Source organism: Lissotriton vulgaris, chromosome 1_1 (assembly GCF_964263255.1).
Source record: "Lissotriton vulgaris chromosome 1_1, aLisVul1.2, whole genome shotgun sequence".
Taxonomy (NCBI): Eukaryota; Metazoa; Chordata; class Amphibia; order Caudata; family Salamandridae; genus Lissotriton; species Lissotriton vulgaris.
In genome coordinates, this window is record NC_141685.1 from 1010292793 (window position 1) to 1010432583 (window position 139791).

Here is a 139791-nt window from a genome sequence, read left to right on the forward strand (position 1 = left end):
AGTTTGTTCTTGTAACATCATTTGCTCTTCTTTCTTTCTTTCACGTCTTGAAAGAAAACTGGAATGTTCAATGCATGATGTGGCACACAGTCCACAAATCGCTGGCCCACACTGTAAGCACAGGCAGCAACTGAATACTAGGACTAGGCCAATGCCTAGGAAGGATAGGATCTTCCATCCCCAAGCGGTTAACGTTGTCCAGAACCAACCGGACCAAGTCCAGGTGCCTGGATTCTGATGTATCAGGTTGGCAATTTTATGAAGACGTGTAATAGCTTTATATACAGATGGCGCGTTTTCTGGAATGAAAACACAGCAACTTGACCCGATGACCTTACAGGCTCCACCTCTATCTGCCAAGATGACGTCAATAACAAGACGATTCTGAAGGACAACAACCCGCATGGCGGACTGCTCTTCGGTTAAGTTACCTAGGGCGGAGGCAGTTTCATTCACTACTGCTTCAAGTGTTCTAGTTAATCTGCGTATTAGTTTACTATTTTGGACGGGGCCTAAAAAGAAAAAGAATCCTTTAATTGAAATCGGTGTATTGTTCCCATGCCGTTTCTGTGTAGTCGACAAGCGGGAGATCTCTTCTGAGTCTACTCTTTACTAGATTTGTATTTCTGTGATAATCAGGAGGAGCTAGAAAAACAGGTGGCAGAAGGAATGCAATATAACAGGTACCATCCCAATCTGGAGGTAAGCGTGTGTATGCGGTATGACCGCAAACAAAATAAGAATGACGGATAGCTTTAAAGGACGATTTACCATGATCACTGAATTCAATCACAGTAGTACATTTACTATGACCTAAGTGTACTGAACCTTTCTTTCTGACACATAATTCACCAGTGACTGGTAATACTGACATAGCAGGCAGAACTGGTGCAACTTCGGATTCAACAGTAAGAATCATAAGGTTAATTGTGTAATTACCTAATCCATACACTTCGTTTTCTAGATCAGTTCCTATTCTAGTGGGGAGTCCCTCCTTATCAGGGTAACAGACATCGAGCAGAACTAAGTTCAAGTTTCCCCAAACCCAGCTCCCTTCGAAAACAGCAATATCAGGATCTAAAGAATTAATTATTTTAAACCATGCACCACAGGAGCCATTGTGAGTGAACGGGTACGGAAAGAGGGGCAGAGCTCCCTTGTAATTCTGGTAGGGAGGGAGTCGGCCACATATCCAGCAGTTTGTAGCATTATTAGTCTGATGGGAATGGTGTAGCATACTAATGAATGTGTTGTTGCGCAGCGCGAGTCTGTAAGAGAGTTCATGTGGAGGTAACTCACTAAAAGAATGTTCAGCAGAAACATTGTAAGCAGATTGTTCACGCTTGAAAATAGGGCAATAGATAGGAAGTAGTACACTTGCAACAATAATCAGAAGACTTAGAAAAAACATGATTAACAATGTCACTATACAGTGACTACGCAGTGATTTGCAATATGTACGTTTCTTGAATTGTCTCTCTCTCTCTCTATCTCGATCTAGGGGATACATGTCAGAAACTATTTAACCGATTCACCTAGGGGAGGACTTAAACAATTAAACTGTCTGACTTGCTAGATCGGAGCTTTAACTTATACTCTTCTTGGGGAGTTTTCTCTCGTTCTGAAACTTTAAAGTCACTAGGCTTGATACAGTCTTTGGAAGGGGTGGACGAGCCTGGGTCTGGTTTCAGTTCATTGCATAGTTTGATATGGCTCGTGTGGATCCACCCCTTTCTCCCCTCCACCTTCACTGCTGTCCTCGTGGTAAGAAGGACGGTCTTCGGCGCTTTCCAGCGGGGCTCCAGCGGACTTTTCCTGTCGAAATTGCTTTTTAAAACCAGATCGCCAGGACGGACATCATGCGGCTTTACATCAGTGTTGTCAGGGAAGGCTGCGGCAACCTGTGAACGACATGATTGGAGTGCAGACATCAAGGAGGCAAGGTAATCTGTCAACATATTGCAATCAACATCAGTAATTTTCTTAGGAATGGGCGTCCCCCACATATTCGGTGGTCTACCAAAGACCACCTCGTACGGGGATAGTCCTGATCTCGAGTGGGCAACCATTCTCATGTAGAACAGTGCAACTGGCAGGGCGACTATCCAGTCGACCCCTTTCTCTTGACATATTTTACCAAGGCGGGTCTTTAATGTCTGATTATGCCTCTCTACAAGGCCTGCGGCTTCGGGATGTCGGACACAATGGAATTTCCACTGATATCCTAGCAGCAAGGAAACTTGCTTCATTAATTCGGATGAGAATGGCTGTCCGTTATCTGAGTACACGACACGAGGCATGCCGTACCGTGGGAAGAATTCACGAACCAGCTGCTTGGCAGTGGTCGGAGCAGTATAATCTGGGACTGGATATGCTTCGGTCCAACGGGAAAGTGCACACACAATTACGAGGACATATTTGAATCCTCGACAACGGTCCATCTGGATATAATCCATCTGGAGGACTTCAAAAGGGTGATCAGGAGGATGAAATCCGCCTTGCTCTACAGGGACGCTTTTACCTGGATTGAACTGACAGCAGATCATGCAAGTACGCACTTTCTGTTTTGCTGCTGCTCGTAAGTGTTTATTGCTCCAGAGATTTTGCAAACTGTCTAACATCGCTTTTTCTCCTAGATGTGCTGGACTATGTGCTGTATTGATTATGACTTGAACCATAGAGTCAGGGAGAAACCATGTAGATTTTCCTTTCGTCATCCAACCTTGATCTGTCTGGATCCCTCCTAGCTCAGTCCATTTCTTTATTTCATCAGGGGTAGCATGTGTCTGAATATCGATTACATCTAGTGTGGGATCCCTGACTGTCATACAATTTGTCGATCCTATTGTCTTTGTCATGTCAGTTGTCTGAGTGTGAGTCAATGCTGTATGTTTTGCTGTCTGGTCTGCCAGGTCGTTACCCTGGGAAACCAAATCTGTAACTTTAGTATGTGCTTTACACTTCATGACGGATATGCCTGAAGGCAGATGTATTGCTTCTAACAGTGCTTGAATGAGGGGACCGTGTTGGATCTTGGCACCATGAGAGGTCAAAAAACCTCGTTCTTGCCATAACATTCCGAAGTCGTGTACAACTCCGAACGCATAACGGGAATCAGTGTATATGTTGACATTTCTGTTCTTGGCTAGTATACAGGCTCGGGTCAGAGCGATGAGCTCTGCTGCTTGAGCAGACAGTGTGTCAATACGATGTGTTTCTCTAACTTCGGTTTCAGTGGTCACTGCATACGCGGCCACTAATTCTCCTGTACTTGTTCTCATACATGAACCATCCACATAAAGTGTCAGGTCTGGATTTGTCAATGGAACATCTGTTAAGTCTCGTCGAGGCTTTGTTACTGCATTAATGATCTCTATACAATCATGCGGGGCTGGATCTGTCATACTTGTAGGTAACAGTGTTGCGGGGTTCAGAATGCTGCAGCGTCTGATTTCTATGTGTGGCTGGAATAGCGTTAATTCGTAACCTGTCAGTCGTGCTATAGTTAAGTGCTGAGTCTGGGTTCTGTTTAAAAGAACCTCTACAGAATGTGGAACTTGTACTGTTAACTGATGGCCTAAAACAATTGAATCACTCTGTCTGATTGCTAATGCTGTTGCTGCTACGGACTTTAAGCACGCAGGGAGTGCCTGGGCTACTGAATCCAATGTGCTTGAAAAATAAGCGCAAGGCTTATGTGAACCTGCTTGATCTTGGGTGAGGACAGACAACGCTGTACCATCACGTTCTGTAACAAAAAGTGTAAACGGTTTACTGTAACATGGTGTCGCTAAAACTGGTGCTCAACATAATGCTTTCTTTAATTCCTCAAAGGCTTGTGTGTGTTCCTGAGTCCAAGGAAGGACAGTCGAAGTCGCTGCCTCCTGTGTCGTTAACTGGATTAGTGGTTTAGCTAGAAATGCATATTGAGGAATCCATTGTCTACAGTACGAGGTGAGGCCTATGAAGGCCCGCACTTCCTTTTGTGTCTGGGGTTGTAGCATATTTACAATTAACTGAATGCGATCGGGAGTGAGCTGTCTCCCCACTTTGGACAGCAAGTGACCCAAGTACACAACTTGCTGAACACAGAATTGTAGCTTCGAAGGAGACACCTTGTGTCCCTTGTCGGCCAAAAAATGTAAAACTGTCAGTGATGCTTGTTCACATTCGGGCTCACTTCGTGCGGTGATCAGCAGATCATCGACGTATTGCAGTAAAGCGGTATTAACTGGCATTTGAATACAATCTAGTTGTCTTTTCAGTGCTTGACTATAGATGCTGGGGCTTTCTGTGAATCCTTGAGGTGCGCGGGAAAATTTGAAACTTCGTCCATTTAAACTGAATCCGGAGAGGTATTGGCTCTCCGGGTCAATGGGTACACTAAAGAAAGCGTTCTTGAGGTCAATTACAGTGAAGAACGTTGCTTCAGAATCAATAGCAGTCAATAGGGAAGAGATATCAGGGACCACAGGGTACTGTGGTACAATGCATTTATTCAGCTCTCGCAGATCAATCACCAGCCGATATACTGGCGGTGCGTTGGGATCGGTACGTTTAAGAATCGGAATGATAGGTGAATTACAGATATTGGAGTCGGTCTCTACGACCACTCCTTGGGCAATGAGCTCTTCAATGATTTCCAGTAAAGCCACTACAGCATCAGGTGGTAACTTGTATTGTCTGATTCGGGGTAAAACAACCCCTGTCTTGAGTGTAACACGGTATGGTGTGATATGCATACAACCTACATCAGTTGGGCCTTTTGCCCACAAGTGATCTGGTACATTTCTCAATCTGACATCAAACTCTCGTAATACATAATGACCCTTGAAATCCCGCAGAAAGAGTCTAACTCCCTCCGGGGAACAGCATATTATGGCTCCTAGAGCCTTCAATGTTTTTATTCCTAACAGATTTTCTGGACATGATTTCGTGAGTAACAAGTCTGTAACACGTGATAATGGACCCACAGCCAGGGGGACGGGTTCTGATACCTCATTTACAATGGGCTGTCCTGAAAAACCAAGGGAAACATTCTGTGAGCCTGAGAGGGGTGCCCCTGGGACTTCGTCATGGCTTATTGTGGTGCGGCTTGCCCCTGTGTCAATTAAAAACTTTCTGTCTTTTCCCAATACTTGACTGTGTACATAAGGACCTTCTTGATCTATGGGAATTTCAATAAGAGGCAAACCCAACTCCCTCTCCAGGCTGTTTCATGCGTATCGTTGGTAATCGGGGTAAGCAGCTTGGGCATACTGGTACATTTGCTGGGAAACTTGTTGGGTCGCGGCAATGGGCTGTGGCTGTGATACCGCTACTGTCTGTGCTGTATGAGATGAAGCATGCATAGGCTGCGTGTTCTGCATGGGCTGTACGTTCTGTGAGGTCTGTTGCTGGGCCTGATCTTGTCTTGGTGGATGTGGTCTCTCTTTAGTTTTACCTGTTGATATGTTATGTTTCAGAACTGGACATTCATGTACGTAGTGACCTGGCTGCTTGCAATAGTTGCATGTCCCTTTAACGGGAGCTGCGGTGTGACCTGTCTGGGTCGTACCTTTTCTGTGGCCGTCGGTAGGAACCGACTGGGCTACTAACATTTTCATTTTCGTGTCTTTCATACGTTTCTGTTCCTGATCCTGTTCTTCTCTAATTCTGTTCTGATGGTATTGTAACATTTGTAACATCTGTGATGGCGTATTTGCTTGCCATGTACTCTCAACCTTGTATACACGGTTTTTGACTGCTAACAGGGAATTCTCGACTAACTTTGATACAAAAAGATGCGGGTATGACTCGCTACTTGGTTTAAGACCGCTGTTAATAATAAAACATTTCTCGAATCTTGAATAGAAGTCACTAGTATCTTCGTCTGGTTTCTGTTTACATGCTGAGATGGCATCCCAGTCTTCCTTTCTTGTTGTCAATAATCTTGGCAGAACCTGTACTATCAAACCTGGTAATGCTTTAGTTTTCTCCCCAAGGCCTACCCCTGGGACACGTTTGTTCTCTTCATCTTCTATTTCTGCCCATACAATCTTTTTCTCTCCCACCTCCCATTCCTTTTCCTTGAGTTTCTCGTAGATGCCCGTGGGCAGCAGTACTTTTAACATTTTCATGATATCTTCATATGTGTAATCCCCCATCAGTAACATGTCTTTAAGTTCTCTGTGAAAACCTGCAGGGTCTTTATCTTGGCAGGGTACTAGTTTCTTCATTTCTAACAATTCTAACTTGGTCAGAGGCGTGTGTACATACACACGTTTCAAGGTATGATCCTCACCCATAACTGGATGTACTTCTCGTAAGGGGTTCTGACTTTCAATGTCATGCAGACGTTCCATATGATAAATTTTTCTTTCTGGAGGCGGAGCGGGAACATATTCGGAGCTTACGAAAGTGTTATATCTATGTCGTTGTTCTAGAATTATTTGTATTAACTTGGTACTTAGACCTCTCCATCTATCCATTAGTAGTTCTTCTAATGTTTCGTGTAAGGGACCTGGATCAGAATGTTTATTTCTGTATTTCGTGAGCAGGTGCTGAATCATGTATACACCTGCTAATTTCTGTTCGTCTGGGGAAAGGTTCAGGAATGTCTGCGCTACGGTGTCATCATTGTATATATCCGGATTGTCAGTCCATAATATGGCTGACCGGGCTAGTTCTTGTTCATCCATAGAATTGAGTACATGGTACCCTATTCGGTCTCGAAGTCTTTTATCAGTTTCCTGGAACTGATGTTCAGGAGAATTCGGGTTTGTTAAGGCAGAGAGAAAAACTCTCTTGCTTTCTGGACGAATACCTTTCCTAAGGTAAGTTCCCTTACCTACATACGCTATAGTATCTGTAGTCTTTTCTGGTTCTTCAAGTTCTTCTTCCCCCCCGGAGGAAGCCTTTTCTTTCTCTTTTTCGTGTATTTCTATCACTGCTTTTCTTATTTTCTTGTACATACTGGCTATGCAAGTCCCCTTGTCGTGTTTTCCTTCAGATATATTTTGGCCCCACCTGTTGAGTGCATCTATTTCATCCTGATCTGTCTCAGGCCTGTCTCGTTCTCTTATTAGGCAATTTATGAAAAAACGTAGTATCTGTGCTTGAATGTCAACTTTCTGATGCTCCATGGCATCCTTAATACTGTCAGGGTCTTTACCAGTCTGAACAAACTGATATATTCTATCTAGGCGCTCCTTCATTCCTGCAAATGACAGCAGGAAATCAGTAGCAGATCGTAACCGTAGTGATGCCATCATCATTCTATCGTCTTTGCCGGGTACTGGATCATATCTGCAAACTGAAAGGTTTTCTTTGAGTATGTCGAGACGGGGTGATTTGAACGTGAAAGGACTCTGCATATCCTTAAGGTTTAATCTGTGCGTTAATGGCGGGGTCCGAAGACCCCCCATCGCACCTCCTGAGGCGGAAGCTTGGACACTATCTCTCCGTGGAGTCTGTATCTGTACCTGAATTTGTCTTTTAGTAGGGTCAGGTAGACGTGGTTTCGGTAGATCAACTTTAGGTGCGGGAAGTGGTGGAGGTGGAGGAATGGCCGATCGAACGGGGAAACCTGGTTGCAGTTGTGGCAGAATTTGGTCTGGAGGCGGGTTGACACCCCCGTCCCCGTCAGTAGGCGGGGCGCGAACAGGCAGATTGGTGTAAGCGGGTGCTACATCCTCTAGATATGAATTCAGGAATATGTCTTTAGTGGTCCTGTGGGTTACTTTAGTTGGAACCAATGGTGGCGGCAGATTTTTCGGTATTTCTGAAATGGCCTCAGGCGAACCCTCGGCCGCGAGATACATACCGTTTACGAGATTATTTCGTGCACGGTCTACTTGCTCTGATTTTACTCGGATCCCTTCAGTAACTAATTCGTTTTCTTGGGCTTTATCTGATTCTTTAAGTCTGTCTTCTCTACATAGTGCTTTTTCAGCACGCTTATGCGATTCCTTACGCCAAAACTCTATGGCGTCTTTCTGAGATTGTCTGGCTTTCTTTTTCCATAATGCTTCCTCTACCTTCATGATGCACTCGGCCTCCCATGTTCCGGTAACAGGCCATCTGTGTCTCTCGTCTAGATGCTTAGTATAGTCGGCCCATAAATCTAGATACAATATGGCATCTAAGCCATGCTTATGGTACATAAAATTTCCAGGAGTGTCCCTAGGGGGGATAGGAATTTCTTCCTCTAGTATCCCTTTCCTAGTTCCTATCTGCTTTAACTTGCTGAAAAACGGCATCTTGTTTACTTAGTACTGAATGCTCAATCCTTGCTACTTAATACTGAATACAGCTAGTTATACAAGAACACAATAATGCACATTAAAAACAGTCACACTCATACCACGACATTAATCACATGAAAAGACATTTGAGACATATATGACTACCCCCTATACCGGATGTACTGCTAAACAGCACAGATGCACTGTCGGAGACAATGCAAAAACTTTAATAACTGATGTACTGCTAAACAGTACAGATACACTGTCTAAAAACAGTGCAGACCGGACTTGTGTACCCAAACCCGTCTAGATACGTCCCAGCAATGGTACTCACCGGGAAGCACGGAAAACAGAAGGCCTCGGAAAACTCGACTGGACTGGACCGGACTCGACTCGACTCGACACGTGGATACTTCGGAAAACTTCGGAAAACTGGTGGGCCTCTTGACACCTCGGACCTTGCTTCTTTCGGCTAGGCTCTGGTCGGGATCCTCCGCACTCCTCACCGCCTCGTCTGGGTGCTGATCGCAGTCTTCGTCACCTCCGTGGGCCAGAGGGAGATACAGGAAATCCTGCCGGTACGCGTAGTTTCCTTCTAACTGATGGCAGGGGACAGAGCTTGCAACGCACCAACCGGCGCGTGGGGTGGGGGAGGGGTCCCTGTTCGGGCGCCAAAATGTCGTAAATATTTAATTTACCATCGTAATTTCTATGCAGGTAAGTACTTAATCAATAATAACTCAATCGGAAAGAAAGAAACAGAGTCCGTGGTGTTAGAGTTCTTAGGGGTTTTATTCCTTAAAAAAGGAATCGTTCCGAAACGGGATATCATGTTCCTGCAACCACAAGGGGTTCAGGAAGGGATAGAGCAATATTTTATTGACAATACATAGCTTATATACTTAATTTACACCATAGAAAGCAATATAGTAGACGTAACAGCTGAGAGAAGACAAGATAACAGCATCCACGTGTTACTAGTACGTAATCAGAAGGCGTGGACTAGGCGTGAACTAGAGGTGTGCGCTAGAAACGTCACAGGTAGGTGTCACATGGGGGTGGCACTAAACAGAAATGTTGCAATGTCAGCGGAAATCAGAGGCTTAGATGCGCGCGCAGCTGCATGACGTGTGGTTGACATGAGACTGGAGGGTGCAGGGGACTTGACATTTACACTAGCGGAAAGAGACAGAAGTCTGGCATGTCAGATCAACTTGTACTTCTATCATATCTGATATCTGATGTTTGGGAACCATATTATCTGAACGGAAAAGGTCTCTGGGGCAGAAGCTATTCTATACTGACTGTGAGTGTGTGTATAAGCGCCTAAGTGTCTGCATGAGAAGCGTGGGGGGGCTTGGGCCTTCCACGGGAGCATGGTAACATAGGCTATGAATTACTTGCACGGAGACAGGCCGGCCCTTCGGCTCTGCAGCTGGGGAATGTTTACTGAAACTAGTAGGCAGGAATGTATTTTCGAGGAGCGGAACAGATAATTCGAAGGTTGTAGTCAGTCTTGGCAGGCAGCAGGCTGAGCTAAGCGCAGTGGGCCGCGCTGGAAGTAAGTCAGAGTTCACGGGTACAGAGACAACCTGGGCTGAGGCTTTCAGAGTCAGAAGCCAGGAAAAGGCTCGATGGCAGAAATTCGGGGCCTACTTTGCCAGAGCTGAAAAACGTGTAAAGTACACTACAAAAAGACGTTGGCATAGCATACTTAGGAACGGACTATTCAACCCATTCAGGGTGGGTTTGAAAGAGGACATGTTAACGTTGGACGCAAATGTATTTGCGTCTTCATAGCTGGCACAGGAGGGAAGTTACATGCACTTTAAGCTGGTACATGGAGACGGTGGGGTACACGCTAGGGAACACAAATTGACCATAAAATTTATATTTCCTCAATATGAATATATCACCTTCATAGAAAAGGGGGCACAGGTTAACTCAACTATTGGAAAGGTTTTCCAAAGATATAGGCTCTTTTGCGTTCCTCACACCCTGTGTACCCTAAAAAAACAGTGTTAGATCAAATTACCTAATTGATAAAACATTAAAAAATGAATTAACTTCTTTTTCTTTTCAACTTACATCAGACAACTTTCTCCATACTTAAAATTTTAACAGAATCCTCACTTCTTTTATACCAAATGTACGGCTAGTTCTTCATCCCTATTCAGTCCTTTGTGAAACTCTGTTTCATATCTAACAATCAACTTGGACTCTAGTCTACGTAACATTTGTGTTCTATTGCCACCTGTGTCAAGAATCGAAATTCTCTCCAGTATGCAGAATTTTAACAGGCTTGTATCTTTGTTGTGTCTTTCTTTGAAATGTTGCTACTGGATATTGCTTATCTTTAATCACAATTGCTCTTAAATGTTCAAGAACTCTCTTTTTGGCTTTATGGATAGTACTGTCAATGTAATAGAGTAACCACAGACATTTCAAACAGTACACACAAAAATCAGAGTTACAGGTTAGATGTTTATTAATAACGAAGGCAGCTTTTCTTAAAGAAAATTTTACCTCCTTACAGTTATCACTGTTCCTGCAGGCTATGAAGGTGATTTATTTATTTGATGGTTGAATTGTTATATTGCCCACTGGGGCATAACTGGATGTCCAGCTAATAATGACCCCCCCTCTCAACATGGCATCCCTTATAACATCACCCCGCTCCCTGACCTTCCAACGCAACCCACCGCTACCTGTAAACCTGATTACTGGGTAATGCGATTCAATGAGATTGATCGTTGCCTCAACATCTTAAGGAGGATCTTTAGAGACTTACGACCATCACATCTGATCTGCAGTTCTCTCAGAGTTCAAATACCAACATGATAAATACAACTGAATCCCTCACAGAAATCCCCACACTCCATGTCCCACACACAGCTAATCTGGGATCAGAAACTACACCTTACCCTAATGATGCTTCTCGCCCAAAGAGAGCAAATCAAGATTTATCGAGCAAGAAGATCCATGAACTACTCCTCTCTTATCAGTCCGAAAAGAATACTAACAATTTCGATCAAAATCAAATACAAACCATCCAAGCGAATCCTTACAGAGAACCGAGCCTCAACCACAAAGAAATAAAACAAGAATAACATCAAGCACATCTTTTTGTCACAGATGGCCTCTCTTCATAATAATAAGCAGCTGAAGTGCATGCTCCTCAATTGCAGATCAGCAAATAAACACATGCAGATATCTAAGATATCATTCTATCACACAAGTTCAACATAGTTATCCTCACGGAAACATGTTTAAACAACTCATCTAAACCCATCATAGATCTACTAGTCTCACCTAGTCACAAAATCATTCAAATAGATAGACCCAAGACAATGGGAGGTGGAATAGCATGCATCTACCACAGTACTTTTTCACTACGCCAATTGGAAACAATAGTTGTAACGAAATGCGAATATCTTAGCATTAACATTTCATGCAACAACAAATCCATTTGTAATATACATGCCTTCTATCACCCTCTGGGTGATAACTCTTTGTTCATTGAACAAGTCCTGGAAATCATCACAATAAATGACAATCTTCAAGGACCCAGTTCTTCCTGGGCGACTTTAATCTACACTGGAATGACCTCAACGACCACTCAGTGAATAACCTAAAATCTTTTCTATGATACCATGAGCCATACCAAATTTGCGACAGGCCAACACACAACAAGGGGGACACCCTGGACCTTATTATCTCAAAAACGGACACTATTTCCCTAAAATCTATTAGCCCCTGTGACTGGACAGACCATTATCGCATCACCTTCCTCATCAATTTAAAGGCGATCCCTAAGCATGAACAACCAAAGAAAATAAAACATTGCAAAAGGAATCTTCATAAAATAAACCACAATGACCTAACTACCCTATGCAATAATACCTTGATCCCACAGAGCAAAATGGAGGATGTCAATAAGCTCACAGACCACTACAACACTTCCATATTGGAAGTCATAGACTCAATCACGCCCCTTAAACAGAAAAATATATCCAATAAAAAATCAAAGCCATGGTTCAACGACAACCTGAACACAGAAAGACGCAATCTTATAACAGCAGAAAGAGCTTGGAGATCTTCCCCATACCTGGAATTGCTAAAATGCCTATGAACAACAAGGAATACATACAATAAAAGAATGAGACATGAGAAAGCTCATTTTTTTAGAATACAGGTTGACCAAGCCAGAAATCGGCCTAAAAAACTATCGGAAATAGTCAAGCAGTAATCACGTAACACATCCAACTCGTCAGTCTGCGGATCCAGCACCCATCCAAATTGCAAAGAAATGGCCACCTTCTTCAAGGAAAAAACCTCAAAGATAGAGAACAAACTTCAACTAGAAAAGGAACTACTACCAGCTACCCCATTCAATTTCTTGCACACCTCCCAGCTCATGGAAGGGGACGAAACATCTAGGCCCCATCCAAAAACAATACCTCTTGGAACACCTTCTCCCCAATCAGCAAATATGACGTACAATATTCTTTCTTCCTTAAACACATCTAACCACTTCACGGACTCTCTACCTCCTCGTATACTCAAGGTGATCAAATCCTGTGTTCTATCTATATGGACCAAGATTATAAAGGTCTCACTACATCAAGGCACTATCCCTGACTGCCTAAAAGTAGGATAAATAACTCCCATGTAAAAATAACTGTGGCAGACAGCTCTGATCCTAACTACCGACCCATCTCCAACATCTCCACTCAGGCAAAGCTCTTAGAAAAATGTGTCCAGAGTCAACTCTGCAATCACATAGACAAATATCAACTACTCGACCAACACCAATTAGGCTTCTGTCAAGATCACAGTACTCAATCTGCACTTACTCATATAGTGGATGACATACTAAAAATGCTGGATCAAAATGAATCATGCCTTCTGATACTGCTTGATTTATCAGCTGCCTTTGACAGCGTCAAATATGAGAATCTATTGAACTTACTGGAACAAAGGATGGGCTTTTCAGGTGTCGTATTACAATGGTTCTCTTCATTCCTCCAAAACAGATCACTAATAGTCAAAATGAATCAATCTCTGTCTAAGTCCTATGCAATCACGCTTGGCGTTACTCAAGGATCTGCTTTTTCACCCATTCTATTTAACCTATTCCTGGAACCACTGGCTTACCTTCAAAAATTGTCTAATATCCAATACCATATGTAGGCTGATGACATTCAGCTGTATCTCAAAATCGCCTCTCCAGAGGACATTATATCCCTCAATTCCATCTTACGAAACACACACCTCTGGCTTACGGTCAAACATCTCAAACTCAACGCTGCCAAAACCGGATTTCTTCTCATCTCTCCACCGAACTACACCCAAGATTGATCTTTGGTTGCAACCTCTTACAGCTCTCAAATGCTCTCCCCACATCATAGACTCAGCTAGCTCCTTAGGTATTACATTAGACAAACACCTAAATAGATCACAGGATCACATCAGCGCAGCCACCAAAGGAGCGAACTATCAACTGAGCATTCTGTGGAAACTTAAACCCTATCTACCACATGAAGACCTAAAACAAGCGGTCCAAACCCTAGTACTACCCAGAATGGATTATGGTAGTGCCACACTATGTGGCTTACCTCATTACAAATTGACCCCTCAAAGAGCCTCCCTCAACGCGGCAGCCAGACTGGTCCTTGGAACAATAAGAAACACACACATCTCACCAGATTAAAAATCATTAAACTGACTACCGTACGAGGCAAGAATCCAGCTAAAAATTGCCTGCATTAGGCGATACATCTCAAAAAGCCCAGTTACTTGGCTCAGAAGCTAGAAAAATCAACTTGCTTCTGAAACCCCAACAAACTCACAAAAATAATACGGGTGCCAGAGCATTTCGGTCATTGCACCCAAGATATGGAACTCTCTACCACCGGATGTTCGCCTAATCTCCTCTGCCTCCTACTTCAAAAAAGAAGCCAAATCTTTTCTACTGACAAAGTTTTTACCTTAAGACAATATATCGGCCACATTGAAAATGTATAACCAGCAAACTCTTCTGGGGATTGACCCTCCTATTACTGTCTTTTTTCAAGACCAGTCCGTGTTATCCTATTTTACTTTAGGATTTGTTTGGTTTCTCACATCATGTTTTCCTGTTTTCCAGGCCAAAGGTTACACTACTTCCCGGCATGTAAAGCGCTCTGATACCCATTAGGGTCACGTTTGCGCTATACAAAACTTTATAAATAAATGGGAGGGCGTTGTCGTACCAGTGGCTGAGCATATGTGGTGCATGACTTACCCAAGCTCTAAGCTTGAGTACATTTACTACTGTTTAGGTCCTTATTGAATGAATTAATTATAGTATAGCAATTTGTGAGTAGGAACTGGCTTACTGTTTTGTGGATGGCTGCATGTTCCGCCATAAACCCCTCTTTACTTCTTCCTTAGCCACACCAATTTTGTAGTAAGTATTCCCCATTTTATAGGCACTGTTCCCTGTCCATCCTACATGTACTACTAAAATATGTGTACAGAGATCTTCACAGTAGGGTAGCAGTTTTCTGCACATAAAAATAGGAGAGACGGAGGCACAGACCTGCTCATGTCGATCTGTGAATAGCATTTGTAATATGTTAGTAGTACTATTGTAGAACTACTAAATGTACTACAAAATGCAGTTTGTGAATAGGCCTCAGTGTCACTCCCACACTCAGACCTGTTGTAAGTCCCCCTGAAAGATAAAGAATTACTACTAACACTTCTGCAAATCACAAGCATTTGCACAAATTGGAATTTGTGCCAGGTTTAGATCATAGGAGAGGATGAGAAGCTACTCAAATGTTAGTCGCAGCAGTAAAGGCTCCACAATACTGGGAGCTGCCAGCATGTTTGTTGTCCTATGCTTACCCTAATAAAAGACCACCTTAATGGTTCAGAATGTAAAAATAAATCTTTGAGCGCACATTTTTGTCAGCTTGCAGAAAGCTACCTCTGACCTGCACAGAGTGCCTCAGATCACCAATACTGCACTAATGGTAGAATATGACAGGCCGTGAAACTCACATCACGCTGCACACCAATGTTCCGTACTATGATGTGAAGCGTTGTACTCTGTGTCCCAGAAATATAGCAGCCAGGATCAGCATTTAGTTCTCAGCAGTCGTGGTCCGTGCAGGTACCAGCGGTGGGGCCGTGTAAGCAGCCACGGCCCGTGTAGGGAGTTGCAGTGGGGTGGAAAGGCGGAGCGGGGGAGGGGCCGGGTGGGGGGTGCTAAAAACCGGAATATGGATAATTGGAGGTAAGTAAACAATTTAATAAATAAAACGAATTTCGTAGCGCGCCCTGCATCGCAAAATGCGATGCAGCCCGCGCTACGAAATTCGTTTTAATAATTAAATTGTTTACTTACCTCCAATTATCCATATTCCGGTTTTTAGCACCCCCCACCCGGCCCCTCCCCCGCCCGCCTTTCCGCCTCACCGCAACTCCCTACACTGGCCGCTGCTTAGTGTAAGGGGAGATTTTGATGGACGATGCAGAGGGAAAATTAATTATCTATTCAAGGTTTCCTCGGCATAGTCCCGCAAAATCCCCCTTACATGGCCCCACCGCTGTTACCTGCACGGACCGCGGCTGGTTCTCAGACATGATCATGGTCTCAAGGTACATTTTACACGCTTGGAGAAGAAAGACCAAGATTTACTAATGATTTGTGCTGGGTTTGCGTTACGTTTGTAACCCATGGGTTTTGACACATATCCATATTTACTAACATTCGCAGTCAGGGATTTTCACCAGAATCTTACGTCTCCTCAAGGCAGGCATAACCATTAGAAATGTTTTCATTTCTCCTTGTTTTTCCAACATTGCATGCATGCTGCATTGTACAGCACACGTTACAAACCAGGCAATGGCGCAAGGGTGTGTGCATTAAAAGCGTGTGTGTTGGTGCATGGCAGCCTAAAGTGCACCAGCACAGGGAGATTTGTTCGTAAATCCGGTCCGAAGCGTGCTCTTGAGCAGACATTATCTAGCAAGATTGTATCATTTTGGCCCCAATGTTTGTGTTTTTTACCTCTCTGCCCACATGCCATTTTAAATAAGCTTGCTTCATGGTTTGACTTGACTGTAGTCTGGATAATGGAAGTCCTTACATTGATGGTTTTATTTGTTTTTCAGGCTGTGGTTTCTGACAATTTCATTGTCTTTAGTTTGAACCCCTATTTCTGGAAACCTATGAGATTCGGGGAGGCTGCCATGCTGGCTTGTTGTCTCTCACTTGCAGAGGTCTAGAGATTCACTTCAAGAAGGCTAGACTGGAAACAGCCTACTCTCGCGCCATGTTTCGTCCGGACTGGCCTAACGCAATGTTGGTCGTCGCCTGTCTGATCCCGCCCCTCCTGTCTCTGGTGCAAGTGGATGCCAGAACAGTAGGTAATTGTTTTTTTTCTGTTTTGTTTTTAAATCAAGATTGTGTGTTCATGTTATTGTGCTCTATACTTAAGATCTCAGCAGAGTTAAGGAAAACAAAATTAAGAGTTGATGCAGTATTAAGAGTAGATGTGTCATAAAATCGATGTAATTCATTTTAGCAGGGCCAAAGCATGCTACATGACACAAAACAGTGCAAACGGCAGCATTGATCCACTTTTGCTGGCAAAATGATTTTTGCACCAAAAGTTGCAAAGTTGAGCTCAGTGCTGAAACAGAATTGCATTGCATAGGGAAAAAAACTAGATAATCTACGCAACGTGTACAGGAACCGCACAGACAGCAATTGACCTACGTACAAAGCCAGATCAACTTAAGTAGTGTAACTTGGGCAAAATAAAACACAACACGTCTGGAGACCAAAGTCTAACATGCACATAATGCAAAAAGAGAAAGCAGCCAAGCAAAATAATGTGACAATTGTCAATCCAAGGGACCAGAGCATCCACTCAAAATCCAGTTGGAGCATTTAATGCTAAAATTGATTCAAATTACACAGGTTTATATTCACTTTATTCCCAACACACGTCAACTAGAACTTGAAGACGTGATCAAAACTGTTACTTCAACTAAACTAAGTAATGAGCAGGAGGCCTGGTCTTCACACAAGAAGAATGAGATGCAGAGTGACATACATAACAAATGACTGAACATACTACCTTCTGAAAATCACACTTCTGATTACCAATATTGAAGCGAGCCCCAGCCTTACTACAAGATGCTGAAAATTTGCAAATGAACAACACTAAATAAAAAGGCTAATGAACACCCCGGACCAATACAACAACATTAAAACTTGGTTGAGTAATATATCAGTGCTTCGGTAAGGCCACATGTGTAACATACTGCTATTAAGTCAACAAATAGGAGATTGTGCTTTCTCGCTTGGTTTCTGTTGAATGCTACCACCAACTATCACTTGGCATTTCCAGATATAATATGTAATTTATATGAAATGTGCACTTTTTACACTGCCTGCTCTTTAGTGGTAGTCTTCTTGTAAAAATCTGAGGTGAAAGCCGACGTGCCTCGAGTACAAACTCAAACAGGACACAACTCGCTCCTTTTTGCACTGTGGTTTGCTTTAACCTTGTGCTAATATGACATTTTCAGAGTGACTGATGACATGATCAGTGCACGACTCTTAGTAAATATTGTGCTTCACAATTTTTTCACATTCGAACAATGCAGCACTTTGTATTTTCATGCAGCACTGCACTTCTTCATTAAAAAAAACATTGTGGGAGTAAATCTGGTTGAAGGTGAGGAATAGATATAGAAAACAATGGAGGTCAGAAACTATAGTGGCCATCACCTATGAAAACATGCATGGATATTAGTGATTTATGATGGGTGTGAGTGAGCTATATTTGTGGTGGCTGTGTGTATTTGCTGGGGCGAATGTACATGGCTTGCAGTTTCCAACATGGCTTCTGGCACCTGCTCCTTCCAACTTGGCTTCAGCAGCCATTACCCACAAGCACTGAGTTGTAGGCCTGCTTCTGCTTGCACAACTTCTTAATCTGTCAGCACAGCTTCCAAGATCCACTTGGTGTGGCACTTGGAATCTGCTCCTGCCTGCACTACTTTCCTAACGGACTGTTTTCCTGCGAGCAAAGGGGCATATTAGCAAGGTCCATATCGCCGCTTTAGCGGCACTTTTTGCCGCTAAAGCTGCAATATTTTTATCGCCCTATCAGCAAGCTGTCGCTAACAGCAGTTAGCGACAGCTTTCAGGCGATAGCGACCGGTTTGGGGCCCGCTTTGCATGTCAGCGATATTTATTACTAATGACATGCAAAGTGGGCGTACCCAACCAGTTAGTGACTGAAAGCAGTCGCTATCATAGCTATCGCCTATTAGCAAGGCAGGCAAAGCGATAAAAAAAATTGCACTAAGCGTGATTATCGCTATAATCCAACGCCTGCTAAAAACAGGACTTACCTGTTTATCCAATGGGAGGTGGATTGTCAGGTTAAGTCCCCATTGGCGTTAATGTGTAAATATTGCTGGATTTCCAGCGATATTCACTCATTTCGCCGTTATCGCTGGATATTTTAGCACAATGGAGAAAAACGTTGCTAATAGCATGTTTTCTCCGCTAACATATCCAGCGATAGGCAGCGATTAAAATAAATTCGCTAAATATCGCAATTCCTTGATAATATGCCCCATAGTTATTAGTACTGCCTCCGCCTCCATGGCTTCCTTGATCTGCGCTTGCCATGATAGCTTCATGGGCAATTGCACACAAGCATAGTTCCCTTGGCCAGCTCCATCACAACACTGTGAACTATGAACTTGATGGACTGTTGTGTCTTCTCTTTGATTGTACCCAGGGCCAGACTGACCGTAGCAGGCACCAGACGTCTCCCCAGGAGGTTAGAAAGGGTGGGGGCTGGTTTTGTTACTGGGGGCAGGTGTTGCAGTTGTGCTGCGATATCAGACATCGGACCCAGTAACAAAAGCAGCAGTGCTACACACTTGCCCCCCCCACCCCACACCCCCCTGGGAGGGGGGTGGCGGGTATCTTGTCCCTCAAAATTGCCAGGGCTGCTTTGAGTTCCCAGTCTGACCCTGACTGCACCTTGCTGCCGTCAGTGCGAGAAAAAAACGGGTCAGGGGCAGGGCAGCCGCCAAGTCAGAGCCACTTGGAGCTGTGGCGGACAAAACACGTCTCCGGTTACCCACGGTGACTAATCCTGCTGCCCTTGCAGCAGCCGCTGCCAGTGTAAATCTATCTGCTACCACAGCAGGGTGAAATCTCAGAAACAACAAGGAAGAGGAGACCGCGGGGTGGGCAGGACATCAAATTAGCATAATGCAGAGTTGTCCAACATAGGTGCAGAAATGTCTCATCCAATATCAGTTTTTTCAGAATAACTACATCTAAATTTATTTTGTCTGCCTCCCCTCTGCTGGACCAGTGTTGGATGACAATGGGCTTCAGCGTTTACCCCACCTTTTACCGCTCAACAGAAAAACAACACAGCATTGCTGTATTGAAATTTAAAGCCTTCTGACAACTGATGGACTGACGATTCTTTTACAGATAAAACTACACCTACAATAAGGTACCAATAATTAGTGTTTTTTATGAATATTAGCTTCTGTAGTTACTTTAACCACTAGCCTCCTTCACATGGGCCAGACGGTAGAAATGTTTCTTTACCTATTTCTATTTATTTGCGTCAGATGGTGCTGTTCGGAGTGTACAACATCATCTTGTAGTTCGACCAGAAGTTTTGTATCAAACAATGTGTGTTGGTGATGTCACTTCCTTCGTTGGCTGCCCCGACGGGCCTGTGATCCAGGGCTGTTAGGAATCCTCTCAACTGTTTTCCGACATTGCCAGAACCCCCAAAAGGACTTGTTCATCTATACTGATGAAGGAATGAATCCAGAAACTCATGTCTAGAGTTTTGCACCAGCAAAGGTGCAAAATTAAAGACCACTAATGAAGTAAGTGTTATCATGCACTGCATTTACCATGATGCATTGGAGCAAACTGGGTGCTGGGATGTTCTCCTGTTTGAAAAGGCTGACTTGAGCTACTGAGCTGATGAGCAGCTTGTGTTGATGTACTTGCGCCCAATGAATGCTATAGAGATCTGAGAAGACTTTGGGAAGCATTTGCAGCACCCCAAAATGACTTGTTGCTCTCTGCTGATGAAGGAATGAATCCAGAAACACGTGTCTAGAGTTAAACAGCACAGACTGCACCAACAAGGGTGAACAATTAAAGACTACTACCGAAGTAAGTGTTATCATGCACTGTGATTACCATGATGCATTGGGGAAAATTGAGTGCTGGGATGTGAGGCACCTCACTCCAAGTTATCACCGGCACATATCACTCACAGGCACTCATGTATCCTGCATTTGGTGTATGAGGAATTATTATGATCCTGGTTTATGTGGTCTCCGCCTGCTGGTGCATCTGAAGGCCCTTCGGGAAAGATATGCCAGAGTTTTAATGAAAAGTCCTAGACTTCTTTCTGGTCTAGGTGAAGATCCAGTGCTAGATCGAATTACATGACTTTTGCCTCGGAAAGAAGGCCCAAGAAGAATAGCACTTTTGCTCTAACTACGACGAGCAGCAAAAAAGGAAAAACGATCGCTCCACCTTCTCTTCAGCGTGTACCTGTGTGCCAACCTATCCTCCTTAAGTTATTCCCTCTGTCAGTGGCTTTAGATGAAGAAACGTCAGCATTAAATCAAGCAATAATGAATATCTTTGGCTTTCTCCCCAATATGAGCACTCTTCCTGCGCACCCAAGAAGGGTTGACCTCAGCAGGCACCAGTGGCATTATGCAGTATAGGTCTGACAATGGTGATTCTCCTTTGACTTTGTGTGTTAAGGCTTCCATGCCCGCCCCTCATCTTTGCTGGTGCTGAAACCTTCTGTGAATCAAGTACTGTCAACCACTGTGGACATGATGCTGATGTCTGCACCATTAACATCATTGCTAATGTCATTGGGCTCTTCTTCACAAACTGATCAGAATTAGCAGACTATAAAAAGAAAAGTGAAACCCACATGCAGAAGGAGTTTCTTCAAATGCCCGAGTTTTCTGGAGACGAGTGTAAATGGAGAGGGTTGGTGATCTATTCAGTTCAGTTTTAGATCATTATATTTCCAGAACGTGGTGGAAAAGGGCATGGACAATAACACTGAATGTATTGTATTGTAATTGTATTTGTATAGCGCTTACTACCCCTGATGAGGCTTTGAAGCGCTTTTTTTGGCAAGTAGCTCGCTACTCCGGGACCAATAGAGGATTAGTGTTGAATTAGTATAGTGAAACATGCAAGTAAATTTTAAGTGGTGGATAGGTTAGTTAGTTATTTGGATTCTGAAGGATGGCAGAAGGATAGAAGAGGAAAAACGGTTTGTATTTATATAGCGCTTGTTACCCCTGACAGGGTGTTGAAGCACCCAACTCAGGAAACTCATAAAAGATTAGTAGTGAATTAGTATGGTGAAATATGAAAGTAATTTGAGTGGTGGATATTAGTCAGTTATTTGGAGTGAGAAGGATAGCGGAGGGATAGAAGGGGAAGAAAGGTTTGTATTCATATAGCACCTGTTACCCCTGATGGGTGTTGAAGTGCTTTTCAGGTGTGTTCCTGGTTTTCTTCATTATAGGTTTGTTTTCACACGGAGTGGTACACATGGGGCTGGTCCCCATGAGGTCCTAAAGAAGAAGTTTAGGGTACACCTCAAAGCATATCAACTGAATACTAGGGATTGTATACACAGAACAGTTACATTTTCCCTACTATTAACCCCTTTTTATCCATACCAACTAGGAGCAAGAATGAAATATTAGCCCACTGGCTAGATATTTTGAGCATCACTTTCACCACTCCCCCAACACTGCACTACACATTTTTTCACAAAAAAAGTGCTCCTACGCAGTTTCGCAAGTTGCAGCACACCCCAAACAGAAGCTGTTTGGGATTGCCCCAATGATGGAGCATATCGCCTAGGGGCAACCCTTGGTGAGTGAGGGGACACAAGAAAATAATTTTCTTTTCTCAGATTCGGGGTTGTTTTTAGCACATCTGGCGGAACCCCCCCCCACCTTTTTCCCTTTGGTTGGTTTCTTGGATCTGTCATCTACAGATTCTTTGTTAACTACAAAAAAACGAAGTGCACAGTCCCTATTAAACACAGTTTAAACAGTCTCATCTGCAGAGATCAGGGGTGCCAGTTTTCCCCTATAGTGACGACTGACTGTTGAAGGCAGGCTTGCCCGAGGCAGTCGTTTCCCACCTCCAGATTACTGCAGACCTTCTGCACTCGCTGGAGTCACTATCAACGTGCCGAAGTCACACCTGGATTCCTGTCAGATACTTCCTTTTATCAGAGTAGTTCTAGACGCAGTGCAGTTTAGTCTTATCCTCCAGAATGGAATGGCCAGGATATTCAGGCTATGATAATTGCATTTAAGCCTATATCTTGGGTTTCGGTAAGACTGACTGAGGCTGCCGGGACTCATGGCCTCCTGCATCTTGCTTGTGACACATATCCGCTGACATATGTGAACTCTGCAGTGGGACCTGTGGTCCAGTGGGTGCAGCTTCAGAGAAATCTCTCGAAACATGGTCCAAATCTCCGAGGGTACTGCAAAAGATCTGTGTGATGGTTAATGCAGTGAAGTAGTGTGGCTCACTGGTTAGAGGTGGCAGACCCGAGAGCAGAGGACGGCCCGGGACCAGGGTTCGATTCCCGGCGCGGCAGGTTTCTGGACCAGGGTCAGCGGACTCGATAATTCTCTCGCCTCGGTGCCCACTCCGATCAGCGATCACACTCGGCAACTCTGGGCATTAGCTTGCCTCATCTTCACTAACGGCCCCACCAGACCGCCGGGGATGCCTGGTCTCACCCTGGAGATACCCATTAAGGGACCATCTCTCAGGGAAGCCAGGAAGGGTTTCGCAGCGGTCGAAGCGCCTTGGGACCCTACGGGTAAGTAGTGCGCTATATAAATGCCTATACATTTACATTTACAATGCACTGCAATTGGGTCAGCTGCACACCCCTCTCCCCTCCTGAACCATATCTGACAGTGTTGACAGATGAGTCACTCCTGGGATGGGGTGGCCATCTGGGAGAGGTGGAGATCAGAGGCATCTGGTCTCCGGCATAATCTGGACTCCTCAGCAACCTGTTGGAGCTCAGCGCGATCCGGCTGGCACTAAAAGGCTTTCAACCCTTCATCAAAAGCAGGCTAAGCAGGTGGTCATGGACAACACAACAGTTGTGTGGTACTGCTTCAAGCAGGGTGGGGTGGAGTCGTGGACCCTTTGTCAAGAGGCCCCGTGCCTCTGGATCTGGCTGGAACAGCAGGGCATATCCCTGGTGGTTCAACACCTGGCAGGCTCTCTGAATGCCAGGGTGGACAAACACAGCGGAAGGTGCCTAGCAGATCACGAGTGACTTCTCTATCCAGAGGTGGTGCAACGTCTCTTTCAGCAGTGGGGAGAACCTTGGTTAGAACTGTTCGCCAACATTGAGAACGCACAATGTCAGCAGTTTTGCACACTGGAGTCTCCAAAGAGGCTCTCGCTCGAAGACTTTTTTCATCTCTAGGGAAGCTCAGAACTCCTGTACGCCTTTTCACCCATACCACTCTGCCCTGAGTTCTCAAGAAGATCAGGAACGACCAAGCCCAAGTCATCCTTGTGGCTTTGGACTGGGCTTGGAGAGTTTGGTATCCCGAGCTGCTGAACACGGCCATCGGTCCTCCGATCAGAATGCCCCTTCCGGAGGATCTTCTGTTGCAACACAGGAGGGTCCTCCACTCAAACTGGTCAACGCTCCGCCTTCATGCATGGAGATTGAGCAGCGACAGTTGACAGCTTTTGACCTTCTGCCTGAAGTCTGCAATGCTATCTTGGCAGCCAGACGTCCTTACAGCAAGACTGTATATGCCTGCCGTTGGAGCAATTTGTGGAATGTTGTGTGCACAGAGACAGGCTTATCATCCTTTCTCCTCCCCTCTTTCAGTTATTTGTTAATTTTTTCTCTTACCCAGAAGGGCTCTGCTTTGAGCACATTGAAAAGCTATCTTCATGCCATCTCTGTGGTTGCCAAATCAGCTATTTTTGTTCAAACCCCCTATTGTACATAGGTTTTTGAAAGGTCTCCATCCCATGTTCTCGCCTTCATCCTTTATCATACCTCAGCGGGACTTAAATTTAGTAATTATGATTCTGATGTGAGATCCCTTTGAGCCACTACACAATTGTTCTATGAGGTTTCTTACCACCAAAAATTATGTTAGCTAGGGCCAAATCATTGACCGCTCCAACCAAGTATTGTGGTCAGCCTCACTAAAATATTAAGCAGCTTCATTGAGCCCACTTTATTTACAAGGTCATGCTTTGGTGTAGAGTTTGAGAGTTGATGCTTTTTCCACTAAATTGAAGTAGAATATCATTTCTATGAATAGGAAAACCATGAAACTAGATGTTCTTAGTAAAAAGAGATTTGCATCAGAGATTTTGGCCACAGATATTTGCTAACCAGGTGCTCTTACACCTCCCTTCACTACTATTAGGTAGCACTTCAGGTGGAATCATCTTTTCTGATTAAGGTGGTAGAAACCCTTCTCTAAGCTCCCAATCTATTACACTGTCAGCTTTCTTCCCTCCGCTTCCATCAAAGAAGGAGGTGAGGGATCACAAACTTCACTTTAAATTACTACATTCACAGGTCTAAGGAACTCAGAAATTATGACAATCCTTTGGTGTCCTTTGAAAAACCTGTAATTGGCATTTCTGGTACAAAACAGGCCATTTTCCAGGGGATCTCAGGTACAGTTATACATTTTGAGTTGGCAGGGAACCTTCGGGGAAATGTCAATTTGGACGAAGCCGGAATTGTGCTGTGCCAACACAGCACCAGCAATAGAACGAAAGCGGCATTAGCACGCATTCGTTCAGCACGCATGTTGTTTTAACGACTTGCATTTAACGGGAAGCAATAGTGAAATGGTGTTCAATGTAAAGTCCAACACCTTCCCCACAGTTGCGCAGACTGGAGTTGGAATAGTAAATGAAGCTCTTTTGATGGGGGAACCTCTGCATCTAATGTGATTTAGGGTGTGCCCGAATGGCTACATTTTTTATTAACGGCCTAGCAAAGATTGCACTCTTCACCCGTAAAACAGATGGTTGTCTTTTGAGTCTTTCTTCTTTCTCTTTGCAGAGAAGCCGCTGCTGCAAAACCTTGCCCCACAATTCTGGCAAAGGCTCTCAACCTCATTCGCCAGGTCTGGACACCAGGAAAACATTACTGAGAAATTGATAGATGACTGGAGTAAGGCCAACCTCTTCATGGCAGGCATGAAAAGCTGGGGAATGAAGGCAGCGAGCAGCGGGATTGAGGCCGCACTCACGGTCACCTGTCGCAGGAAGAAGATGGTGGCCCAAGTGAGGAAGGACATCCTGGTGGTCAGTGCTGCTTCCCTCTGCATAAGTTGGTTCTTGTATGACACTTTCACATCTGTGAGGCATTTCTGTTGTAATTCACATGTGGCTTTAGCTGTTCTATATGGGAAAAAGAAAGGGAAGGAATATTGCACATTTCTCCTGGAAACGGGTGTGCCATCATCTTTCATTCCACAGAGGTACTGTGGCTGCACAATAACCCTTACAAAGAGAACAAGTACAGGACATGACTTTAGTGCAAGGTTATCTTACCTGCAGGACAAGTACAGGAGTATCCAAGCAGGGAGAGCATGTGCAGCACAGGCAGCAGAAGTGCATACCTCACCAGCAACCAGAAGAGGTACAGCCCAGGCATGCGCAATGCAAGCTTCCCTCACATGCTTAACAAGTGCAGCTCAGATTGACAACTTCAGCAACATTCACATGGACAGCAGCAGTGTAAGCTTTACTTATTCAGAGCAGGTGCAGCTCAGACAATAGAAGTGCAAGCTTCACTCACACACTTAATGTATATATGAGCAGTAATAAGCCCAGGCTTTGTTCACACTCAGGACAGGCACTTTCGGGACAGTATTAGCATGTGTTCTTTCTCTACCAGATGATGTGTTTCAAATTCACTTTACAGGAGCTTCAAGAGTCCCCCAAACCTGTTCTTTCTAATTTCGTAAATATGTGATTGTTCAGTTTCTTTCCTCCCTTCGTTTATAGTATACACTTTCTCACTTTTGTCTTAGGCCTTAGGCTATTCCAGGGCCAGAATCACTCTTCAGGATCCACAGTGCACAGCGGAGTCGAATTACAGCCACTTCCTGTTGAGCTCCCCTCTTACTTCCTGTGGAACGTTGAGGCTCAGGGACCAGGACGCTGCCCCCCGCGTCGTCTTGTATCAGAATGCAGTAGGTGTACGGCAGGCATCTGCACCCAAGGGAGAAGCATTTTAAAATGGGCGTTGGGTATCTGGTCTCTGGACTCTAAGGGGCAGATTTACAAGCCCCTTGCGCCACTTTTCCCATGTTAAAAGTGACGCAAAAGTGGCGCAAGAGACTTGTAAATCTGCCTCTCAATGCTTTGAATGCATCACTGTGTTTAGCTATTTGACAAATCTGAGATATTGAAAAATAATTCTCAGGAGCTCTCTATATATCCTGGTTACTTCTTAATGCTGCCCAAACAGTAAAATGCACTATGTAAATACTCTTCATTGTTCAAAAGTGGGGTTGTGAGCTCCCATCTCCGAGCTATTACACTCTAGTACTGGGGTGGTACTGGCAGAAGGCACCCTATTGATGCGCTTTCTACTTGGCTTTAACATTAGAGTTGAACACCGGCCGAGATTGCCAATTGGGAGTGTACGAAATCTAACACCGAGATGGACACCGCACGCTTACATTCCATTAATGAGACCCTCAGTATAGGTTTTACGCACAGCGCTCTGCTACTTTTTGGCTAGGTTTGCGCTGAGCAAATACCACATACATACATACATTGAGTTAAACCATTGAAACTGAAACTCACAGTCTAAAAGCCTAGCTCCTGCGTCAGAAGTAACATATATGCCTTCAAATTATTTTAAAGGCAAGCAAGTCCAACTACAAGAGTCTGTTGTACATGACTTGCGTTGGTGCGTAGATACGATCCCACTTTGAAACTATTCTGTTTAAATTGAAATTGCATAAAAGGAACTTTTCATGCCAACATTAAGCTGACCCATTGGGTCGAATTACAAAAACAAATTGGTTAAATCATTGATCGTTTGTGATTTAATTACAATGCGGGTTTAGCTTACCCCTTTGCACCTTTCAGATCTAAATACAATACAAGGTTGTCCGACTCTATCCTACATCTGTAGGTTTTTTGCAGTCTAATTACATGATATTGGCCAGCTCGGTGGATCATTTGTGATCTAATTGCAATACCACATTGGCTAGTCCTGCAGATCCTTTGACTCACTACCTATATATTTACATTACCAGAGTGCTAGCTCTGTTGATATTTTCATGTCTGTTTACTGTTGAAGGCTAACTATCTGAATTGGACTTTTACGTTTGATTTACAACACCACAATCAATGGCTTGCCCCATTAATCCTTTGCAAACAAAAACAATGCAATGGTTGCTAGCTCTGCTTTTTTTCTTTTTATATTTGATTATGATGAAAATTTAGGCAAGCTCCCTACATCCTGTGCAACCTAACAACAATGCCAGAGTAACAAGCCCTGTTTGTCCCCTGTGACTTAATTGCAATGTCTGGTTGGCTAGCTCTGGTGCTTGGGTTAACCCACTTGAGGTAGGCTACACCAGAAAGGATGATATTTACATTGCCGCCATTCCACCACACTTCCAAGGGGTTCTGGGAAATCAGCAGTAGTTCAGCAATGCACAGTGATTAATAGGGAACTGGAGAGGTGCTCACTTTCTAGCCCTTTTTTGGAAAAAAAGAAAATCATCCCATGTGACTATAACATTTATTAAAGTTGTTTGTGATTGCAAAACATTTCCACTCAAAATGAAGACTGTTCAATTGTTTCTTCTGTTAGATTTTGCTTTGGAGGCTTCCAGGAGGACCCAATCACAGAAACGGGTCAGAGGCCACCCCGCGCCCCATGGAGGAGGAGCTCAAAGTCATCAATGTAAGTGCAAGACCCTGATATGATTTTTTGAAGCTTGTCAATGGTGAAGTGACAGAACTGTGATCTAAAACCCACATGTCATAGTTGTAAGCACTTTATGTTGTGAACAAAGTTAGGTGCGTTTTTAGGGCTTTGAGAAGCCGCCGAATGGGATTTAAATTCTTACCGCTGAACAAGATGTCAACGGACCGAATGGGATCTCGGTGCTAGGAAAAAAGCGACTGAAGTCATAGTAGCAGTTGGCTAGCCTGAAAGCCACTTATTTACTACTTTATGAATGGATAACAAGGAGTATTCCACAGCATTGAAGAGGGATTTCTTCTCGAGTGGTGTATCAGCCATGAGGACAGCTCATTCCAGGGCTCAGCCTACCAGCCGAAAAAAGAGCACAAAAACTAACCATATGCACCTGAGGGTGAGTTAAATCTGCCCCAGGGTGAGCTGGACACCAAAATAGTTAAAAAATCTTTCCAGGATGAAGCAAGAACAGAGCACCGAGTCTTCGTTTCCTGTAGATCAGTGTTTCCCAAACTGTGGGTCGCAAGCCGATTTTTGTTCTGCAAAATCCAAGCAAAAAATAAATATGCCTTTAAATTCTGTATTTATCTTGTCTCAGTTGCTTAAAGACAACGGTTATGTATCCGCTATGTTTTTTGACAAATTGCTGCTTATGTTTTTTTAACATGGGTATTGGTGTTTCAAACTCCTCTCACTTTGCAGGCAGAGAAAGAAGAGTAAAGTGAATTAATGTGACAATCTTGCTGGGGTACAGGGAGTATGAAAGGAAAGGTTTTAGGATGTAATTTTTGTAACACGCAACACAATGTAAATACCTGTAAATGACTGTACACATTCAGCAGTGCAGAAGGAAAAAATGAAACACACTTGTTTGTAATTCTGAAGTGTGATGGAAACAAAGATTTTAATGGGCTCAAAACAAACCAAAACACTATTCTCTGTGGTTCACAAATTATAAATATTCACTGAAAACTGATTTCTACACATTAGCATTTGTGAGCAATATAGTTTTATCAATCAATCTGTATGTCTGTGCAAATTTAGTGGCTATTTTAATGGAAAATGTGCTGCCTGTAAATGTCAGTGCGCTAACATGCGATGCTCTACTTACATAAAAAATAGCCTCATGCCGATTAAATCTAGGTGGATTGCGTAAGTTTATTCTAAAAATTGTGCAGTAGTTCTAAAACGTTTGGGAAGCACTGTTCTATTTAGAGGTGCAGAAGAAACTCTGAGAAGTTGAACTTCTGATAGGGGTTGGAGCTTTGTGTCTCTTCACCTCATTGGCCAAAGTTAGGTTCACACGATGAGGTGGGTTGACGGCATGGAGTTTATGGCTGTTGCACTGTAGTTGAGTAACATGTGTACTGCTAAGTGAACATTAGTTACAGATGATATCCAGCCCATCAGCAGGAAATAATTAAAGCATGGGAACCTATGAAAGATAGCAGCACTGAAAAATAGTAGTTACAGTAGTTATCTTGCACCTAAATCCTTGAACAAGTTGCACATCAGAGCCTTCTTGAATTCCGCAAGAAACTGAAGACCTGGCTCTTCACCCAACCCCGAGTGGCTCAAACCATACAGCTCCTGCTTCAGTGCCAGGATACCCTCCCGGGTGAGGTGGGTGTTATACAAATTCACGTAACACAACTTAATAGGTGAGTCACTTTTCTTCATTCAAGTGATGAAGTGATAGATGACGCCAGGGCATGGGTCCCAAAGCTGAGAGCCCCGGGCCTCCATGTGACTGCAGCTAGATTGGGGGACTTCTGCAACAAAGACATGCTAAAGTCATACAATATTCTTTGCTACACTGCATGGTTGGGGCTCTCATATACAAGAGTAGGAATTTCAAAGTGCACTCTGGTACTTACTGGTAACTAGTATATGTTGTTTCTCAAATGAAAGACATGACACTGCACATACAAAAAATTAACTGTATCGCTGCAAGACATCTTGTAGGGCATTCCAGTAATCTACCTTGGATCTGGTCAAGGCAACCACCCTTACTTTGTGAGAGTACACAGGGAGGAAGTAGGGTATTATGACCAGTTCATATACACTGAACTAGCTATGCACAGACACAAAGCTTACCACTGAGGTGTTTATTCCTGGAAGTAGTACTATACCTGATGTATCCTCTGCATGTAGAAGATGTCTGGTGTACCTATTTACTACACTTCCTTCACTTCTGTTTACATTCACTATTGTGTTAAAAAACGTTTGTGTTTAATTAGCTTTTTACTAACTTCTCCTTATTACCCTTTCATTCAGTACTCTCTATCATTGTTGAACCGTCTGTCTGTTTTACTGAAATCCGTTCACGAAGAGTATCCCTCTCTTCCTGGAATCTGAAGCATGGTGGAGTTTAACCCCTTGCGTGCGGGGCGTTTTCCCCGCCTGTGCTGACTCCGCCTTGCGCGGGCGGAGTCATGACGGAACGGTTCCGTCATCAGCACAGCTCAACCGATGCTGATGACGGAACCGTTCCGTCATCAGCATGGAAGGGGTTAAGGGACCTTATCTCCATTCATTTTGAATGAGATAAGGCATCCCCCAAGATTTTCTTCTCATTTTCGACATTTGTCTAGTACTCATGGCGTTCAATCTGTCCTATCCTCCACTCTTTGTTTAGTTATCTCTCGATGTGTAGTTGTGTAGTCTGTTTCCTGGTAACAGTGATCTGTTTTAGAAATACATCGGGGCATATCAACATGGCGGCAATAAAAAATTATCGCCGCTTTTGCGGCCGTTTTCAGCCAAAAAGCGGCGATCATTTTATCGCAATATTAGCAAGGTTACGCTACCGCGTAAATCCTTGCTTTAGCGCCCTTTCCTGTAAAGCCCACCTTTGCACCCCTAATGAGATGCAAAGTGGGCGTTCCAGCTCAAAATAACTAGAAAAATGTCGCTAACCGACATTTCTCCAATTATCAACGGTCACTCTAACAAGCATAGCGATAAGAAAAGTAGCGCTAACCTTGGTTATTTCTACTTTCCTTATGCCTGCTTTTCCTTTGACTAAACAATGTTAGTCAATGGAAAACCAGCGATGTTCCATGGAAAACATCACTATCTCAGGAATAATTATCGCCATTGCACTATGTGTTGGTAATACAGCGCTTGCATGGCGATAATTAGCTAAGGTATCCGGCGATAAAATTCCTCAAGCTAAGGGCGGCCAGCGATAATTATCGCTGCCGCTTGTTGATATGCCCCTTCATTTGTCTGTACATGCATCCTGGGATTGTAGTCATGCTACCTTGTTATACAGAAAACTCAGAAAACTAAAGAGAGTCCCTGGATACTAAATGTAGGGAGAGTAGGGCAGGGAAGAACCAATTAACGAAAACCTCTACCTGACCATTAATTCATACACAGGCAACACATCCTAGATAAGAAACAGCAACATTGTCCCACAAACAAACTATTTAGAAACATTATTTATTGTATCAAAAAGTCTCGTTTTTTAAAATGTATATGTACATTCATTTATATAGATATTTTTGCTGTACAAAATTCAATTGAAAGAAACCCCAAAGCAAAAAACAATACAGATCTTATACAGAAACAATTAAACACCACAAACCACACGAACTTCAATCATACCATAAATAACCCACCTGTACATGACATACATTATACATAACACACTAACTAACAAAAAAACAATTATCATACGTAAAAATCGTTTCAAGACTAAAAACAGCGCTGACGAGCGTTTCGGATGGAACCTTTGCCAACAGTTGCTTCATCAGGGCGCAGCTGAACCAATTCACTTTGTAGTCAAATTTTCATTAGTAGATAATGAGCAATTTATACAGCATAGTGTGAGGGGCTCTGTATCATATAATATTCATGTATAGATACACAATCTGTGGGAAACAATGGGACACAGTAAGGATGATAATATTCAATAAAGCAAATACGCAATTCAGGAAGGGCTGTGGAGGAGAAAGGGCCAAGAGAAGACCGAATACAAGAATGAACATAGAACCAAATAGAGGGTGCACATGAAATAGTTTAAACAATTCAGCCCAGAGATGTGGAGGGAAAATATGCCGGTAGGTGTGAATCACATGCACCAAAAAATAAAGATTAGACTAGATAACCAAGAGGAGAAAAAAGATATGTATGGAAAAAAATAGAAGGAATATACAATCCTAAGAATGGGCCTCCTAAATAGGTGCAACGATAAAGTGCTCAATCGCCAGGATGGTCTAGGTGTCTAGTTAGCATCCGTCGGGGAGAGAGATCTGTCGCTCAGTGGCATCACAGTCTGCAGGGGGAGCAAAAAATATAGCCTCTAGATGCAATGTATAGTGAGATTACAAAGAATGAGATAAGGCATCCCTCAAGATTGTCTTTTCATTTTGTGGATTTGTTTAGTACTTATGGCGTTCAATCCTGTCCTATCCTCCACTCTTTGTTTAGTTATCTCTCAATGTGTAGTTGTGTAGTCTGTTTCTTGGTAACACTGATCTGTTTTAGAAATACTTCATTTGTCTGTACATGCATCCTGGGATTGCAGTCATGCTACCTTGTTATACTGACCAGCTAAAGATGTCTAAATATTTTTTAAGTCTGGACAAATCTAACTAATAAGTTTATGCAGAAATCCTCTTCATTTGATAACATGCAGGAGAAGCCTTTGCTTGCTTGAAAACTTGACAGACTTCCTTCTATAGCATAAATACATTCTGTTACATCTGCAGTCTTACCGGATCATGGGCTGAAGAGTTTATTAATACTTATGTCACAATAATGATTTGACATTTATTTTTGTCTTTCAGTTCACCTGTGTTTACCTGATGCGAGCTTTGCCTCATCCCAATGACCAAGATGGTGCCCCGTACCAGCCGCCTCGTTCAAGCCGTTCTCTATTCAGCCTTGAGGTCTGCAGCTCACGCATTTCTTCCCGGCATCCTGGACCCTGCATGGTGGCATCCAACAGCCGTGTGTTTGTGGAGGTAGGCAAGGGGCCATAAAGAAAAGGACAACTGATGCTTTGTTACAACACTGGTTAAAACCCCTACCATTTTTAAGAGGATCAGCAGCAGTGTTGGAAGTACCTCCATTACTCCCTCTGTCTTCCCTTTGTCTCTTGATTACCTCCTTGGGAGACCTGGTTGCTCCAGGGGAGGATAACGCATATGGGTATATTGTTATAGTGCAAACCTAGCCAAAAGGCAGAAGAGAGCTGTACATGGTCAAACACAAAACAAGTAATTTGAGGACACTGTTTTTTGGGTGATTAATGCATTGTCATGTAGTGTTCCTTCAACTCTTTCTAAATTGGACCAGCATGGAGCTGGTCCAATTGAGATGGATACTGGGATGTTATTCCAGATCCTGCGTGCATAGAAGGAAAAAGCCTGTTTTCTTTTTTACACTTCTTAGTCTGCAGTTTGGTGGTCTACTGGCTGTGTATAGAACCACCAGTGATGGTGGCGGGGCGGGGGTGCTGTGTGTTTTGGCTTTGTAAACGATGCAGCTGGTTTTGAAGTTGCTACGAGGTGGCAATGGAGTTCTATTATGGGATGGGGGTGATGTGGTAATATTTCTTCAGGCTCTGCGAGAGATATACTGTGGTGTGTAGGTTGGGAAACATCCTGAACAACGACTCTGGAACAACGAGTTCCAGAGTCACGAAAGCGGAACAACGACTTGCCCGAACAAGACTCAGCCTTAACCACGCATGTGTGGTTAAGGCTGAGTCGATCTAGTGTTCGGACAGGACGGAGTTAGGAGGAGCGTCGCAGTCGCGGAGAAACAGGTAAGAGGTGTTAATTTTTATGGGGAAGGATTTAGGGGTTAGTTTAAAGGGGTTTGTGATTAGTATTTAATATTTATTTATGGTAGTGGGGTTTTTGTGATTATTTACAGGGAGAGGGGAGTTTGTTTTATGGGGGTTGAGAACGTATTTAGGAGGTGGGGGCGTACATGATTATTTAAAGGGAGAGGGGAATTAGATTAATGGAGGTTGAGTTAGTATTTAGGAGGTGGGGGTTTCGTGAATATTAAAATGGAGAGAGGAATTAGATATATGGCGCTGAGATCGAATTCAGGAGGTGGGGGTTTCTTGATTATTAAAAGGGAGAGGGGAATTAGAATTAAGGGGCTTGAGTAAATAATTAGGAGGTGGGGGTTTCATGATTAATAAAAGGGAAAGGGGAATTAGATTTAAGGGGGTTGAGATCGTATTTTAGGTAGGGGGATTCGTTTTTAAGGGGTGGAGGATCGGGGTACTAGTTGTAAAGTATTGTATTTAACACACATTCCTTTGCCACAAAAAATCGTGGTAAAGGAATGCTTGGTAAAAAAAAATTGTGGTTTAGACGAGGTCGTGGTTGCGACCTCGTTGATAGGGAAGTCGTGGTTGGGGAACTCATTGTTCCAACATACAACTGTGTAGGTTGCCTCTAAGGAGTGACAGTGTGGTATCTGAGTAGGGCATTACCACCATCCAGATGATAGAGTACGAGAGCAGTTCAGTTCTTGCTTTCTGAAAGAAACTTTTTGACTATCTTTAGAGTAGAGTACTGGTATCAAACCATCTTAGTATCATTGGGAATGTATTCCTTGTGAGTAAGGTTGGTGGCCAGGTTGAACCCAAGTGACCGCATTTAGTGAAAGTTGGGATTTGAAGCCTTGAAGGTTCATATGGAACAAAGTGTGTACTGTATCTTGTTTTTGGCAAATAGCAGGACTTCTGTTGGTTGGGTTGAGCTTCAGACAGGTGCTGGACATCTAGATCTGGATGATGTGCAAGCAGTGTTTGAGGCGTTGAATGTCTGAAGCAGAGGAGGGTTTTAAGCAGAGTTGTGTATTATCAGCACATTGGTGAATCTTGAGGCTGTTATGTGTGAGCAGATCAACAAGCAGCTCCATGAAAAGGTTGAAGATGACAGGAGATAGTATGGTACCATGGAAGATTTCACAGCTGATGGGAATCTTTTGTGACCTGGGGGTGTCCATGTGAACAAACTGGTCCCAGTTGGGAAGGTGGGGGGAACTACCAGTAAAGGACATTGTGGTGAATCCCATTCGATATGCCAGGGTGCGTATGAGAGCGAGATGATCGACTGGGTTGAAGGTAGCGGAGAGGTCTAGCTATCTCAGGAGGAAGGGCTCCTCTTTTGTGATCAAGAGGGCATTAATCACAATGTTTAAAGAAGCAGTCTCAATCCAGATTGAGAGCCATGCCTAAGATGGTTGGCATTGATGTGGATTTGGAGTTGAACATTGACCGCTTTTTCAATGCTCTTGCTGATGAATAGTAGGTGAGTGATTGGCCCGCAATTGGCAAGGTCATCAAGGTCTAGTGTAGGTTTCTTTAGGAGTGGGAGGATCTGTCTTGAGAGGTTCTGGGAAGATGCATTGAGTGAGGAAGGCATTGAAAAGGGTAATTTAAGGTAAGGAAGCATCCACAGAGAGAACTTTGTTGAAGGATGATGGTAATAAATCTTCAGATGAAGTGGCTTTGAAGGAGATGAGTGTGGCACCAAGATCTGGGAGAGATAGGGCTATGAAGGGTGACCATTGTGGGATTCTACAGAAAGGGGTGCATGTAAGTGATGAAGCAGGGTTGGTGTCATTGACGTGCTGTCGGACCGCCTGTATTGATGAAGAGGTTGATGGTATCATACTTTTCTGTGGATTGCGGAATAGGGGTGTCTGACAGTATGTTAATGTAGTGCTTTATTGTCTTGAACAACGTTCTACTTCTGTTGGTGGCTTCACAGATGCTGTTGTTTTAGTACTTTGCTTTGGCTGATGTGATGATCTGACTGTGTATTGTACAGAGGGACTTTAGTATCAAGAGTCGTTTTCCTTCCATTTTCTTTACTGTCTGTGGCTGGAGTGTTTATTGTCTGCAAATTCCATAAAGTACCAAGCCACTGAAGGCTTTAGGTTGCACTTACAAGTTGTAATGGGGACATGGATGTTCACATAGCTTTCCACAAAAATGTGAAGTTGTTTATAAGGGTGTTGGCATTGAACATGGAGTTGGTAGGATGAGAGATTAGTTCAAGCATTAGGTTTTCTATGGAGAAGTCTTTGAAGGATCTGAAGATTTCCTCTTCTCTTTTTTGTTAATCTCTGTGTTAGTAGAATAATGAGGAGGTAGATAGGAATGACAAATTGGTCCGCCTAGTACAGGGCTATAGATGGCTTGAATTGGATCATTGGTGATGTTGAGACGACAATTAAAGCTATTCACAAAGGTAACTTACAGTTGTGAATAATTTATAAATGTACTTATTTTTACAATTTTCACTAACTTTACTACTTTTGCCCATTCACAAAATGTGAGTGTACAGTTACTCAAAAGTGCAGACCAGTGATACTCAAAGTACGGCCGGGGCCACTTGAAGCCCTCCTGATCTTTACATGCAACAGACTGCTGTTTACTCGACTCATCAGTAACATTAAAAACAATTTAAATAAACAGCAAGCATTTATTTAAGGGTTAAGTGAAGTAACTGGGGTGCACTGCACCCCTTAAGTTTAGGAACACCTTAATTTTTAAAGGCAGCAAACATGTAAAAAGAAGAAGTCTCTTTAAAATTCAAAACATGTATTTCATTAACCCGTAGAACCGTTTCACTTTAGTAAATCAGATTGTAGCTGTGTATTCAGAAGTATTTTTTTTTAAAGCAATAGTTTTCAAACATGAATTTTGTAATATTCATGCTCCCCCTGACAATAATGCCATTAGTGATTAAATCTAAACACAGGAGAAGGCTTTGTACAGCACAAATCCTGAAGTCATGTATTTTGAGTTCCTCTTATATGTGATAAGGAAGAAAAACGGGGGAATCTGAAATAAAATAATTGCCCATGATCACACAATTTGGTGGAGCCAGGATTCATCCCAGGTTTTCTGGTTCCACATTATGCATTTCAGTTCAGCCACCAGGTGTAAATGATTCGCGTCCCCTACAACCACTTAATGCCCCTCACCACCACTCTGGCATCAGTGCGCCACTCTGTCACACCAAAGACCAAACTTTTTGGCCCTTGGGAAAATGTTTGTGAGTTCCCAATGTGTAGACTTACATGTCTCTGCCCTTTTAAAAAAGGGGTGGGGCAAATTTAGAAGTGTATGTTACTACTGGCAAAAAGAAACAGTAGTACGTCCAGCATCACACATGGTCAACCACTGATACTGCAACACCCTACCATGGAAAATAATGGAGGTAGGGCCTTAAAATTAAACTCCATAAGAAATAATGTTAAAATAAATTTAATTATTAAAAATAGTAAAAACAAAAATACATTTAATGTTTAAAAAATATCTAGAAATAATATTTATTATATAATTCTAAAGTATTTTGACAGCTGTTTTTGAAGCCAAAAAAGAATATAACATTGCATTTTAATAAAGTATAATTACATTAATTGTAATTAATCAGATAATTCACTTTTAATTATCTTTAATTAAATACGTTAAATTAAAATTATTTCACTGAAGTTTCAATTAAAAAATGTATTCCCACTCATTTTTAAAAACATTATTTTATTGTGCATTAATATATTATAAAACTGATGTATAAAATTAATTAAAAGTAATTTAATTATATTATATTAATATTTAATTTTATATGTATCTTTAAAATCTAGGAAACTTGTTAAAATATTTTAAAATGACAACGAATATGCATTATTGCTTATATTTTTCTTTATATTTTAATTATTATGAACAATATAATCAATTGTATTATCATTACCTATGGTGTTTTTTTTAGTCCTTATGTTCATTATTATTTATGGAAGGGTGTTGTATTGCCAGTGGTTGGCCATGGAGTTAGTCCAGCCCAAGCTGGAGTAATTTACTACTGTTTAGGTTCCTTTTTGGCTGAAGCAACTTTAGAAGTGCAGTTTGTGAATAGCAATGAGTTTACTCTTTGTGGGTGGTGTCTGTCCCTCACAGATACTCCTCCCATTCCTCCTATGCCCCTCCTCTCTTATTCCCTCCTGTTTAGTAGTGTGTCCCTTTTTCTAACCACTCCCCTATTTACTACTAAGGGACTGATCACAATCCCGTTCGGAAAGCATTCCAATTGAATCGGTTCCAGAATGATTTCCGGACGACTAAGATCGGTGGAGTCCAACCAAGCGATTTGAATGCATCCTGACGCTACTGGATCCTATTCGGTGGGACTCATACTGACTTCAACGGGAGCCTGTGTTCTGAACGGGAAGACAGGCTCCCATTGAAGAAAGGGTGGCTGAGTAAAATAGTGCACCCTGTGGCGGGCAACCCTTGGTGCCTGCCACATTGTGCATGTTTGGGGAGAGGGTACCAATGAGTACCCCCACAGGCCCAATTCAGAGGGCCCTGACTGAAGGTGGGCCTGCTACGGGCCCCCAAACACCGATTCCAACAGCTGTTTTATCCAGGGAAACCAAATTAGAAAGGCTTTCAGAACTGGTCATCGTTATCGCTCGCTCAGAAACAGAGTCCATGGAGCTGTACGATTCAGCTCCAAAAGGCTCGACCTATCTGAATGCCTTTTGGAAACGATTCGGACAGCCCTGACGGTTTCCGGGCATCGTAATCGGTCGTTTGGAACTGGGTATGATTTGGTCAGAAACAAGGGTTCCGAATCAGATTCGGCAAACCTGAATCTGATTTGGAGTCCTTCCTAACGAGATCATAAGCGATCCCTGAGTAGTAAACTTACATGTGTGAGGATCTACCCATAGAAAAGATAGGAGAGGTGGAGTTGGGATTAACATTCATAGGTTTTTTAACAGAATTTTGTAGCATTTTAGGAGTAATAAAATATACTACAAAACACAGTTTGTGGATAGGGCCCAAAGTAGATCGTCCATTTATAGCTAGTCCAGTCCAACTACTAGTGAGTAATGTAGGGCTACTAGGTTTTGAAATAAACTAATGAGCCCTCTCCAGCCTTTGTTTCTCAGTGAAAACCCGCAATTGATGTTAACACATATTAGCATAAAGATGGAGGCAAAGCATAGAGAGTTTATTGGATAATCTGCAGTTTCCGGCATGCTCTCTGCACTTTACTTTAGCCTTAGACCAGAATGTATTATCTCCAGTAGTGGACAGAGCTTCAGGATTTTTCATCTGTTGTTCTGCTAGTAGCCTCTAGTGGTGAACTGGCTAGTAGGGATATTAGAAGAAACGGTAACAGTCATGAACACCTGAAAGGCCAGTCAGTCAGTAGCAGTATCATTCACTTATTTGTTGTGCCTTTCAGAGGAAATTGGACCAAGTATTTCGATTTCTCTATAATATTCGGATAGAGACATACCAGACTCATCCCTGCTGGAACACCAGGCCATCAGACTTAAACAACTTGCACCAGCACAGATATTGTAAGATTTGTGAATGCATTTTCAAATAAGCCCCCTAGAATATGGGACAAACAACTATCTATTTCTTAGGGTTACAGGAACACATGGCAGATGTGGGTTCTATCACAGACAAGAAATATCTTATGTCTATCTGTTAGCTCTTCTTATTTTTGGTTGTGGCTGCTTTGCAATATTCTCCTCACTAACTTTACTGCCTCCTACTCTCCCATATCCAGTTATGTCTAGGATTCTGGGCCACTGCTCTTTTCTACATATGGGGCCAGATGTATCAAAGGGTTTTGCCTATTCTGTGTCTATGGGGAAATGTGTTGATACATATGGCCCATGGTTACGTAATTATGCCCATATTTCATGCATCCTCTTCTTCCACTGTGTTACTCCAAACCTTATTGACAGACAACTTCTGGCTGTACAGGGCCATTTTACAACCCTGTACTCCCAGGGTTGCTTTATTCAGTACAATATGCCAGAATATCAATTCAAAGGCCAGATAAAGACATGCTACCCATTTTAAACAGGATATTGTTGCACACCTATGCTATATTCAGTCTTTAATATCATAACTATTTATTAAAAATAACCTAAACTGAATATTTCTTATGTATTCTTGAAAAAAGAATTGTGCACACCTGAAAAGAAACACACAGGGAAGGATTGATGCATTGAGAGTGTCACAACTGTTAGTTCTCATAACACAATTAAACAATAATTTAACAATTCACAATTTATGCAACCGATAAAGTACAGAACACAGCCTTGCTATATAATTCAACAAGTGTTGTCAATTAATCCTTTATAAGATCTTCAAAAATCTATTATGTGACAGTTAATGCATTAAAAATGCTGTTTTGAAATGTTTGTGGAAGATTACTTTGTGTCTAGGGCTTATAATACTAAAGCACTAGCTCCATGCTGAATAACTGCTGTGATGATGAGTATTGTTCTGAAGTAATTGTATTTGTTTCCAATTCCTAGGTTTTCCCATCTCCACTGGATCCAGGCATTAATTTCAGCCTGCAGATGTGCTTTGTCTCCCCCTCTTCAGACCCCTGGGTGCCATCAGAATTTCTCCTCATCTGCAGAGGTTGTCCTGCTGACTCCACCGTGACCTTTTCCACCCAACACTTTGCCTTCCGGAAGCGCCGGCACTTCAGCTTCCAGTTGCGGCCCGTCTACAATGAGTCAATTCAGTTCCTGCATTGCCGACTGGTGCTAGACCCAGAGGAGGCTGTGGTGAAGGCCTGTGATAAGGAAGACGTAGATGCTTCTGAAGATGGGAGAGGCAATGCCAGGGTCAGAATTGACTATGTCAGCTTTCTGTGTACCCTTGAGTTGTAGATGCCCTTTGGGTTGCTATATATCTCATTTTGTCAGTGTGTGGTTGACAGGAAAGAAGCTTAGAATACACAAACATTGTGTGTGAATCTGGCCCTAAGCATACAACTACAGCTTTACCAGTGCACGTCTAGCAGAACTGAATCTTCATTTTTTCTCATAATTTTGTAATCATATTTGCTATGTTAGACAATAAATATATGTTGGACCTGGGCCTCTTGGCAGGGTCATCCCTAAACTTTTTGCCTTCCTCCAATACTCTCTCTGACCTATTTCGTTTGGTTTGATGACTCTGGGCACTTTACCACTGCTGACCAGTGCTAAAGTGCATATGCTCTCCCTACTGTAAATTGTACATGTGATTGATGTCCATGATTGGTTCATTGGATTTACTGTTAGTCCCTAGTAAAGTGCACTAGGAGTGCCAGGGCTTGTGAATGCCAATACTGCTAGTGGGCCTGCAGCGCTGGTTGCGCCACCCACAGAAGCAGCCTTAAGATGTGTCTAGGGTCTGCCATTGCAGAACTTGCGTGCAGTCTCGTACTGTCATGCTGGCTGGGCATGTGCACCCACTCGCCAGCCCCTGAACCTTCCCTTGACTGCATATTAGTCACCCCTATGGTAGGCCTGCGGGCAGGGTGCATTGTAGGTGTAAGGTAGGACAAGCCCTGATGTGTGTGGCCTGCCCTAGTAGTGACGTACAACTAAATTCGTATTTCACTATTGAAGGCTACCTGCTCCTTTTAGGCCAGAACGGGCTGCTGGAATTATTACACCCTATAATCCCAGCAGGCTCAGGGAGCATGGTAGAGAGTCGTGTTTAGTATGCCTGAACTCAGGATGATAAAATACTTCTTTTAGTAAAGTTTATTTTAGTATCCTGTGTTTGCAAATGCTACTTTTAGAAAGTTAGCCTTTGCTTGCCTAACCATTTCAGCCCGCCTCTGCTGGTATGTGTATCTGACTGTCTGGGATGTGTGAGTGACAGGGCTGGGGGATGACAGGTGGTGAATGCGCAGATTACACCTTAGTGGGAGGTAGGAGTGGCTCTTGACTCTGAATCTTACTGTGCTCTGCCACCACAATGCTGGCTCCACCCTCCTGGGGAGCGACTGATGACTCAGCCGACACCTGGCCCAGGAAGGGCGAAGCCCCCATCAACAAGGTACTCTGGCTGCCCCTGTCCGCACAATGCTGGCTCCACCTCCTGTGGGGCGTCTGATGCGCCTGCCCCTCACACTGAAAGCAGAAGCCGGAGTGCACCCTCCAGGGTACTCAAGGACTGAAAGTGGCTATGCAAAGGCCCCCCTGGCCTGCGAGAACAAAAGAAATGCAGTATAAAAGAAGGAGCCTTGCTCCTTGTAAATTAGATCCTGTTTGGGCTACAGAAGGAACTCTACCCGACGAGAAGGACCGGGAAGGACAAGGAAGAGTGCTGGCTCTTGCCTGTGTCTGGTGCCTTGCTGCAGAAGGAGAGGAAAAGGAAAGACTACAAGAAGACTTTTGCTTTGAGAAACTTTGTGCCAAACTCTGCTGAGAGATCTCCAAGGGCTTGCTGTTGAACTTGCCCCCTGACCAGCGCCCCAGGACCAGTGGGCGCTACATCCTGAAGAAAGCGACTGTGTGTGCTGCTTATCGCTGCAGTACTGACAGAGGGGTCTGGGAGCGCTGGGCAAGCCTGCCACGCTCCCCGTAACCAAGGCATCGACATCCCCCTGAGCACCGTGACCGGGGCCCAAAGCAACAGCGAGAGCAACGTGAGGTCCAGCCGCCGCTGGCCCGAACACCGTGACCGCAACCGCACCGGGAGCCCGAGAGCAAAGTAAAGGAGGACCCGTCCGGTCCAAGCTCCCGAATTGACTGCGCTTCGAGCCGTCAATCCACCTGCGAAGACGGACAACTGCCCTGTGATAACCCCCTCTGGTCGGTAGCCTGCCCGACAGCTCAGCTGTGAGCGCACAGCTGCAACCGGTACTTTGGCTGGGTACGTCCTGCACTTGGGGACCGTACTGCCACTTGCCGTCACCACACCGCCGCCGCCTTCAGGGTTGGAGAGAACGCCGAAGAAAGGACCCTGCCGCCACTGAACACCGCTGCCCCGGATGACCCGTGAACTGCTCGGCTGAGAGCCGCAACGAACAGCGACCCCGGGAAGGCAACGCGACGTGGGACAGCTCCCCTGGAAGCCGCCTGCTCCACAAGAACTTTGTTGAACTGGGCCGAAGGCCCTAAAGAACGCTTATTGCTAGAGAGAACTGTGGCAATTTGAACTAAGTAACCTGGAACCGCTAATTGAAAGTTTTACAACTGTATTTACAAGCCTGCTTGAGATTTATATAAAGATATATATTTTTACAGAATACAGTTTGGTGTCATTGTGTGGTGGGTTGGTTGTGACGGTGTAATATTGCAAATGTTTAACCCTATGTGCCCCAAAGATTAGCCTAAGACTGCTTAAGCCACACTACCTAGAGGGTAAGCAGAGGTTGTCTGGAAGGTAACCCTCAGCCCTGACGAGGAAGAGAGAGTCCCTGCTTGTCGCTAGTGCTACACTGCGCCAACTAGAGCCTCCCCCTTCCTACAACATAGATGAACAAATTGAAGTTTAAATATTGCATATACAGTCATTATAGCCATCAAACTCAGAATCTACGGAACACATCAAACTATACACATTTATAGTATGAAAGAAGGTTTAAAAAGAGAAAGGCAATGTTAGAGAAAAAACATGTCATTCCCATCTGCAAGGGTTTACAACATATCTAGTAACAATCTCTAGCACTGACCACTTATTTTAATTTATACCGCACATCTATGTGTGATGCAAAAAGCACCAGTCAAGTCACAAACAAGATGGCACCTCGCCAATCATGGAACACATAAACCTCCAACTCCACACCGACCACAAAACGACCATCAAATGCACCCCTGCATGCAGACAGCCAGGACCGCGACCAGGCCTCAACGGCACAATCACAGAATTCCTAACCCTGCTCGCCATCGAACCCCAACACTGCGTCCTCCTGGGAGATCTCAACTTCCACTAAGAGGACCCCACAGACACCAACTCCACCGACCTCCTGGAACAAATCAGCCTCACTCACCTGGTTTCAGACCCCACACACAGAGCAGGACACGTGCTGGACCCTTTCTTCACGTCCAGCAACAGAGTCAGATATGGATACATTACAGAACTCACCTGGTCTGCCCATTTCATTGTGCACTCCATCACTGCTGTCCCACACTTCACTCCCCCCAACCGCCATAGCATCCCCTTCCACAGCTGTACTAAAGTCACGCAGCACCAATGGACCGACGCCCTGGGCATCACCAACCTGGATCAGGCAGTAGAGAACTTCGGCACCTGGATCACCAGCGCTGCTAACCAAGTCACCCCCATCAAACCAGCCCTAATGCACAGATCCACCAAACAAGCCAGCTGGTACACCCGAGAACTCAGCGCAGTGAAAAGCAGTTGCAAACAACTAGAGAGAAAATGGCACGCCAGCAGAAATTACACTGATCAAGCCTACTTCAAGTCTGCCCTCAACAACTACCACCACCAACTCAAAGACATGAAAAAAGAGGTCCTGGCAACCCGCTTCGAGGCCTATGCAACCAGACCAAGGAACTCTTCACCATGGTCAGCAAGGTCACCTGCCCATCAGCCACCGGCAACGCGAAACTCTCCTCTCTGGAGCTCTGCGACGCTCGAGCAGACGACTTTCACAAGAAGACAGCCACCATACACAGAAACTTCGATCCACAACCCACTGACCTCTTGAGCCTCCTCACTCCCACGAAGACCGCCATCAACCACTCACTCACCACATGGGAACAGCTCAGCACACCAAACATTACTGCCTTAATGAACTCAATCCACTCAGGAGCACCCTCCGACTCATGGCCCCATCGATTCTTCAACCTCGGCCGCGATGACATCAGCTCACCACCATCCTCAATGCCTCCATTGCCACAGTTACCTTTCTCAGTGCCTGGAAACACTCAGAGATGAGACCCCCTTCTCAAGAAACCCTCCGCAGACCCCAACGATCTCCAGAACTACTGCCCCATCCCGCTTCTCCTGTTTGCGGCCAAGGTTCTGGAAAAAGCTATCAACTTCCAAATCACCAAACACCTGGAGAGAAACAACATGCCGTGCCTCTCCCAATCAGGATGCAGAGCTAACCACAGCACCAAGACATCCCTGATCAGTGCCACAGATATCCGCATGCTACTTGACAAAGGAGATTTGGCTGCCCTGATCCTTCTTGACTTCTCTGCAGCCTTCAACACCATCTCCCACCACACTCTCATCAAACGTCTACACCAGATTGGAATCAAAGCGGATGCTCTTACATGGATGGCATCATTCCTCACGGGGCGCACCCAGAGAATCCGCCTCCCTCGATTTACCTCACAACCCAAGCACACCATCTGCAGCGTCCCTCAAGGTTTGTCTCTCAGTCCAACCCTCTTCAACATCTACATGACGCCGCTAGCAGACATCGTCAGGACCCACAACATCAACATCATCTTCTATGTCAATGACACCCAGCTCATCCTTTCGCTCTTAGCTGACCCTATCACCACAAAATCCAACTTCCACAACTGCATAAAGAACGTCTCAGCTTGGATGAAGGACAACTGCCTTAAGGTCAATATGGATAAGACCAAAGTGCTGATTTTCGGCAGCCACACCTCCCTCTGGAATGGCTCATGGTGCCCATTGGAACCCAGCCCAAACCCACACGGAAAGACTACGCCCGCAACCTCTGCATCATTCTGGACAGCAAAGTCTCTATGAAATGACAGGTCAATGCCGTCTCCTCACCCTGATTCCACACTCTTTAAATGGCTCACCATCAGCACCAGGAAAACAGTGATGCAGGTCCTCATCACCGTCGCCTAGACTACTGCAATGCACTCTATACAAACACCACCACAAACTCATGAGAAGACTTTAGACGATACAGAACGCAGCAGCCAAACTGATCCTCAACCTAAAAGGACCCACATCACCCAGAACCTGAGAGACCTCCACCGGCTCCCCATCCAGAAAATATGCCTCCAGACCCATGCCTGCAAAGCCCTTCACAACCTAGGACCTGCGTGCATGAACCACCTCCTGAACCTCCACAAACCTTCCAGGAACTTCTGCTGTACCCACCTCGCCCTCAAACAGACACCACCCATCAGCCTTTGCAGCACCAGAGGATGCTCCTTCTCCCACCACATGGCCAAGTCCTGGAACGCCCTCCCCCTACACCTCAGATCATCACCGTTACTGACAGACTTCAGTAAGAACCTCAAGACCTGGCTTTTTGACTGAATACCTCAGCTCATTGCCTGGATACCCTCATGGGTGATAAGTCGTGCTCCACAAATACAGTATGATTGATTGATTGCAAGCTAGAAATGAACATACTTCTCTTCAATAGCCTCTCTATGGTAGGCATACCGAATTTACATAATTCCAGATTTTCAAACCTTAGTAAATCTGGAATTGAGTGAAATCTATGGGTGGATGCAGGGGAATGACAATGCTCCACCCATGAAACGCCTACCACAACCAAATGTAACACAACGCAGGACAAGCTGCTGCATTGCATTACATTTCTTTACAAAGCAAGGCAAGGCCACACAAATCAGGCCATGTGTGGCTTTTTAATTCCCAAATCAGCCTTTGCGTTGCCCTGCGTTACTTTGCATGACGCAAGGGCGAGGAAAAGGCTCAGTAAATCTGGGCCAATATATCTAAAATTTGACATGTTATTTCTGCCTTGTTTCTAAATACCCTGGTGTATATTTATTAAACAGTTCATTACAGTTTCTAATCTTGTAGCTCAAATCTTAGTCCAATTTGTTTAGACCACATGAATTGGTAAAACAGATATATACCTCTTACAGTCCACTGAGACTGTTCAATTCTTAAGCACCACCGCTATTTGACTCTTCAAGTTTTTCAAAAAATGACTCTGTGTTGTGATTATTATGGTACAACTCTTGCACAGTGCTGCACAATTGATTAGCAAATGCTCTGTTGAAAAATTAGCATTTCTTGTTTTAAGATGAAAGCCTCAATAGATTTGTTATCCTATAAATGATAAGGAAACAGGGGGGCATGTAAAAATATTTTTGCTCTGGCAGTATCAATTTGCATTTTCCTAAAACGTTTCCTACAGCTTCATAGCGAAGTTGCAGAGTATTTCATTTATAGAAGTCCTTTTAGTAAAATGTGTCCACTATAGATATCAGTACCCCTAACAAACTGACGTTTTACATTTGGTTCAGTCTATAAGGTAGAAGTTCTTAGGGGCATATGTATCATCCGTTTTTTAGTCACAAACGCTGCGATTCGCAAAAAAGCAACGTTTGCGACAAAAAATTTGGAAAATGCGATGTATGATTGAAATCGCATCGCAAAATTAAGGAATTGAAAAAATTGCGATTTCTTAATTTTGCGTCAGCATTTAAAGAATCGCAAATTGTGATTCCTTAAATGCTATATATGAAGCACCCAAGTTGTGCAATTTCTCTTTAAGAAATCGCAAATTACCACCAACTTGAAGTTGGTGGTAATTTGCGATTTCTTTCACAAATGCACTTTTTGCCATTTGTGAAGGTGCCATTTGGCGAACATACATGCCCTTAGGGCGTGTATGTGCGCCATATGCGCACACATGTAAAGTTCAGGGGTGCATCAGGGTGTCCTTATTACACCCTTGCACCCTTGAAATTATTCTCAATTTGCGATTCTCAAATTGCGAATCGCAAATTGAGAATAACTTCCCATTCATTCCTATGGGTCTCTTGGCCCATAGAAATGAATGGGAAAGTATTCCTTAATTGCGAATTCGCAATCAAGGAATATTAAGAAATCGCTAAATAATTGCGATTTTTTACATCCATCCCTTTGTGCAATTCTCCAATAGCGATTTCTAAAAAATCGCTATTTGAGAATCGCAAATGAGGGTGTTGATACATAAAGCCCTTAATCTTTGTCTCTTTTTTCCAGAAAGATTGTCATAACTAAACCACTTTTCAGAAATGACCAAATACTTGTAAAATATTGCTTTCATCGCCTCCTATACCCTCAACCGTTTAAATTTTTTGCAAACGCAACCTTAACGACATGTATATTGCCTTTGGCTAATCCAGTGCTGCGACCCACACATACAACTCTGTTGCACCTCACACCTTCTTATTAGAGAGGCGGGTAAAGAATCCATGCAGGAAAATGTGCAGGGGGAATTGAAGGAAATGACTTGGTTGTCTACCATGCATTTGATAGGGATGATCTAATTCTGCATAGTCCACAGGGAGACCGCTAGGCGATAGTGATATTCCTTTGCTAGTGTTCTGCTTTTTTGCTTATTAGGATGTTATGTGTCTGTGGTGTCTTTAGATTTTTGATATTCTAGAATTCCACCAGTAATGTTTTGATTTTGTCACACAATAATGTGTAGCTGAATTGTGTAGTACTATAAATGTTTTTACCCTAGAATACCATTCTGATATAAATGAGCTGCAAATGTGTTATGCTGTATATAGGGCAGTTTATGTTGAAACACAATGTCAACACTGCAGCTTCAAATGATGTATTTTATACAATTACTCTGGTGCAAGCATAGTGGTAACTGTATGGTACAATAGTGCATGTGATATGCAGCAGTGTAAAGGTATAATAGCAATTGTTCTTGTTCGTGAACTCTTTTAATTTTGGAGAGTCTTTGTATCCCCTTTTATGTCCTCCAGGTTCAAGCTTGTGCCGACCCGGGTGAGAGCACAAACAGAAGTAATATTCGAATTATCTCTAAACCAATAATTGTTACCGTGGCTGGTGAGGTTGGGGCTACGGGAGGACGAAGTACTGCTACTCTAGAATCAGGTGAGGTGCTTAAAGACACTTGATGTATGACCATGTGTAGATCTCCTAAACTGTAGACTAATCTCCCACAATTTCCCAAACTAAGTTAAATTTAAGCTTCACCTTCTAAGGTTGCATTAGTTTACACACTTGATTTTCGCCAGTAAGAAATTAAACCTTTGATATTATTACATTGTTTATACATTGAGTTACTCTTAATAACTCGTAATTATCCATGTGATCATGTGAAGATCGTTTTATCGGCTATTATGATTGATGATTTATTTATTATAATTGAAATCTGCTGCACCCTTTACTTGCTTTGCTTTAAGCTATCTATCTTGGTACTTTTAGTAGATATGTTTGTAAGAATTTTTAGGTTTGTAATTTTAGTATTTATGATTCCGATTTTCTGGAATTTGGAGTGGTGTTTTTTATGTATGTTTTATATATTCACCATGTTATGGTGACTGTTTTTACGCTGTTGTTGTTCGTGTACTGTAATTCTTTGATTGTTTTTCTTTTTAAAACTGAATAAAGCTGATGATGATAATACTAGTTGATCGTAAAAAATAATGCAAACATTTTGAAAAAAGGATAGAAAGAAAGTGTAAAATATTTTATGAGCTTTTGGCCATTGTATAATACTAACAGAATATTCAGTATTTAATATTGTGAGGCAAAAACACAATTTAGCAAAAGTGTAGACCAAAATATTGACACAGTAAGTATATATATATATTAACAAGGTACGTGTACATAGTTAGGCACAGGATTACAATATTTAAAAATATATATATACACACACGTAATCCAGTGGCAGTCGCCAATGGGTAGTTCTAGTTAGGACCACGTGTCCATGGAATAGCATTTTTTGTTTTCATAATAACTTTGGCGTGGTTTGATGAATCTTCAAGAAACTTTCCCCAATAATGTAATTGCATCTCAGCTCCTTCCTAGAAAGATTCAGCGTGATCCGTCAAATAGAGGCTGGAAAAAAGGGGGTCCCAAAATGCGTTTTCCCTATTCAATTCAGAAATTTAGACACAGGTACAACCCTAACGGCTGATCGGGATTACACAACATTTGGCTGAAAGCTAGAGCTGTCCCAGAAATGTGCTTTTTGAAATTTTGTGTGAATCCGTTCAGAGGTTTTTGAGAATTTAAAACTGTATATTACACGGTTTGGAGGATCTGCAATGGCTCTGCACACTCAACCATTTGTTGTGATTGACTGGCTGCAATCTGATGGGAAAGTTTCAGCTGCCATCTTAGGACTTGAGGATTTGGTCCCAGAGTCCTAAATAAGAAAACAAAATAAGATATAAGAGGCCAAGGTAGAGGCAGCTTGATCCCCAGGGCTTTGTGGGGTTGTTTCAGAGGAACCACCGCTGTGGTCAAAGTAAAAAGAAAAAAAGTTTTCCCGGGGTTTCTATGGATCCACCGCAATGCCCAGCATTACACCCTGGGGATTAGGGGTGGATCCATGGATCCGTAGCAAATCCCTAGGGGTGTTCTCTGGGCATCGCAATGGATCCGCAGACCAAGGAGTGGGTAGTGCACCTGCAGGGTGTGGGTTGAACATCTCACTTTGCTTAAAAAAAAAAACCACAACCTCACTGAAAAAAAAAAATGAAAGGGAAGTAGTTAGGAATTGTAATAGTACTTTCATATTTTATTTAAAAAAAAGAAATTCTTTGAAAAAACAAAGGTTAAAGGGACATTATAGTTAGGTGAAAATGTCAGTTAGAATATATTGTTTTAAATCCACATAAATTCTCCAGATATAGTTATCTCAAGTAACTCAAACTCATGTCCAAAAGTAGCTACACTAGCACCCTCGCCATGCACTGCTTCTATCCTCCCATATAACATCATTCATGACATGTTCAGCGACTGAATTGATAAAATCCCCGATGGCATTGAAAATTACATCATTGATAAGAACACTATGCCAGGCAGGGGCTGCTCATTTATGATTTACTGCTGTTCCAAGGAGTGCCCCATAATGCCATACGAGGGTTTCTTTGTTTGTAATGTGTTGAGTTTAGTGGTGCCCCTAAAATAGGGAGGGGGACCATCAACCCTTTTTTAACTTAGTTTAATGTTGTGGCTGCAAGAAGCGTAGTAGCACCCCAGCCACATAAAAAACCAATACGTCTCCTCATCATATTTTTTAAAGCACTCGTAGCAGGAGTTCTACGCTCTTAAGCTGGAGTGCAAGACACCTAATGGTTGTTTTTATGATTTCATTTTGTGGGCTGAAAATTTTTAAAGAAAGACTCACAGACATGTTAGTTTTATAAAAAGAAAAACATTTTTCAACCCACAAAATGCAATATTAGTACTATGTTAAAAGAAAGACTCACAGAGGCATATTTTTTTATTAAAACTCTATTAAACATTGTTATAAGAATTACTATTAAAGACAGCATTGTGTAAATTATTGAAGTGTACATAAGATTAAAAATATTGGTGATCTTTCGGGAATAATGATAATCTGCATTATTTACATTGATATGCTAACCCCTCGAGAAAACCAGAAGGCTCACTTTTTGTATTTTGTATTTTGGTTTTGTGACTGTCTGACAAGTCAGTAAGTCTGCCTGACTACAGACAAGACCTACGAGACCATCCGCATGCTGTCCATGCAAGATGCCTGTGTGTGTGGTTAGCTGCCTACGGGGCGGGTGGGGGTGTAGAGTTCAGATGCACGACTTGGCCTCAGATCAGGCACTGCAGCCAACCCCGCCACCCAAGGCCATGTTTGACTTGGGGTTGTTTGCCTGCGAGGGGTTGGATGCAAGGCATGGCGTGGCCAAAGGCTGTGCACAGTGGGGGGTGGGCTTTACTTATGGCAATAAATAACACTGACATTCATCAGCTACAGTTATCTATAGTAACTATAACTAATGCCCTAAAATAACTATAACGTATGCCCTCGTCATGCGCTGATAATGACCTCACATATTGCATCACTCATGACATGTTCTATGACACCACTGATGTGACGCCCCCTCACTATTGAAAGCACAGCTGGGAACTGGGGATGGGATCTCCGGGCCTATACTGACCCGGTAGTGGGGGCTGTGTGGCGCCCTCCCTGTTATTAAAAGTGCCGGGGACCAGGGGACAGGGTCTCTGGGCCGAAATCAGCCCCTCCCCATTTTCTAGATCGGCTGGGCCCCAGGGTGACCGCTGCGGGCCCCCAGGGTGAAGGGGGGGTGGGGGTGCACATGGGGGGTACCTATGGTACCCCCCTGCGTTTCAAAATACAACATGGCAGGCACCGCGCGGTGCCTGTCATGTTGTGCTTTGAAACGCGCAACATGCATTTTTAGCATTGCGGCGGGCGGTGCTGCCACAATGTTAAAAATGCGGGATGCACCCGCCACTGTGGCGGGTGCATCTGAATTCGAGGCATGGGAACTCCGCCCCTGTGGCGGACGGTCCCGTCCTCCGACAAGATGGCGGACGGACTTTGTCCGTCCGCTGTCCTAATTGACCCTAAAGTGATTGATGCCAAACTCAAGCGCGTAATGAAATGTTCGCCCACTGGGGCTGTACTGTTAAAGTTTTATTGGCTTTGAAGGAAAAAAGGACAATCCTACTTAAATGTAATTTTGGATTGCCAGTTTAATAAGACAAAATTGCCTATCGTAGCATATTTTTTAAATGCATTGCGAGGGTATTTATTCGCTGTGTAAATAGTTTTATGAAGCATAACCGCTTTGGATTAAATCGCGCATAAACAGTTACAATGTATCATTTTACAAAGAACTACAAGTTTTTCCTTACATGCACTATGTTTGTAGTTTTACTGCATACCACATGTTGAAAGACTTAAAAAATGGACACACGCCACAATGTAATTATCAGTGAACGTGTTTGATGGTGGCTGAATAAAGGAATAAGAAAACCACACAAGGCTTCGTACTTCGTCCAGGATTTTAGGGAGATGTTGTGTGTGTGTAGATATATATATTACTATTTGCCATATTACAAGCTGTGTCTAATTTGGTTTTCAGCGTTGATAATATTGCCCAATGCATTTTCTTCTGTTAGTGGGTGGCATGTAACTCTTCATAAATAGAGAATTAATTAACGTGCCATCACCATTGCACTCCCCATATATATATGAGTCGAATACTTGGTTTTATCAAGCACAATTTTGCACATTAGCACTATTTTGCACCTTTTGAAATAGCATATTTTGCACGTTCCCTGTAAAATGAGACTTTAGTATCAATTTGAGACTGTATATTCAAAATATGGAGTAAGTCAAGGATTTGATTGGCAAATGCACTTTAATCCATGGGTAACAGTATGGAATAATGTGTAAATATATCAATTTGCCTCTTCATGTGTATATATGTATATATTAATATGAATTTACTTTGCCTTTTGTATATGGACCAATGTAAGTTGTTAATTGGGTTTTAGACAATATCTCCGATCATACAGTATTTTTTCTATGTCTATGTTTTGCTTAAGTCTCATTGGGGACACTCACAGTATATAAATTGCACTTATTGGTTCTTTTGGTCATGTGATCAAGGCTGCCGTGTTGCAGCCGAAACGCGTCATGCTGGGGACAGAAGATCAATAAACCACCTTTAATTTGAAAAAAAGCGCAGTTTTTGTGGTCTGTACCTACGTCGTGGAGTCGGTATCTAATGCCGATGAGTAGGAGTTGGAACGGATAACTATTTGGCGGTTAACGGCCGTTGCCGCCTTTACAGACCCTCCTTTCGTTTTCTGGGCTGCTGTGTTATGCGGCCGAACGCGGAAGCGAAGCAACAATTAACCCGGAAGGAGTAGAAGAGCATACAGCCCCCCGCATTGGTGAGATACGGAGCGGAGTGTCGGATAGCCTGGAGGTTTCTACATTGGAGCTTTGGAGGAGTCGGAGGACATCGACGAAGCACCCTGTTGATCCCAGACGGGTAAGCCGACTAGTCCGTGAGTGCCGATTCACAGGCATACCGTTTTGCGGGAGAAAGGAGTTTTGCGCTATCATTGTTGAAAGACTGCTGGGGACCGTATTTCCGTTCCCCGGTAATAAGCATTTGGTTTGTTGTTCTAACATAATGTCCACGCCAGCAGAGGCCTTAAGGAACCGGGAGGCATTGGCAGAGGAAATGTTTGTAAATTTACCGGCGCTGAGAACCAAAAATGACACCACTAAGGCAAATGAAAAAGTAACGGACTTAAAAAGCAAAATGAAACGCTTGGAGAAACTATTACGAACTGAAACCACCAAATGGTGGGAGCACCGATCATTGCAGAAATACAAAGATGTGGGGCGAGTGCCAAGGGGATTGCGGGTACTCATAGCGCCATCTTTTGAAAACCCCAATCCCCTGCTGTTGAAAGAGTGGGCCACCATGAACTTAGACGCCTCAATGAACATGGTTTGTTTGCTTATAAAATATGCTGAAATTGACCGCATAGAGATTCTCAAGGAAATAGAGGAATTAAATAAGGAATTAGAAACAGAAGAAGACAAAGAATTCATCAAAAAGCAAAGAGAGGAGATAGATGCCAGACTGGTAAAACACCAGGAAACAATTAGTTTGCGCAAACAATATAAGTTTGCACGAGATAAAAATGACTACGAAACTGGTAGGATTTTTACGTTTGCGCGCACATTCGACAACGCAAAAAGACAAGCACTGGCAGCTAAAAATGTTGATGTAACAGGTGGTAATGAACAGAGATCGGAAGCATCAGAACCAGAAATGAGCTCAACAACGAGTAGTTATGATTCAGATGAAGGGGCAGCAGGAGGTACCAGTCGAGGAGCAGTACCTACTAAATACACGCCATCTGAAGAATTGGGTTTTCTCGTGGAGGACAGACACAAAACGCTGCGACCGCTAACTCGCCAACAGCGGAAACTAAACGAAGAAAAGCAAATAAAAAGCGCAGCGCAAGAAGAAAACTCAAAAGGCAGAGGCTATGCAAAGAGAGGCAGAGGGAAAGGGAAGAAATGGTAATGGCAGCAGCTAACCTAACCCCAGAAAATTCAGTAGGCGCCCAGAACTTGGGATCAAATGCAACCCCTAACACAACAGAAGCACAAGTTGCAGAGGACAACACTGTCATCAATCTGTCCGATACCACCTTATCCAAAGCGGAAATGCAACTCCTCTCATTAGGGTTGTCTTACTGCCCAAAAAACTCTTTCAATTATGTGCAGACACGCATAGATGTGTTCAAATTCATTCGCAGACTCAAATTAAGGAAACATTTCAAACTGAACAACGCTCAGGTTCGGGCTACGAACATCTCCAATCAGACCCAACCATCGAAAGTGTTTCAGATTTCAGATGTGAATGCTCTGAGAGTGGCGAATGAACTGGCGCAGGATGTAGAATTTGAACCTGGCACTACTCAGGAGAATCTATCCAGGGCAGGGATTCCCATGAATCATCCTTGTGTGACATCCTTCAAGCCTCCTTCCACTTTCTGTCCAATTATGCCAAAAGACAACATCGATGCTTTTTGTGACATAGTTGTGGAAGATTTGAAAGGATTACAAATAAACACGACGCGCAGAAAGAAAAGAGTTAAATATATGGAAAGACAATACCAAAAATTGATGAAAAAATTAAGGAGTGATTCTAACCTTATAATCAACAAGTCCGACAAGGGAGGCAACACAGTCATCTGGCCTAGAGACTTGTACATGGCAGAAGCAGAAAAACATTTAAGCGATACCACCTGCTACAAAAAGGGTAGCTTTAATGATATCAAGAGCCTGAAAGAAAAGACCCACAAGGAATTGAATCAGTGGAGGCATCTTGGATTATTAAGCAAACAGGAACATGCCTTTTTGAAGAATGATTTTCCAATCACACCTTTCTTTTATTTAATTCCAAAAGTCCATAAACAATCATTTCCAGTCCCTGGGCGTCCCACCATCTCCGCCCAAGGAAGTTTACTGGAGTCAATCTCAAGATATGTGGACCAATTCCTGCACGAATTTGTGGAAAATTTACCATCCTTCATTAAAGACACTGGCCATTTTCTATCAAAGATCAACAGTATCAAGTGGGAGAATGACTTTATTCCTATTGCTTTAGACATTAATTCACTTTACACCAGCATCTCACATGAGGATGGGTTGAATGCAGTAAGATATTATTTGAACAAACGCAGTATATCTTACAGTCAACACAGTAATATGTTATTGAGTATGCTTGAATTATGTCTTAACAACAATTACTTCCTTTATAACCGGGAGGTTTACCAGCAGCTCAGAGGAGTGGCTATGGGGGCATGCTTCTCTCCCACCTACGCATGTTTACATGTGGGGTGGTGGGAGGAGCATGTCCTCAAAAGAACACTCGCTGATTGTTTCCCCAATTGCTTGATACATTTTTGGCGATTCATTGACGACATTTGTATGATTTGGAGAGGGTCGTTGGAGTCAGCTAATGAATTCGTCAATAGGATAAATGTCAATGATCTTAATTTACGTTTCACCTCACAGATCAGCACACAACGTATCCAATTTCTTGATGTAGAAATTTACATTGAGGATGGTGGGTTACATACCCGTTTGCACAGGAAAGCCACAGCGGGCAACGCTATATTGCACGCAAGTAGCTCCCATCCTAACCATCTGATTAGAAGCATCCCCTATGGGGAGTTTCTAAGGATGAGGAGGATTTGCAGCACCTCAATAGATCTGGACAAATGTCAGAATGAGGCTCTGGAAAGATTTCGTGCTCGAGGGTATGATGTCGCCCTGTTATTAGAGGCAAAAGACAGGGCTAACCAACTGGACAGGGATAATTATCTGGCCTCTATTAATGTGGATGTTACATCTAGTCCAGTTGAGAGGGAGGTTGAGACAGAGAGCAATAACATCAGTTTAATAACAACATTTAATGAAGAACACAAAAAAGTGAGAGGAATCTTGAAAAAACATTGGCCCCTGTTGAAGACAGACATTAGTTTAGCCCCACTCATACCAGCTGAACCAGGGGTGGTGTTTAGAAGAGCTCCGTCCATGAGGGACATGTTGGTCAAATCTAGTCCAGAGGTAGTAATGAAACCTCATCGGATCTCCAACAAATGCGGCTTTTTTAAATGTATATCTTGCAGAGCATGCAAGTTCGGTGTAAATACCAGCGAGTACTGCTCTGCTTTTGACCCGAACCCCATTAAGATCAGGGATCATTTCACCTGCCGCACGGACTTTGCAGTGTATGTGCTCCAATGTACCTGTGGACTCAGGTACGTTGGTAGTACGAAACTACAGGCTTTTAACCGCATTTTGCAACATCTACGAGCTGTGGTCAATTCGGATGGTAATTACCCGGTAGCCCGGCATTTTGAATTGGTTCACAATAAAAATCTAAACGAACTGAGGTATTTCATCATTGATGCGGTGCCCAAGAACATTAGAGGGGGGAACAGGGAGAAAGCGTTGAGACAGCTTGAAAGTAAATATATCTTGTTGTTAGATACCAGAATCCCGAATGGATTAGACACAGGGGAGGACCTTTATTGCTTCCTATAGTAGGGTGCAGTAATGGGAATACTGAAATCCTACCTGCCATAGCACCAACGTTTATGAATCTGTTTGGGCAGGGGCAGGGGCAGAACGGTGCACAGACAAAATATCGACTCCAAAATATCGACTGGACATAATATCGAGTTTTAAATATAGACTGGACAAAATATCGACTGGACATAATATCGACTACAAAAATATCGTTTTTCAGGTAAGTGAAGTAATATCGACTGTATAAAATATAGATAGCAAAAATATCGAATTTTTAATAATATATAATATTTTATAGTGTATTTTTATGTAATAATATGTGTGAAAAGTGTGTATTAATGTTCTAAAATATTTTATTAAATGAATTTTGTTTTTATAATAATTGCGTAATGTAATTCTGTAGCGGGTTGTGGGTTTATAGGGGAATAGGGTGGGAAGTAATTTAATAATAATTAATTAATTAATATATGTTTGTAAATATTTATAATTAATAATTAATTGATAATTAATTAATAATAATTAGTTAATTAATTAATATAATTTTGTACATATTTTGTATTAGTAATTAATTGGCAATTAATTAATTGTAATTAGTTAATTACATTAATTAGAGTACATTTTAATATATATAAATTTGTGTTATTGTTAAGTAATTAATTGGGAAAAAATAATATTATTTATTAAAATAATTACAGCTAATGTGCTAATATATTTACTTTATTGTTATTGTTAATTAATTATTATTTGGTAATTAAATAATATTGATAACTTTTGGGTAAAGGAGTATTTTTAGGGTTCAGGGTCAGTTTTCAGTTTTTGGGTAAAGGGGCATTTTTAGGGTTTTGGGTCAGTTTTCAGTTTTAGGGTAAAGGGGTATTTTTAGGGTTCAGGGTCAGTTTTTAGTTTTTGGGTAAAGTGGCATTTTTAGGGTTCAGGGTCAGTTTTCAGTTTTTGGGTAAAGGGGTATTTTTAGGGGTATTTTTAGGGTTCAGGGTCAGTTTTCAGTTTTTGGGTAAAGGGGCATTTTTAGGGTTCAGGGTCAGTTTTCAGTTTTTGGGTAAAGGGGCATTTTTAGGGTTCAGGGTCAGTTTTTAGTTTTTGGGTAAAGGGGTATTTTTAGGGTTCAGGGTCAGTTTTGGGTTTTTGGGTAAAGGGGTATATTTTAGGGTTCAGGGTCAACAAATAAGATTGTAAATAATTATTTTTATTATTTTCATTTATTATTTAATTATTTTAATTTAAGTATTTTTAAGTATATTTTAGTAATTAAAATGTAATATTAATTTAATTTAACACTGTTTTTAATAAAGTCGATATTTTTTACATCTATATTATTGTTAACGATATTTTGTACTCGATATTTTTGTACTTACCTGTTTGTAGATACAAACTCGATATTTTGACTGCCGATATTTTGTCCACGATATTTTGGCAAGTCGATATTTTGTCCCTCGATATTATTTCAGTGATCCGGGCAGAACAACTTATAGCATTGGGTACCCCTGTTTGACCCCGTATCCCTTCAAGCTGTCAACAAATCATGTAATGGGCACTATGCCATAATATTTACCAGATGTCATACCCCTGTTTGACCCCGTATCCCTCCTAGCTGTCATTAAATCATGTAATGGGCACTTTGCCATAATGTTTACTATTTGCCATATTACAAGCTGTGTCTAATTTGGTTTTCAGCGTTGATAATATTGCCCAATGCATTTTCTTCTGTTAGTGGGTGGCATGTAACTCTTCATAAATAGAGAATTAATTAACGTGCCATCACCATTGCACTCCCCATATATATATGAGTCGAATACTTGGTTTTATCAAGCACAATTTTGCACATTAGCACTATTTTGCACCTTTTGAAATAGTATATTTTGCACGTTCCCTGTAAAATGAGACTTTAGTATCAATTTGAGACTGTATATTCAAAATATGGAGTAAGTCAAGGATTTGATTGGCAAATGCACTTTAATCCATGGGTAACAGTATGGAATGATATATTTTGTAAATAATGTGTAAATATATCAATTTGCCTCTTCATGTGTATATATGTATATATTAATATGAATTTACTTTGCCTTTTGTATATGGACCAATGTAAGTTGTTAATTGGGTTTTAGACAATATCTCCGATCATACAGTATTTTTTCTATGTCTATGTTTTGCTTAAGTCTCATTGGGGACACTCACAGTATATAAATTGCACTTATTGGTTCTTTTGGTCATGTGATCAAGGCTGCCGTGTTGCAGCCGAAACGCGTCATGCTGGGGACAGAAGATCAATAAACCACCTTTAATTTGAAAAAAAGCGCAGTTTTTGTGGTCTGTACCTACGTCGTGGAGTCGGTATCTAATGCCGATGAGTAGGAGTTAGAACGGATATATATATATATATATAAATATATATATATATATATATATATATATATATAAATATATATATATATATATATATATATATATATATATATATACTAATATAATAAAGAGAGAGCCCAAACCTTTGAGGCGGGTAATCTCAGGAACCACAGCACCAATCACGACACCCAATACAGCGTTGGAAAGGGCAGTCGCAGCAGAAGGACATAAGCTATGCAGACGCCCACCATATACATTTAAAAGGTAAAAGAACCATGCCAAGTAGTCCCTTGTGGGCGTGTCTGTGTTGTGCTGGGGGCGTGTGCTGGGGGCGTGACAAACGCTGGGGGCGTGTGGTACGTTCCGCCCTTCGTGCCATGTCTCATATTGTGTGCTAATCCAACCCTGCTCCCTTTAAATACCCCTGCACCCCATAATCATAACCCACCCTTACTCCTTAAAATACCCCAACACCCTTAAACACTAACCCATCTTAACCCTATAAATATACACTGTACCCCAAAACCCAAACCTATCCCTAAACACTAAAAATACCCCGGTACCCCAAAACCCAAATGTAGCCCTGAACCCTATAAATTCCCCTGTACCTCAAAACCCAAACCGACCCCTGAACCCTAAAAATACCCCTGTACCCCAAAACCCAAACCTAGCCCTGTACCCTAAAAATACCACTGTACCCCAAAACCCAAACCTACCTCTGATTCCTAAAATACCCTTGTACCCAAAAACCCAAACCTACCCCTGAACCCTAAAAATACCCCTGTACCCCAAAACCAAACCTAGCCCTGAACCCTAAAAATAACCCTGTACCCCAAAACCCAAACCTACCCCTGAACACTAAAATACCCCTGTACCCCAAAACCCAAACCTAGCCCTGAACCCTAAAAATACCCCTGTACCCAAAAACCCAAACCTAGCCCTGAACCCTTAAAAATACCCCTGTACCCGAAAACCCAAACCTACCCCTGAACCCTAAAATTACCCCTGTACCCCAAAACCCAAACCTACCCCTGAACCCTAAAAATACCCCTATACCCCAAACCTAGCCCTGATTCCTAAAAATACCCCTGTACCCCAAAACCCATACCTATCCATAAACCCTAAAAATACTTCTGTACCCCATAACCCAAAACTATATCTGAACCCTTAAAATACCAAACACCCGAAAACATATACCTCAGTACCCCAAAACATATACCCCTATACCCATACTTACCCTATCCAAACATAAACATGCTTTTACCATTCATGCATTTACAACGAATTTCGTTGTAAATGTATGTGTGGTAAAAGCATATAAAATGTAAAGCCATGCGTTATAACGGCATTGCGGAGTCATGGTACTTTCGTAATGAAAGTATGCGGAGTGATGGTATGCGGAAAGAAAGTTGCAGAATAATGGGTGTTTACCCTCCCCCGATAAGTACATTGGTGGCACGGCGGCCCACATCTCCAGCAACCTACTCATATTTTTTAACCACCCATTTGAAAAATGCACGGGTCTCTCTCATTGATGGCCAGCACCGACATACACTTTTAGGCACACCGCACGCCACAAGTTCTAGAATTGCGTACTTTAGAGCTGGGGAGATACCTTCGAATCTCGGCATCAGCTCAACATCCTGTGATTCCAGGCAATTCGCTTTGTCTCCCCGTGCCTACCACAAATGAATGTGTTCTTCTGTAATGTAAATTGTGCTCATGCCATGTTGTCGAATTTGCGCTATATAATATTGCAAGGAAAAATAAAGTAGGAAAACTCGAGTTCACACACTACTGAACGCGCACTCTTAAGTGCATCAGCAGTGCACTGTGAATCGGAGCGTTTCAGAGGCCTGTCACAGATAAGAAATGGGATCAAAACGAAATCCTACAAAACAATATACTACTGGCCGGCAGCAATTCATACCCGGACAACGTTGGGACGTGCTGCTAATATATATATATATATCCTACCGGCGGTATATATATATAAAGAATTACAAATTATAAATCAAAGGTTGCCACTTTCCTTCAAAATATAAGATATTTTGGTTGTCAATATTTTTTGTAGCGCAAAATTTTTGGAGTTAAAATTTTGGTAATCAGCCTAAGCCTCATCTTTCACAGTTGAGAATAAATGTGAACTAAACGTGACAAGAACAAGATGGAAATGCTATTTGGGATGATTTGCTTCATGTTTAAAGCCAAAAACATCTAAATTGCTTCATAAATGTCATCAAGGCTGGATCAGGCATTTGACATTTTTCAAACTGGGGACTACCTTTTGCACTTCATTTTGTCAGCAACTCGTTTTCCCCTTTGATAGAGATAGCTACTTTTTATTAAACCCAGGCCATTGGCCATCAAACACCACAAGTATAACCTTAGGTGGCATTTTATATTAATTTGCACAATATTGTGAATCGTTATCAAACATTTCCAAAATGCTTTTTGATGTTCTTTCAGACTATGATGTAACTTTAGCAGAATTGGCTCAAAAACACATATGTATTTATGTAAAATGGTTATGGGTTGATTATTATGATATATTAGTGAAAACCTCAAATACTTGACATTAGATACAATTGCTTGAATCTGCAGTATTACATAGTAGACAATTTTACTTGTTTATGTCCTACCATTTAAGAACTTCTGGTTCAATTATAGTTATGATGTGAGTTTCTGAATAATTATCAGAGAACAAATGTACTTCTGATACAATGATTTGCTTTTATGAAGGCTTTTTTAGAAGAATTGATCTCTCTTATGCTCTGTTGATTGTCATTATATTCTCCTCCTTAGGCTGGAAACCTCGCATTATGAAGAATGACATGCCTTCGGACACGCATGTAGGTCTGCTGCACTCTGGTAAGTGTTTTAGTATCTAGACGAAGGATTTCTACACAATGGCCAAGTATTGCACAACTGTATTCATATACTCTCACCTGCAGTATGGAATTCTGTTTCATTTTTCCTACTTCAATTCTATATTCCAGGATTTTCATAATGTTGTTATACTCTTTAATTTCTAACATCTAAAAGGTTTACTTGGGGCGTGGCCAAGATGGCGGGCTGAGCGGTCGTACTCGCTGTGAGCTCCGCCGGACCCGAGCCCTTAACCTCCTAATTTAGCACCGGTCTCCCCCCGGAACCGTGCATTTGGCAAGATAAAGGCGCTGGATGTCGGTGTGGAGGCTGTGTAGGCGGAAATCACCGGCGTCTGACATAGATCGGTCCCGGATCCATGGCCGGGTGCTGAGAGGGCCTTTGGTTCGGAACGGAGGTGGAGCCGCGGTTTAGCGTGGGAGACCGCCCAACTTGGGGACTGGGGAGGAGCCGCCGCTGCCTCCCGTCGGACCCCGACCTTCACTGCAGCATCCTGCCCTGCGGCGAACCCCGAGGAGCTGAGCAGCCTGGTGCCCGGAGGCGGAGCGTCGGAAGGGGACGCCGTGGGGATGGACATTACGCAAGGCCGTGGCTTTGGCTTAGTCCCCCGGAAGACGGAGGTGCGGGGAATCGGGGGGCGTTACATTCGCCCGGCGACCCAGCGGAGGTGCCCTCTGGAGGTGGATCTGCATTACCAGGCTTGCAAGCACTGAGATAAAGGCCGGAGACTTGGTATTGCGGCCCAGGAGGATCTTGCACGTGGCGCCGAAACTGCGGCCTACCTCTCCGGGAACCCCGGAGGCGCACTGGTGGAGAGATTTGGCGGAGATCGGTTCCCTGTATCCCTCCCCGACTGCCTCCTCGGCTGCCGCCGCTTCATCGCCTTTGAGAGACTGGGGAAGAAGGCGTTGGGGGTGAAATTCCCAGCACAAACTTGGAGGTACAGCAGTGACGCATTTGAAATCCGCCCCACGCTGTAACGTTTGAGAGGACTTTCTCGGACCGATTTGTGGAGGCCATCTGAAGAGGAATCAGTGAGTCCGCCGGTGGTGTAGGCGGCGGTGAGCAGGGGCACAGGCCCGGACGGATCGGGCCGGGAGACCCGGAGGGATCGGGCCGGGAGACCCGGGTGGGACGCCGGTCCCCGGGTTGACCGGATCGTGAGTCGCCCCATTGTTGGATGTGGCCTGCCGGAGGTGCGTTCTGAGGCCCACACAGAGGTTGGCAGTGTGCACGTGGCTGTAGCGGCTTACCGGTGACTCGATTGGCGGCCTTGCACCGAACATTCCAGAAGACACCCCAGTAGCCTCGATGGCGAACAACAAAGGGTCCAAGAAAGGGGACCGCACCCTGCCGGACATGTTGGGCCGGAATGCCGCGAGACAGGACAGGGGGCAACCGTCTCCAAGTCTTCCGGGCGGCTCCCAAGGAGCGTGTGGAGGGGAGCCCCCAGTCACGAGATCTTTCCTTGAGTCCCTTTTTGGCACCCTGCGGGACGATTTCCAGACCCTTAAACAGGAGGTGGCGGGTGAGGTCCGGGAAATTCGACGGGAGGTAGATGGCCTGGGAGAGAGAGTGGCTACGGTGGAAGGCGCTGGCCATGCTAGGGACGAGGAGATCACGCAATTGCAGCAGGAGGTTATACGGCTCCGGGACCAGAATCTTGATCTTCAGTCACATACCGAGGACCTTGAAAACCGCTCCCGGCGGAACAACATCCGAGTCCAGGGTGTTCCATTCCGTGAAGAAGGGGAGGATGTAGCTGCATACCTGCGGGACCTATTTAGAGAGGTGCTGGGGGAATCGGAGGATTTCCCTATCCGTATTGATAGAGCGCATAGAGTCGGCCTACAACGCAGGGCCTCGGCGCCCCCCCGGACATCTTGGCCTTCCTGCCGGACTATCCCTTGAAGGAAAGGATACTTCGTGAAGCATGGAAGCGGTCATCTATGGACTTCAGGGGTCATCGTGTGGCGCTTTACCAGGACCTCGCAGCATCCACCCTGCAAAAACGCAAGGCCTTTAAAATAGCGACGGATTTCCTTAGGGAACATGGCACTCAGTACTCCTGGGGGCACCCTTTCCGTCTCATCTTTTGGTGGAACGGGACCCTGCACCAGCTGCGGTCCCTTCAAGATACATATGGGGTACTGGGTATCACTGCTACGGACGACGGAACATTCACTCCTCGCCAGCGCCGTATCACCAGGGATGGCTGGCAGACTATCCCGGGCCGGCGGTCGCCGGCCTCCTCAACACAGCCGGGCTCGCCTACTGCAGCCGCGGACCTGGAGGACGCACCACGAGCCACAGTTACTGACGCTGCGCCAACTGAAGTTGCGTTGACTGCCTGAATAAACTCCGGGGGGAGATTGACATCGCTGTGTCAGTAATGCAGGTTTGGGGGTGCGGGGGGATAGGGGAGTGCGTAGTGGCTGGACGTCCACTTTTTTGACTTTCCATAGGCCTGTCCGTCATGGACCGGACTTGGACACTGGTTTCTGGTGGGGTGTTGGGGAATTCCGGGAGTGGAGTTGGGGTTGTTGGGACAGTTCCAGTTGCGGGTGGGAACTGGGGTCTGTTTGGGAGAGGGAGGGGGGGAACAGTTCTTGGGGGGATTGGGATGGGGGGGGATGGGCAAGGGGGAGGGATCCGGGTGTTGGCGGGAGTGGGGGGGGTCGTCCAGTGCACAATGGGGTTCCTAGTCATTCCGATAATGTATATGCTTCTTGGTTTGCTCAGATTTGCATGGCTCGCTTACAGTTTTGACTTTCTGATTGCATTGCTGAAGAGAGGGAAGGGGAGGGGTGGGTTATTCAGTGCTTGTTGTTGTCTATGGCTATCCGGACATTGGCTGGGCCTCTGGTTTTGCTCGGTCATTTCTGCACCACACGTGATATTGCTCTGTTCCCTATTATGTCACCCTTTTCACACGAAGGCGCTTGTGCCCCAGCTGTCCTGGTACTGTGGGGCCCCACTGCTCCTTACTATTCCCCTTTACATGCCTCCTGACACGTGCAAAGTAGTGACTCTGAATGAGACGCACCTCCTCTCGCAAGACACGCACAGACACCGTTCTCATAAGTTCCCTTCACAGTTTTTCTCCTCTTGTACCACTAAAACAGCAGGGGTGGCGATACTAGTGGCCAGACACTTTCGGGGAGAGGTCCTCCACAAGTTTACTGAACAAAAAGGCAGGCTCCTTGCATAAGGGTTCAGGATAGGGAGCCTCCTGTTTACGATTGGATCCCTATATAGCCCTAATGAAAGGCAGGACCGCTTTTTGCAGACCGCGATCGAGGACACCACTTCCTCCCAAGACCGCTACATTATACTAGGCGGTGATTTTAACATGGTCTTTAACTCTGCATTAGATAGATCAGCACAACGCTCCCCGCAGGTAGGGGAACTCTCTGCGGACCGTAAGGCCCAGCTGGAGGAGGTCGACCTCCTGGATTTGTGGCGACACATGCACCCTACGAGTAGGGACTACTTATACTATTCCCATGCGCACAAGACGTACGCGAGGCTGGACCATCTTTTGGTCACCTCCCCAGTACAGGCGCTAACGTCGGGGTCAGAGATAGGTGTGATCTCCCTCTCGGACCACGCCCCAGTTGAGGCTACGCTGCGTTTGCCGCCAGCTGCTTCTCGGCCCAGAACGTGGTGTCTACGTGACACGCTGTTACACAGGAAGGAGGTGGTGGCCCGTGTTGAGGAGGCGATCCGAGAATATCAGTCCCATAATGACAACACCGACACTAGCCGGGCCATGCAATGGGCGGCACTGAAGGCGGTGATTCGAGGGGAATTCTTGGCAATCTCCGCGGCTGATAACAAAGAACGGCAGGCCAAGAGGGATGAACTTACAGGTCGGGTTAGAGAATTGGAACAGATACATCCTAGGACTGGGGCTCCCCGGATTTGGAGGCAGCTTAAGGAAGCGAGGAAGCTTTTGGCGGCCTTGGATCTTGATCGGGCGGAGTATGCGGCACTCCGGTTGCGTCACACTTTCTATACTGGAGGGGACCGCTGTTCCAAATTGCTGGCCCACAAGCTTCGGGTGACACGCCAGAATCAACTAGTCAAGGAAATCTCTGATCCAGCAGGGAACGTGGGGACGGAGGACGCTCGGATCGCAGCCGTCTTCCGCGAGTTTTATAGGGATCTTTACACTGGAGACCCCCCGGATGAGGCAGCTACGACTGCTTATCTGGATTCGGTTACGCTGCCATCCCTGGATTCTTCGCAGGTGGGGTATTTGGATAGGGACATCCGGATAGAGGAGGTGATATCTGCTATTGCCAGACTTAAACATGGCAAAGTGCCTGGCCCAGATGGCTTCACGGCCCTTTATTATAAAACCTTCTGCACATCTCTGGCCCCGGTACTCACACATCTCTTCAACTCCTTTGCTGACCCCGGAGCTATTCCACCTGATTTACTCCGGGCCTCAGTCACAGTTATCCCTAAGCCCGGGAAAGATCCGAAATTCTGTGGGTCCTACCGACCGATTTCTCTTTTGAACATCATGTTGAAGCTATACACAGGGATTTTGGCCGCACGCCTTGCTCTTCACTTGCCCGGTCTCATCGACCCCGACCAGGCAGGGTTTGTCCCTGGGAGACAGACAGTGGACAATACGAAACGGATTGTCCACCTTTTAGAGCAAGCTTCCCGGATCCCGGGAGAACGAATGATGCTGGCGGTGGACGCCGAGAAGGCTTTTGATCGAGTCCACTGGCCCTTCCTGGAGCAAGTTTTAATGAAAGCCGGGATAGGGGACAGGTTCAGATCCATGATTCTTAACTGTTACAGGCAACCTTCAGCGGTAGTTTGGGTTAACGGGTTTACGTCTGCGACCTTTGACATCGAACGCGGTACCCGGCAGGGCTGCCCGCTCTCGCCTTTACTCTTTGCTCTGTATATAGAGCCATTCGCTCAACGGTTGCGTGATAATCCTGCGGTGGCCGGTATCCCTACATGGGGGGCTTCACACACGCTATTAGCCTCTACGCGGATGATGTCATCCTGTCCATTGATGAACCCCGGACGGCTCTACCCGCATGTATTGCGGAACTGGACTCCTTCGGCGCGGTAGCAGGGTTCAAAATGAATATGGGCAAGTCGGTGGCCTTAGATGTCTCCCTCAGGCCGGCTACCAGAGCCTACTTACAACATAGGTTTCCTATGCTTTGTTCCTCGGGTGCGGTACCTTATCTGGGGATTCAGATTGCGCCCACTCTGCCGGCCATGGTTTCAGCCAACTACCAAGCACTAGGAACAAAAATTAGGGAAGAATTAGGGCGGTGGAATCGTGGGACGCTCTCCTGGCTTGGCAGGATAGCTGCTGTTAAAATGACGATTCTGCCACAAGTACTTTATCTTTTCAGGGCCCTGCCGCTCCAACCGCCGGTTGGGTGGATACCGCAACTACAGGCGGATGTCTCACGCTTTGTTTGGCAAGGCAAGAAGCCCAGAATGCGCAGAGCCCTCTCGCTGCTGGTTCCTGAGGCAGGCGGTTTGGGGATACCGGATTTCCGCAAATATTTTCAGGCTGCGCAACTCCGTTATCTAGTGGAATGGAGTAGGTGGGAGTCCGATAAACATTGGCTCTTCCAGGACCAGGCGGTGGCGGGGAGACCCCTACAAGAGATTCCTTTCTTGCGCCGTCCCCATAGGCCTAAAAATCTCTACGCTTCTTTTATTACGAGAGTTCCCCTACGGGTATGGGACGCTACTGACCTCCTATACGGTCTCACCACGTTCCCGTCCCAGCTCACGCCGCTAGTAGACAACCCAGATTTCACGCCAGGGCTAGAAAGAGAGGCGTTCACACATTGGAGACAGGTGGGGTGTCGAGCCCTATGTCATTTGTACGGCATGGAGGGGGTGGTCCCCTTCTCCCAATTTCGTCAGGAGTTTTCATTACCGGAAAGCGACAGATACCACTATATGCAGGCCCGCCACTGGGCCCTCCAGCCGCAAGTAAGAGAGTCGGCTGATAGGCTTTTCCTTCCCTACGAAAAATGGCTGTTATCCCGCACATCGGATGCCAAATTGATCACAGATCTCTACAAGCTTCTGCAACCACCTGCAACACACAGTTATCACCCCGGGAGGGAGCGCTGGGAGAGGGAATTGGGGAGGACCCTAAGCCCTAAGGAATGGGAACACATATCTTACAGGGCACGGCACTCGGCATACCACATGGGGCTCACTGATACTCTGACCAAGGTCTCCACCTACTGGTATTACACACCTGAACGAGTCCACGAATTTGATCATAACAAGGAAGACACATGTTGGAGGGGGTGCGGGCACCGGGGGACACTCACGCACATTTTATGGGAATGCCCGCTGCTGGAGCCTTACTGGAAAGAAGTGCTGGATAATATTGACACACACTTCGACATCGAATTACCACGCTTACCTACTTACACCTTGTTGGGGCTTCCGAACGGCTTGATGTACCCCCTCAGATCCAGTAAGGGCAGACAGATTGCGATAGCCCTAGGCTCTGCAGTCCAGAACATTTTAATACACTGGCACACAGCTACAATTCCGTCCACCACAGGTTGGCTCCATAGGCTGTGGCATGTGTTGGGGATGGAGAGGATGTCACTCACGGTAGCGGGGGATGTGAACCAATTCAGAGAGCTTTGGCAGCCATTTCATTCCCTATTGCTCACGGAATTTAGAGAACTCACCTGCCCTAGGTACCTCCGTCTTCTGCGGCTTCCGGGCCCAATGGAGCCTGCCTAATGCTTTGCTATTGATCCTTTTTTCTCCACGTGAGGCATAGCTTGCTGTATCCTCCTTTTGCTTTGGGACAATGCACTGGACGAGGGGTGTGTGGGGAGGGGGGAAGGGAGTTGGGGGAAGGGATTTGGGTAGTTGGGGTTCGGGGTGGGGTTGTGTGGGGAAAGTCATTTCATATTGTGGCGAAACATGATGTATAATTCAATGGGGGCATGACCCGTTAGGTTGATCTTGGCTGAAGATGCATTTGCACTTTGTGGGTTCTTTCCACCCGGTCGTATTGCTCTTTGAGGATTTGTCTTGTCCCAATGTGTTATGTTGAATAAAATACTTTAAACCTAAAAGGTTTACTTCATCAAATGGGCTACTTCATCAAGATGCATCTCAGGACCAAGCACGGCCAAAGGCCGTGTGTGGAGGGTGGTTTAAATTTACCAGTTATAGTTATCTATAGTAACGATAACTCATGTCCTACAATAACTTGTAAAAAAGCCAAGAGACTCCCCCTTGCCATTTGCCTGTGTACTAGCAACAAGCTCAAAGTGCTAAAGAGCAGCAGATATCACTCTGGTTTGATGTTTTTTGGTCACTTGATGTATCAGAATAAACCCATTTTAAATATGGCTATGTTCTGGAATGTCAACCAGAGAATAGCCCAGTGGTCGAGCAGCTCTAAGGCAACCAAAGAATTTGGTAAAAGTGAAGCAAAGTGAAGATTGGCATAGTTGAGATCCATCGCTTGGGAGACATCATAACAATCTTTTGCACCCTACAAGGGACCGGTAGGTGACAGACATGTTGGAATAAGGATTATATATCAGATATATGGAAATTATCAGTAGTAACCCCTGCTGATTTAATAATAATAATGGAAAGGGAGCATCAGGTAACAATGTCATATGTCTCAAAATCTGTATAAAAAGGAAAATTCAAGAACGTGTAGAGTTTTCTACGGTAGTATGATCATCAGTTCTCTATATTGAACGTTTTGTCTTTCTAGAGATTAGTAGGTATTATTGCTGTTTATGCTATTTAAGAGACAATTGTGAAAGTGTGATGTATTGAAAATAAGTATTTTCCTTTAACGAAGTCAGTATTCGAATATAAAATATGTGCAAATGCTGCAGAGTGATAGGCATTTATACTATTTTTCTTCTATTGATGTGCTGCCATTAAACCTTTGTACCATAATTTCTTATAATCATATAAGCTCTATGCCTTTATACTACTGCATTAATATTATTCGATGTCTGATATACATTGAATCGGTAATGTAGTAATACCATTCTATCTCTAATTTAAATCATAATAGACTAATATAATTGGATCGCTAATGCCTTTATGCCATCATTGCTATAATATATCAATACCATCAAACCTCTAATGCTGTTATACCGCTTCATTTCATATCATGTCTGTACATCATTTTACTCCTTAATATCTCTGTCTTTATACCATTTAATCATTAGTATTTTTATACCATTTAATGTATCTGTGTACCACATCATTTTAACATCTTTAAACCATTCAGTCTTGAATACCTTATACAAATTAATCTTCAGTGTATTTGTACCATTTTATCTCTTTCACTATACCACATAATACCTAATACTTTTATACCTTGCAATTGCTAATGTCTTCATGGCATTCAGCAAAAATGTATTCAGTCAAATAAATCCCAAGTGCCTTAAAACTATGCAATCTTTAGTATATACATATCATTCACATAATCTTTTAATATTCTTATACTATTTGGTTTAGAATATCTTTATACCATTACATTTTTATTATATTTGTACCATTTTATCTCAGTTTATTATACCACATAAACTTGAATATCTTTGCACCATTCATTTTGTAATAATATAATCTTTAAAATATATATTTACATTCAATCTCTCATGTCTTTACCTACTGATGCGTTTTACCATTAACCGCTCATTTATTTATTCTATAATTACCTTCTATTTTCCTTGTAGCTAACATGCACCAAGGGCTTGGCTTGGAAGCTATTGTCAGCATTGTCTTTGCAGCCTTTGTGATTGGTGCTCTTCTGATGGCAGGACTCTGGTTTATTTACTCCCAAACAGGTATGCAATGTTGGTAGCAGGTATGCAGCAGTAATGAGAAAGTGTGGCACAGTGATGGTTCTAAAGCACAACATGACTGGGCGTCCATGTTGGGCTGTACCAGGTAGGAGACAGACTGGCTCCTCAATCTTCAATGATGAATGAATGGTCTAATTTCTAAAGCAGGAACATCTGCCCCACTAGCCGTCCCAGTGCTAGACATTTAACCTGAGTATTTGTCCAATGCACAGTAAAGTTACATTGTAGCAAATAACCATGTTTTCAGTAATTTTCGTAAAGGAGACACCGGGTTGGTGGAGAGAATGGCAAAAGGGTGCTTGTTCCAAACGTCTTCTGTTAGGAAGAAGAACAATCTATCACCCTTCTTTTGGAATTTAAAAGTTGGAATTTTAAATAGCAATACTTTGCTAGACCTCAGAAGTCTCCTTGGAAAGTAGGGATGGAACCTATCTCGAAGTTATTTTGGACCAATGCCATAGTAGGCTCTGAGCCAACACTGCCTGTTGTGTTACTTGCAGTCGGCTCAGCAAGACTTTAGGAAGGCCTGAATACAGGCTTTTGTCATAATCAAGTCTGAACATGAATAAAACATGAACCACAGTCTTGTACTAGGAGACGGTCCAAAAATGTTTTCAGTATCTCAAGATAGAAAAACATGTGCTTGTTACCTCAATCACTTGGGGAGAAAAGTAAAGAACATTGTCAGATGTAAATCCAAGGTTTTTGGTTGCAGATTCTGGAGGATGAGTGGATGTCAGATCTTCTAGCTATCAGTCACTGAAGGAGAAACAGGAAAGATGTTTCTCTTTGAGCAAAGAGAAGGATCTGTGTCTTGTCTGAGTTGCATTTAAGTAAGGTAATGTGCATCCACTCAATGACCTAAGTTAAAGAGGTTATAGAGGTTACAGAAGTGTTGGTAGAGCGATTCATCGAGGAAATCCGATGTGCATCATCAGCATATGATACTACTTTAAATCCAAATTATTCAGTTAATGTTGCTAAAGGGGTCATGTATACATTGAATAAGCTAAGGTTCAGTGACGACCCCTGGGGTGAACAGTCAAAATATAGAATTTTTAATATCGACCTACATTAATATTGAGTTTTTTATATCGTAGTGACAGAATATCGAAGTCAAGAATATCGTTGACCAGAATATCGAATACAAGGTAAGTAACATCGATTTTTTTATTATCGAAGTAAGTAATATCGAAATAAATAATATCGTTAGCAAAAATATTGTTGTAAATATTATCAAATTGTTTTTTGTTTTATGTATTTTAGTATGTATTTTATATGTATGTTTAACTTTTTAAATGTTTTTATTATTTTTAATATATGTATTAAATGTTTAGAAAATACAATTTTTTTTAATAAATACATTTTGTGTTTTATTATCAGAGCGGGTTGTGGGTTTTTAGGGGAATAGGGTGGGAAGTAATTTAATTATAATTAATTAATATGTTTTTATTTATGGTTATTGTTAATTTGTTGTTAATTAATTATTAATTGGTAATTAATTTTAATTAATTGGATAATTTATAATTAGATTAATTATAACTAATTTATATTAATTTGTATTTAATGTAAATGAATTTATTGTAAATTAATTATTAATTGGTATTTATTTTTCTATTAATTTATAAATTAATTATGTTATTTTTAATATGCAGTGAGTTGTGGGTTTATAGGGGAATAGGGTGGGAAGTCATTTAAATATAAATAATGAATTCATTTTTCTATTATTATTGATTATTAATTTATTGTCCATTGAATATTATTTGGCAATACATTTTTATTAATTTGTTAATTTAAAATTATATTAATAATTAATGTATTATTATTTTTTAGTTATTAATATTGTTAATTAATTTATTGTTAATTATTACTTGGTAATTAATGTTTATTAATTGATTAATTGATAATTACATTAATTGTGCTATTTATTATGTGCAGTGTGGTGTGTGTTTATAGGGGAATATGTTGGAAAGTAATGTAATGTTATTTAAGTAAATATTAATTTAATTTAATAGGTATTTATTAATAACTTTTGTGTTAAATAATAATTATGTTAGTTATTGTATAAAAAATATTTAATTGATAAGTATGTTTATTTAACCCCTACGCTATCCTACAGTTTCCACACTGTTACACTCACTGTAGTGGGAATAGTAATCTTAACCCCTCCCCTATCCAACACTTTCCCTACTGTTGCACTCACTGGAGTGGGAATAGTAATTTTTACACCTCCGCTATCCAACACTTTCCCTACTGTTGCACTCACTGGAGTGGGATTAGTACTTTTTACCCCTCCGCTATTCAACACTTTCCCTACTATTGCACTCACTGGAGTGGTAATAGTAATTAGAACCCCTACGCTATCCAACACGTTCCCTACTGTTGCACTCATCGGAGTGGGAATAGTAATTTTTACTACTACGCTATCCAGCATTTTCCCTACTGTTGCAGTCACTGGAGTTGGAATAGTAATTTTATTTTCTCCGCTATCTAATATTTTTTGTATTATTTTAGCTAATGTAGTGTATAAATAATTAAAAATATATATATCTTTTTTTATTTGTACTATTGTTTTGTGTGTATAGATGTATTTATAATTTATAAAAAAAATAAGCAATGTATAAGTTCTTAAAATAAATATTAAAACATAATACTAAGGGGGTCATTAGGATGACGGGCGGACTTAGACCGCCCGCCATCCTATCGGATTACAGGACCACCCGCCATAAGGGCGGGGGTCCCGCGGGGGGTATTAGGATGTGCCCGCCACAGTGGCGGGCGCATCCTGCATTTTTAACATTGTGGCTGGCGATGCTCTTAGCACCATCCGCCACAATGCAAAAAATGCATGTAATGCATTTGCATACACAAAGCGGTGCCTGCCGCAATGTGTATGCAAATGCAAGGGGGTACCACAGGTACCCCCCATGTGCACCCTCACCTTGCCTTGACCATGGGGGCCTGCAGGGGGCCCCTAAAGTAAAGACCGCCTGCCTTTCCGTGGCGGCATCTCAGAAAGCCCATACTAATATGGATGGCGGTGTCTGATAGACACCGCCACCATATTAAACCTTTTCCGCCGCGGTCGCAAGGCGACCGGGGCGGAAAAGCGGCGGACGGTGTTTCCGTCTGCCGCAGTCCCCCCGCCATAGTAATATGGCAGGGGGGAAATGGGTGGCGGGTGGGCAAGGATGTCTGGCGGATCGCCACCTCCCGCATGGCGGTGGCGATCCACCAGACATCCTAATGGGCCCCTAAGTATATATTATATATTATATGTATATGTTTAATGTCTTTTTTATTTATATATATTACTTATAATTTTTAAGCATTTAAAAATATTCTTAACTATGTTTTTTTTATTATATGTATTATTTTACATTCTTTTTTTAACTTAAATAAAAAACAATATTTTTAACAACGATATTTTTTACATCGATATTTTTTTCTCTATATTTTTGTACTTACCATAATGTTAATAGGATGTCGATATTCTTGTCTTCGATATTTTTGTTGCCAATATTTTTGTAGGTCGATATTGTGACCTTCGATATTTTGTCAGTGATTCGACCCCTAGGCAATGCCATATTTAAGCATTTTGAGTTTCCCGAAGAAATCCAGAGTGACTGCTTGATGTTGGTCCAAGAAAAAAGACTGCAGCCATCTCAGTACCAGGCTGCAAATGCCCAGCTCTGACAGCCGTTGGAGAAGTAATGAATGGTATCAAAGGCGGCTGACAAATCAAAAAGGCAAATTTGATATGATAATGATGTGCTAGCATTAAGGGGGAATCGCACAAGGCTTCTTCATCAAGGTAACAAAAATCCTTTCACTCACACTAAAGGAGTGTGCCACATTTGGGGCAGAGGACAGTGGGGGGATTGGTAAATATGTGATTGACTACCTTCGTCATTGAGACACCTTAACATACACACATAACTAATTTTAAAGGTCAATTTCATTACAAAACCCTTCCATTGTCATCCAGAATGCAGGCCAAATGTGCAAATCTTCTTGAAATTGTCTAGCTTCAGAGAGATTCGACATGCTAAAATGCTTCAGGCAATATTTGTAATGAAGGGTGCAGCTACAGCTGTAACTATACTCTAACCAGGAAATGCAGTTTACTAAGACTCGTGAAATGCAAGGGTGAAATACAAAGTTTGTTTCCATAGAAAGCATTCAGCAGGTTTTGGTGACAGGTGTATCAATGGTGTGCACCATGAAAAACCTGTAAAATACCTGCAGCAGTCAATGTAGACTCTTTTCCTTTCCTGCACAGTGTGTTGCACCCTTGGAAGTATTTCCCAGTGGTTGATCTTGGAAAATCTGAAATATGGCATTACTTGCTTTGCCTATGCTCGTATGCCTCTGATAGATCTGAGGTTTTTAGTAGCTTAAACAGTGTTCTGTGTTTATTGTGACATTTTCAGCATGTAATCCTTAAAATGACTATATAAAGAAAACATTATTTAAGGTGAATCACTATCAGTGGAATAGGTGTGCTATTAGAATTAATCTGCTTTATTTTTTAACTCAGAGGGTTAGTTACATAGTCAATTTATTATAATAAATCATCTTCAGCAGGTTTTCTCCAACATTAGAAATAGCTTACTTAATATTGTAATTCTGGTACATCTGGGTGACTCAATTTCTTACTGACATAAAAGGAGTGGAAAGTGTATGTAACTAGGGGAAAAGCTTCATAATGATCAGGAAGTGTTTTTGTAGTTAATAAACCTTTTCCGGATGGGATTAGAGTGATTAGGCGGACAATAATGCCACCTAAAAACTTGGGCTGCAGGGAGAAATAGCGGCCTAATGGCGCTTTACTGAAGACCTAGTTGAGCCGATACTGGGAGAAGTGGAACGAAGCCGGATATTAGCAAACATGGTGGCAAAAAAGGGGAATTCACCCCCCATTAACCAAAGAAGATCTACAGAGCTGCCTAAGTGGCGTCTACAATACAAGTTCAAATATGGCCACCATACAAATGCAGTGGCCCTCTCAGATATAACAAAGAATCTTCAAATGTTAGGATAGCGAGTGTCAGCCAATGAGGATGACGTAGTGGGTGTGACCCAGAATCTGCAAAACATCAAGACATACAGGCTAAGATAGAAGACCATATTTGGACAGGCCCTATTGGACAGATCTTGAAGATCGCTCATGATGTGACATTAGGTTTCGGAAAGTGAGGTTGAATGCTATTGCCCACAATTATTTTGCTTCTGCCTAAAAGAAGGCTACTGATAGTCTAATTTTTAGGGCATCGAATAGGAGCTTCAAGACTCTCACCGAGAGTTCATCTCAAAGACATTTTTGCAAATCTGGCATCCTCCTTCATCAAGAGGCAAGAAAGACGAAGACAATTACTTTTTAAAACCAGATTATAGATCTCTATCAGTACATCTGACCAGGATACTTTAAATGCCACCAACTGGCGCTGATAACAGTGGAACTATCAAAAACGCAAATTTGCTACCGATGGACTTTTCCATTACTTTGTGATTTCAGTTTGACTCTAGATTCTATGCAAACCGCACAGTGGAAGAGGCGCAGGAAGTTTTGAGACCGGCGAAAGAGGCCCCATCAACGCAGGCAGAGGAGGAAAATCAACAAGTAAGGTCTAAAGACAAATAGAAAAAATTGACACCCCAAGAAAATCAACACAGAAATTACACTGAAAGAAACATCAAGAGAAGAAGTGTCATCTCGATATACCTGGATTTGGATTGGTTTGTATCTATTACCCATTATAACTTCCCAAAGTTTTTTGTGGAGGATGGTGGGTAGGGGGGCTGGATGGCCGTGTGGAGAGGGAGGTGGGGACAGATCCAAAGTTAGGGAGTTGACTGGAACCAATAAGTGCAAACACAAGTAGATTCAAATTAAGTAAGTAAACTAATTCTTTATTGTTTGATTATTTAAAATCTTACAATATTTCTAATAAAAACATATACTATAATAGATACAACCGTTAAAAAGCAATTGCTCCATAAAAATCATTACAATTCATTATACCTTATTCAGCTTCCTTGAGGGACTCTGGCTACCTAAGTAGAATCCACATACCCCTTATCATGCATAGACAGGACAGTTCCTGCACACACAAATGATGAGACTAGTGTCTTGAAATGTAAAACTTGTCAATTAACCAATACAAAATTTGGAGGCAGGTAAGAGAAACTTTCCCAAATGTTAAATGTTGCAAGAGACATACCTCCGTTCTTCTTATGTAGACCCTATACCATTTTTCATAGCTACTAGAAAGAAAAGAGGTGGTGTCATGTGATTGGTATACATAAGGACTTCCCGCTGGATAAGATCACAGTATTGAAGGACATGAAAGGGGGTGCTTTATATAATAGGCCCAACATCGTTCTGAAGGGAGCTTTAGTATCCCTAATATATGTGCCCCCAAATGCGGCACAAGACACCTTCCTAACTCAAATACTGGTTAAAATTAGAGACTGGAGCCCACACAAATTGCTTTAGGTCAGAGATTTTAAATATATGTGCGCAGATTGACAGATACCATCAGGAACACTACTTCCAAGACGCAATGATACAGCCATTATTAGAGGGATTCAGATAACTTAGGTTAGTAAATATTTGGACAGACAGGAATCCCACAACACAAAAGTATACCTACGATTCTCACATGCACAAATTACTAGTGTAGGGGACACATAAATGGGCGGAAAGGACATGTAGCATTTTGCATGGTTGATGGCAATATCAGATCACTCAGTGTTATTTTAGAAGGGTGATTGTCCTGACGGCAGAAACACAAGGGGGTACTGGAGATTCGACAAATCCCTCCTCTGGGATAGGGTGGCTCTCCAATCTCTCATAGAATCAATTTGAAATTACGTTCAAGAAAATTATATTAGGGGCGTTTCTACAAGTATTCCATGGTATGCCTTTAAAACTTATGTTAGGGGCCAGTGTATTTCTGAAAGAGCTATACAGTGACAGGGGTATAAACTACTCCCTGGCACACTAACAAAGAGCTTAAGGTGGCAAAAAGCGCCTAAAATGACAGGGACAATTACATCCTTGCATACCGTAACTAAAGCAAGAGGGAGCCTGGGCCTGTTGGTCACAGAGAGCGCGGAAATAACTTTACTGTGTCTACCTCAAACATTTGACGTAAAAGCCAACAGGTCAGATTCTCTTCAAGCACAAAGACTTGGCTGTGAAAGAAAATCGGGAGAATTCTCGCTATGAAAAGAAATGGGGGTGAACCTATTACTGGGGAAAGGGAAAACACAGGTCTTCACACAGTACTGCTCAGCATTATACTCGGTACAAAAGGGGGTGGTGATAGATGGAGCATCTGAATCAATCAAACACTCACACCCAGTCAAAAGATCTGGGTTTAATCCATCACTGTTCTTTAGCCCACTCTGCCACCCCAGTTCAGACATGGCTGTATGCAAATCAGTCTGACCCTGGGCCTCATGGAACAGTCCAGCCCGAACTGCCAAGCCATGTCTTCCCTGGACCGGAAACAAGCTTCCGAGGACCGGTTTCTGGCATTCCAGCCGTCTTCAGCCCGGCTTGCTTGAATCCAGTGGCAAAGTGAGCAAGGGACTCACTTCTAAGCATACCTTGCCACACTTATGGCGGCCAAAAGCGGTACAAAAGGGGGTGGTTTTTGTACAGCATTATACTCGGCAGACCCTGTAAGCATAAATAGCATACACAATGTCATCGGCTCAGCAGAGACGCCAAGGCTGGCAAGTACAAATAGACTTGCTGCGGAAGAATTATTAACCTCAGAGAAGATCTTGAAAGACATCAGTGACTTATTTCCCAATAAACCCCTAGGATCTGATGGCCTGATAAACGCGTCCTTTAAGCACTTCTGGTTGGAACTTATACCAAGATTAGTGTCTGAATGTAACTTCTTCCAGTAATAAGGCACCGTTACACCTACTATGATGGAGGCCCATATTATAATTATACATAAGGAGGGCAAATCTCTGGTTCGATACAAAGCGTACTATCCCATAGCTGTTCTCAACTTGGACACCAAAATGTACACAAAGGTATTGGCAAACCGACTGATGCGCCATATGCCACTTTTTAATCCACCCTGAACAATCATGTTTTGTTCCCAACTGACAAGCGATGGAAAACATATAGACTTCATAGAGACGTATAAACACCTCATAGAGATGTTGTCGTATGTGAGGATCCTACTTACAATAGTGCCACTTGATGCTGAGAAAGCATTTGACAGGGTAGGCTGGCTTTTCCTATTTAGGGTACTTAAGAAGACCTTGCTATGGACCAAAAAGGCAGATGTGGAGTGTGCCAATCACTACTACCATATTGGCTAATTTTATTTTTATTTTTTTTAGATTTATAGAGCGCCTTATCACCCAGTCTCTAAGTGCTTGTTAGAGGGCACACACTGGTTCAGTGGAAGATCAGGGAGCTACTAGGACGTACCCCAGGCCTCTCGAAGGAGTCTGGTTTTAAGCTTCTTCCTGAAGGGTAGAAGGTTTGATTCCTTGCGCAAGTTCACTGGCAAATTATTCCAGGCCACAGGAATTGCATTGGAAAAAGCTTGCCCTCCCATGGCAGCTAATTTAAAGCGAGGGCAGACCAAGAGGGTGGCATCTGCTGATCGAAGAGTCCTGCCAGGAACGTATGATCCTAATGGTGAGAGATCCAACTTTAATTATCTTTCAAAATCTGTTCAAGCTCCTCCATCTCTTTTTTCTCTATTAGGTTCACCTCCTGAGTTATTTCAATAATTATTAACATCCAATCTTTACTGAAATAATTGTCAATTAGGGTCCAAGTATGTTTAAATTTCTCATTATCGATAAACAACCCAGGCTCATCCTTATTCTGAAGACCAACTGGAATCTAACCAGTTTTGCAATATTCAATAAAAAACACGGTGTGTAATTTGGGCCCTTTCAATGTCTTCATATGAATTTTTCTTTTATCCCATTTATCGCTTTATTATCTGTTTTCAAATTACTGTTTATAATTTTGTTAAATTGGTCATACCTAAAAGCAAATATTTATAGTATCCATACTGAAAATGCTTTCTGGGTCTGCATGTATTCATTATTGTTTTATTTGAAGACTCTGTATATGTGTCTTAAATTACTTGATGGAAGATTACATATCTTTTATGCCTTGAAGTAAGTGGATATTTTAACATTATTCCACCGAAACACTGATTATGTTTTTTGTCACAATTTACTTACTCTGGGCATTTGTACATGAGCAATGGAATAAATGCACAGTGACAATTTTTCAGAGATGTGGTTAATTCTACAGACATATACAATTGTCTGACTTATTGTTTCTTCTGTGGTTATGTGTAGTAAATGTTTTATGTGTCTTTGAAATAATTTAATTTAAATAAGACGGACTATAACAAATAATAAAAGTGTATATATATATATATATATGTGTGTGTGTATATATATATTTATATATATATATATATATATATATATATATATATATATATATATATATATATATATATATATATATATATATATATTATTATTATTATTAGGGAAATTTGTAGATCGTCTGGTTACGCGCACCGGCGTGTCCCCGCGCTATGGTAAGTAGGGTAAACAGTCCAAGCAGCCATCACAGCCGCCTACCTCCCGTATAGGTGAGTCTTAAGTTTCCTTCTGAAAGTGGGCTCTGAAGGCTCCAAACGTAGCTCTAATGGCAGGGCATTCCACTGCTTAGCAGCCAGATATCTAAAAGACCTGCCCCCCATTCGAGCCTTCTTTATTTTTGGAATTTTCAGTAGCCCTGTACAAGAGGAACGCAGGTCCCATGTAGGCTCATAACGAGTAACCAGACTCTGTAGCGGGACTGGGGCTTTGCCGCTCAGGATGCGGTGACACGTGGAAAGAGCCTTGAACTCCACCCTGCTCCTGACAGGAAGCCAGTGCAGGGCCTGGAGCGCTGCCTTTGAGGGTGCTCTCCTGGGGATCCTCAGAACTAAGCATGCAGCTGCATTTTGCAGCACCTGGAGGCGGTTGATGGCCCCTCCCGTGGCCCCCAGATACAGCAGATTGCCGTAATCTAGGCGCGAGGTGACGAGGGCATGCACCAGCGTCCGACGAGCTGTAATAGGCAGAAGGTCCAAGACCTTCCTCAGAGTTTTTAGAACTCCGAAGCATACCCCCACCACCCGGCCAATCTGAGGGCCAAAGGCAAGGTCGGCATCAAGCCATACCCCAAGATTCCTTGCTTCCTGGCAAGGAACAGGTGTTTCTCCCAGACAGGGTGGCCACCATGCCAACGACCAGACCGATGGCCCTCCCCCCACCACGAGTACCTCGGTCTTGCTACTGTTAAGTTTCAAACAGTTGGCGGACATCCAGGTTGCCAGCTCTTGCATGCATACTCTGAAGCTGTCCGCCGCAAGACTTGGCAAGCGTGAGAGGGAGATGACCAACTGCGTGTCGTCGGCATATGGCACAAGGCGCAGGCCATGACTTTCAACAATCGCCACCAGCGGGGAGACGTATAGATTAAACAGAGTTGGGCTCAGGGATGAGCCCTGCGGCACATATATATATACACAGATCTCTAACTAATACCCCGCAGGCATAGCATGCCGCATAAATTATGTAAAAAAGAAGCAGAGAACTCTGGGCAGTACCCAAGTTTAGGTAGAGAGCAGCTCCTATATAGAGCACCCTGTTGCACCAGCAACACTCTGAGTTTGCTCACCTCAAATGTCTGATTTTCTATTAAAGTCTTTAAGCATAGGATCAGCATAGTGCCATTCATGCCGAGCTGTAAAGTCACAAAACCCATTTCAGGCACAGTATTTCATCTTTGGGTGAGTAAAAAATCATCCAAGCCAACCTGAAATAAATAAAAGCAACCCTTGACTCATGTTTCGCCATCATTATAGCTTTTGAGAGAGGTCCTGTACTAAGCTTATGCTTTAAAAATTTGCTTGGAAAACAGACATTTGAGATCAGCAGATTCAGAGGGATGCTGGTGTTGAAGGGTGCTCTGTACAGGAGTTGCTCCTCACCTGAACTTAGGAATTACCCAGAGTTCTCTGCTACTTTTTTGCACACTTTATGTGGCACTCTACCCCTGAAAGGGTATTGTATTGACTTATACTGGGTACTCCCTTGTGTGTGGACAAAGATAAACCCCTCTGAAGAGCTATATTGATAGTGAAACTAGTATCAGGGGTTGCTTTTATTCATTTCCAGTTGGCTTAGATGGCATTTTACCAATCCAAGCTGTAACACTGCCTTGGAGTGGTAAATGGCTTTTGTCATTGTACAGTGCGGCATGGATGGCATTGTGCTAATCCTATGCTTAAATACTTTGCTGTAGAAATTACAAAAAACTTTGTCCCTTTCTATTCCGGCGTGGATGGTAGTGTGATAATACTATGCTTAAAACTTTGATAGAAAAGCAGATGTTTGAGGTGAGCACATTCAAAGTGTTGCTGGTGTTGTAGGGTGCTCTACACAGGAGCTGCTCTCCTCCTAATCTTAGTAGGTACCCAGAGATCTCTGCTTCTTTTTTGCACACACAAACACACACACACCACACACACACACATATATATATATATATATATATATATATATATATATATATATATATATATATCCAGAGGTTACAGGGACGTTAAAGTTAGGCTCAAGTTTCACTTGTACAAAACCAATGAAATTCAGCAGTTATAGTTAGCTGAACTAACTATAACTCATGCCCCTGCAATGCACTGCTTATGTCCTCTCATATTACATCACTCATGACATGGTCAGTGACATCACTGATGAAATCTCAAATGGCATCACTGATGATATCATCCAGTGACGGTGAATGTTTAAAAAAAGTTTATGAGTGTTAAATATATATACCAATGTGTATTGGTGAATCAGTGGGTGCATGAATGCCTGTATGGATGATTCAGTGGGTGTGTGCCTGACTGTATACGTAAATGATTAGATGTCTCAGTGAATGTACAGGTGAGTGACTGGTTGTGTGATTGTTTGAATCAGTCTGTCAGTTGGTGTCTAAGTAGCTGTATGGGTGTGTGAGTATGTACGTGTGTGGCTGTATGGGTGAAAGATTGGTTGTCTGAGTACCTGTATGGGTGTCTAAGTGTCTGTGTGAGTGGGTGTGGGGGGTGTGACTGCCTGTATGGATGAGTGAGTGGGTGAGCCAGTGGCTGTATGGGTTACTGAGTGTGTATGTGTGTGAGCGGATGTATGGGTGAGTGAGTCTCTGTGTGGGTGAATGGATGTGTCAGTGGTATATGGGTGAGTAACTGGGTATGTGAAAGGTGGTAGAGGTGAGTGATGGGGTATATGAGTGACTGTATGGGTGGGTGAGTGAGTGAATGTGAGAGTGGATGCATGGATGGGTGTGTGCTCGTGCCAGTGACTGTACAGGTGAGTGAGTATGTGTTTGTATCAGTATGAGGAAGTAAGTGGGTGTGTGGGTAACTGTATGGGTGAGTAAGTGGCTCTATGATTGACTGTATTGGTGAGTGAGTAGGTGTATGAGTAATTCTATGGATGACCGACTCAGTGTGTGAGTGGCTGCATGGTGTATGATTGGATATGTCAGTGGCTGTATTAGTGAGTGAGTGGGTGGGTGTATGAGTGGTTGTATGGGTGAGTGAGTGGATGTGTGTGTTGTCCTCTGAATCAGTGAATGGGTGTGTAAGTACTGGTATGGGTCTGTGGATGGGCTTGTGTATGGTTGTGTGGGAGTGGGTGTAGGAAAGGTTCTATGGGTGTGTGAGTGGGTGAGTTAGTGATTTTTGAATTACATTAGTGATGTCATCAGTAATGTCATTTGAGATGTTATCAGTGATGTCACTGACCATGTCATGAGTGATGTAATATGCGAGGAAATAAGCAGTGAATTGTGGGGGCACAAGTTATAGTTAGCTCAGCTAACTGTAACTGCTGAATTTCACTGGTTTTGTACGAGTGTAACCTGAGCCTAACTATAACGTCCCTGTAACCTTTGATTTTTTTCAGTGAATTTCTAAGGTTTAAAAAAAATGCTAATTCCTAACTATAACGTCCCTGTAACCTTTGTTTTTTTCACGAATTTCTATGGTTTTTTAAGTAGTAATGGTGTTGAAGGGGGCTTCAGAGGGTCCTTGGAGGCCCACAAGCCCTCCTGTTACCTCCAGTAAGGCCCACGCAGCGGGATTGCTGAGGTCTTCGAAGGCCACGCTCCCTTTCTTCCCCACTCTGCAAACGTGCCTTCTGGTGCACTGCTGCCTGGGGGAAGAAGTACCCTTGTCTCCAAAGGGACCTCGGGGCCAACTACCCCTCCTGTTACCTCCAGTAATCCCACACAGCAGAATTGCTGAGAGGTCGTAAGAGGCCACGCTCCTTTTTGTACCACTCTGCAAACACGCCTCCTGGTGCACTACTCTTTGGGAGAGGAAGTCCACTTGAGGGAAGATAAGGGCAGATGTGCATTGGGAGCGTGTTGGGTGCTTAGGTTACTTTTTGACGATACAGATATTAAAACATTTGTGCACTGTAAGAAAGAAACCAAATGAAAGAAAACTGACCGCATGAAGTACTGGCAGATGGGGCACTGGGCACTCTACACAGTTAACAGAGTGGAGGCCATTAGACAGCCTACAGACTAGGAAAAGGTTTTTCCTACCTATATCTCTCCAAAATGACTTATCTGTAAAATATATTTGATACTAACGGCTAGAAACTCTGAGGGGCAGTGGTTTTACATAAGGAGGAGGCAAAATATCCTGAAGCACTTGGTCCCAATAAAACAATGGCACAAATTCTGGTCAGACATACCGTCCACGTGTAAAAGGGTCCAAAATAGAGAACCCGTATACAAGTACACAACACTATTGCATTAAACACCTAAACAACTGAAAGGGGTGTACCCATATACATCAGAGTTGTGTTGGATAAGTTGTGGTCAAGAGGAGATAAAAGATAACATATTTGGTGGTCCTGCCCAAGCTTACAAATGTTTTGGAAAGAAATCGTGATCCTTTTAAAAGGGTCATGAGTTACCCTCTGAACTAGAACCTGCCATCATCCTGTTGCAGCTCCAACCCACAGATTATAAGTTACTTACTAACACAGATGCGAGTACAGCAACCAACATGATCTTAGCAACGAAACAATTGACTCAACAAAAGTGGAAGCTAGCCATCATTCCGACATTCCATGAGTGTGTAAGTATGTTTTGGTTGATGGTGGCCAATGAAAAATGTATTTCAGCATTAGACAACATGGGCCATAAATACGAACAGACGTAGAAGCCCTTAGTAAACTATTTGATAACTCAGCTGATAAACATGGGGTGTCTGCAATCCCCAGGCTCTTTGAAACTGGTGGATGTTCAGGACCATGAAGGAAGGATATAAATGTAGACAATAAGCTGGGGGGGTGAGTGGGTTTATTTTGTAGTTTCTTTGTTTTGAACGAAGAGCCATGTGGTGGCTTGATTTAAATTGCAATATCTTTGTAAGAAATAAAACCATATACCATTATGACAACGTTTTCTAATTCTGAAGTAGGGAGAGAATTAGAGCGCTCCCTGTTGTACAGAGTAACTTTTTGGATGCATTCTCTTCTAGACCCAGATACAACTCCTGACCTAGGCCCTCCAACTTCTCAAGCGCGTGATAAAGTTGTGAAAGACGCGGCAGCGTGCACGGCACATGGATGAGGACTCGGGAGAGCATAATCGGAGGTAAGGATCTGACTGCTGGTCTTTCTCTCTACTAATTGTAAACAAATCGCAAGCACTCTTATATGCAGGGTGTCTGTGTCCTGCTAGAGAAGCGCTGGTCTTCCCTTTTATTGCAATGCACCCTAGGTGGAGGCTAGCGCTTTGCTTTTTATCTTTATAGTTTTCTCGCTCCGTCCCACAACAGGATGGTGCTATGTCCATTTTGGTCAACCTCAGCACTCCCACTGAGTCCTAGACAGAGGTTTAGCTGTAGACCTGTCTCTCTCATAGCTCTTACAGTCCCCTCCAAGTGGGCCAGCCTCCATTTCCTTCATACTCACATCTTTCTTTGCCCCACTCTAGGATGTGATTCAATCCTGGTGTCCTTCATAGCTCTTGGACCTCCACCAGGAGGAGCCTGACTCATGTTCGAAGCTCCTAGGCCTGGATTTAGTAAGGGTTGTGTGGGCTCTAGCCTGGTGCAGAATTGCACTCCACCCACAGGCCTTTTTAATGGTAAGTACATTAATGCAATGTTCTGTGGCGCTTTGCACCATGCGAACACTGCAGAGAGCGCCTTTTTCCTTCTACAGGAGGGATCTTTCTATATCCACTCAAGTCTCTCACAGCTCTTTCCCAGACTAGGAGATACTAGTTTTCTTCCTTCCTTCCTAGCAGTAGTCTTCTTTAACATCCCCAGATACCTTGTTCACACATTATAACTATTATAGCTTCGGTTTTTGGCCAAAACATTTACTTTTACTTAAAAGATTTAAGGCACATTCAATAAAAAGGCATCTACAAAGTATGAACCAACGAATACTATGAAGGCACCTTTCATTTTAACAACATCACATGAGACCAGTTTAAAATGTGAGGACTGAAGGAAGCTTAAAGGTAGTGGTAATTTTAGCTAATGTAGGTGCAGGGACAAAGGTAGCAGTTAATAGGTGTTTCGCTCCTGTTGCATTTTTAAATGAGGTGGCAGGTTTGCCTAATGAGGAGAGGAGAGGAGTGTTGGGTTGGGAGCACGGCCTGGAACATGAGCACAGTGCTGAACGTAAAAGATGTATACACCACACACTTTCACTTTTTTGTGACGAGGTACGGGACCCTGGCCTTTTATTTGCTCCCCGAATTACGTCATGGCCATTACCATCGTGACCACACTCAACAGGGTCGTTCACTTGAACCCGCCTCACTTGTTGAGTATATTGGAATGTTCCATCCCCAAACACAACATTCCTCTTCAACCCAAACAAAACAAAACAAAACCTATGAAACAAAATACAAATAACAGGCCAGGACCCCCCTTCTAGTCACAGTTGTAAGAACCACGAGCAGTACATGACTACAACAAACTCAGTCAGCATCACGTGGAGAACTAAAACACACACAAGTGAGCCTTAAAACTGGGCAGAACACTTCATCAAATCAGTACAAAATCCTTCAGTTTTGTGGAGACCACTGGGCGAGGTCTCAGGTGCTTGCCATCCCTTGCTGACGAGGACCAGGATCCACCTCTCCAACTGGTTATAAATGAAATCCCGCAATGGGGCCATCCCCCAAACCAGCTCTTGTGATGGCCTCTAGAGACTCAGATGAATCTGACTGTAGTGGATGACCATCAACCTCCCCAGGTTGAGACGCAGGTGATGCACGATTACCACTTTGTGAACCTCCCATGACATCATCATTGCATCTCAGTTCATCCACCGGAGGTGTACAAAAAGTGTTACCTGACCCAATGCCTGGCTGCTTATAAAGCTTGAAGAATGACACATTCTTCGTGATGGTTTCATCAGTGCGATAGGATGCATTGTAAATAAGGGTGTGCCAGTATCTTGATGTCACTGGTGAGATCGCAAGTTTGAGACACTCGTCTGAACGGGTAGGCGCGATTATCTCCCAAAGCAGATTGACAGTGGCCTTGAACATTTAACCAACAGCCACACATATTCTTCCACTTCATCCACGTCCAATATCTCATCAACCGTGGCTTGTCTTGTGTGTCTGGAGAGAGTCTGCAGGGGTTTGAGATCCCGCTCGGTACACAACAGAGAATCGGTATTCCTGGAACTGGACGATCCACTTCTTGATCCTGGGCGGTGGTTTTGATGAGGAACCAGTGAACATAGGTATCAATGGTTTGTGGTCTGTATGAACTCCAAACGGCTGACCATAAAGATATATGTGAAAGTGGAGACATCCGCAATGAACAGTACTGGCCTCCTTCTCAATAAGAGAATATCGCTGCTCAGTCTCTTTCAGAGCACGACTAGCATATATTACTGGAGCCCACTCACCATCATCTTGTTTTTGGGACATGACAGTTTCCAGGGCAAAGGGGTTGGCATCCAAGGACAATTCTGAATCGTGGCAAGGCTTAATGTAACCCAGGGTGGTGTGGGCAGACAAAGCTTGTTTGGTCACCTGAAATGCTGCTTCTTGGGTAGGCCCCCTACCCCAACCTGGATTGGCTTTAGTTACCACTCAAAGTGGGGTGATGATGGTGGTTAGGTTCTGAATGAAATGGCCACAGTAATTGACCATCTCCAAAAAGCTGCAAACACCTGTGACACTGGTAAGCGCCGGAGCTGACTGAATGTCCAGGACCTTTGCGGGATTAGGCATGCCCGTCTCTGAGAACAGGTACCCAAAAAAGCTACTTCTTTCTGGAGGAATGCACATTTCTCATGATGTAGGGTGAGACCACTGTCCTGAACCCATGGGAAGGTCTGCCTCAGTCTGTCGTGATGCTCTTCAATGGTAGATGCGTGTACCAGAATACCATTGCTGACATTAACAACCCCTTCTAGGCCAGCTAGCGCTCCTCTGATAGTGTCTTGAAATCCTTCTGCAGCACTGGACACACCGTAACTGTGACATTTTTATCTCCTTAAACCTGCATGGGTGGAGAAAGTGGTATTAGCTCATGATTTCGGAGCCAGCAGCAACTGATGCCATCCTGCTCGGAGGTCCATTTTGGAAAACCACCTCAAGCCGCTGACTTCTGCCTTGATGTCATCAACGGTGGGCGTCAGATGATGGTCATGCCGAATGGTCATATTGGGTAAGCGCATATCAATGCAGATCCTCATCTCACATGGTTCTTTTGGGGTTGCAATTGTAGACACCCAGGTGTGGGGCCATCAACTCTTTCAATAACGTCTGCCTGTTCCACCTTTTTAAGTTCATCCTCCACCTTCGGGTGCAGATGGAAAGCTACCCGGCGATGTAAATGTAATGTAATGTAATTTGTACTTGTAAAGAGCACTAATACCCCAACTGGGGTGTCCTGGCACTGTAACGCATACCGCTGTGGAACCCTTCCTGGCTTTTCCCATTGAAATGTCCACTCCTGGGCACCCCCAAGGTGAAGCCAGGCATCCCAGCGTTGTTGGGGCAATTGTGGAGATTAAGCAAGCTATTGCCGAGAGTCACAGAGTGGGGCCCATGATTAGAATAGGCACCGAGGCGAGAATTATCAGGTCCGAGGAAATTGAGCCCAGGATCCGCCGAGGTGGGAATTGAACCCTGGTCCCGGGCCAGACCTCTGCATCAGGGTCTGACGCTCTAACCATTGAGCCACACTTCTCCAGCACAACAGGCTGGATCGATTTGTCTATGTGGAGGTGTATGAGACGGTCCTTGAGCCACTCAATGATAACAAACAGCTGTGAGTATCTACACTCCTGAGGTGCACACTGAAAGTGAAGGAGACTAGATGGAGGCGTTCTGTGGTACAGCAGCTCAGCAACATTCGGTAGCTACTCTTGGTAATATACACCTTGGCATGCATTGAACAGGACTCATGAGAGATATCTGTTGTGAAAACCCCTGCGAATGGGAGTGGCATTGTGGACCTAAAAGTAAATACCACAGTGCCAAAATGTTTATCAAAGCTCTGTGTCAATCAGGGAATTGATGAACCAAAAGGAGTATAGTGCACTTGGGGATGCACCGTTGGGGGTACTCTGCAGGTTTCATTGCATATATGATGTTTACTGCCCCTTCCACATTGTCATCATCTATGTCCTCTTCGTTATCTGGGACCCTTGGTACCTGTATGACATTCACTGACTTGGGTTTTTGTACTATTTGAGATGGGGAGGAGCGGCATACCTTTGCAAAATGGTTTCGTTGGTTGCATGCAAAACATCTCTTTCCTTGGGCAGGGCAGAGACCTTGAGGAGGATAGGGGCCCCTGCACATGTAATACACCTTGGAAGTCACAACAGGCTTGGGACGGACCCTCTACTTTTTTGCGCCCATTGTTGCCAATGTGTTGACAGGCTCCGGCGTTGTAGAGCCGACTCCATGTCTGCAGTGCGCACCTTAGACAGCTCTTTTGTGCGCCCCATTGTGAGCTTGTCAGCCACTGACATCCCTGGGACCTGCAGAATGTTCTCCCTCAGTTTGACAGATGTGCAACCCTGTATGAACTGGGCCTGAATTTCATCATCAGCGCCGGGCAGCGTGCATGTGCTAGCAAATTCTTGTAGTTGAGCAGAACATGTGTGCACTGATTCTTCAGGCAGCTACTTGGCTTGGAGTAGGAGGAACCACTCATAATCAGGATTTGCGAGCAGCTCAAAGTTACCGGGTAAGGGCCTGCTTCAAAGTATTGTACATGAAAGATGGCTCAGCTTCCACTACGGATTTTTCCAGCTTGTGAATGGTGGCACCCACTAAATACAGCAGCATAGGATGTCATCTGTCATTTTCCAAATGCAGCACATCAGCAAAATAATTTTTCAAATGCTCCCCCTAGTCTTTCCAGCTCTCTGCCTGTGCAGATGGAAGGCTATTGATCACAAAAGGCTCAAGGGTGGCCACAGAAGCCCTGACAGGTGTAACGACTGGATTTTCGGACCAGATAGAATCAGCTCACCATGACACCACCAACCCAGCCGAAACGCAAACATCTCCCTCCTCAGGACCCATCCATCCAGGCACCTGGGTACCTACCTGAGGATGGGGAATTAGCAGTATACAAGCTCATATCATCAGAAACACCACTAAATCTATAGGGATTACTAGGAATACTCACTAATTACTAAGAACGTCCATGCCCTACACCACACTCATACCTTATAGTCTCGCGGCAACTCAGACCCAGACTATGCTACCCATCTACTCATAGTGAAGGGGGCAGTTCCAATAACTTACCATTACACACTGACACACTCAGTGCTCACTCAAGCCACAATCCTGTGGGTATACGCACTGTGTCCTCCCAGTGCTCTCACTATTTCATACATACACAAGCCACAATCCTGTGTGTATACACACTGACCGCAGTCAATGCTCTCATTAACGCCGCTTTCCCTAGAGGCGATCTCATTACACACCGGTTTCCCCCCTGGTGCTCTCATTAACGCCACTTTCTCTAGAGGCGATCTCATTACACACCAGTGTCCCCCCTGGTGCTCTCATTAACGCCGCCTTACAACGACGATCACTTTCCTATGAATACCTTCAGCTCTCTCTCTCTCTGTTGGGAAGTTTCTCTCACTATCCACTAAAGGTACAATACTACAATATTATGGATCACACAAGAATGGCCAAATTACACTGTGCACAACTTATTCTCTATTTCAAGAGCTCCTCTCTCCCTCATTATTCAGTTACCATTTACCTGATCAGGGGTAGCATCTGTTCATATAAAAGTACCTGACTAGAAGAAAAGGTTACCTTTACTGTATAAAAATAAGGCATACACTGGTTCACTAAGAACTGGGGTTCCTTTATTAACAATAACAATATAATACAGCACTATAACACATAGCCTGAAAAGTAAAAGGGGAATAGACCCATATACAGATCTGCGGGGTAATGGAAAGCTTTATTACTATAACACATCCACATGTAATTGACAGGGACTGTAAATAGCTAAAGAGGGAATGGATTATACTGCACACCGCTGAAAGAAAAACGATTAGCAATACAGTAGGGGAATTTAGCCTAGGAAATAAAAGACAAGATTAAGGTGTAAGTGTAAAGCAAACTAGTTTAGAATACCTCACCCTATTAGGAGGAATGTTTCTCTCTCTCTCTGTGGAATAAGGTCTCTCTCTCTCCCTCCGTCACCACAGCTTCACTCCTCTGGCTCAACTGCTCCAGCTGGCAGCTTCAGCTCCTCCATCTGACTGGTAACCGCTTTAATGCATCCTGATAAACTGGCAGCTCCAGCTGACAGTTCCAACTTCATTCCAAGATTTATCTGACTGCTTTCTCCGGCTTCAGCAATCATCTGTCTTCTCTCTCCATTCCAGAAAACCAACTGAACTGAACTGTTCTCTTCAGCTCCAAAAACCATCTCACTTCTCTCTCTCCAAGAACCGACTGACACTCCTCCTCTCCTGCACTTCGCTAATATGGAATGCTCTCCTCTAGTGGAAAGTTCCAGCCAGTAGCCTCCTCCCACCAGGTCCATGCACCAGGCTCCCTGCTCCAGACGCCCTCATAGTGATCAGCTGCTTGTTTCGTCTAGAGACTTGAGCCCAGGGACACTTCTTGATTAGATTCAGCTCTGGCCAGTTCTCTCCAGTTTGCAAAGGGCGAACAACACCTCATAACTAAAACATCACCTTTACCCTGCAAGCATCTCAGTCTGCAGGGACAGAAAGCAAAATGGAGTCTCTCTAGTTCTGGGCCTTGTAGGCCCAAAAAGGATGAAATAACACTTAGCTCTATCAGAGTACATACACAAACCATACCAATATGTAATATAAAGTCAGGACTACAGGATCCACCCTCTACTATAGGTAGGATGATGAAAGGACACATAATTATGTCAAAGCCAATAGGCAATAGATGGATTAGAGTCAAGAATAAGGGATCTATCATCATATAAAGCAGCTATCCTCTAGTTTATGCTTCTAGGTCTAGAAAAAGGCCTGAAAAGGACCAACACAAGCCAAGAATAGAGATCCAGGATGGTAGCAAGCTTAAAGTCACCATCACTCAGAAATAGAGCCAAAAATACGGTCACTACAACAGTCTCAACAGGTCAGCCAGTAATGCAAAAGGAAATCACAGTGCAAGACTCACCAGCGGGGCAAAAAGAATGAAGATTGTATAAAGTAGTGCCTAACATGCAGGGCCAGACTGGCCATAGCAGGCACCAGGCGTTTACCTGGAAGGCCACCAGGGTAGGGGCTGGTTTTGGGCCCATGGGGGCCGGCAATATCGGCCTCTTGTAACAAAATCGGCCAAAACTGGCCCTAACCAACAGCTCAGCCAACCCCACCCCCCACCTCCCACCTCCCCAGGGGGGCCGGCATAGCACTTTGCCAGGGCCGGTTTCCGTTTCCAGTTCGGCCCAGCTAACAGGCGGAGAGTACAGGCATTGGGCGTCACCGTATGTTCCAAACGTGACCGCTAGAAAGCCAGAGCCTCCCCGCCAGGCAACGTCACTGAGAGGTTGTTCACCTGTGCTGGTGAGGTAGTTCCCAGTGTGCAATGACATGCACCGCAGAGTCAGGCAGGCGGATGAGCACCTTTGCTCCAGACACTGACGGTAGGTGGGGAAAGGTACAGGTGGAGCCGCCAGGTCCACTCCGACTCACCGTCCGTATCGGCAGCATCAACAGCCGAGCAGCACACCTCAGCAGCACGTCCAGCTGTTCGACCACTGCAGGCGGTGTAGCCGGGAGCAACTGGAACCACTCCCCAGCCAACAAGCACATGGTGGCGACACAGCTGGCACTATAAAGACGCCGCAGGTCAGCAGGCGACCACTGCAACAGGAGAGAGGGCACAGGCGGGAGAGCCGAACTCCCCCGCCTCACCAATTGTTGGGTTGAGAGCGTGGCCTGGTACATAAGCACAGTGCTGAACATAAAAGAAGTATAAACCATGCACTTTCACTTTTCTGTGATAAGGTCTGGGCCTTTTATTTACTCCCCTTGGTACGTCATGGCCATTACCATCTTGACCACTCGTAACAAGATCATTCACTTGAACCCCCCTCACTTGTTAAGTATATTGGGATGTTCCATTTCTTAAACACATTAAGGAGGTGTGTGATAGGGTTTTCCTTCCAGACCAATAATTGGTTTCTGAGGAAAATTTAATGTAATTAAGTTAGGATCAGTGTGCTTGATAAGTGGAAATCTAAGGAATAAAAATCTTCTTTGTTTTCATATATTGGGAGTTGCTAGTCCTGCCTGAATGTTACGGCTCTTCCTAAAGTACTAGAAGAAATTAATACATTAGATATTATTGGATTTGAGGTGATGAACTCAATCAAACTGTTTCTCAGTGTTTCGTATACTGTATAATATCAGAGGTTTCTTTTTTCCAGATATGGTCTGGACTCTGCACAGCATTAAGCATCACAAGGCATGAAGATTTCACCCTCATAATCAGTTCAACACATGAACCCAAAATCCACCGGCTTTGAAGAACGAAGCTGCTGCAGTCCGCCTTAAGCTTCTAACATTCCTGCTGTGCCACCAATAAAACCTGAAATGCAGGGCTTTACGCTGGCTGATGACCTTCATTAAAACAAGCATGTGACTGAAACACTGTAAACTGCACGTCTGCCAGATGGCCACCAGCTAGCAGAACAACAGCATGCATGCATGCACCATGCTTCTCTAATTAACTACAGCTCAGAGTTGCTTCATAAATGTGGGAGGAGCACCCGGCCAATGCTCTAAGAGAAGAATCTAAGGGCTCAATTCACAAGGAGCCTCCACACCCGTGGCAAAGTTTTGCAGTCGTGACGAGATCTCTGCACTCATGGTGGGATCTCCGAAATGAAAAAAACTGCAGTGCGGAGATCCCACCCTGACTGCGAAGTCCCCACCACAAGTGCGTAGATCGCACCACGACAGCGGAGCCCCCGCCACAAGTGCGAAGATCCACCCACGAGGGCGGAGCCCCCGTCACGAGTGCGAGATCCCACCACGAGTGCGGAGCCCCAGCCACAAGTGCGGAGATCCCACCACGAGTGCGGAGATCCCACCACGAGTGCGGAGCCCCCACCACGAGTGCGAAGATCCCACCACGAGTGCGGAGATCCCACCACGAGTGCGGAGATCCCACCATGAGTGCGGAGCCTCGGCCACAAGTGCGGAGATCCCACCACGAGTGCCTAGATCGCACCACGACTGCAGAGCCCCCGCCACGAGTGCGGAGCTCTTTGTGAATCGGGCCCTAACTGTTCTCCTCAATCCCTTTTATAGAAACTCTGGAAAATAACCTTTAAATCACCTGTGCAACCTTTCACCCAGGCAAATGTGAGTCACCTGTATCTTTGTCCAACCTTTCTACATCTACGTTGCTTCTCAAGGCTATGAATGCAGTTCACAGCCAACAATTTAATTTTAAAACTCTTGTCATGATATTTGGGATCTTCGGTGCAAATTTGCTGAAATAACCAGATGCCATCATTCAGCCCTGGGGTCCCAGGGAGGTATAAATTGTTTATTTTCAGATAAGAACAGTGTTTCTCTTGGTACAGTGTTCATCTGTATCTTCCTCCGTGATAAAAGGGCTGTCATATTTTACCAAGAAAACCTTCTCTTTACCCACTCATTTTTGGGGCACAAAGGTAAAGCATTTAGTAATTCATACTAAGAAAACATAGGCATTTATACCATGCTAGCAATATGGAGATTTATTATATTTGTGCTGGATTTTATACTATGCCTACAAAGGCATTCATGCCAGAAAAACACAGTAATTCTCCAGATGCATCACAACGCACTATACTAGGAGAAAAGACTAAGCCGTGTATAAATATGAGGTTAAAGAAGAAGCGAACTGGTATTATACCGGGATTGCAATACAATACACCATACAACTCAGACATAATGTAAGGATTTACATGAAATAACACAAGAATATTTACAAGGACAAGAAAGGCATTTGAACAATGGTTAAAATACCTGTTTGCAAGGATTAGTAAATGAATTTATGCCATAATCACAAGATTTTATATGATACCACAAGCCATTTCAAACTGGCAAATAAAGGAACTTACACCATTTACATGACTATTCCACAGACATTAGAAGTAGGATATTAGTCATTATATCAGCAATTTACGCAAAGATATTCAAACAGTTTTAAAAGGATCACCTTAAAAATTAGAACAAAAAAAATACGCAATCATTTATGACATGCTATCAAACATTCCTAGACGGATAATTCACGTATTTTACCACAATAAAGACAGAGTCATACCAGAGTAAAAAATGATTTATACCAAGAAACCCAAGCAGATGCTAATCACAGAGGCATTTATACCTGGATAGTAAAGACACTAATATATATAAAACACAGGTATGACGAGACGTGACAAAGCCTGTACAACCATCCACGCCTGTGTAACACCAGCCATTGTCCTAGAGAAGAATAAATGTATTTATACCAATATAACTTTGGGCTTTATACCACGATAAGACTGCCAATCACACCAGAATTACAAACAGATTTAGATCAGAGTAACATATGCATTCACGATAGGATGATATAGACATTTATATCAATATAAAAAGGCACTTGTACCAGGGAAACTTATTTATTTGTTTTGATACCAGGATATGAGGATACTCACAGCAGGATAACATATATGCCAGTATACCCGATTCAAACTGGAGACCCCACACATTTAAAGCCAAAAATGACATTAATATAGATTTCTCCAAAATACATTTCCCCCCACTTCAAAGCAACCCAATGGGGAAAGTAAATCCCTCCGATTACATTTTTTCCAAAACATCCCTCTTTCCTGCTTCCAAATGTTTGCATTTATGGACTAATAAAGGCACCTATAGAATAATACAAATACAAGTCTTAGCAGGATAAGAAAGCCAGTTGTACATGATGAGACACACATTACGAACGCAAAACAAACACATTTATACTGAAGAACCGGGCCTTATGGGCCTGGCGGCGCAGGGCACACCTTAAATCTCCGAGTTCACCTGCCTTGTCGGACAGAGACACGAGACACTCTGTTAGGCGTAGAAAACCAGGTTTATTAGCTGCAGCTAAGCACAGTTGTCCCAGAAGTACAGAGTAGGCTCTTAGGAGACTGCTACTTTATTCCGTGGCGCACAATCTTTTATAGCACACATATTTACAACGTATACTCCCGCAAAGATCCTGTTCGCGCTATATAAAACTTTCAAAATAAATAAATAAATAAACACATACAAGGCTAGCCAATAGGAAAAGTTGGAAAACAAGCTATCAAGTGTCCCAAATACGCCCTTCTTTCAGACCCTGTGTGTCACCCCTCCCCACAAGTTAATCAGTGCTACTGCCTACAATCCAATTTGCCGGTGGCAGGACGTATTTGTGTGCCTCAAATTATAGTTGTGTAACAAGAGAATACAAGGAGAGAATAGCGAAGGCCAGTCGGATAAGATAAAGTAAGGAAAGAATAGGGAGAGCCAATCAGTCAGTCGAAACAGGGATCAATCAACCTAGACATGGATTAGTGGACTCGGCCAGACCCTGACATCGGTTTTGTAAACGAGGGCAGGGGGTTACTTTTTAACAGAAGAGACACATAGCAGCTGGAAAAGGCAAAAACACTCCGTTCGCCGTGCTGCCTGAGTAAGGGCAACACAAAATGGCGACGGGACACAAAATGGCGGCCGAATACAGGACGAAGTCGATAACCGAAGCACCTCAATACACGGATACTACACACAATGACACTTGGAGAACCAATACCTGTGAAAATCTAGATATTCATACAAGTAAAACAAAGGCATTTATACCAGGGCCAACGACAATTATATAAAGATATTACAGGTACCAAAAGCACCCAAAGTGTTGCTTATTTTCATAATACCATTCATTCAACACTAATGGCATTTGTGTTAGCATAAATAGTATGTCTGAGGAGGGACAGCGATTCTATAAGGTAAGATATGGCGGCCTAATGGCTGCATTACATCTAATGATCAAGTCCCCTTGCAAACGGTGGCAAAATAAACTTAAATGTGCGCCCAAAGTCAGGGCCAAATTGTGCCCATCTGAAGGATAATTATAAGTTCGAAGCAAGGGTCAAGTTGTTCCAACAATAACAGTACAATTGTACCAAAAGTGACAGTGAATGTATGGCTATAATAGTAATTGGTTTAGCACAGAAAAATGACTATTTATTTCTTGTATTAATTTGAGAAAATCTACAAATAAGCTAGTGGTCAATTTGAGCATGGATGCCCAGAATTTTTATTTTTTTCCAAAACAACGATTCAGCTTTTTCCACAGAATGGATCAATTTCTGTTTTAATCAATTGGTAAATTTGGGTCCAAAGAAATTTGGTACAGACCTATTACCTCGTGGTAACAAAATCACGGTATCTTTACATCGTAAGGATTGGGTGCACAATAACATCTGGAGGTGCAACATTGGAAGACCACACCATTGCAAATTAACCCCTTCGATGCGCGCATCCGCCAAAGGCCGTCGCAAGCACGACCTCGGTAGTGCTGCGCATGTCGGTTGGCAGACGTGACCCCGTCCACTCTTCAAAGTCGCCGCACCTCGCCGGCGGAATTTGCGCAGCGGTTAAGCGGTTAAGATATATGAAGGGTTAAAGGTACAGGGGTTAAGATAGTATGGTACAGGGTTAATGGTACAGGATTAAGAGTAGAGGGGTAAAGGTTAATGAGACATGGTTAAGGAAACAGGATCCATACTATGCAATCTAGGGTCATAAAAGTGACTTTATCATTTTACCTTTCATAGAAATCTTTACTGTCTGATACAGAAAAAAGAGCCATACAATAGCAGGAGATGCATCCCCTGACAACCTGTTTCTGATGGTTAAAACAAAAAAAAGGGAATTTCTCTGCACTGTTTTCAGATTGCAGCTATCTGTGTGACCCCAAGTTCTGCAAACCCCACCTCCAGGTCCACAAACCCCAGCAAGGGCTCCTGACAACAAGTTGGACCTCTCTCAGATTTGCAAACCCAGGCTCAGGGTCTGCAAACACACACAGATTTGTGGATCCCTTTTTTGGCCTCCAGCGGGGTTCACAGACCAGGTAGGGTGCCGAAGACCCTACCCAGCAAAGGTTGGTCACTTGTGGGAGACTGGACACCAGGGGTCATATTAAGGTATGGGCGCATTTTCCTGGTTAGCACTGGGCACACCTTTCAAATGGTGCACCCAGCACTAACCAGGAAAATATGCTGCAATATGGTGATGCATTGCACCAGGGCTGCTGCGAACTCATGCTGCCCTGGGGGCAGCCCATTCAGCTGAAAAATAGAGCAGTTGCTTTGAATCCGCTCTGTGTTTCATAGTGCAGGCGACAACCCACCTGCACTTTGAAGGGAGAATATAGATTCCCTTGCAGATGGGTACTGTGAGTAACTGCACACGCCTGCTACGAGATGTCTGGGGTTTCCATGGAACCCCCTTTCCCCCCTCCACAGGGCTGCAATCAGGGGGCGAACCTTCTAGGTGGCGAACTGTCAGTGCACCCACGTCTGTAATAGGTTGCGGGCACAGAGGCAAAGAGATTCCCGCTGTTGCATGGGATCATGGCCCATGCAAATGAGGGAACACCCTCTGTATTTCCACATTGTTAGACAAATTAGAGGCTCTACTTAAATCAGTAAGCAATGCTAGGACAGTGATAACTAAGATTTTTATATCAGCCTACTGCAGAATGAGAAAGATAACCTGACAGAAAACTCTCTTGATTATTTGCACTCAATTCCATAACCTATATATAATAAAGCCAGATTAAAGCCAGTCCGAAAGACCATTGTTCCGTACAATTTGAGCTACAGATATCTCACGGGAAGACTAGAAACAATAGTCCAGCCCAATATACATTTGATGCAAATGGATTCTACACTATCACTGATTACACTTTTATCCATGCCACAGAATTCAGAAACTCTATAGACTCCAGGTTAATCACAACACCTGAAAGTGACCATCATCCTCAACATTTAAGTATCCACTAGAACTATACATTGCACTATCCAGCAGTCACACTTAACATGAAAAATATCACAACGATTAATAAAAGGAAAATAATTTGGAACTCTGCTCTAAACAAATAAACAATCAAACTATTGGGACACAGCTTTGTGGCATACCTGCAGGACACAATAACCTGGATAACAAATCAAAACAACGGCGGGACTCACAAATCAGAGTGCCTCATTAAAAGATATATAATTACTAACCGGTATATATTAGCATGACGCAAATATATACCAGCTTGTATAACAAAACAGTAATACTTCTCCAAACTGAAAAAAAGAATTCATAGGAAAAAACTGAGGCATATACTAAAATCACTGGCTTCAGTGTCAAGGGCCAATGAGATCTGTAAATCAAAGCACACTGAATAGGAACATCTTCTTAATTAATCTTAAACAACAAGATGAAGCATGGGTCAATCTTCAGGAAGCAATTCAATTAAACAATGGATGTAAATTCTGACAACTTGTAGTTCAAGGAACACATATTCACAAAAATGGCTGTGACTATCACAATACATTCAGTCAATGGGAAACCTTTATCCTTGACCTATATGGTGCCTGGATATACTTCTGCACACTTAATGGAAAATTGTCCGATTTCAGACTCCTGCATAATTACCTAGGAATTTATACTTAAATTATAAATAACTGCAGACCATCTTGAACACCTGCCCCTATTGTCACATCTATATATTAATAAAAATGGACCCCACTAAATATAGTTCAGTACTGACTCCTCTGTTTAACAACGTGCTTAACAGGGAATAAATTCCATCATCCTGGCAAGGATGTGTCCTTCAACGTATATATAAACTCAAATCAAGAAATGAACCAAGCAGCAATGTTGAATAACACTACTAGATGCAGAGGTTAAGATCTCTGACAACGACCTTTTAATTCATTTAACTGATTGGGTAACAGAGATTCTGGTTATTAAGTGTAATCAAATAGGAATTAATCCGACCCCAGTGTTCAATATTGGATGATATATTGGCAGTATCACTTCTGACAAAGAAGGCACTACCAACTAAAAACAAAAAAACGTTCTACATGTTAAATAGACTATTCAACCACTTTTGATCAGGGCGACAGAAGCATGCTTTGTAAAACATATGAAGATTGCGGTTTGACAACAAGAATAGCAATCTGACTCAAACAATGGTGAGTCCTGGCACCCCTTTCATCACTACACATTGCAGATGTGCCAGAATACTTAACCACTTCCATGTGGCCGCGATTCCCCTGGTGTGCTGTAAACAACACGAACAGGGGCGGGCCGTGACGAACCCCAGCCGTCATCAGCACACGAGCACCGTAGTGCATGATGACTGGGGTTCGTTATCAGCATGGAAGGAGTTAAATCCCTGTAATAGAGATTACCCAAAACTCGTAAGGATTCATGCTACCCACCTTGCTAGTGATTCTATCCTCCACACAGCTTTGTTTATCGAGATAAAAAAATAGACTCAAATAAATCAATACCTCAAACAATGTAAATCTAAATTATAAGAACATAACAATTATGGTATTTGAATCTAATAAATCAAGATTTAGCTGGATTTTAGGAGACCATGGATTCCACCAGATCAAAGAATACAGTTATCTTGGGGCATTAAACGTGCAGTAGCATGTTGGGCATTTAATCTTGGAAATATGGAAGAAGTGTGATAAGACCAATGCATACTGCTGCTAAAACAAAACTGATCCCGTGATCCTTTCCAAAGCCATAACCTTAAAAGAACAAACAATAGGAAAACTAGAAAAACTGTTTATAAAATCTATTCATAGCATATTCAATTTAAGAACCTCCACACCTCATTTCTGAACTGGGTCTTCCATTGGTAACTGCTGCAAATATTAACTTCTTTAATTATATTTGTGACTGTTTTAACTCCAATTATGAAACATTAAAAACTGACTCAATAAGAAACTAATAATCATCAAGACATTGCAACCTTTAAACTTTTATAAGTATAACATACTCTGAATGAGTACAAACTACCATCAATAAACATTTTATTAAATAATGGTCAAGACTGAACATAAACCTTTAATCAAGAGCTCAGTTTTCCTTGGACTTAAGTAAATCTGCATGCTACAAAACGAAATCTGCATGCTACAAAAAGTAAAATTATCTCCATCTGACTTACAAGGGGGAAAGGCTTTGATTATGCAATTAATCCACAAAACGTAATCCACAAATATGAAAATTCCTTTTAATTATCCTAGTGCAAGCATATTTGTTACCCAGCTATTTCCTTTGTTCTTCTCAAATATATTTGTTAGCCAGTTGAAAATGCCTTTGTTCTCTACTTTAAATGCCTTTCTCATCCTTAAGTAAACACCTTTATTTTTATGATGTAAATACCTGTGCTGTGGTAAAGCCAAGCGTGGTAAAACCACGCAATGTAATGACATACATCCTTCTTACTGTAATATGAGTACCTGTCTAAAGCAGATATACAGGTCTTTGTTATCTTTATATACAGACATTTCTCAGCCCTGTAAGAATGTATGCAGAACAGTAGTGAAGATGCCTACAAATACACACATCATCCTTATATGAAAACCTGTCTAATCTTGATATAAACATCCTTTTATCCGAGCAAAAGTGATGTTGTTATCCTATGAACAGCTATGACATCATGGTATGAATTTATTAGTTAACCTGGTATAAATGCCTTTGATTTGATTGTCTGAATGTCATTGGTGCCCTTGTGTTTATGCATTTTTTATACTGGTGTGAATGTATTTGTTTTCCTGGTATGTATTTTTGACATATCCAGGAGGGAATATCAATTTTCTTGGTATATTTGCATTTGTTATGCAAGTATGAATGCCTGTGGTACCCTAATATAAGTGCAGCTGTAATTCTAGTAAAATTATTGTGTTATTCTGGTAAAGATGTATTTTTTTATCCTGATACTAGTCCTTATGTTATAATGGTATTAAAATCTTGCAGCTTCTTATCTATGTTATGCCTATCTAGATGGCATTGTCAACAGTATGCTATCTGACATTTTTTGTCTCAGAAATGTTTTTATTTTTAATTTGATAGTTATGTTGTCAAACAATTTAATATTTTTCATTCAAAAACAGAATGCGTTTATCGGCTGAATTTATTAATTCATAGGTTTATTCTATTTTTGTATGTGAAAAAGAAACTGGCATCACAAGCGTACATATACATAAAATTGGGAACTAAAGTACTTTATAAGACAAAAAAGCAGAGAACATGCATTTACCGGTAAGATATGAAGAAGGAGTGCAAATATGTGTATTATTTGAAATGTCATACTAAAAAGACCCAGTGGGAGCTTTGGTGTTTATTCAGTAATAAAGTTACAAATGCCTTTGCCCTCCTAGTCTGAATACCTATGTTATGCTAGTACAAGCATTTTTGTATTCCTGGTATTAATGCCTGTTATTCTTAAGTATTTGTAAACTTGGTATAAATGTTGTTTTTATCCTGGTAAACATGCCTTTGTTATCCAGGCATATGTAACTGTGTTATCTCATTGTAAATACGTTTGTTCTCCTTGTGGAATTGGTTTGGTATCCTAGAGTTATTGCCTACATTATCTTGATAAGAATGCCTTTGCTATCCTGATATAGATGTGTATGCTACATTAACATCTGTTTTTTTTTTTAAGAATGTCGTTGTTACCGTGGAATTGCTGTGTCTTATTACGGTATAAATATATGTGTTTTGTTGTATAGATTGCAGTTATCCCGTTGCACTCCTTGTAAAAAATGTTTCTGTTATCCTTGTACACGAAATTCTGCTATTCTGTATTGATACCTTTGTTATTCTTGTTTGAATTCCTTTACTGGCCAGCTTCAAAATATTGTATTATTATCATAATATAAATGTGTTTGTTACCCTTATATAATGTCTTTACAGACCTAACATACCTACCCTCGTTTCATACGTTACGAATTCCTATGTTATTCCAAATTAAATAAATATGTAATGCACGTTTTATCCTGTGGACTTCATTAACCTTTATTATCCATGCATAATGCATCTTATTCTCCCACTAATGCTCACGCACCTGTGTTTAACACCTCTGATATCCTGGTATAAATGCATGTGAGTTCATGATATGAATGCCTTTGATCTCACCGTTTACCCTGATGTAACTTCCGGTGTAGTGTGTGGGTCTTTCTGGTACCTGTGCTGGAGTGGTACAATCGCTAATTCTGGGCAGACATTTACACAAATCGAAGTAGAATTTTACTATTCTGTGGGAATATGTTTAATAATGTTATTGCCACTAATGGGTTTTTAGATTTGGGCTCCAATTGACTTTTATTTACTACACAATTTCATCTGCACTAAATTAGAACTCATTTCCAGACACATTTTGAACGTTATGTTGACTACAAATGGATGTTTTTAGTAGTTAGACACAGACATAGCCTTGTTTATGCCCAAATGGACCAGAAACTTTTGAATACATCGACTGTTGTACTTAGCTCAGTAATAACATTTGTCATATCGCAGATATACCAGCAATTCTAAGTGTCAAATTGATCAAAATGTTCGGACAAAGTCAGAGCATTATGCAAAGTGATACTCATTGTGGTCATGAACTCACACATAGGGGCTGATTAGGATGGAGGATTTTCCGCATCCTCCGGGCCGGCGGAAGCCACCGCCGGCCTGGAGGATGCGGAAAATCCTCTGCGGACCCACCAAGACCCACCACCACATTAGGATGGCTGGTGGGTCCTGGTTTCCGTCCGCAGCTTTTCCTCCGCGGTTGGCTTACAACCGCGGTGGAAAAGCACTAATATGGTGACGGTGTCTCTCAGACACTGTCAGCCAGATTAGGATGTGCTTGGAAACATGCTTTTCCGCGGCGGCTTTTCCACCGTGGAAAAGCATGTGTAACTTCACTGCGGGGGCCCGTTGCGGGCCCCCTAGGTGAAGGGGGGTGGGGGGTGCACATGGGGGGTACCTATGGTACCCCCCTGCATTTGTATGCAGAAAGCGGCAGCCATCGCGCGGTGCCTGCCACTTTCTACATTCAAATGCAATGCGTGCATTTTTAACATTGCTGTGGGTGCAGCTTGAAGCTCCACCCGCCGCAATGTTAAAAATAGAGGATGTGACCGCCAGGGTGGCGGTCACATCCTAATCTGCACAGAGGGAACGCCGCAGCCCATGCGGACGTTCCCTCCTACTCAGGGGTCGCGGACGGACGCAAGTCCGTCCGCGATCCTAATGACCCCCTTAATTTGGCCACAAACATAACATTACTTTCAGCACTTTGCACATTATTTTAGGTACTAATCAGCTCAAATATCTGGTGACTGAATGACCATTATAGAAATCATAAACAGACCTCCAATGTTTTGGAGAACCTATGCCCAATTTGGGCACACACTGGCCAGTTACCTTATTTTGATGTGACCCTTATTTTTTTATGGGTCTCTTATTTTAGACACACATTCACTGCCCTATTTGAGCAATAACCGTTCGCAATTTTAGCACAATTTGAATTAATTAGGATCTTTTTTGCAAAATATTTGTTCTAAATTCAGACCACAATTCTAGCTCCAAATGACCTACTATGTAGACAAACTTGATATCTGTCGATCATTGCGGGTGCATACATTTACAGCTGTATCTTGGCCCCTGTGGTCACCTCAGTAACAAGACGCTCAGGCAGAAGTGGTGCTTGTTGGGATTTTAATGATCAGTCTGAAATTTACAGAAACTTATTTGGGTAAACAGCAAACTAGGGTTGTTTAATAAGCTATATGAGGTCCTTTCTTAGTCCAAAAAAAAGGTGTAATGTCCGTGTGCTTTTAGGGTTCTCTCTCCTTCTCTGGCGCTGATGTCTGGGTCTATTTCTCCTCTAATTTTAGTCCCGTGAGATCAAGGAAGGAGAATAGGAGCAGTGACCCTCAAATAAAAAAAATAAACAAACTCAATAAAGCTGTTCTGCTTTTCATTAAATACCGTCACCATCACACGGGAGATGTGAGTTTAGGGTTAACATGTGCAAAGAAAGAGTTGTGCTGGCCCTCTTTTATGACAGACAGAGGTAACCACTCAGTGTCCCAGTCTCCACCACCCTGTAGTGAGGTATTTCACAAAGGGTACTTGCCTTCGGCCACGCCCCTCCTGGGTCGTGGCAGTAGGGGTCTTGCCTCCCTCCTCCTCCTCCTCGGGTCGGTCAGACCAGTACGCGGTGCCTCTAGGCGTTAGGGTCGAGGTTTCTTCCCCTGCAAGCTTGGCCGGACCTCCCGATCCTCCATGGTCTTCTCTCCTTCTTTCTTCTTCTTGACGGCGTCCTCCTCAACTTTCTCCTCCTCGGTGTCCTGTTACGGTCCTTCGGCGTCGGCGTCCTCTTCTGCTCCATCAAAACCCAGCACAACCTCACTTCCTCCCTTTTGAGGTCCTTGTGTCCTAACTGCTAGACCGTTAACCTCCTCTTCTGGGAGACTAGTCGCGGGCGTCATCTTGGAAATCCCGCTCGGGCGCGATGCGGGATTACACTGCCTTCCCTCTAAGTATGGACGTTCTGGCCATATGGACATTGGGTATCGGGATAAGAAGTCTAATTTCCCGTGGGCTCATCCTGGTAAATGGAGGGCCTGAAAAGAAAAAGGCTGTAATGACAAAAACCATTGGAGTACTTTAGGGTTGGTATCTTTGTGAGCAGCAAGTCATGTAAGAGGGGCATGATCAGTTACCAGAAAGAAAGTTTGCCCCAACAGATAATACTGAAGTGCTTCCATAGCCCACTTAATGACTAGACACTCTTTTTCCAAAGTTGCATAGTTTATTTCTCGAGGGAATAGTTTTCGACTCAAATAGAGGATAGGACGAAGATCTCCCTGTTGGTCGGGTTGAGATAAGACGGCCCCAAGACCTCGGTCTGACGCGTCTGTTTGCAGTACAAAAGGTTAGTTAAAGTCAGGACACTGTAATACAGGGGCATTACATAGGAGGGATTTCAGTGTTTGAAAGCTGTTTTCTTGGTTGTCAAGCCAACTTATTTTGTTGTTTGGCTGTCGAAATTATAGTAAGTCCATGAGGGGACAGGCTATGGTAGAGAATTGAGGAATAAACCGCCTGTAATACCCCACCAGACCAAGGAAAGCCTGTACATCCTTTTTCGTAGCTGGCTAGGGGTATCTTTTTTTATAGCCTCCAGTTTGTTATGCTGTGGTTGTAGTGTTCCAGCCCTTCTAGAATACCCCAGGTATTCTATGCGTTCTGTACCCAGAGTGGTCTTTTGTGGGTTTAAAGTTAGTCCTGCTTGAGAAAGAGAGGCAAAGATCTTTTGTAGGTGTTGTAGAGGGGTTTCCCAAACAGGACTGTATACTACTATGGCATCCAGATAAGCCACCGCATTCTGTTGGTAATCTCTTAGTATGACATCGATTAGTCTTTGAAATGTGGCAGGGGCGCCATGAAGCCCGAAAGGTATGATCTTAAAATGATACAGTCCTGAGGAAGTGGAGAAGGCTATTTTCTCTTTGGCTTCTGGGCTCAAGGGTATCTGCCAGTACCCTTTTGTTAAGTTGATAGTAGACATTATTCTTGCCTGGCCTAATCTTTCTATGAGTTCATCCACCCAGGGCATAGGGAAGCTGTTGAACTTAGAGTGGGCATTCAACTGTCGAAAATCAATACAAAACCTAAGACTACCATCTGGCTTGGGAACTAAGACCACCGGTGAGCACCAATTGCTGTGGGAAGGTTCTATTATGTCTACCTCTAACATTGCCTCCACCTCGCGTTCTACTGCCTAACGTCTTGCTGCGGGTATTCTGTACGGTCGTAGTTTTGCAATTGTAATACTTTATTCGATGAACATACATCATAAAAGTACAAACGTACAAACATATAAAACAAATGATCCATAGTACTGCAATTACATCTCATAAAACAGGAAAAAACAGAAATTATTTTAAGAAATTAACTTCCCCTTTCCCGAAATTTACACATTGTTCACCAATCTAGAGCGTAATATCCACGCACCCCCCAAATATTTGGCCACCCCACAAACAATGTACAAAGAAACCGTGTTGGTTGTAATAATACGTAAGGCTGACATACAATCTTTAACCCCCAACTCCCTACATACAGGTTTCAGCCATTTAGTTCTAACAACTTTATACGTTGGGCAAGCAAATAGGAAATGGGGAAGGGTTTCCTCAGGACATTGGCACCCTGGACATTTTAATTCAGTTCCCCCCTTAGAATTCCATTTTCCCACAAAACCATTAAGGGGCAGGGTGCCATACCTTAATTTCAAATATAATGTTCTATGGCTGGCTATTTGGATGAAATCTAGGAACGGTTCTAGCTTCATGTGTGGTTTATGAGCAAGAAAGTTCGTTGTTAGCGTTCCCAAGTTTGAACTGTTATTAATTTTGGACTCAACCCAATCCCAGTACAATTTTTTTACACTTTCTTTTGGGGGTGGATCCTGTGACGCCCAAAACTCCCCCAGTCCTACTGACACTACTAGTTTTTTGAGGTTGTTAAGCCATTTTATTTGTTTGGAAACATTGAGAGTAATTAGCTCATCCAACACTCGAGCGTACCCCCTTAATTCCTCGGTTCTTCTAAGGCGGACCCAAAATAACAAAGGCCGAAGCCGAACTTTGTCCGCAATTGACTTTTTACCCATGTCAAAAAATAGGGGTAACAAGGGTGAGGAAATCGGAAGTGACACTAAATCTCTGATAAACTTATTTTCAGCAATTACCAGTGGCCTAGTGTTTTCTGCCCCCCAAAGTTCGGCGCCATAAACTGCCGAAGATAAAGCCTTCCCTTCGTAGACTATTAGGGCCGGGGCTACCGGACGGCTTATGGAAAGTCGTTGATTTTTTGTTATTGCACCGGACACCCTTTTTAAATTCAGTACCATCTTAGAAATATGGGAGTCCCAAGTCATACGGTTAGACAGTCTCACCCCCAGGTAGTCAAACTCACTCACAACCTCCAAGGGTGAACCACACAGGGTAACATGTACCTTTCTCAACTTACTATTGGGGGTTAAGACCATTAGTTTAGTCTTCAAAGTGTTGACAGTTAACCCACGGTCCTCACAAAATAAAGAGAAACGGTCAAGAAGCGTTTGTAAACCTTTGGGGGTTTTAGACATCAAGAGGGTGTCGTCAGCAAAGAGGAGGGTCGGGGTTTTCTCCCCGGCAAGAATGGGGGCATCTGCCGGAACCTCCCTCAAATGGTCCACCACCCCATTTATAAAGAGGGAGAATAGTGTTGGCGCCATCACACATCCCTGCCGTACCCCCCTGCTGACTGGAACCCTCTCTGTCAGTTGGCCCTGCTTTCCCCAACGTATTCTTGCATAGGTGTTCTCATGCATTTTAATAACTAATTGGAGTAGAGGGCATGGAAACCCCATAGCTTCAAGAATTTCCCATAACTTAGCCCGAGGGATAACATCGAATGCCGTTTTTAGATCAATGAAAGCCAAGTACAGGCAACCCTTGGTGATTGATACTGACTTCCAGTATACGGCACAAAACCGGAAGACTTGGTCCATAGCACCAACATTCCGCCTAAAACCAGCCTGGAAATGCGTGAGGATGTCATTATCCATTAACCAGGTCTCTACTCGGTTTATAATGACCCTACCAACTACCTTCTGGATAGTGTCAATCAGACTAATGGGTCTGTAGTTAGCCGGGTCCTCTCTATCTCCTTTTTTAAAGATTGTAATCACCTCCGCACCTTTCCATGATGCAGGGATTGGGTGGCCTAGCTGGATAAGAGCCAATAAAGTAGCTATATAGTTAGCCCAGAGTGGGGGGTCATGTAGTATAAGATCTCCCGGCAGGCCGTCTGGGCCAGCTGCTTTCCCTGGATACATCTTTAAAATCGCCGCTTTAACTTCTAACTCGGAGAAAGGTAATCCGTTAGTCAACATTTCCGAACCAGATGCAATTTTACTAAACTCCAACAAAGACGGGATGGGAGCCTGAATAACAGGATTACAGTATAGTTTTAAAAAATGGGCATACCATTGCTGATCAGTAATATGATTTACAATTGGGCTACCAGCCCTCCTGTCTAACTTGTTAATCAATTTCCAAAATATAATGGAATTTTTACCACTGGCAGCAGTTTTAAGCTTCTGCCAGTGCTCTTCCTCCCAATTTTTTTTTGCCAAGGCAATGGCACCACGGTATTCTTTCCTTGCTAATCTAACTAACAGTGGATCCTTTAATTTTATTGCTGTGCCAATAGCTTTCCTCTTGGCTTTGCATTCTGCTGTAAACCACGGATTCTCTTTAGACAATCCGTTGGTCACTGCGGGTTTCCTTTGCGGTGTTTTAACAAAATTTGCTCCTACTTTGTCAATGAAAGTTTGGTATTGGTCCAAAAGATTTTGGCCCATAGGGGGAGTATTACTTCTTACCATTTCGACAAGGTTGGAAGTTTCTATTCGGACCAATTCCCTAATTTTATCGATTTTCCCCTCTTCAAGCTTAACCACCTCCCACCTCAGTTTCCGATTGCAATTGGATGGTTGAACATCCTTTGTGATCATCTCGGGGCCACCTTTGTTGTTAATCCCAATGCCCCAGTCAATTTCCATACAAAGTGGGTTGTGGTCACTGTCAGAGGACTGTTTAACTTCCATATCTTTTAGACTAGCCCAAGAAGGTACATCTAGGAAGATATAATCAATACGTGAAGGGCAGTTAATTCTATTGAAGGTCATTGCTCCTTCACGATCAGAAATTGTCCGACCATTTAATGCCCGTAAGTTATGGTCCAGAGCTAATGCATTCAACTGTAATGCTCTTGCTGTCCACTTTTTGATAGGCACCAACGTTAACAGTGGAATAGCCTGACTCACGTCTTCGGTATTTGAACCCATGACATCCTCCTCATCCAAAGGTTCAAATGTACAATTAAAATCTCCCCCCAGCAAGATTCTAGACTTAGGTGGAAGCTCGGACAATTTAACATCTAAAAGCTCAATCGTTGGGGAAATAGAACCACCCGGTGTCCCTCTAGCATATACACAAAACAGATGAACACAGCTCCCATTGGGACTTTTCAGAGAAATATGCAGGATATCGCTTGACAGTGTATTATGTAACATAACAGAATAATTCAAAATCACTTTCACCCAAATAAGCAGGCCGCCAGAGGGGCGCCCTTTGCCTATAGAGACCGCTGGCACAAAGTAAGAAGAATACCCATTTTTATATTGGGGAGTCATGCACCATGTTTCCTGAAACATACAAATGTGGAACTTATCAACAAAGTCATTCCATTCTGGGATTTCAAGGTTTTTCCTTAGTCCCGCTATATTCCAAGAGAGAATGTGGATGGACCGAGAGTCAGTGACTATTACCGGAGTTGAGGACAGGGGACTGCACTCAGATTCAATCGCTCTAATGGGCATATCGATCAAAGAATCTTCTCTATTTTCTCCACCAGTCTGTATTAGGACCCTATCACCTAGGGTGTGGGTTGGAAGTCAATCTACTCCCTCTAAGCTGCTAAAATGATTGAAACAAGGAAGAGGGGGGGGGTAATGTTGCTGGCCCGACCAATCTCCCTGAAACTGGCTAGCCCCCTGAGGGTATCTGCCTGTTCTCCTTCGTACGGTACTCCATCCTCTATCTTCCCCTCCATCCCAGAAGTTAGCTTTATGATCACGGAAAGATTCTCTCGATCCCCATCTTGAATTGTTCGGAGCTCTTAACCAACTCCATCTATTGCTACGTTGATCATGAGACATATAAAAGTAAGAGAGCGATTTAACCTGAATAGGCGAGTTAGTGTCACATGGGGATCCGGCACATATGAATTCTACTGTGCGCGGGTCCCCAAATGTCACAACTATACAATCCCCCTGAATGTTTTTGGTCTTCTGGCCCACCCAAGGTGCTCTTTCTAACATAAGCATGTCACTGCGAGTATTTGGCGGTAAAGGATAATTTCTGTCAAGCCAGTAGCATACTTTATTCTTAAGAGCCCAAAATGGTTCAGATGAAGAGGGGGGTAGCTCGGTAACTCCTGTTAAGACAATTACATAGGGGTGAGCATCAGGGGGTAGGTTGATATTCCGTCGTGATTTAATACCTACAGGAGGGGCTGAGGGTGGTTTAGAGTCAATTGTATTGGAGGATTTAGTACCTACAGGAAGGGCTGGGGGTGGTTTAGGATCAGTTGTATTGGGAGTTTTAGGGGCAGTAGTTGAGGCAACCTTCCCTATTAAAGGCAAGCTGGTTGACTTAGAGGGAAGGATGTTGGGGCTATTGTTAACAGTCTTGGCAGGGAGGATTTTAGCAGGACGCACATGTGGGGCCGGGACATTCCCTACAGCTGGTAAGGAGGGCAAGGAAGGTATATCACCAACTAAAACTTGCCCTCCAGTGGTCTTTACTGGAAATGGTATTGGTTTACCTTTTAATTCTAGATTCAAGGCTTTCAGATTATCTTCTATGGCCTTTAATCTAGTTTCCAAAGGGGCCAGAAGGGAAGCCATCAGTGTAGCTATAGAGCTCATAAAAATACCTCTCTCGTTTTCCTCCCCATCAGGTTGCTCCACCTGAGAACAATCCTCAAGGAAGTTTTCCAAACTTTGGGTTGAGGCTGTGTCATCGGGAATACCCAATGGTAGGGGGTGAGAAGCACGATGCTCCGCAGTTTTGTCTTCGCTGGTTAATACGAAGCCCACAGTATCGTTTTCTACCTCCAACCCACCAGACAAACAGTTTGGATCTCTAGGGGTTCCCCCCTCAACCAATACGGGTATTAAAACAGTGTTATTCTGTTTCGAACAATGCGAGGATTTGGGTATAGCACCTTCCCTAAGACCTTTAAGTGCGAGTAGAGCATCAGGTTCATTTGGATTATTTGGATGTACTATTAATGAAGTCAAAGAGGCAACTTGGGGGGTTAGTAAGGGAGTATGGTCCTCAGATGCAGTATGACTGGTAGAACCCGGTTGGTTTTCAGAAATGGATTGTGAAGGGTCTAGGAGGCGAATGCATTGGGAACTGTTTGGTGAGGGTGCATGGGCTAAAGGGCCTAACGATGATCTCCTAGCAACCTCGAGATCCCTGGACACTCTTCGTTCCATGAGGGCAATTCCCTCATCTATTAACGAGTGAGTGCGCACAATAAAATTATCCAGGGTTCCCGTCAGTTTGGCGGCGCTAGCAGCGGCCTTACTTCGGGTTTCACGAGTGCACATCCCTGGACCCAAAGGACAGCCCTATAAGAAGTAATGAAAGACACCCTTATTTATAACAATTACCAAACAATCAATAATAATAACCTGGAGATATGGCCCAGACCAGGCTCTACGGGTCTCGGAGGGCCACAGAGGGCCCGCCCTTTGCCCGGGCTTAGCCCCGGGCGCTACCGCGCGCTACCGCGCTGCGGGATCCACTAACTCTTATATAGAGCTAGGGGCGGGGGCGTTGCCGGCAGGGAGAGCAGCCACAGGTGTGACAGGCAGGGACTCTTGGGATATTGAGTCCCTGCAGTACTGCTCGCAGCCCTGCCGGTGCCTCAAGACGGTTGCAATCACTCGGTCTTCACAGCCCCAGAAAGTCCAAGAACCAGGAGGGCGCAGCGGGACCCGCGAAGCGGGTCCGGCAAGGTGTGGGTTGTGCAGAAGCAGGCGAGGGTAAAATCTTAAAATCGGCTCCCAGCGTCAGCAAACAACCAGTAAGGGTTCCCAGAGCACACTACCTCCAGCACAGTTTAAGAAGGGGCGGGGGCGTTGCCGGCAGGGAGAGCAGCCACAGGTGTGACAGGCAGGGACTCTTGGGATATTGAGTCCCTGCAGTACTGCTCGCAGCCCTGCCGGTGCCTCAAGACGGTTGCAATCACTCGGTCTTCACAGCCCCAGAAAGTCCAAGAACCAGGAGGGCGCAGCGGGACCCGCGAAGCGGGTCCGGCAAGGTGTGGGTTGTGCAGAAGCAGGCGAGGGTAAAATCTTAAAATCGGCTCCCAGCGTCAGCAAACAACCAGTAAGGGTTCCCAGAGCACACTACCTCCAGCACAGTTTAAGAAGGGGCGGGGGCGTTGCCGGCAGGGAGAGCAGCCACAGGTGTGACAGGCAGGGACTCTTGGGATATTGAGTCCCTGCAGTACTGCTCGCAGCCCTGCCGGTGCCTCAAGACGGTTGCAATCACTCGGTCTTCACAGCCCCAGAAAGTCCAAGAACCAGGAGGGCGCAGCGGGACCCGCGAAGCAGGTCCGGCAAGGTGTGGGTTGTGCAGAAGCAGGCGAGGGTAAAATCTTAAAATCGGCTCCCAGCGTCAGCAAACAACCAGTAAGGGTTCCCAGAGCACACTACCTCCAGCACAGTTTAAGAAGGGGCGGGGGCGTTGCCGGCAGGGAGAGCAGCCACAGGTGTGACAGGCAGGGACTCTTGGGATATTGAGTCCCTGCAGTACTGCTCGCAGCCCTGCCGGTGCCTCAAGACGGTTGCAATCACTCGGTCTTCACAGCCCCAGAAAGTCCAAGAACCAGGAGGGCGCAGCGGGACCCGCGAAGCGGGTCCGGCAAGGTGTGGGTTGTGCAGAAGCAGGCGAGGGTAAAATCTTAAAATCGGCTCCCAGCGTCAGCAAACAACCAGTAAGGGTCGTAGTTTTATTATTTTGCCTACTTCTGTTTTTATGTCATTTGTTACTAGGGACGTACACCCTGGATGGCTAGAGCTTAAGCCTGGGAAGGTATCCAACAAATCATATAGCTGGTCTCTTCGTACCGTACTAAGGGTTTCCCCTGTGTCGGGCCGTTCTAGGGGTGTTTCATCTGAAGGTTGGAGCGGTATGTCCATACGATTAGTAAGGGTGAAATGATTGATAGGGGCTATTGTATGGCTTTTTGGTGGAATTGATTCTTCCCATTTTTTAATAGGTTTATGTGATACACTTGTCCCTGGGATCCGGTTCGGGGTACCGCTATCCTATATGTGACAGGGGTTACCCTCTCTAGGACGGTGTAAGGGCCCTGCCAGATGGCTAGAAATATCAAGACCTTATCTCCTTTTGTGAGTTCCCTTAGATGGGTGCCTTGGTCATAATAAAACTTCTGCTTTTGTTGTGCCCTATGTAGGTTTTGGTGTACTTTCTACCACAGTGTGGCTAAAGTCACTTTTAAGGTGGTTGTGTATCCCAATAATGGCTTTCCCTCATCCTCTTCTTCTATCCATTGTTCAGCCATCATGTCCAGGAGGGTGCGGGGTTTTCAACCAAACAATAATTCAAATGGGCTAAATCCGGTAGATTTCTGTTCATGTGTTCGAATGGCGAACAATACAAGGGGAAGCTTATGGTCCCAATCTTTCCCGGACTCTGAAATGCATTTCTTTAGTATGTTCTTTATGGTTTTGTTATAACGTTCCACCAGTCCGTCCATCTGGGGGTGATAAACTGCTGTTCGTTTCTGGTGGACTCCAAGGAGAGTGCAGATCTCCTTCATCAGCCGGGACATGAAGGGGGTGTCTGTTAATACATCTATGGGAAGCCCAACCCTTGAAAAGAAGGAAACCTTAGCCTGTGCTACTGAGAGAGTGGACATACTGGTCAATTGGATTGCCTCCAGGTAGCGTGTAGCATAGTCCACCAGGACGAGTATGTATTAGTGGCCTCGGGGTAAGGGTACAAGCGGTCCTACTAGGTCCATATCAACTCGTTAAAACAGTATGTCGATTATGGGTAGAGGTCGTAAAGGAGCTCTTTTTGCTGTGGAAGGGTTGACCAGTTGGCACTTAGGACAGGAAGCACAGTATCTGGCTACTTCTTTATATATTCCGGGCCAATAGAACTTTTCTAACACATAACCCAGAGTGTGGTCCTGACGGTAGTACCCACCCCAGCCTGGTTATGTGCTGTATGTAACGCTTGTTCTCTGAACGCCAATGGTACGAGCTGTTGCTCTTTACGATGGTCAGGGTCTCCAGTAAGCCTATAAAGAAGTCCCTTCTTGACAGAAAAGAAGGGCCTACCTTCTCGGGGTCTTCTTCTTGTGCTTGATTCCACACATTTTCCAGGGTGTTGTCCTCTCATTGGGCTGGGTTAAAGCTGCGGGCAGGCCAGCTTCTGTTCTCTGGGGAAGAAAGGAGACAAGTGACAGGAGAAGCTGAAGCCAAGCGGTATTCTGCACGTTCCCTCCTTTTCTCGGATTTGGTCTTTGGTGATTTGGTGTCAGGATGTAGTATGTCGGAGGTAGAAAAGGGTGCTTCCCGAAGCCATTCCAACTCATGGTTTCTTTTTGTGACGCTTGCTAGATATTCATCAAAACAGGGAAGATCAGTTCCCAGGAGGACTTTCTCTGGCAGAGCAGGTACCACCCCGACTTTCCTTACCTGTGGGTCCACATCCATATCTAATAGGACGTCAGCTACAGGATATAAACAAACATCCCATGCACACAGGACACCTTAATCTGTACCTCTTCTGTAATCTGATTAAGGGCGACCAACTCTCGGGAGACCACAGTGTGATAACATCTTGAATCTAACAAAGCCTCTATAGTTCTCCCGTCAAGACGTATAGTCTTCCTGTACCATGTAGGGATACCTCCGGTGCTGAGTACTCTTCCCCGGGACAGTCCTACTTCCATGGGCTCTACCCCTTCGGTTTTTGATGGGCATTTGCGGGCGATGTGCCCCCATTCTGAACATTTATAGCACTGGGGTCCTGTTTGTATAGGAAAGGGGTTTAGTGAGGGTCGTACTGTTGCCTTGCCCAAGCCAGGGTTTTTGGTGTCGCTGGATCTAGTGTAGCCCTTCTGAGGTATTGGGGAAGGTTTAACTGTATGGGCCATAAATTCAGGGGACCTATGAAATGCACACGCCAGCCATTTGTGCTGTGGGGTGCGGATGTTGCTTAACCCATGTATGTGTGTTAACTGGGAGGGCCTATAAATACTACTCTAAATAAATGTTTTCAGTAACCTCCTCTATAAGGGAACTGACCAGGCTGTAGCCACCTTTCCCTTGGTCCCTGACACGATAATAGAGGGCTCGGGGTTATCGCCTGTAACCCACTTTTCCTTTCTAAACTTGCCCCTATGGTACTCCGTATCGTGCCCCAGCCGCTCAAGAATAGTCTTCTTTATTTCAGGATAGGGTGTAAGACCGAAGGAATTAGCAGCCTGATACGCAGCTTGTAATTCACCTGAAAAAAGGGGGGCTATGTACTGACCCCACCGTTCGGGAGGCCAGGTAGCAGTCGTGGCTAACCCTTTCAAAATTTACAAAAAAATATTGAGGGTCATCTCCTTCCTGAAACTTTTGTAGAACTGAACTAGGAATGTTTAGGTGAACCCAGGCAGTGGATATAGCGTCTGTGAGGCGCAGGACGGCGGTGTCTTGGACCTGTTGGTTGGAAGTGAGTAAAACAGCCTGTTTTTTAAGGGCATTTTGAAATGCCTCTCTCTCTCTCTTAGCTTCCTGGTTTTGGCGTTCTATAACTAACTGCAAATGCCTCTAGCCTTCAGCCAACTGGGTGATCATGGCCTCCATTGTTATGGGTTGGGTCATAGCAGTCTAAAGTGACCCAATCCCACTTCTGACACCACTTGTGATCACCTCAGTAACACGACGCTCAGGCAGAAGTGGTGTTCGTTGGGAGTTCAATTATCAGTCTGAAATTTACAGAAACTTATTTGGGTAAACGGCAAACTAGGGTTGTTTAATAAGCTATATGAGGTCCTTTCTTAGTCCCCCCCAAAAAAGGTGTAATGTTTGTGTGCTTTTAGGGTTCTCTCTCCTTCTCTGGCACTGAAGTCTGGGTCCTCTAATTCCGGTCGTCCTGCGAGGTCAAGGAAGGAGAATAGGAGCAGTGACCCTCAAATTAAAAAAAGAAACAAAACTCAATAAAGATGTCCTGCTTTTCATTAAATACCGTCACCCGGAAGATGTGAGTTTAGGGTCAACATGTGCAAAGAAAGGGTTGTGCTGGCCCTCTTTTATGACAGACAGAGGTAACCGCTCAGTGTCCCAGTCTCCACCACCCTGTAGTGAGGTATTTCACAAAGGGTACTTGCCTTCGGCCATGGCCCTCGTGGGTCGTGGCAGTAGGGGTCGTGCCGCCCTCCTCCCCCTCCTCGGGTCGGTCAGACCTGTACGCGGTGCCTCTAGGCGGTAGGGTCGAGGTTTCTTCCCCTGGGCTGTCCTCGCGCTGCAAGCTGGGCCGGATCTCCCGATCCAACAGGGTCTTCTCTCCTGCTTTTTTTTCTTCTTCTTGACGGCGTCCTCTTCAACTTTCTCCTCCTCGGTGTCCTGTATCGGTCTCCTGGTGTCTGCATCCTCTTCTGCTCCATCAAAAACCGGCACAACCTCACTTCCGCCCTTTTGAGGTCCTCGTGTCCCAACTGCTAGACCGTTAACCTCCTCTTCTGGGAGACTGGTCGCAGGTGCCATCTTGGAAATCCCACTCGGGGGTGATGCGGGATTACAGCTCCCAATTTATGGGATCTCAGAGTACATTTTTTCCATTTCTAGTACTGCTTCAAACACACACAAATACACAGGCAAACACTCAGACATATACATAGCACCAGCACATATAGAGGCTCACACTCAGTCTTTCCATAAAACCCACAAACATATACACTGATGTTTGCCTCATTGTTTACATAACATAACATGTATTTGTAAAGCGCACGTTCACCCAAGAGCATCTTGGTGCTGAGTAAAAGATGTTTATCTGATAGAAGTGCCTCGCAGCTGGTGGAAATTGTCAGGGAAAAGATAAAGGCAGCCTCAGAAAGAAGGGAGCTCAAAAGACCCCAGATTGCAGGAAGAGACGAACCGGCCGCACCGGTCGCCGTGCAAAGGTCTGAAAGGGTGCAAACCCCCGACCAATGAGTGAGGAATGCACTAATAAAACAACCCAATAAGGGACAGGACTAAAATGGACTTAAAACCAGGGCTTTAAGTGGGCAGCGTCTCACCGGAAATGAGCACTGGCGCTGAGCACCGGCAGTTTTTTAAAGGGGGCCTCGAAACGGGTCTCTATCGGGCTCTGTTTTATGCCCTGGCACAGGCGGTCCATTTTTTTCCGGAACCAGTGACATCAGGCACATGATGTGCGTGTGCTCACACGGCTCACTTCTCACTAGTGGAGAAGTTACAGCATGACGTCATGACACGTGAGCGTTGTAGGGAAGGGAAATCCTTTAAAGAGAGTCATTTTCTCTCTGGATTTCCTTTTTCTTTTTTAAATTCAGGAGCAGCAACATTGTTGTGGTGTCACCAGGGCTTTAAGTAGAAGCTTTCTCAATATTATATACAAGCCATAGTTGTTCCTGATTTATCATATGCAACTAACAACCATTGGCAAAGCCAATAGTCCTGACTTGTAGGTATCATGTTACTTGTTGTATCATATATCTGGATGCAATGACAGACACAGCAAAATAAAAGTCGGGCAGCACACTGTGCTAAGCACAGATTTTCAGTGTATATGTTTTTAAGCCACACTTTTAATTACATTGGACACGCCCCTCTGAGAGACCCCCAAGTTTTTTCATCCCACTTAAAGCCCTGCTTAAAACCCCACACTTGGGACAGTGGTCAATCAAGGAGGGGGCAAGGAGGCGCGGCGGTCATACTCACCAACCACCCACATCCGCAGCAGATCAAATCAGATGATATCATAAGAAGCGAGAAGCAGTAACATTTATGAGCAAAACTCAGGGTCTTAACGTGGTCAATAATATTGGGGGGAGGGGGTTGAGGGAAGATGTAAGCTTCAGATTTCCCAACAGTCACCCTGGGATATCTTTTTACAAACATTATAGGAGAAACAGGACATGAGGGGGCCTTAAGGGGCCGTGGAAAAAGAGGAAGGTGGATTGTTAGGGCACCTAAAATACAATATTTTTCAAACTAATCAACATTTTTAAGGCCTTCAAAACAGAGATGAGAAAAAGTGTGTTTGTTTTTGTTAATGTGGGCATGTAAAAATCCCAGGTGACATCCGACAGGCACTTCACCATACCTGACTAAAAGGACTTGTACCCAACTATTTACTACAGAATAAACATTTTAGGGGGGTGCAACACCCCAAACACTCCCCGAAGCTAAGCCCCTGGGGATCCCTGACAGCAGGGCAAGCATGTGGTGGGTTGGGGGGACAAGGACAAATGCACAACACTCACAACCCAGGCCCTCTCGTAGGCCGACCAGAACCCAATGCATAGTATAGAGAATTAAGCCTACCATAGGTTAAGGTTGGGCCTCCTAACCTTGAGGACTCCATTACAAAAGGTAAATTTCAGGGTTATCACCATACCATTGATGAGAACTAACCATGCTTGTCTTTTAAAGTGATGGAGTGTTGAATCAAGTGGTGTATGACTTAAAAGTTGACTTGATTGATTTACAATTTGATTTATGGCCTGACCCATGTCTCTTCAGAGTTTTATTTATTTATTTATTTAAATTTTTATTGGAAATTTTGATACAATTGTACCACCCCCCTCCCCCACAGGACATCTCCATTTCTTTACGGGCAGGAACAGACATTATAAACATCCCATCAGAGTACAGATCACTAAGAATAACATTTCAAAGAAAAAATACATGTAAAGATAAAGAGTACGAAGGGAAAATAAGGATGAGACAAAGTACTAAATAGACCGTAGGGAGAGACAATGAGCGATGAGCGAGAACACATAAGAATAAAACAAACGAGGCTCTGCCTAAAAAACGGATTTTTTTTTTTTAACCCACCCCTTCCCTCCATTTATTAATTGGAGCCCAAAGTTGTTACCCCTTTACTCTCCCCTTTTTCCCCCGCCTAGCGTAGATCGCATTTTCTAAATTACAGCTATGCAGCAGCCTGGCTACCCATTGCTGCATCGATGGTGGTATTCTATCTTTCCAGGCTGATGCTATACACAGACGAAAGACTGCCATAGCTACAAATAGAAAATATTCCTGGCTCCCGCAAGGAGTCTCACTTGGGACCCCTAACATAACTAGCTCTGGAGTTAGCTTAACTTGCAGTTTCAATGCCCTATCCAGAAATACCTCCATAGCTTCTATTAAAGGCCGCAAGTCTGGACAGGTAGCAAACATATGCATTATATCGCCCTCATTGCTGTCACACCTGGGGCAAGTAATTCCCTGCGTTCCCCCCCATTGAGCTATTTTTGCGGGGGTATAGTACAGTGTATACAGTGTTTTATAATGCTGTGCTTGCAGGGTTGACGAACAAAGAATTTCACATCCATACTTTAATGATTTCTAAAACACCCCCGCTCTATCCCCAATCTATTTATCCATTTCAGCTCTACCTTTTCTAGATCATCATCTCTATTCTTAATTAATTCTGCATACAATCTGCCAATTGTACAATCTTGCCCCTCCTCGATAATCTGCAATATTAAATTATTATAAAAACCTCTAGCTCCACCTGTCTTACCTGACAAAAAACTTCTTGCCTGCAGATATTTAAAAAAGCTTCTTGAGCTTAACCCAAATACCCCTTGAAGTACCGAGAATTGAAGCATACCATCAGAGCCCATAATATCCCCACCTTCTTAATCCCGAGCCTTTCCCACTCCCCGAAGATTACATCCCCAAATATATCCTGTGGGAGTGTGGGGTTCCTCGCCAATATGGTATGGGCATTGAATCTACCCAGGCCAAAACTCTTCTTGAACGCCCTCCAGATCTTGTATGCCGCCTCTACTGTTTTGGATTTGTTTTTTTTAAAGAAGCTCGGCTCCGTTTGTTTCAGAAGGACAGTCTCTGCCTCCTCTCTTAAAATCAAACCGTAGATCTCCGCAGACCCTGTATGTTGTACTGCTTCAATTTCAGCCCCTCCCAGAAGACTTGATATTTGCTGCAACGCTACTGCCCAATAGTACAGCTTTAAATCGGGCAGGGCCCAGCCCCCTCCCTCCCGTGGTAGCGACATAAATCTCAGCGCCCTCCTGGTTTTACCGTGGGCCCAAATAAAGCGATTAAACATTTGCTCTATTAATCTAAACCAACCAACATTAAAGAGTAAGAGAATTGACCTTCATAAATACAAAAACTTTGGGAGGAGGATCCTTTTAACATAATTAACTCGGCCTACTATTGACATATGGATATTATGTACCCTATCCAAATCCCTTTTAGCCTTACTTAATACTGGGCTAATATTTATTTCAACCAACTGGTCTAGGTTTGCCATGATAGATACTCCCAGATACACCCCCTCTGTCACCACCCGGGAGCCTGTACATTCTGTTCTTATATTGTGTATAATTTGTGTCTTGGCTTTGTTTAGAACGTATCCCGCAACCCGTCCGAACTTATCAGCCTCAATTTCTATCTCCCTGATAGCCTCTGTTGGCGTCGGTGTAATAACTGCCAAGTCGTCCGCGTATGCTAATACTTTACATGGGCCCATCTTTGTTACCAGCGATTGTATCTGTACATTATGTTGTAGCTTATCAATTAATGGGTCAATATACAACGCGAACAACAGGGGAGAGCACGGACACCCCTGCCTGGTGCCGCGCGAGATTTCAATAGAGCTTGATTGTTCCGTGTTCACCCTTATACATGCCGTTGGATTCTTATACAATGATTGTATCGATTTCAGAAACCTTTCCCCACATCCTACTTTCTTCAATACTGCCCACAAGAACTCCCAAGCCACGCGGTCGAAAGCCTTCTCAGTATCTAATAAGAGGACTGCCATGGGTCCCCTACCCCCTCTTGTGCTATCCCCTGGGCATCAAACAAAGTAATTACTTTCCTAATGTGTTGTGTCGTCCCCCTATTTGGGATAAATCCATGCTGGTTCTTGCTAACTAATCCTCCAATTACCCCTGATAACCTGATAGCTAGTGATTTGGAAAACATTTTAACGTCCGAGTTAATTAAAGTTATAGGACGGTATGACCCAGGGTCGCTCGGTATTTTACCCTTCTTGAGAATTATAATTATGTCAGCCCCCGCCCAGCTTGCAGGGATTGATCCCCCTTCCTGAGCCGCAGCTATCCTATTCATTAGATCGGTTTTAAGTGTCCTAAAAAAGACCTTGTAAAATTCTCCTGGAATCATATCCGGCCCAGCAGCTTTACCAGAGGGCAGGCTGAGCATAGCCTCCAAAATTTCCTCTTCAACGAGTGGGGACCCCAACACCTCCTCATCTTCCTCTAGTAATACTCTACTTGGTATATCCCCTAAGTAACCACATATGTCCTCCGGTATCCTAACCTGATCCTCTGTATACAGTTTGTTATAAAATTGCCTAAAAACCTCCAAGATCTCTTTCTCTTCTGAAACTATATTACCTCTTGTGTCCCTAATTTCCCTAATTTTCCCTCTTGCAACTCTCTGCCTTGTTCTAGCTGCTAGGGTGTGGCCCACTTTTTCGTCTCTTCAGAGTTTTAACTTGATTTATGACTTGGTGTTATATCTTACCTGATTCATGACCAGCCGCTATCGAGTAGTCCTGAAAATTCTGATAACACTGCAACCTTTACTCCCAACATTCAAAGGTGTCTGGTCTGGTTAGTCCATGTGGGGTGGCCTGAGTGCCATGGTAATAGTTTTAATTGCTTTACTTTGTAGAGCGCCTGAAGTTACTGGGCATTCATTTCCATCTGCAGACTAGTGAGCACCCGGGCTGGGGAGGCGCAGCCGAACTGATTAGGGGCCTGCGACAAACCCTACTGGGCGGAGGAACTGAGAGCCGGCAGCAGCAAAGCCGGTCAGCTTGGTTTTTAGTGACCAATCAGCACGGGTGCTGGATGTGTCACAGTGTTATAAGGACATGGCGGACCCCTGAGAGCACATGTGCCTGTGCCTTTAACCCACCCATACTTGTAATGCGGGCGTCGAAGCAGCGGTGGGCTCAGGCAGGAGGGACAGAGGCAGGGACAGCACAAAGGGGCAGCAGAAGAAGCGCAATAGCCAAAGGTGGAGCCACTCAAGCGCTTGCCCTTGGGATGCCTTACGGCTGGGGCACTGGGAACAGGCTAAGGGTCAGCATAGGGTGGGCATGGCACTTGCAGCCGGGTCAGGCTCAAGGGCTACCCACAACCCTTGGCAGTAAGGTGTAGCCTAGAGGCCGCAGGAGAAGTGCTAGACCCTAGCTGAGAAGGGACATTCGCTCAGAGCCTGTCACAGGGTGCTGGATGGACTTGAGCTACAGACAATTTGAGCACTGATGAGGTTATGCTTGGTTAAACTTGAGCTGTGTGTTTTGTTCATTCAAGATGTGAATAAAGTGAAGCTGCGGCCGTTTTGAACCATCAGAGGTTTGTTTCATCTCTTACTGCAAGGAAAGGTGTGGTGCATGAATCAGCCATGGAGCTCGAGGGCACATGCCCATCTGGGAGAGGCTTGTATCTGGGGTGTAAGCTTTGTAAATTCTTGTGCATTTTTGGGGTGGATGCACGGGGGAGAGGAGTTCCTTTGAAGTACCACACCTCAACAGCACCTGGAAAACTCCCTGTTTGTTTGCTCAAATCCTCATTTTCTTCAAACTGTTGTCTGCTCATCTATTAAGCAAGATTATGCTGTGGAGCAGGCTGATCAATGATGACAGTTATAAAGCGCCTAGCACCTTGAAGGGTCTCTTGTCGCTGCAGATTTCCTGCCTTCATTTATAGCTCGGATTTGGGCCATTTGGAAATTGGTGTAAATTAGCAGCTACTGTTTTATGGGAATTTTAGTTGTGAAGCTACGGTGCGTATTTCAAAATAAGAGAGCAGTTTTTCGTGTAAGGGGCAGATTCTGAGGAATATAGCGAAGTATGGGGGAAGCAAACATGGCCTGCAAAAAAGAAAGCAAAGTACTGGTGTGGCTACTGTCGTGTCCCACTCTAATCACACACACGGACACAGACTGAGTATGTACGAGCTCTTTATTTAACATCTAGCTCGGTCCCCGTCCCTACTCTATCTGACCCTTTCCTGTCTTGACCCCACCTCTTCCCCTCTGCCCACCTAGCTCCTCCCACCCCAACTACTAGACTATCAACTCCATAACATCTCCCCCCTTCTTAACAAACAGCAGAGGAAGTGAAATTTAGTCCATTTCTACAATCAGTCGCTTTGGAGGCTGCACTTGGCGTCGAGGTCGAGCCGGTGTAGACACAATGTTCTCTACCATAGGTTCCGGCATTACGGGAGGTGCAGAGTCGGGTGTGCCATCTTCTGGGACACTGGGGTTCTCCATCGTGGAGGCTGCGGGCGTGCAGTCACGTCTTTCAGGAGGGCACTTCTTAAAGTGGGATGCATTTCGGGTGACTCGCCTATTCTCTGATTCAGCGGTCACCATGGTGCCCTTTTGCTGCACGATCGTGAGGGGCTCGTCTTTGAAACGACAGTCAGTTTTCTGGCGCTGCTCTTGTCTAACGAAAACCCTGTCACCTTCCTTGAGGGAGGGTGACCGTGCCCTCCGTTTGTGATCAGCATGGTCCTTCATCTTCTCCTTGTGGTACTGATCTGTTGCAGCCATGTCCTTGATCTGGTGGTCTGAGAGGGGTTTCTTCAGTGCTCCCTCCCAGGTTGGGATCCGAGTTCTCGGTGTCCTCCCAAGCATGAGAGTGGCAGGGCAGACGCCCGTCGTGGAGTGAGGAGTGGTTCTGTAGGCACAGAGGACTTCATTCAGTGCCGCTTGCAGATCCTTTTTCTCGGCGGTGGCCTGTTGGAAGGTTTTCTTGATGGTAGACATGAACCGTTCAACGGTCCCGTTGGCTTGCGGCCAGAGTGGGGTGACCCTGCGGTGCTGGAAGTCCATCTGTTTCGCGAAGTCACTGAATTCATGCCCGTTGAACGGGGGTCCATTGTCCGTTTTGATGATTCTGGGAACACCCCAGGTTGCGAAAACCTCCTCAAGTACTCTGAGAGTACAGGTGGCGCTGGTGGAGGAGATAAACTGAGCCACTGGGAATCGGGAATATTCATCCACGATGACGACCACATACTTCCCTGACTGCAGAGGCCCATAGAAATCCATTGCAACTTCTTGCCACACTCCGTCAGGTAGTGGGGTCATCTGAAGTGGTGCAGGCGGAGTGTTGGGGCTGGTTAGTTGACAGGGATGACAATCCTTCAGAGTGTTCTCGACTATCTGGTCTAGAGCTGGAAACCAGACACGCTCTCTAAGTGCTCTCTTGGTGGATACGACCCCTCGATGACCCTCATGTGCTAGGTCAACTACTCCTTGTCTCAGGGTGGCTGGGATGACTATCCGGTGGTCCCTTAGAAGGAGGCCATCTTCGGTTATTGAGAGTTCATCAGAGACGTGTCGGAAAGCCTGGAGCTCATTCCTAACATCTGGATTCTCGTCTTCATCTTGCGGATGATGTCTCCACCTGTTGGATAGTATGCGTTTCATCACGGTTTGTAGAACAGCGTCCTTGTTGGTTGCTTCCCGGATGGTGTGCATTGGTATGGCTGGGGGGCGAGCATGACTTGACACGAAGTGAATGTATTCCTCTGCTATGGATGAGGTTGTCACTGCAGAGTCCCGGGGGTGGCGGGACATGTAATCAGCAGGGTTCTCTCCCTTCCCCGGTTTGTGAATGATTGTAAACGTGTACTCCTGCAGTCGGAGGCCCCACCGCTCAATCCTGGGGGGCATTTTGCTCTTTGGATTCCCGTAGATCGTCACGAGCGCCTGATGGTCAGTAATGAGCGTGAAGTGTTTCCCATAGATGAAGATGTGGAAATGCTCGCACGCCCACACGACCGCCAGGCTCTCCTTCTCAGGCTGGGAATACTTCCTTTCCGGATCGGTGAGGCTGCGGCTGGCGTAGGCGATGATCCTCCGTTGTTCCGAATCGTCGTCGTACTGAGCCAGGATCGCCCCTAAGCCCACTGGACTGGCATCTACGGTGATCTCTGTCTTCCGTCTGGGGTTGAAGTAGGACAAACAGTCAGACGATTCAACCGCCTGTTTGATGTCTCTGAAGGCGCGCTCGCAGTCCGGGGTCCAGTTGAAGGGCTGGTTGGCTTTCGTGAGGAGCCTCAGTGGGTGACTTATGGTGGCGTAGTCGCGAATGTAACGAGCACAATAACTCGCCATCCCGAGAAAGGAGCGTAGATCGTTTACGTCAGCTGGGCTTTTGGTGTTGTTGAGCACAGCTACCTTGTCTGGATCGGGTTTCATGCCGCTGGACGAAAAAATGTGTCCGAAGAATTTCAGTGTTGACTGGTGGAATTCGCATTTGTTCTTATTGAGAGTCAGGTTAGCGTCCATCAGAGCCTGGCAGACACGGTCAAGGGCGATGTCGTGTTCTCGGAGGTTTGTGCCGTACACCAGAATGTCATCACTGTAGTTGAGTGAATTTGGGATATGGTGGATGATCAGGCGTATCGCCTCTTGGAAAATTTTGGCTGCCGAGGAGACGCCAAAACTGAGACGCTTATATCGGAAGAGGCCGAGATGCGTGGCAAAAGTGGTGATGGGGCGAGAGCTGTCATCCAGCTCGAGCTGGTGGTAGCCCTTGTTGAGGTCTAGCTTGGAAAAGACCGTAGCTCCGTTGAGTGCCGTAATCATGTCGCTCAGGTGTGGGCCGGGGTGTCTTTCCCTCTCGATTGCCGTGTTCGGCAGGCGCATGTCTACGCAGAGACGGACCTTGTCGGGAGTCCCTTTTTTTGGCACGATGACCACCGGGGACACCCAGGGAGTGGGTCCTTCGGTGCGTTCGATGATGTCAGCATCCAAGAGGTCTTGCAACTCTTGAGCCACTGCGGATTGCAGATGAAACGGCACTCGCCGCGGATGTTGAGCAATTGGTGTGACTCGCTCATTGATATGTAGATGTACTTGCCGACCTTTCAGTTTGCCCAGGCCCTGGAACAGAGATGGAAATTTCGCGGCGTAGTTGGAGCTGTCGTTCACGTTGAAGAGGATGTGCACGAGGCGCAGGCGCTCAGCAGTCGGAAGGCTTAGTAAGCAGTCGGCATCGGGTCCTTTGATGACGTGGATGACAGCTGGGATGGTGATGCCGCCGTGCGTGAGGGTGGTGTCGAACTTTCCCAGGCACGGGAGTGGTTTTCTTGACATCCAGGTGTATACCCGGACAGGTGCAAAGCGCAGATGAGGTTTAGGAACCATGCGCTCGTGTTCGGCAACGGAGATGTAGTTGAGGGATGCGCCACTGTCCATGACGAATTTCGCTGCATGGTTGCCCACCATGATATCAAGCCGTGGGTAGCGTTTGAGCTGATCGTTGTCAGCAATGTTGACATACTCTGTGGTGTAGGACGATCGCCTGGATGAGGAAGACCTGGACTCTCTCGAGGGAGATCGGTGATCCCATCTGGAACGTCTGGATTCACGACTGGAGTGAGACGATGCCGGGGATCGATCAGGTTCACCCTGAACGGCTCTGACGTGGTGCCGTTTTGGTCTCTGTCCTTGAAGATCTTTGCTGGCTGGCGCGTCGGTCATTGCCGCCACGTTTCTCTCGGTGGTAATCGCTGCACATGGCCTCGAAATGATTGAATCGTCCGCATTTTCGGCAGCGTTGGCCCATGGCAGGGCATGAGTCGATGTGAGGGTAGTCATACCCGCACCTGTAGCACCGTCTTGTGCGTTCGGGTCGTCGGTCTCTCCTCTCTGAATCTTTTGGCCGGTGGTCTGTTCGGCGTCTGGGTGAGAATCTGGATCGGCGTGATCTGTCACGCGGGTTGCCTCTGTAGTCCTGTCGTCCATGTCGTCGGTCGGAGACACGGTTGGCATGTTCGCGGCTAGTGCTGGGCTTGACTTCGATATCCGCCGCATTCTCTTCGGCTTGGTCATATATTCGTGAATTCTCCTCGATTTCCGCCAACTCTTGTGGCTTCCTTAGTAGTCTTCGCCTCAGTGATTCTGAGTGGCATCCTGAGATTATTTGGGACTTGATGGCCGCATCCGGCGAGAAGTTTGCGAAGTCGCAATACTGGGACTGGCGCCGCAGTCGGTGTATGAAGGATGTTAGTGGCTCATCCTTGTCCTGGCGCTGTTGGTGGAACTTGTGTCGCTCATAGTCAACATTTCTTTTGTGCAGGAAACGGTTGTTCAATATGTCTTTTACTTTGATATAGGTGTCACTGTCGTTGGTTGGGATCTCTCGCACTATCTTGCTGATCTCGCGCCCTCCTAGATTGCGAAGGGTTATTATTTTATCCTTGTCTGTCTCGATCCTAGAGCCTTCAATGTAGTCCTCAAAATCCTCCAGCCATTCCTGCCATTTGAGGCCCATGCTGCTCCCTGTCGTAATTATTAGGGGTTCTGGCGCTCGCAAGTGCGTGCCCTTGATTTCCTTTTTGGCGGGAGCGTCTTGCGCGTCTTGCGCGGGAGGGTTGGACATCTTGGTGATGAGGTTTCGGTCTTGATGCTTGACCTTGGTCGCAGCTGCTGGTGTCCGCTCCCTTTACTTCTTGCGGTAGGTGCCAATGCTTGTTTGTTCCTTGCTGCGCTCACGTGGCACTGATTGCTCGCTGTCCGCTCTTCACTGTAACAATTTGGGGCTGCCAGTGCTTATTTGAGTGGTCCGCCTGACCCAAAGATGGCCGCCCTCAATTCTGATAGGGCCTGTCCTTAGAGCTGCCTGACCTTAAAATGGCCGCTCCCTTCAGCGAGACACGTGGCTTTCTCTCGCCCTCTCGGTGCATTCACACGTCGCTGCACAGCTGGGCTCGCGCCTGCAGGTGGCTGCCGGTTGCCGCTTTTAGGTAAGTTCACGCTGTGGGGGCGTTTCGCTGGCGGATCACTCGGCGCCGCTCCCTTGTCACGCGCGCGCCGACCTGGCGCTATGCCTCGCGCGTCGGCTTCCTTCGCCTGCACAATGTCACGCAGTGAGTTGGGGCAATGTCGGAGTGGGCTCCCGACTTTCACTCACGGTTTGGCGTGTTGTCGGGCGGGTCTCGCGCCTCCAGCGCGACCGGCACTTTTCTTCTGGCGCCCTGCCTTCGATCCTGGCGGGCTTCGCGCGTCCAGCGCGATCTGTCCTCTTTCTCGGCGCCCTCGCTCGGCGCACCGTCTGCTCTCCTTCACACGCTCTGAGGACCGCCTGGTCACACTCAGACTTCCCTTGGTTACGTCGGGGTCTCTTCCGTGGCGCCTCGGGACCACGGTCACAGCGGAGCTCTGGGCGCTCTACGCTGCGGGACGGGGCTCGTTCTGGTGGGTTTGCAGTTGGATCCCACCCTCGTCGCCAGCTGTCGTGTCCCACTCTAATCACACACACGGACACAGACTGAGTATGTACGAGCTCTTTATTTAACATCTAGCTCGGTCCCCGTCCCTACTCTATCTGACCCTTTCCTGTCTTGACCCCACCTCTTCCCCTCTGCCCACCTAGCTCCTCCCACCCCAACTACTAGACTGTCAACTCCATAACAGCTACCTACATTTCAGGCTCCAAAATGGAGGGCCAGGGAGGAGTATGTGGGTAGGGTGTGCAAAGATGAGTGGGCGGCGGAAAATAAACAATAATGCTGTGTGGGCGAGGAGAGAAGAAGCAGTATGCAAGGGAGGCCACAACAGAGAGCGCCATTGGGTGGACATTTAGTTGGGGAGAGGCTTATTAGGAGGCAGCTGGAAAACGCATGCACTCTCAGGGAGTGCTTAATGAAAAAGAAAAAGTAGCTCCCTGCAAGTGAGCAGTCAAAATACACAAGCAAAAAGGCTACGCTCAGGGTCAAACACTAGCCGGACAAGAAAAGTCATCAAATAGGAAACAAGCAAATGAGAGTGACTATAATGTCAACTAATGGTAAGCAAAGGGGCGGGCTTTAAGCCTGATGCAAGTTCTTGGTAAACTGACATGTCTTTTCCTACCGGATAGTTTGCCCTGCCTTGTAGACTCGACTGAAAATGGACTTAAGAGCATCTCATCTAAAAACGCCTTCTCTGCAAGTCTTCTCAAAAGTGAAATGTTGGGCGATATCGATTTGCAGAAATGTAGGTTTTAGACATTGCTCCCATGCTTTTAGAGTCCTAAAGTATGACACCCATCCCCCTATTGTCTTTACCATCTCCCGTTTTTTTAAACAGGATGTGGCATAAACGTAGAAGTTTTTTCAATTAATCGTCTTTTTTTAAAAAACCTTTATTGCACCTCACAATTTTACACAGCTTCTGGCCTACAACCCAGGGGGCCGACCGCAACACTCTCACGACAATAGTATAACTACATGATAACACCGCATATCGGCCGCCATTTTTGGGGTTCGGCTACGTCGCAATAAAGTGAAGGTACATAAGTCGCAGTAGCTTGCTGGTATATTTAGGTTTGGTTTTCTGTTTTATAACAATGAACAACGTAATAAACCAAGAAATCACATTTAGGTCGTCAAGTATTTGAAATAAATTTGCACTAACTGTGTCATGGAAGGTTCCCTTAAAGGATATCTGCACTTACACCCTTAGGGTCGGCCGCAGCCGCAAGTTCTGTGAATGGGTGTGGGTGCGAGGTTCGTCTGGGGCCTCGCCCTGTTAGTCCTTCCGCCTCTCCCTCCCGACTCCAAGGCCTGCCCCCACTCCCAGCCTTCCACTCTCCCCTCCTCCCACCACCAAGGTCTGCTATCCGCCCTCCCCCTCTTCATCTGATGTCATTGGGTCTTCTTCCTGTAAGGGTTCACAAATCTCCCCCCTGTACACGTTCCATGGGGTCCAGATCTTGTTCCATTTCCTTGGACAAGCCCGGCTAGCGTACACTGCCCTTTCCGTTATCATCACCCTGTCCATATTCATACACCATTGTGTTCTCGATGGCACCTTCACCACCCCCCACTTCTGCGCTATATCACGTTTGGCGATCATCATTCCTAGAGTAACCCATTGTTGGCCATGTCTGGAAAATCGTTGGGTCCCCATACATTCAGTATGCATTTTCGCGGCTCAGGGATCAGGGAGGTCCCCATAGTTTGAGATATTGTGCACATTATCCGCCTCCAGTACTCCTGAATGCGTGGGCAGTCCCATATAGTGTGGAAGAACGTACCCTCCTCTCCACAGCCACGAAGACAGTACGGGTGTTGTGCATGTTGTATGAGGTGTAATGTCGTTTTCGTATAGTACACTCTATGCAGAATTTTAAGCTGCACGAGTCGGAATTTAGCTGAGATGCCTACTTCCTTGGGCAACGCCAGCGCCTCATTCCATTCGTTTTCATCCATAACGTCTACGTCTCCCTCCCATTTGTCTTTCAGTTTAACCATGGGATCCGGCAAGTTGTTAAATAACTTACGGTATGTGAGTGATGTCGCTCGTTCTGGCGTGAAGTCTGTTAGGAGGCGATCCTCAAGCGGGGAAGGCTCTGGTATCTCTGCCTCAGGAGGGATAGCAGTAAGCAAAGCGTGCCGAATCTGAACATATCGCAACGATTCCCGTGATCCCAGCTCGTATTGCTCTCGCAGCCGGGCAAAGGGGATTACCGTGCCTCTTTCCCATAGGTCTCCCACTGTGGATATACCTATATTGTCCCAGTGGGAGAAGCCCTTGCTATGCCTTAGGTTTACCAGGGCCCGAGAGTCCCATAGTGAAGTGAGTTTGGCTATTCTCCCTTTCCAACCTAGTGCCGCCAGCGTTGTGTGCCACAGCGCTGCGGTAAGTCTCGTGGGCACCACCAGTTTGCGCACCATTCTCTGGTCGTATAGAGGAGCCAGTAGACTATTGGTTCCTAGCTGCGCCCTGTCTGACCGGAATGCTGGGTCATCCTGGGGAGCATGAATCCATTGATTTATAGGTTTCAACTGCGCCGCCCAGTAATACAGTTTCAGATTTGGCAACGCAATCCCCCCGTCATACCATCCCCTGTGCATTTTAGCCTGCGCAATGCGTGCCGGATGGTTACTCCACAAGAGACCAGCCACCAACGCCGATACTTTCCCGAAGTAACCTGGTGCCACCGGGTACGGTGTATTTTCCAGAACGTATAAAAAACGGGGCAGCGACATCATTTTATAAAGTGCTGCTTTACCCAGCAACGTTAGGGGCAGCCCAGCCCAAAATTTAACATCCTGCTTAAGCCGTTCCATGGGTGGCGTCAAGTTTTTCCGTGCAAATTCCATTGGATCCATGGTGACATGAATGCCCAGGTATTTAAAGGATGAGCCGGCCGCCCTTAAGGGGCAGTCTGCGTTCAATGTCGGGATTGGGCCCTTCAGAACATACAGCTCCAATTTAGTCCAATTCAGCGTATATCCCGACACTGTCCCGTGCTCATCACAAAGGGTCAGGAGCGCTGGAACACTATGTTCTGGATCTGTTAGGTACACCAGCATGTCGTCTGCGTCTAGTGAGAGGCGGTCTTCCCACCCTTCTGCCCAGGATATCCCTTTCAGCAGTGGAGTTGAGCGTATCAGGGTTGCTAATGGTTCTAAGGCGATTGCGAAGAGCAATGGCGACAGGGGGCATCCTTGACGGGTGCCTCTTCCCAAAGGGAATGTTCGCGAAATGTGGCCGTTTGCTACCACCTGTGCTACCGGTTTAGTGTAAAGCAGTCTGACCCACGCTATGAACTTGGGTCCAAAACCCAAATGTGCAAGGACCTCGAACAGGTAGTTCCACTCCACCAGGTCGAAAGCCATCTTTGCATCAAGTGCCAATATAACCGCCGGTTCGGGGATCGATCCCGCCCTTGCCAACACTCCATGCACCCTGCGTAGATCCAGTGCCGTGTTTCTGTGTGGCATAAACCCGAACTGATCGGGATGTATGAGGTCAGGTAGGTGCGCCACCAGTCTGGTAGCCAGTAGTTTGGCCAGAATTGTAACTTCTGCGTTAAGCAGGGATATGGGGCGGTAGGAGGTACAATCCTCTGGTGGTTTCTCAGGTTTAGGGATTGCGACGTTGGTTGCTACTCTTTGGTCTAGTGGGAGTTTACCCCTTTGCCAGGCAGTCAGTGTACATAGCAAGTAGATGTTCACTGAGCCTCTCCGATGTGGCTTGGCACCACTCTAGCGGGATGCCGTTTGGTCCAAGTGCCTTACCGGGCTTTATCGCTCATATGGCCATTTGTATTTCCTCCGTAGTAATGTCAGCTTCCAATTCTGCCATTGCCTCTGGCCGCAGCGTCGGAGTTTGGATAGGTTCCAGTGTAGCCTTGGCCATATCAGCTGATACCTCCCTGTCCGATGTGTAGACACCTTCGAAGTGATCTGCAAGTGCCTCCACTATCTGCTCAGGGCTTGTGTGAACTATCCCCAGCCTGTCTCTCACTCGTTGGATACCTCTGGAGCTCCCCCCCTTTTTATCCAGCCAGGCCAGCATCCTACCCGCTTTGTCTCCTGTATCATAAATCCTGTGCGTTGTTTCAGTTATTTGCCCCCTCACCTGTTGTCGTAAATATTCTGTGTACAGTTGTTGTCGGAGGTGTAGGGCATGTGACGTGTCTGGGGTGAGGTGTGCCTCATGTGTTACTGTTGCATCTCGCAGGGCTAACTCTAGCTCGGCCAGTTCAAGTGCTTTTTCCCGTCTATAGCCTGTGATCGGAGTTATGGCCTGTCCCCATAACACCGCCTTGTATGCCTCCCACAAAATCGCTGAGGATTGCACCGATGTGACATTCTCCGCAAAGTATTGTGTCGTCGCCATCTTGAGCGCCTTCCTGACCTTGGGGACTTTAAGATATGCAGCCTGTATGGGATAAATTCGCCTACGCGATTTCTCCTGGGTGGATATTGTCAAAGTGACCGGAGAGTGATCTAATATGCCTCTAGGTTGACTGTCTATGGTGTCTACGTATTGTACGCCATCTCCTAGTGTCAGGAAATAGTCGATCCTTGATAAACTGTTGTGGACAATGGAGTGGAAGGTGTATTGCCTCTCTTGAGGGTGTGCATGCCGCCATATATCAACTAGACCCATAGCAGTCAGGAATCGTTGGAAGCGGGAGGGACCTCCAGTCGGGGTCGTCTCTGGAAACCTGTCAGTTAGGGTGTCTACTGTGGCATTGAAGCCCCCCCCGAGTATAACATCTCCCTCTGGTAGGGTCAGGAGGAAGTCGCCCAGTGCTGGAAGCATGACCGAGTGGAGTGCTGGGGAGATGTACACCGAAACCACGTTGATGAGTCGCCCCTCCCATTGTCCCTGTAGGGCCGCAAAACATCCCTGTCCGTCCACCTTCGTGCTCATCGGTATGAATTGTGAGGATTTCTTGATTAAAATGCCAGTCCCTCGAGAGCCAGAAGTGAATTTTGAATGCACTATCATCTTGTATCCTCTCCTATCAAGAGCCTTGGATGCCCCTCCCACTAGGTGTGTCTCTTGGAGTAGTGCCAGGACCGGCCCCTGCCTCTTCAGTGCAGTAATTACCAGCCCGCGCTTTACCTTATCTCCCAGCCCTCTCACATTCCATGTCAGCAGGCGGAGGGGCGATCCCTGTGCTCTCGGCTCGCCACCCTCCGAACTACGTACTGGGCAATCGACCATAGTTAGTCATGTATTTGACTGTGTGCCTACTGTGCCTCGCGGCCCATGCGTGCCGTCTCTCTCTGACATCTAAGCAGTGCAAATGCCTAATAATACATTGTGACCCTACTTGTGGATTTCTAAAAACTACTAAACAACCCCCCCTCCCTCCGCCCCTCCCTCCCTGCCTCCCTGCTTAACGGACCTTCAACTGCCCGCCTCCCCAATTGAGCAGAGCTCTTTACCCATCCCTCAACCAATGTACTTGCGTGTTGGGGGAGAGTGTCTCCGCGGGCAGGCGGCATCCCTGCACTCTTCCGGGTGACCCAGGCCAGCGTCCAGCCGCGACCATTATGCAAGTAGTTCAAAAAAGTAAATTTTATTAAAGCTAGAGAGCAGGAGCGAGAGATGGAACAAGTAAGAAAACCTATGGTTAGGGGGCACTATCTATTGATCTCGACCTTGTCTATTCAACCATATCTTACTATAGTAACGATTCCGTTCCATCGTTGGGTTTAACAAAGTTTAGATTTAAACAGTTACATAGATTATTTACTGATTGTAAAACATGGTGTAACCCAATAGATGCCCCCCTCCCTTGCAGGTGTGATGGTTTATCACTGCAGGAAACTAGTCATTTTATGTTCTTTTGCCCTTTGTATAGGTTAGCCAGAAGAAAGTTTATTGTTCCTTTGTTAAAGGAAAAGGGATTCCTGCAAGTTAAACCAGTGCCTCTTTATTTGCAGCTATTGGAATCCCCAGTAATTATGTTTGTAGTGGCAAATTTTATAGTGGCTTCTATTTGTTGTAAAAAATTGAACATGAGAGATTAACTGACATTGTTTGTGTACATTTATCACATCAAATGAAATATGTTTTTTTTAAAGAAAAACAAAAATTGCACATGTATATATATATTTTTTTTAAACTTTTTATGTGTATTAATCTAATTCCACATTGTCTGTATTGTGACTTTTATGATTTTTATTAATCGATTAAAGTGGTTTTTGAACTTGAACTTGAACTAGTTCAAAAACAGCGTCCATTACTGCACCGGGTGCTCCGGGTTATTCTCCTCCGTCGGCCTCAGTCTGCTCCTGCGTCAGCGACCTGTCCGCGCCTCCTCTGCCCGATGTCTGTGACCCGGTCCGGCTGTCGTCTCGGTGTCCGTGGTTTGTTCTATGAGATCTGCGAGGAGGTCCTGAGGTGCGCCATCCCTCTAGCCAGTACCTGGCTGCATCCGGAGTGTCGAAGAACCAGACCTTATTGTCAGCGACTACCCGCAGTCGAGCTGGAAAGAGAATTGAGTAGGACAGTTCTTTTTCTCGCAGCGTCTTTTTGACCTCAAGAAACGTCCTTCTTCGTCGCGAACCTTCCGCAGTGTAATCTGGGAAAAAGGTTACCTTGGAGTTCTGAATTTGGATGGCCGGTGCCACCCTGGCTGCCTGCAATATGGTGTCCCGGTCGCGAAAGTTGAAGAGCCTTGCTAGTATTGGCCTCGGGGGCGCCCCCGGCTTCGGCTTCCCTCCGGGTACTCTATGGGCCCTTTCCACAGAGAAGAAGTGTGAGAGTCCCTTGGGGTTGAGCTGCGTTTTGATCATGTCTTCCACGAAGAGGTCCACAGCTCCTCTACCTTCCGATTCCGGAACCCCTAGTATCCGGACGTTGTTTCTCCGAGAGCGCCCTTCCTGGTCATCCAACTTCTCTCTGAGAGATCTGTTTTCGGCTTGCATTTTCTCCATCTCCACTTGCAGATCCGATACGTCTTCCACCAAGGATTTAGTCACAACCTCCACTTGTTTTACTCTCTCATTCATCTTTTGGAATTCCGCTCGTATCAGGGTGACTTCTGTCGCCGTTGCTCCCACCGTCGCCTGCACCTGTGCCAGGGCACTCATCACGTCATCCAATGTGGCTTTCTTTACCCCTTCGATCTCCGTCGTTTTCCCTGTGGACTTACGTTGTTCCGTCGAGGGGGGAGTTTGCTTGTCGTATGCAAATTTATCTAGCTTGGCTTGTGTGGAGGTATGCTTGGGTCCTCTGCCGTCCACGGTTATTTCCCAAAAGTCTTCTCCCTTCCGTGGGGCGTTCTGTTCGTCCAGGGGGTTTTCCCACACACTCCGCCTGTTCGAGTTCTTGGCTGCAATCCGCTCCTTGTGCACTTTCCCTCGTGTGTTGAGCGCCAGGTGCAGGTCCGGATATGGTCGTGATAGCAGGACAGCGCAGCCAAGTCTTAATCCTGCCCCAGTTAGAACCCACTTAATGGCGTCGTGCACTAGTTCAGTCTCTCCCTTATATGGTATGAGCAACTTGGGTCTGCCAATACAGTCGCCCTTTTGTATGGCTCGTGCAACTTTATGTCAGCGGAGCAGAAGAGCATTAGAGATACCACATCCCTGAGTCGCGCTTTCAGGCTGGCGTTTGACCCAATTGCTGGTGCATGCAGACGCACTGCGACACTTTCCCGGTTGGCAATCCTCCACTGACCCCCTCTCTGGCCTTTCCCGTACGCTCCTTTGCTGCTCCTGCCAAGCCTCTGCCGTCCTGGAGAGCGGTTCTGCCTGGACCTCTTATACGAATGGCGCTCTGCCACCCCTTATGTCCGCTGTAGTCAGTCTCGGCCCCACATTGCCTGTGTGAGTGTGTCCGAGTGTTTCTGCGATGCGGAAATGAGAGGGGGGGCCTCTGGCGATTGCACTCGCTGGGGGGTTTATGCGCCTCGCTCTTGTTCTCTTCCCCTTATGTCCCCTCACTCTGCAGGGGTATACGGAGTCTTTCGTGCAGTTGCTTAGCGTCCGCCATCCAAGGGATCTCTCCACCTGACCTGTTACCGCTGCATGGGGCGGCGCCGCTTTTGTCTGCGTCGTGATGGCCGTTCCTCTTCTTTGTTGCCGTTTCCTGCCGTCCAGAACCGCAGTGCGCCTCCCTCTCTTAGGCCACGGACGAGTCCTGCCGTCCCTCCGGGCGTTTCACCGGCTATTTTTTGGTCTCGCCTCCCTGCGTTCACTTCCGGCAGTCGGCCCCCGCCGATGCTGCACCTCCGCTCGGGCGCCGCTCTCACCACAAACCGCTGCTTGCCGGCTGGTGCCAGGCCCCGCCAGTCGCGTCGTCACCTTGTCGTTTCCTGGTGCTCCACCGCTGCATATTTGCTCCGTGAGTTGCCGCTCGGTCACAGGACCCGGGGCACCCCTTCTGAGCAATATAATGATCGGATGTAGTTGCGGATTTTAGTGGGATGCCGCCTTACGCCAGGAGCCTCTCTATTTTGCTGCCGCCATTGTCGGCCGCTAGCCACGCCCCCCCAATTAATCATCTTTTGTGCTGAAATTACTTCCTCTTTTTTTACTTCCGGCTAAAAGGAAAGTATCCAGTTACTGAATTAGCTGGAATATTTGTACAAAACTTAATGATTATCGTCGATAACTATAATGAATTTTGAATCTGGTTTTATCATGGGATGGATGCATAGTTTTAACCTTGTTAATAATGTATATATATGATTGTGATTGTCCTTGTATTGTTAAATGTTATTTATTCTTTTTATTGTCTTCGCATGTATGTACTTAACTTTGTACTTTTATGGTCCGTTGGGACCGAAATAAAGTTATCGACTGACATGTATTATTCTAGTTGATTTCACAATGTAGACATTCTATGACGCCAGAAAAGTAACAACATGTAGGTGTTTACTAAAGGCGTGGATAACACTATTTAAACAAGCAGGGTGCAAACTAGGTTATGTTGCAGGAGGAGGGGGGGGGTCGTCTGGCCGCAAGCCCGAATGTGCGACGTGAGCGGGCAATGTGGGAGGGGAGGAGGAACTCCTGAGAATGTGTTAGCAGTGAGACAAAACCAGATCTACTAGCAGTGGTTTAAAGCCCAGTACTGGCTAGAAGTTATGAAGCTAATGTAATGTGCGTAGGAGGGACTCCTGGCCAGTTAAGGGAGACATTGATGGTGCAGTGAAATACAAACACAATATAAACAAGACAAGCACAACGAACGCGGGGGGGGGGAGCGGGCGGGAAGCACAACAGCAAGCACTCACCTGAGGACTACTTCTTCCGGCGTTGCCCTCCGCAGGCTCTCCGGGGTTGAAGAGGGGTGCGCGCCTGCAGCGAAGCAATCGCTACGTCCATCCTGGCAAGAGAACCTTTAACAATGACGAAAAAACAGCCCTGAAGAAAAAATAAATACTATGGCCCACCTCTGCATGACAAAACAAAGGGGGCGGGG

General features: G+C 44.6%; 1 protein-coding gene across 1 annotated transcript; it reads left to right on the plus strand.

Annotated features, from left to right (window-relative positions):
* Positions 1-16537: 16537 nt before the first annotated feature.
* Positions 16538-94864, plus strand: LOC147748410 (transforming growth factor beta receptor type 3-like). The gene is made up of 11 exons (XM_086936428.1): positions 16538-16646; positions 25424-25668; positions 26400-26561; positions 28202-28294; positions 33109-33285; positions 40643-40960; positions 48761-48893; positions 62557-62622; positions 71382-71492; positions 86132-86247; positions 94538-94864. Exons 1-10 carry the CDS (start codon positions 16553-16555, stop codon positions 86221-86223), a joined length of 1491 nt encoding a protein of 496 aa, XP_086792554.1. The 5' UTR covers positions 16538-16552; the 3' UTR covers positions 86224-86247; positions 94538-94864.
* The last annotated feature ends 44927 nt before the right edge of the window (positions 94865-139791 follow it).

What these genes read in the sequence shown, in the direction of transcription:
- LOC147748410 (XM_086936428.1), top strand. Translation starts at nt 16,553, where the DNA reads ATGTTTCGTCCGGACTGGCCTAACGCAATGTTGGTCGTCGCCTGTCTG. An exon ending in AGTGGATGCCAGAACAGTAG is followed by an intron (nt 16,647 to 25,423) that starts GTAATTGTTTTT and finishes TTCTCTTTGCAG; the next exon opens with AGAAGCCGCTGCTGCAAAAC. An exon ending in TCGTCTTGTATCAGAATGCA is followed by an intron (nt 26,562 to 28,201) that starts GTAGGTGTACGG and finishes TTCTTCTGTTAG; the next exon opens with ATTTTGCTTTGGAGGCTTCC.